The sequence below is a fragment of the Lytechinus pictus genome, chromosome 3 (assembly GCF_037042905.1).
Source record: "Lytechinus pictus isolate F3 Inbred chromosome 3, Lp3.0, whole genome shotgun sequence".
NCBI lineage: Eukaryota > Metazoa > Echinodermata > Echinoidea > Temnopleuroida > Toxopneustidae > Lytechinus > Lytechinus pictus.
Genome location: NC_087247.1, coordinates 53,749,823 through 53,894,001, shown reverse-complemented (window position 1 = coordinate 53,894,001; position 144,179 = coordinate 53,749,823). Strand labels below are relative to the sequence as shown.

The window sequence follows — 144,179 nt, the reverse complement described above, 5'->3', positions numbered from 1 at the left end:
TATATCTCGTTAGAAATTATGCTTTCAGACAATATTTAATCATAGATCACAATTACGTGCATTTATGGTGCTCACTCGTGTGAAAATTTATTTCATAGTTCGCATTGTACATAATACAATCAATGTCTATGGCGGCCATTTTGAAAGTCAAAATACAGTATTAAACACAAACTTTAAACCTGAATGATATATTTCGTTAAAAATTATGTTTTTTAGACAGTATCCCATTTATTCATCACAAATAAATGCATTTCAGTGCTCACTCTTGTGATTTCTTTGGTCCTCTTTCTCATTGTATATAATACTGTTAGAGCTTTTGGCGGCCATTTTGAATATCAAAATACAGCATTTATCACATACATGGCATATTAAATAATATATTTCGTTAGCAATTGTGTTTTTAGTCAGTATTCCACTCGTTTCACTTAATAATATGCATTTTAGTGCTCACTCTTGCGATTTTGTTGGCCCCTTTGCCATAGAAAATAATACTATTTGGGCCAGTGGCAGCTATTTTGAATATTAAATACTACAATTTTCCCATACATGACATAATAAATGATATATCATATTAGCATTGATGATTTTCATATATTACTTCGTCCATAGATCACAATTGCTTGCAGTTTAGTGATCAGTTTTGTGAAAAATTAATTTTCTCTATTCATATTGTACATAATAGGGTATACAGAGGTCTGTGGCGGCCATTTTGAATATCAAGAAATAAATATTTTGTCAAAAAATGTTTTTTCAGAGAGTATTTCACTCCTGCAACACAATTACATACAATTTATAGCCAATTTGCTGGCAAATTTATGATTTTCATGGGTAATATGCATATTCTGGCGGCCATATTGGATTTTGCCAATATTTATTTGCAGAAAATGCTCAAGGTTACACGAGTGACATCATTCAGATTCGTAATCAGCACCCTCGAATTGACAAGGAACCATAAAAAAATATTGTATATATGAAAAAACAAGGTTTCTTCTATCCTGGACTGGTACGGCTCTTCTGGGAGGCCTGGGAGACATAGCAATCGAGTTCAATTTACATTTTGCTTTAGTATAGTAATGATAGTATGTGGCGATTTTATCACAGATTCTTCCCCATTGCATAATGTCAGTGATTTTTTGGTTTTACTTAATATAGAAACCCTAAAAGAATTAAAACACTTAAAAACAACAATTAAAATATCAATTGGTACTAATGGTATATCAAATTATATTTCAAAATCTTGTGCTAATGAACTTGTCCCATCCATTATATATATATATTCAATGAATAAGTCGATTAACGATGGAAAAGTACCTGATAAATGGAAAGTCGAAAAAATACCATTATAAAGGGAGATGAATCGAATCTGGGCAATTAAAACAATCTTAATACTACCGTTTGTGTCTAAATTGATAGAAAATATCATTAAAAAACAACTGTTATATCATCTCAACCAAACTCATGTCCTAATCCTGAGTGCAATCCAGGTGGCAGGTGTTATCATTAAACTACAACTGCTTTAGCAAAAGTATACAGAAGATAGGTTGCTTGTCTTGGACAATAGCAAATACACAGGGGCTGACTTGCACAAAGCGTTGACAATTTTTGACATGGTTCTCAAAATTTGTATCACCGGTAAAACATCCATTCTTTAATGATTTAGTCCTTATTTTCAGAGATCATGGTTAATAGTTATGTTATACCGAGGTTTTTTACCCGACTGTTAAGAAAGCACGAATACCTGTGAGCAAGCAACCAGGGGACCAACAGCTTAAGGTCCTCTCCGAGGGACCTGGTAATGAGGATAAATGCCTTACCAAAGGGCACTAGCGCACCACTTGGGAATCGAACCCGGGTCACCGGAATCCAAAACCACCGCTCTACCGACTGAGCTATCGCACCTCCCCTTGCATTACATATTATTTTGTCACGGGTTTGTTAGGTTTCGTGCTTTTTGGTTCAATCACTATTTTAATGATTTGATTTCATTTTAAATCTTACATCATTAAGTTATTTTCTTTTAATCAATACCCCTTAGAAGAACAGTAACCCTTTTTAAATGTCACTGAAATGGGCAATCCACCGTTGCAATTAATTATTGATTTTCATTTATTTTCGTGTATTTTATTAATTATCTTTATATGAAAAGAAAAACAAACGAACAAAAAATAATTATTTCTTTAATAAACATAAACTAATAACTAGTTAACTCCTAGACGCCTCTGATATGCTCTCATCTTCCATACGTTTTTGTGTGTTTTTCAGCGCTCTTAGGCCCAATTCTATTCAGCCTTAAACTGAAGTTTTTCCTTCGTCTCATCATCGCCCTCCTGTGGAACAACCATCAATATCTGCTGCAAGAAAACTGTCAGGTTATCTGGAGAAAAAACACAAAAAGAATATTCACGACTTGACGTTGGGGCGTGCGCCTCTAATCCAATCTGGAGGAAGTGACGAAGTGATGTAGGTTCGAGCACTAGTCACGTCTTGTGGATGGTGAGGTTATGGGACGATCACAGACGTTTACACGTTCGGTAAAAACTTAGTCAAACACAAACGAAGTTCATGAAGGGATATCATTGTTTGGAATTTCAGACTGTAATTTAAAGGTCATATGTCCACTCAAAGATCAAATATAATTGGACAAAATATTGAAGAAAAAAATCTATCAGCAGAACAATAAAAGTATCATTATTCGGAAGACAAAATAAAGAAAGCTATGATTCTGACTCTGAATACTTTTGCTTAGTTTTGTAAAATACTAAATACACAACCCGGGACACAACCCAGTTGATATGCAAATGAGAGAGTCAATGATTTCACTCACTATTTTTTTTCTCTAAAATTCATTATATCTGTTTGCATTACTGTTAAAGGTCAAGTCCACCCCAGAAAAATGTTGATTTGAATAAAATAGAAAAAATCAAACTAGCAGAATGCTGAAAATTTCATCAAAATCGGATGTAAAATAAGAAAGTTATGGCATTTTAAAGTTTCCCTTATTTTTCACAAAACAGTGATATGCACAACTCATTGAAATGCAGATAAGTCGGTCGATGATGTCCATCACTCACTATTTCTTTGTTTTGTATTGTTTGAATAATACAACATTTCATTTATTACAAATTTGACAATAAGGACCAACTTGACTGAACCATATATTATTAAACAATGCTAATTACACATGTTCAGGGAGGTATTAATCGTTGTTTTACTTGACAATGAGGAGAAAATTAGAAAAATTCATATTTTATATAATAAAATACAAAAGAAATAGTGAGTGGGTGACGTCAGGCGCGGATCCATGAGGGGGGGCCGAGGGGGCCTTGCCCCCCCCCCCCTTCGGCTAAAAAAAAAAAGAAGAGAGGGAAAGAAAGAGAAAAAAGAGGGGAAGAGGGGAAAGAAAAGAAGAAAGGAAGAAGGGAAAAAAAAGAGAGAGGAAAAGGGGGGAAAGAAAAAGAGGAGAGGGGAGAGGGGGGAAGGAAAAGGAGAAAAAAAGAAAGAGGAAGAAGAAGGAAAGAAGAGAAGAGAGAGAAAGGGGAAAAGAAGAAGGGAAAAGAGAGAGGAAGAGGGGGAGGGAGAAGAGGAGAAAAAAGAGAGAGGAAAGGGGGAAAGAAAAGAAGAAAAAAAGGAAGAGGGGGAAGGAAAAGGGAGAGGAAAAGGGGAAAGAAAGAGAAGGGAAAAGAGAGGGAAAGGAAAAGGAGAAAAAAAGAGAGAGAGGGGAAGGGAGGAAAGAAAAAAAAAAGAGGGGAAAGAAAAGAAGAAAAAAAAAGAGGGGAAAGAAAAGAAGAAAAAAAGGAGAAGAAGAGGGGAAAGAAAGAGAAAAAAGAGGAAGAGGGGGAAGGAAGAGAAGAAAAGGGAGGGGGAGGGGGAGAAAAAAGAGGAAGAGGGGGGAAAAGAGAGAGGAAGAGGGGAAAAGGAAAGGGAGAAAAAAGAAGAGAGAGGAAGAGGGAAGAAAGAAGAGAAGAAAAAGAGAGAGAAAGGGGGAAAGAAAAGAAGAAAAGGGAAGAGGAAGAGGGGGAAGGACGAGAAGAAAAAAAGAGGAGGAGGAGGACAGAAAATGATGTTTGAACCAAAAGGGCGCCGAAATGATGTTCGAAGGAATGTCAAAATGATGTTCGGACTGGGGGCCGAATCGATGTTCGAACGGGGGGGGGGGGCGAATTGATGTTCGACTTAGGGGCGCCAAATTGATGTTCGAACTCGGGGGCGCCAAATTGATGTTGGAATTAGGGGGCGCCAAATTGATACTCGAGCTAGGGGGGGCCGAATTGATATTCGAACTAGGGGCGCCAAGTTGATGTTGGACCTACATGTAGGGGCGCCGTATTTATATTCGAACTAGGAGGGCGCCGAAATGATGTTCGAAGGGATGTTAAAATGTTCGAACTGGGGGCGCCAAATTGATACTCGAACTGGGGGGGGGGGGGGCGAATCGATGTTCGAGCTAGGGGGGCGCCAAATTGATACTCAAACTAGGGGGGGCGCCGAATCGATGTTCGAACTAGGGGGCGCCAAATTGATACTCGAGCTAGGGGGCGAAATGATATTCGAACTAGGGAAGGCAAATTGAGTTTGAAGGGATGCCAAAATGATGTTCGAACTGGGGGCCGAATTGATGTTCGAACGGGGGGGGGGGGGGGCCGAATTGATGATCGACCTACATGTAGGGGGGGGGCGCCGAATTGATGTTCGAACTAGGGGCACCACATTGATGTTCCAACTGGGGGCGCCAAATTGATGTTCGACCTAGGGAGGCCAAATAGATGTTCGACGTAGGGGGGTTGCGCCGAATTGATGTTCGACGTAGGGGCGCAAAATTTATGTTCGACATCGGGGGGCGCCGATTGAATGTTCGAACTAGGGGCGCCAAATTGATGTTCGAACTAGGGGGCGCCGAATTGCTATTCGAACTTGGGGCGCCCAATTGATGTTCGAACGAGGGGGCGCCAAATTGATGTGAGAACTAGGGGGCGCTGGAATTGTGTATGGGTATGGCTTAAAAAGAATGCAACTAGTATAAGTTGTACAAGTTGCATTATTTTTAAGCCATATACCTATAATTGCATAGGTTACAAAGCACATGTTAACATCGTCACGTTCAACACCAATAACAAGCAAGCAATGACCCGCCGTGTAGCTAGTTGTAGGTCGGGATAACTTGCGCTCCATAGTTATTTGGAAAGTGGAAATTGATAATAACTGTATATTCAGACCGCCTCGATCACATTACAAGAACTTGTTATTCGTGTTATTATTTCCGCATTCATACATTCCGTCCCGAAGAGACTTCCGAGAAATTCTCGAAGTTCTCGAAGTTACGAGCATGCGCATTATGGTCTGGAAAGCGGGCAAGGCACGAATTCAAACTCGCCAGTCTGCAACTCATGGCGCCCAGGCGACCACGCCCAACTACAAAGTTCTCAAGTACCATGGCCAGCAAAAAATCTTCATGTTGCGAAAATCGAAAAAGAAAACGGAGAGGCTAAAGCAAACTGGCTCCCTAGACAAGTACCTCCGCCCAAATTTGAGAGGTAGGAACACATGGTGAAACATGAACATTCATCGATTCAGTGGCGTAACTACGGGGGGCATGGGGGGGGGGCACGTGCCCCCAATCAGCTGACCCCCCCCCCCCAAAAAAAAAAAAAAAAACGGGGAAAAGGAGAAAAAGAGGGAGAAAGGAAGAGAAACGTAGTGGGAAAGAAGACATTATTGTTCATTATAATGTTATATTATATCATAATTATGTTATGTTATATTACATAAACATTTTTTTCGTAACTTTATGAAACATAATTTGCTCAGGGCCTATGTCTTCATTGTTCCTGGTGCTCGCATTGTCTGTTTACCGAGATATATAATCCTGTTATACTAAAACCTCCCGTTTTCAAGTAAATATACACCAAACTGCCAAATATTTCCTCGCACTTCGAGTTATTTTTGTTTTATGTACAATTATAGTATGCTTCTTTTTCATGACTACTTAAAGTGATTGTCCCATTTTAAGGTCTTAATATAAAACATTTCCTGTCCGTGCTTACGTTCGCAGAAGTGTATTGGTGAAATATGTCTGCTCTCCATGAATTCCTAGAATCAGTCCTTAAAATGCCCCTTTTTCTAATCTGAATATCAAAATTTTTCAGCTCGCATCATTTGGTTAGTGAATTACGTATGGTCTTCGTGAATTCCTACAAACAAGCCTTAAAATGCCCCTCTTCAGGTCTGAATTTCCTAAATTTTCAGCTCGCGCTTCGCGCTCGCAAGATTTGATTAGTGAGATGGGTATATGTTAATCATGATTACAAGTGCTTTAGGTGCATGTTTAGATGTAGTTCTAACAAAATTAGCAAGCGCTTATTGGCACTTGCATTAGATGTCTATGGTGAGATGTGTATACTCTTAATGAATTCCTAAAATATAGTCCTTAAAATCTTCCTGTTTGGGGGTCAATATTTACAAAAAATTTCAGCTCGCGCTTCGCGCACGCATTATTTAGCGAGACAGGTACGCATCATGATTACAAAAGATTGATTATAATGTCCCCTTTTAGGTCTGAATATCAAAAATTTTAAGCTCGCGCTTCGCGCTCGCATTATTTGACCAGTGAGAGACATATCCGTTTAATGGCACTGTCCTTAAAATGTCTCTATTAGGACAGTATACCTGGCAACTGGGCGCGCTTCGCGCGCTTACTAAGTGACTCAAAATTTTTGCTGGTGCCCCCAATGCCGTGACCCACGGTACGCCACTGCATCGATTAATAATTTGATGTCTCATTGAGAAGTTAGAATATAGTGAATCCCCAGAAAAAACGAAACCGTAATTCGGTGAAAGTTTTTGCTGCCATAATCGAAATATATGATTTCTTTCTGTCATTTAAATACCATATCAATGGTCATAAAACATGCATGACTGAGTTAGAACAATGGAAATGATGTTACCAAATTTTCGTTTGCACGTGCAATTTTACGATTTTTCTGGCTTTTCCTGCTATCTATTCATGGACCTATGATCTATTCAATCAAAGTTCATAACTGAAACATCCATTTCTTCTTTTTTCATAATTATGAGACCCTCTACGTAAAATATGAATGACGCACGGTCGAGAAAAAGTTGCATGAAACATACTTGATTCCCTACCTATTCGATGAATCGTTGGAAAAGAAACATTTCACGGCAAAAAATGTTCAGTTATGCCAAATTAGATATTTGTTTCCTTTGAATTATGGCTCAAAGCTCATGACCAGTTAACCACCATAGTCATGAATGTATTTCGACCTTAGTGATGTCGGTATGTTATACATTGAACCCTAGGCCAATGAGGATAATTGACTGACGGCTATTTTGTTATTTGGGGGCTAGATCTATTTATTTAGTTCATATGAGGAGCTAAAAAATCTGCCTTAGAGCTGAGTTCCAGTGTATTTCCTACCCTGCTTCGGGGCCTTCTCATACAATAGTTGACATAGACTCTATGATATTTGACATTTACCAAAAAGAAAGACTGGCAAATTTTGTGCGCACGTCAACATTTCGTGTGTCACTCTGTGGAATTTGCTTGCCAACCGAATATCAACCCCCCCCCCAAAAAAAAAGAGCCGTTATTTGCCCACAAGTTCAAAACATTTCTATTAATGTATAATTACCATTACCATTACATACATAATAAAAACATGCATAAACACATTTTGGACTTAATGATTTCACAGATTCAAGTAATCTATTTCTATAACGGCTTTTGGGGTCATTTTCCAAACGATATTGGATTCGACGTTTTCTGTGTACACTGCAAAATCATCACTACTGCATGTCTATGTGTTATGAATTATGTATAATACCATATTTATTTAATGTTGTCGGAAAAATTGTAAATGTTTATACAATGTAATTATGCTTTTTTGAAAAAAAAAGAAACTGTGGAAGGAAAAAAATGAAAAAAATCATCAGTTTGCAGTCGGCTAGTCGGGTAATTCCATGGATAGAACAGGGGCAGGGGAAGCGGTGCATGGTTTGGGGGCTTCAGGCCCTCCCCACTTTTGTCAAAACCGTGTGCAAACACGTAAAAATTACCATAATTTGATTGAATGTGATTTTGTGCATGGTCAGCAGCCCCCCCCCCCTCCACTTTGAAAACCGTTCCGCGGCCCTGTAGAAACTGATGAACCGGCAGAAAGTTAATTTCATTAATTTTGTACTTTGCATGTGAACCAGTTAATGAGGGAACTCTCAATTGTTCTAGGTAAAATACTGTTAAATGAGAAGTCCCCAAAGAAAACGGCCAGTCACCGACTGGTGCATATTTCTTTCACAAGCAAACTAAAAATTACTATCCCTACGGGGGGGGGCGTCAAGTAGATCTAAAACACTAAAGAAAAATGCTTAGCACGCCGTATCAACGGCAGGTAATGTTATTTTTAAGTTAGGCCCCCACAATCCCAAATCAACTAAATTAGATCTACTTCAAGTAGGTTTCCAAAAGTTTCAAAACTCCATAAACTCTACATATTATTTCACATACAACTAAATCTACATACAAGCTTAGGTTACACTTCGTAATTCCGAAGGTTCTTTATTCCGAAGGTTCGTAATTTCGAAACACGTAAATTGCCTATACCTCGATGTTCGTTAATGCGAAAACGTAAAAGGGTTCGTTAATCCGAACATATGTGGCGTTATTCCGAAGGTTCGTTATTCCGAAGGTTTGATAATCCGAAAACGAAATAAGGTTCGATGTTCCGAAGGCTCGTTAGTTCGAAAACGAAATAAGGTTCGTTGTTCCGAAGGTTCGTTAATCCGAAAACGAAATAAGGTTCGTTGTTCCGAAGGTTTGTTAGTCCGAAAACGAAATAAGGTTCGTTAATCATTACGTTTTCGGACTAACGAACCTTCGGAATTACGAACCTCATTTCGTTTTTGGATCAACGAACCTTCGGAATTACGAACCTCACTTTGTTTTCGGACTAACGAACCTTCGGAATTACGAACCTCATTTCGTTTTCGGACTTACGAACCTTCGGAATTACGAAACTTCGGAAATACGAACCTTCGGAATATCCGAACCTTCGGAATAACGAAGCTTCGGAATTACGAATGTACGCCCAAGCTTAAGATTCATTGTATTTCAAGATTATGATTAATGATTTACATAAACACAATAACGCCAAATAAATTCAAATTACTCACTTAATATATTGATATAAAAATAAATATTTACATTTAGCGCATGTTTCCAATTCAAAACACTTTATAATTATATACACTACATGAAAGAAAACATCTCAATGTTACTTATATCATCGAACTTGTCACATACACGGGTGTATCTGATAGTTTATATAATACGACGTACATTTTTTATATTGTATTTTTAAAATTGAATACCCCTAATGTGGGAGATTAGCTTTAATCTTACACACGCTTTGGAATATCTTATTCTAGTTTTTAATTTTGGTAAGATTTCGATGTTGATTCTCCCAACATTTTCAAAGTTCATTGACCCAGGCGGCCAGGCCTGCAATGACCCTAAATTACATTTGACCTTGGTCATGTTACCTTAAACAAACGTAGTCAGGATATTCCGCTATACTTAATTAACCTTGTTTCCAAGTTTCATGAACTATGACATTTCAAAAACTTAACTTTGGTTAAGATTTCAGTGTTGACGCCGTCCCCATCGTCGAAAAGAGGCGCCAATTATTGTCTCGCTCTGCTATGTAGGCGAGACAAAAAATATGTTCTGTCCTAGCGACTTTTGTCACATGTTTTAGTGGGGGGCACGTAAGAAATTCGTCAATATTTTAATGAGTAATTCGTGAGCTTCACGAGCTGAGCACTCCATAACTCTATTCCTAACAAAGTTCGCTCTAGTTTATTAAAGGCTAAGAAACAAAATATGAATAAGAGTTGTGAATTCTTCTTGCATGAAGGGAAGCACTCTGCACTTTGATGTATGACAAATGTATGAGAAGCGTCTGATTTTAACTGTTGTTTTTATATTGCTTGCAACACTTAAGCCACTAATCCCAAACGGATTGGAAAATATAATGTTAACAAGTGGAATATAATATTATATATAGGTCCTATGTTTCAATTGGACGGTGAATGGAGTACACGGCCAACAATTATATAACTTTAGCAGTAGTGAGAGTATTATTCTTTAATCTGAGCAGATTGAATAACCGATTTTCTTTGACATTTCTGTTAATTTCAAATTACATTTTATACTGACACTGTTTAAATTTTGTACTGATACTCTTGATATTTATCAGAACAAATGAGGATTTATATTCTTAGGTGAATGTTCTCTTGTTATTCCTCTATTGGAAAGCCGTTTGAGTAAAAATCGGTCTAGTAGTATAGTCACTATATAGTTACTAGTAAACGTTTTGCATGTTCTAGGTGGGTAAACATTCATACCACAACGCATATCATATTCTGAAATAGGTATGATTGTTGCAAGAGCGGAAGATCCAATGTTTGTTGATTAGGATTGACAAGACAACTTACTGTTTTGAATGGATTTCAAGCGAATAACAAAAGATTATATAATATATCCAAACACTTACAGATCTAAGTAGGCAGTGCACTCCCAATTAGTAAATGCTGAGTGCTGACTACCGAGTCTACCTCAACTCTATAATAAAAAGCATGTATATCTTTTCAAGAATATATTGCCCAAAATAAAACATTAATTTTCTCTCATGCAGAATATGCAATTTAGTTATTGCACAACCAGTGTTCATACGCGGCGATACAGGGGCGTCATCCCCGTAACATTTTTCAAGCCCTGAAACAAAAAAGTAGAAAAGAAAATAATGGGGGTACCCAGAAGAACGAAGTATGCCTATACAATGCAAAGAGGTTTCTGTGTGAAGTAACTAGACATTACCCAGTCGGCAATGGGAGTCAATATTTTGGCACGATTATTACTTGACTTGAAATTCGGGCCCCCTAAGAAATCCTGGATCCGCGCCTGGCTCCCGCTCACATAATTCTAGCAGGGCCTACTCTGATGAGAAATTAAACGAGATTGGAAGCATCAAATGGTTAAAATAGAAATCGCTCGCGCTTCGCGCTCGCATTGATTCTTTTTTAAAGTGATATTACAATTATTCATGAACACATCATTATGAAACCACTATTCAATTGCCTCTTCTTCATGTGCCTATAAAATAAGATAATTGAACGTGCATTTAAGGCACTTATGATTGCCTGCATGGGGGGAGGGGCCGCCATTTTTCCGAAAAGTACACAGGGGCGCCAAATACAGGTCGAATTTGGGCCCCCCTCCCTACGAAATCCTGGATCCGCGCCTGGGTGACGTCACCAGTCTCCTCATTTGCATACCGACCAGGATGTGCATACAACTATTTTGTGAAATTAAGCGAAACTTTAAAATGTCATAACTTTCTTATTTTACATCCGATTTTGATGAAATTTTCAGTGTTATGTTAGTTGGAGTTTTATCTTTTAATTTAAATCAACTTTTTGTTGGGGTGGACTTGTCCTTTAGCCATTTCATCTCAGTACAAGCCGGGTTACACTCTCTCTGCAAGACGATTGGATTTTACTTACCCATTCCATTTTTGAACCATTGAGGTTTATTCTTCCAAGCCACGCCTACATAGTAGACTGGTATCCCGAGAAGAGTAATGGCTAAACCTATTCCACAATCTACAGGGCTGCTGTAGATTGACATACCAACCAGGAACAATGCACAGAATACGAAGATGATTGGTATCACCAGAGGAACCTGTTGTGATATAAATTGGACCTCCCAAATATAACATCGATTAATATGAACATGGACCTACTTGCTAGTAGGTCCATGATATGAATAAGCATTGTATAGAAAATAGGCCTACGACAGCGATATCAAATCTGAAGGAGGGGGGGGGGGGCTAAAGATACGATACCTGAGCCATTTTATAAAGCTGTTCGTAAATTAGGGGGATGGTCCGGGCTGAAAATATTTATATCTAAACAAATAGAGTAAAATTCACAGAGCAAAATGCTGAAAAACTCATCAAAAATGGATAAAAATAACGAAGTTATTGAATTTTAAAGTTTATCAATATTTTGTGAAAACAGTTATTATGCACATCGTCATGAATATTCATTAGGTGGGCTGATGATGTTCTTGGTAGAAAATTTTTGAATAAATCTAATTTCACATAATAAAATACAAAACAATACAACTGGACCATCCATTCATGAGTGACTTTAAGAACAACTGGTGATCCTTTCTCATGTTTCTTGTGGTAAATGATATTCACCATTAAATGTTCATTGGTGATTATTTAGCGCGTAAGAAAGGTACACCAGTCGTTCTTAATTTACAAACTGCTTATAATGAAACACCCATCCGGCCACTGTATTTAACCACTTCAAAACAAATTAAATATTTTAATATTTTCCGGTATTTATCTTGAAAATAAGTTTGAAAATTTAGCAAGAGACATTAAGATTACCGCGTTAAGCAGGGCCCGCTGGGAGAATAGCTTTCGTATCTACCCTGGGTAAAATATGACTGAAGAACTTACAGTAGCAGACGTTGCGTACGCACAAGACACATACACCCACCCCGACACATGCACACTCTCACAATATTCCCATTACACTGCTGGCATCAATAAATTGTTTAGTTATATACGCATCCCGACCTTACAGTTTTTTATGCGAACGAGAAGCACAAGCTGAAAATATTTGATATTCTAACCTGACAACTGAAAATGTATTTTTCATTTCATCATTATAAAAGTTTTCAGCTAGCGCTTCGCGGTCGCATTCATTTCTTAGTAGATATGCATCGTGTTCATCATAACAACTCCTAACATAATTATGCGGATCGAGGCGGCCCGAGGGCAACCTCCCTCCTATTGACAGAGCAAATAAATTGTGAAAAACGGGGAAAGAAAAAAAGGGGGAAAGAAAGGAGAAAAAGAAGAAGAAACATAAAAGGAGGAAGACGAGTGAATAAAATAAGGTCAGGAGAAGAATTGGAAAATAATTTTTAAAAATATTTAATGTCACTATATTAAAGTTTCGCTCGTGCATCGCGCTCGCATTGCCCGTTCGATGACATATATTGCTCAATAGGCTGATATGTAGTTTAAAATATCAAGTTTTGATATCAATATACAAAACATAATTCAGCTGGTACATCGATCTTTCATTATTTTGTTTTATTTACCAATTTATGTTTTTAAGTGCTCTGGAAAATGTCCGTTTTATGGTTTGAATCAACATTTGCAACATTTTGTGCGCTCGCACTATTTGCCAAGTAGGCCTACCTATTGTCTTTTTATATTTCATATAATATTCTCTAAATATACCTTTTCAGGTGTCTCGATTGTAAAAAAAAATAATTAAGGCCTATGAGCTAGCGCTGTGCGCTCGCATTTTGATTGGTGAGTATACCTATATATTAATTCTATAACAAACTACTTAAATCCCCCCATTAAAAAATTCCGGATCGCAATTTGCGCTCGCATTATTTGCTAAAAATATATCAACCAATGAATCCTATTCATGATTACAAAAATACTTAAAATATCCAGTTTTCAGGCCTCATGCACTGTCAACAAATTTCACACACTCATTAGGCTTAACAGATTGATAAATATGAAATAAAATTTGTATGAATTCATAATAACTAAATTGTCCCTTTTTCAGAAATAAATATCAACAAGTTTTAGGGGAAAAAATAGAAGATAGTCATCATTCTTATATGATGACAAAATGTCCTTAGGCCTAAAATGTCTCGATCCTAGGTCAAATACATAATAAAATATCAGCTCGCGCTTCGCGCTCGCATTATTTATATAGTGCTATCAAATTTCCATATATACACAGTGCTGTAAACAGTGCTTAAATTAATAATAATAATATAGAGTATTTCTAAAGCGCCAAATCCACATTGATTATGTGCTCAAGGCGCTGAAATATACTTGGTATATTATCATTACCCCGGCAGTAGCTGAGCGGCCATATAGGCGCTAAAGCATTCAAGGAATAAATCCTACCGGGTACCCATTCACCCCACCTGGGTCGAGTGCAGCACAATGTGGATAAATTTCTTGCTGAAGGAAATTACGCCATGGCTGGGATTCGAACCCACGACCCTCTGTTTCAAAGTCCGAAGACTAATCCACTGGGCCACAACGCTCCACATATTGACCCTTTTCATATCGGAATTTCAAATATTATTTTCAGCTCGGGCTCTGCGCTTGCATTATTGATTTTTTATGATGAAAAATGAAATGTATTCAGATTGCCAGGATTCTGTCTAACTCTAAAACACGCGCACGCATGTTTTTGAGATACAAAGCTTGATCTTATTCAAAACGTGCTAAAATTATCGAGTTTCGAATCAGAATATCAAAAATTTTGTGCTCTCGCTTTGCGCTCGCATTATTATTGTAGGAAGATACCAAACATTACCCATCCTTTTTCATGATTGACAAACATGAATCGAATGTCCCACTGGGGAATTTGAAATCTCATCTTTTTAGGTTGGAATATCAAAAATGTTCAGCTCACGCTTCGCGCTCGCATTATTGAATCGATGAAATATGTATCGTCTTAATGGCTAACTGCAAAACATCCTTTACAGGTCCCTTTTCGACCAGGCCAGAACGAATATTTAACATTTCTGCTCGCGCTTCGCGCTCGTGGTAATTATCTAGTTACACACGCGTCCTGTTCAGGTTCACAAACATTGCTCAAAATGTTCAATTTTCAGGACAAAATACATGAAATTTCATTTTTAGATTACATAGGGCTTAAGAGATTATTACACATTTAAGTTGCTTATAAAGTAAAGCTAGGAAATTACTGTTAGGACATGGGCGTTTTGCCCCCCCCCCCAAAAAAAAAAAAGAAGAGAGAATCAAGACTAAAAAAAAATAGAGAGAAAAGGATAGGGATTAGGATGAAATATAACATTATTTTCCAAATATTATGTCAAAATCTATCACAACCTTGTATTTTTGTAATAAAAATGTCAGCATATTTGCTTGCTCGCTTCGCTCACTGGCAACTTCTTATTATTTTTATGCAATACACCATATCGAGCTCCCTCGAAATTGTTGATTCGTTACGGCACTGGGACAACCCTTTCAAAGAAACAAAAAAAAATCAACTTTGATCGGCCGATCGGGGAAAATATGGGTGAAAATATGGCCCCTCACCCTATTGGCGGAAGCTGGGTCCGCCCCTGACTTAGGCTTTCAGGATATAATACATGAAAAATGAAAAATCTATTTAAAAAAAAAAAAACAGATCGCGCTTCGCGTTCTCATTATTTATTTAGGCCTTGTGAGATACTTCATTTTGTTTTTAAGAATGAAATCTCAGATTTTCTTTGATGTCTACCCCCCCCCTCCATTTCATTTATTTTTTTAACTTGGTGCCCTCGCCACACCCCCCCCCCCCCCCCGTGCACCCATGCTAAATAAATACGCCACTGATGAGGAGAATTGGTCGATTGCTTCGAGATTGCATTATTCCCAAGAGGTTATCATTAATATTATTGAAGGGAATTCTTACACAACAGTACAGAAACTACAGCTCCCGTTCACACAATATTCTAGTAGGGCCTACCCTGGTTAGAAGTTAAACCAGATTGAACCCCCCCCCCCCAAAAAAAAAAAAAGCACATGAAAAGTGGTCTTTGTTTTTTTTTTAATGTGATTATAAGATAATTCAAAATCCATTTAAGGCACTTAAGTTAGCCTGGCCGGGAGGGAGTGGTCGCCATTTTTCGAAAAGTACACATATGGGCGCCAAAAATCAGGTCAAATTTGCCCCCCCCCCCTCCCTCCCCACGAAATCCTGGATCCGCGCTTGGGTTCTATAACAATAACCCAATTAGGGCAATCACCCCCTGACAACTACTTCAAGGAAAATATTATCCCCATATTTTTACCGCCGGGGACTGATACCCCCCCCCCCCGGAAATTTACCCTCCAGACAATTACCCCAGATAATTACCCCGGATAATTACCCCTAGCCTTGAAAATGCCATCAACGTGACGACGTGGCGTGGTACTTTATCTTGCCATGTCTTAATTAATCATTGGCGGCGAAGGCAACAAAATTTAGGGGGGTCCACCTGAAATTTTGGGATGGACAGAGGTAAAAAATTTGACAAGCAAATCAACCAAAATTTATAAAAAGGACCACCAAAATTTTTTGAAAAGAAAAAAAAAGGTTATTCACCAAAATTAGGGGGGACAAAAAGATTTTAGGGGGGGTCCACCTCAATTTAGGGGGGACGTAGAAAACAAATTGACAAGTAAAAAAAAAAAGGTTCTCAACTAAGGATCTACCCACCTCAAATTTAGGGGGGAAAGGTCCCCCCCCCCCCGGTTTCGCCGCCTAAGAAATTAATACGCTTATTATTTCGACATAGCGATAATTATTCTATCTTGTCAAGTCGATATGTCCACATGGCGAGATATGAAGTGTACAAGTCCCGGCGAGAATCCCGATATATCGCTATGTTGACATGTAACTTATTTAAGTCGACTTGGCAAGATAAAATATCTCGCCATGTTGACATACATGTATAACTTTTTATAAGTGGACTGACTTGGCAGGATAACGTATCGCGCCATGCGAACATAATAAGCTTATTTAGTCGACATGGCAAGATAAAGTATCTCGCCATGTCGTCAAGTCGATTGCATTTTAGAGGCTCCGTATGGCGTCTAGAGGGTAAATTTCCGGGGGGGGGGGGTAACAGTCCCTGACGATAAAAATATGGGGATATTTTCCTTGAAGTAGATGTCAGGGGGCAAGTGTCCTTTGGGTCATCGTTATAGAACCCCATGGACTCGTATCATTGGCCTTTTGACCTCTTGATGACATTGGATCTCACTATATCCTGATCATAATTTTACACACACCGCGGACTATCGGACCCGCGGTCTATCGGATCCGCGGTCTATCGGACCCGCGGTCTATCGGACCCGCGGACTATCGGACCCGCGGTCTATCGGACCCGCGGACTATCGGACCCGCGGTCTATCGGACCCGCGGTCTATCGGGCTGTAACCGTTTGCACATACATAACCACGCCCTCATCTCACATCCCAAATATACGATCAATATAACGCCCAATAATACTTCCATTGCAAAATAACAAAATATCCTCAACATCCTTTTGATTTTCGCTGTGTGATTAATAAACGAATTAACCAAATTGACAAGTGGACCTACTTACAGTACCTTAAAGGGACGTTTCAGGTTAGGATACTTCCATCTATAATACGGGATAACCGCACAGGCTAAAGCAGTGAAGAACCAGCCGGCAAAACCAGTGTAGTTGATCAAACTACTGACATCCCCACTTATCAACATTATGATTGAGATAGGTAGCTATGGACAAATAAAGATAACGTTCATTTGAGTTGTTAAAATACGCATTTTAAGAAATGTAAACCACTTTTGCTCCATCGAATTCCATTCAGTCGAAGTACGGCACACATGAATTTCGACTATAGTCCAAATCCCGGGTCCAAATAGATCAATTATTTCACAAAATTTAATGAAAGAAGACGAAGACGGTAAATGTTAGTGATGCCAGTGACAAATTCCTTTTCAAAAGAAACTAGAATGTAAAATTATAAAAAACGAAAAAAAATGGTTGTTACGTTTCCCAATTCCCATTGATTTTCACGTCAATATGTTAACGATGTGACGATAACTTGCATAAATATGATTGCATAATGCTTTGTTCATATACGATTTTTTTTAAACTTCATCAATTAAAAAGACAATACATTCGGGCTTGATATTTTAGAAAGCACATTTTCTGTAAAGGCGAGGAAGGCAGCAGGGGGCTATAAACTACATTATGCAAGGGTATTTCTCTAAAATGATTAACCAGACCTGAAAAGCGATAGAGTCGTATCTTCTGATATGCTTACGACTAATGTGATCTTGTTTCACCAAAACAGTAGCATCAATTTGGAAGTCTTGGTGTTCAACTGATATACCAGACCTGTAGCAGCATAGTGGGGGAAGGGGAAGAACTAGGAAACGATCTTGAATTGCCATATTTTGGAGCAGTAGACTGATTTTTTTTTAAATTTTCATTATTATTCTGGTGTACCGTTTATTTACCATACCTGTATGTGACAGTGGTGTGGGGGTGTCCTATCAGATGTGATATGGTTAGCTGACAGGGATCTACCTTTAATGTCACCTCCTAAATAATTATGTGACCAAACTGCTGCTTAAACCACGGATCTCTAAATCCGTTTGTAGTTCCACTTACAGCAGAATTCCATTGATATGACTTTTACTATCGAGTTCTCCCTGCTTAATTTACTTACCTCATCTGTGACCCCTGCAGAAAGAGTTTCGAATACAACACAACTCCAAAAATGAGGTGTCTCCTAATCTATGTGTACCACTGAAATGCCCTTGACTTACCAGGCCTGTAGCGGCGTGGAGGGGTGTCTTCTAATCTATGTGTACCACTGAAATACCCTTGACTTACCAGGCCTGTAGCGGCGTGGAGGGGTGTCTTCTAATCTATGTGTACCACTGAAATACCCTTGACTTACCAGGCCTGTAGTGGCGTGGAGGGGTGTCTCCTACTCTATGTGTACCATTGAAATACACCCTTGACTCACCAGGCCCTGTACTAGCGTGGAGGGGTGTCTTCTGATCTATATGTGTACCACAAAAATACACTTGAGACCTGTAGTGACATGGAGGGGTGTCTTCAGGGGCCCGTTTCATAAATGACTTGCAACTGTTGTAACTTTGCCATAAGGGCAACTACCATGGTAACAGGGCTCAGCGGCCAATCGATCAGAATCAAGGTTTCCATGGTAGTTGCCATAATGGCAAAGTTACAACAGTTGCATGCACTGATCTATGTGTCCCACAGACTTATCAGGTCTGTAGTGGCACAGAGGGTATCGTCTGATCTACATTTACCACTGAAATACCCTTGACTTAATTGTCATCGATGGCAGGGGTATATCTTCTGATATATGTTTACCATGGATATAAGTTAACCTTGACTTACCAAACTAGCCTTGACAGGGAGGATGTCTTCTGATCTATGTTTCATGACATAAAATGGCGGGAGATGTGTCTTCTGATTTATACTCATCATGGAGATACCCTTTACTTACCAGACATATAGTTACAGCATGCACTGAGCGCCGGTGATGGTAGCTCGAGCTAAAGCCGGGGTAATAATAGCAGCGCTTTGTATCCTCTGGCAAAAAGCGCTTTATAAATCCAACTATTATTATTATTATTATTATTATTACAGTGAACAGTGTCTTCTGATCTGTGTAAACCATTTATTGATCAACATTTGATATAAACAGATTAATTGCATTTCTTTATTTTACACCGCCTTGTAAAGGCGACAGGGAGTGACGTTCTCTTATCTACATTTTTATGTACATTGATATATACTGTATTTCTTGACTTACCAGGCCTGCGGCGGCTGGAAGTGGAGTCTTCTGATTTATATGCACCATCGAGAGAACCTTTGGGATGTGTCCTTCACGAGATGCTACTAATAATACTCTAAGAAGAAAAAAAAGAAAGAATAAAACATTCGCATGCATCACATTCGCTGCATTCTTAGTTTTGGCAACTTTGTCAGCCTGATGTCAGGCTTTTTAATCTGATTTGTTTCGGTCAAGCTATCTGAGAATATAGAACGCGATTTACCTTCAATTCTGTTCTAATAATGATTTCAAGTAAATTGTACTAGTTAGGTTTTTTTTAGACCTAATCAGAAGCGAAAATGAAGTTGACAAATCAAGTTTAGCGATTACATAGCAGAATGTTACCATTGGAGATTATAATAGATAATTCGTGAAAAGTCTTTGTTTACGATTTTTTTTTCATTTGATTTTCATTCATTTTTATCTGACAATTACTCAAAAGTTACGTGTTACAAATTTTAACATTGGCTTTAAACATGTTAAAGGAGATGTTCGTCTCAGCAAAAAGTGGACTTTTTTCGCTAGAAAAGAGACAAATCCAACAAACATATTGCTGGCAATTTCATGGAAATCGGACGTAAAATAAAAAAATCACTTTTATAATTTCAATCTTTCGCTTATTTTCACAGAAGAGTTATATGCACAACAAAGTGATATGCAAATGAGAGAGTCGATGATATCAATCTCTCACATTTTCTTTTGTATTTTATAATATGAAATATTTCAAATTTGGCACATTTTACAATAAGGAACAATCTTTATGAATGACAACAATTGCAATCCTACATTTTCAGGGCGGAATCAAACTGTGTTTCACTTTACATGTTATAACGAGATAAAAAATGAAGAAATTTCAGTCTTTATATAATAAAATGCACCGAATAAGTAATTGTGTGACGTCACCAGTTCTGTCATTTGCATACCAGGATGTGCATATAACTGTTTTGTGAAATAAAAGGAAACTTTCAAACGTCAGACTTTCTTATTTTACATCCATTTTTATAAAAATGTCAGCGTTCTCCTTGTTTGCCTTTTCTCATTTAATTTGAAGCAAATCTTTTGCTGGGTGAACTTGTCTGTAAGATTGACCGTAATACTCAATACAACTGTGTATAAAACATGTCTTCAAACAAAACAAAGTCATTAGCTTTCTCTTACCTGGCAAAAGTTATTGATCCACCGTTCAAGTTGCCTGCTATAGAGATGGCAACTACAACACTAAGAATCCATGACCAGCTTCCAAAAACACGCTGACCAAAGTCCTGAGGAAAAATAATTGGAATGATATCATCATTTTTATTTATAGGCCTATAAACTTTCATACTGAACATGCTAAATAGATGAACATTTACTTGTAATTCTGTTTTGTTCGTTCATTGATATTTTATGTCCATTTTCTGTTTATTTATGAAACAGTATATACAGTGCGTATCAAAAAAAGTTTACACTTTGAAAAAGCCCTGGGAATTTAAAAATATACATGTGGGTAATTTTTTCACATATAATCTTAGGTTTGGGTCTCATCTATCCAATGCAAGTAAAAGTTTTGACAGAATGTTACACTTGAGTGAGCACTGTCCATTTTTGTAAAGCTCGCAGAAATCTGTTTGCGCAGAAATGCTCGTTTTCACGCTGTGTCAAGGAGAAAGGGCGAAATCAAATCTACCCTGCGAAACATTTATCATACATTTCCCTTGCCTTTTTAGTCAATAGAAATTAGACAGATACATACAATCATTTTGTAACAATTTTTCCACCCAAATTGAAATTTCAACACTTAGTAAGCACAACCTTTACCCTTTTTGTGCCAGCTGGATCTGGGGACATAACTAAATCTGAACAAAAGTTTATATCAGACATCTCTAGCATTTTTTCACTAAAGTTTTTATCATTTAAAGTGGGTTTACATTTCATTTTTATTTAATACTTGTTTCTCCACACCACACCTTTTCCAAGCTTTACAATGATTAACAAAATGAAAATCAAGCCTAAGCCATTTCATGTAAATCACAGCTCATGCAGTGTAAAGCAAATATCGTCACGATTGACTCGGTGTGTGGGGGAGTGGGATGGGGCGCAATGCACTTTTCGAAGTGTTTTGGGCAAGGAAAAAAGTTTTAAAAGGTAAAAGATATCTTCAAATAGATTTAATAGATAAATTCAACATGTTATTCATGATTAAGGTCTACTTTTATTCGCATAACTATTTCAAAGTTCTGTGCAAATCATTTTTCACTAACTTTTCAAAAGTAAGTGGTGCTCACTCAAGCAGAAATATTTTCGACAGTTATATCGTCATTTGCTTAAATGGATCTGTACCAATGTTACAATGTGGAAAAATCTTCAGGATATTACAAATGTATAATTTTACAAGATTTTTTCTTAGTGTAAACTTTTTTTTTATATGCACTGTATAATAGTCTTAATCTGAATAAAATAAAATATGGTGTTTATAGTGAATCTTTATATTATGTCACCAAACTATTCCCATTGTCAATCTCCAGTCGCTAGACCTCAATATAAAAAAAGAGTGATAGTAGAATTCATATAGGGATGATGGTGTGTCTCTGAGTATCTTGCCGCTTCACCTCCCACCTACTCCTTCAAATTCACCTTGCTAATATAATAAACGGTAATCTGGATGTGGATGTGAAGGACCGTTACACTCTAAAAAATATTGGGTAAAAGTGCTCCATGAGGGTAATTATGTGTCAAACCAAAATTGGGCATTTCTTTTGGGCGTTTTTATTTATCCAGTGTGATGAAAACTTTGCCCATTCTAAAGTAATTGCTGCTTATAAATAATCTTACAATTTGCTTCCCGCATTTGGTAAAATACTGCCACAAATGTGTTGGACACATAATTACCCTCGTGGTGGTAAAAGATTTACCCAATATTTTTTACATTGTAGGTATAATCAGGGAGTTGAGACCCTGGTATAATGCACCGAGTTAGGACAGGGCGAAGATGAGTTTAGTCGAAACGCCCCTTGTGATGTACTACTGACAACTTCGTTTGGGACCCGGGGGGTGGGCCACTTACATTGGCGAGTGGATACCATGCGCGACCAAAACACGTAAAAAGGATGTCTTTTTCAAGATAGGGCACGTTACGTACGTAACGTAATAAGGGTGTAAAAAACGCTAAAATAATGAAAAAAAGGGTATCTTTTTCGCAATAAAAGCTAGGTGTTAGGGTCAAATTTGCGAGGGTATAAAAAATTAAGACTAAAATGTTTAATAAAGGATGTACTTTTTGCCCCAAGAGTCAACACTATGTGTGGGAGGTGGGGCTGTACTAAACCCAATGATGTAGGTAAAGGTAAAACCGACGACCGGCGTCCGTGACATAACAATTCAAATATCGCTGTACTTGTTTAGGGGTTCAATTCAGGGAATATCGTTTTGTTTCCAATACTTGTTAAGGGTAGGGTTTCACACGCCAATACTTATTAAGGGGTGCATTTTCAGAATATGGGAAATACGTGTTTAGGGTGCTTTTCGAGACTCCATGGTCGCGCATGGTATCCACTCGTCAATGGAAGTGCCCCCCCCGGGGGGGGGGGGGGGGGTTGGGAGTTGATTCCAGGCCAACGTTGTATTCACAAAAAGAGTTTCTTCATTGCTCTGTTTTACGGTAATATAGTTCATAGATAATTACACACACCAGATACATAAACTAATAAACTCCTCAAAACAAGTTTGGAAATCTGACTTTGATCGATAATCCCTCTTCGGTTTTAGTAAATATCAATGTGTAATTAATATTAATGAATAGAACATTTAATTTTCTTTAAAATGATACCCTATATGATATGATTACGGTTCACATGGAGGTGCAGTGCCTTGAAATGTGGGGCAAGGTCAAAATTCAAAAGCTGCAAAATGGCACAATATTGAAAGTCTCTGTTCTTTTTTCCGTGGTGATGAGTGAGTTTCTCAGCGGTTTTTTTTTTACTTTGACCGATAATTCCTTATCGGTTTCTTTTAATTGTTTTCATGCACCTTAACATCAACATTAACATGGAATCAAACACACCCCTGCACAAGCAAAAACATAACAAACAAACATGCATGGGTATTTCAAACAACGACACAAACCATGTTATCTCACAGAACCATCACTACAGAAGCAGGGGCTTGGTTTGAATGGATTTTCATCTCTACTGACACAGACAAAAGAACCATGTTATGTATTGACCCTTCATGACTATTTCTGCTCGTTTTGCAGCTTTTCGATTCAGACCTCATCCAACACTTTTGAATTCTGCTCTTTTCGTGACGGCATGATCATAACAAGCATGGTATCAACCTAAAGAGAATTAAATGATCTTTTGAATGATATCAAATATGCATTGTGCAATATTGGGAGTAGGGAGAAAGGAATGGTCAAACTGAGATTTCCAAACCCTTTTTGCTCGTTTTGCAGCTTTTCAATTCAGACCTCATCCAACACATTTGAATCCTGCTCTTTTCGTGATGACATGACCATAACAAGCATGGTATCATTTTAAAGAGAATTAAATTATCTTTCGAGTAATGTAAAATATGCATTGTTTAAAATTGGAAGTAGGGAGAAATTAATGGCCAAACAAAGATTTACAAACTTTTCTTGAGAGGTTAATAATTACTGCAATAACAACTAAACGAACTGGTGAAAAGGGCTAACCAGGGCAACTGCGCTGGAAGCAAGGAGTTCAGCCGAGTTAAGCACAGTGAAGTAAGCAATGTTGGCGAGAACGTAAATGATGGTGACGAAGATGACAGATATTATAATCGCCAAGGGAATTGTCCTGTAAAAAAACAAAAATTATAGTTCTTCAGTACTTACAGTTGATTACACTGCATCATTATATTCTCAATTTCATTATTTTAGATATTTTTGCGTGGCATTTTTAGGTTAAGAACAAAATAAAGATCCGTTTAAAAAGTAATCCTTACGGTAACCATAAAACATAAAAAAAACTATAAACGGTATATTTGATGAAAATGAGAAGTGTAAAACAGACCTATTTGTAGGTGCGTTGTACTTATTCTAAAACAAACAAGGTGATATGATTAGGTCAGTAGTTAGGTGCAAAAATTGCAAATTATATATCTCGTTTCACTTCTTAGCATATTTCAGTCTGCAATGACCGTATTCTAGTTAAGTGAGACAAAAAAAAACAGTCAAATGTGACTAATAAGTAACGAATTAAAAATCTGTGTAACTGCAATCAGGTAAGTAACACGTTTTGAAATAGAGAATATTATATTTCCTATTATGATGAATGTGCCACACAATACTATTCTAATTTATCCTGCGTTTATCATGCGGTTACTGATCATCGTACTGATTACTGCAAATAATAATAATAATTATTATTATAATTATGTTTTTCTATTCTTTCTTTCTTATACTCTCTATTATTTATCCCTTGACTCCCCCCCCCTCCATCTTTTTGGTCATTTTCCAATTTCATTTTATCTTACTATTGTTATTCTTTTTCTACTTCATCATTTTCTTGTTATAAACTTGATGCCTTTCGATATATTTTGTGTAATGTAAAACATTCAATGTAATAAATATGTATTCCGTTTCCACATTTGTTTGCCCAAAGTAACAACTTATATTTTCTCCCAATGGGAGCCTAATTTTCTACAAGCTCTGCTTTTCATTTAGGCTCCTCACTTTTTTTACATTTTGTAGTGTACCTTATGTTTAAATACTTATGTTAGATATTTAATTTGATCTTTGATACACTGTGTTTACGAATACATTTGTTATGTATATTATGTTATTTGTTTTAAAAGTGGAATCAATATAATGAATGAATGAATGAATGAATATATCACACCACTGGCACTGCAAAAGATGTCTTTCTCACCTTCCTGGATTGATGATTTCTTCACTTATCGAAGGAAGAAATTCCCTATAAAAAATATTTGTATAGTATTATGATTTAAAACATAGCTCTTATTATTTTGCTCTCAGGAGAAATAGATTTCTATGATCCTTTATTTTCTTAATCATTTAATTTCCACTATCCATTAGTTTATTATTTCACTTATTCTTCATACTTTCATTCATTATTCACTTTTTTCACTTGCCATTCGATCTCCATGGTCATTTGGTTTAAAGGATGTTAATGTATTCAGCTATGAATTAATTCATTCGTTAATTTATTCATTTATTTAAGGGGTGTTTTTAAAAAGTCATGCTAGAATATTGGAAAATCAAATTAGGGGTGTTATGAAACATTCCACCAAAGAAGAAAATCACTCAATAAAGAATACCTTAATATATAAACGAATAAACCGAACAATTTGAAACACTTACCATCCCGAGTAAGCATAAAGTCCAGAATAGAAAGCTAGAGGTATTGTCTTCCATTTTATAGACCCTTCAACAAAAGCAGTGTCTATATTCGATGTATTGCCTGCATGTAGGGAAGTGAGATCGATGTACAGGTATAATAACATACACGTCCAATATTTCATTTTCAAGTTTCTTTAGAAATATACTGTCTGAAAAATGTATCGTTATTGTCATGGTTCTTCTCAAGAGTGTTAATAATGGTTGCAATATATTCAAATTAGCTCATAGAAGTAACAAAAAATCTTTGTCGTTTTTGAGAGGTTTGATCCTCGTGGCTTTCCGTCCTCCTTCTCTCTTTCTTTCTTTTGAATACTAGTAGCTATTTTTTACATAGCCTAATGGTTGTTTCTGTCGGTAGTCCCGGGGGTTGGTTCCTCATATTACCACAGTGGCGTAGTGAGGCTAAATCATTGAGGGGCCCAAACATGGTGTATGTAGCAAAAATAAGAAATACAAGTGAGAAAAATAGATTTGTTTAAATATAAAAATCTGATTTCGTGATGCATTTTGACAAATTATTCAGAAAATAATCATATTTCACCTCTTTTCCTTCCCTTACTTCTCCTTTGTTTTTAGTTGTCAAAAATTTGGGGGTCCATGGCCCCAAGCGCCCCCATCTGTACGCCAGTGTATAACAAAGTTCTCACCTTTTACAAGTTGGTAGAAACCAGCAACAATAATTACGATAAGACCCAACACTTTACAGGCCGATGTTGCAACTTGGATCTTACGCGTCAGTGGAACACTTAGAGAGTTGATGATAACGATTAAAACTGGAAGAAGAAAATAAGAGGAATATCTATATACCACCTTACCTTATCGCCACTATAATATGGGGGAACTAACAAAGAAAACAAAAAAAATCAATAGGGCATTTAGCATCCAATCTAAATGCCTTCACGGGGCCCTCCTACTTTTTGCCCCAATAACATTCCGTTTTATTTCTTCCCAAACTGAAAAACCTGTTAGAAATCCACATTCGTCACTAATGGTGATTTCACCGATGGTGATTTTCGTAATTGTTTATTCTTTCATGTAATCAAGGGCAGATTCAGGATTTTCCAAAAAGGGGGAGGGGCATTTGTACAGGAAATTTTTGACAATCAAAAGAGGGTCTTCACTGCCAAATCGATGCCATTTACTTCCCACGAACAATTTGACAAGCAAAACATTTTCCACTAAAATGTATTTTGTGCCTCTTAAGGGGGCACAGGCCGGATGTGCGTGCCCCCCCTGAATCCGCCACTGACTCTGACAGGACACGTCGTAGAAGAAAGAGAATACTTTGTACAACGAAGAGGCACATTATCATCCTAAAATGGGCACGCTTCAGTGCCCTCAGTGTGAACAAATAGCCCCTAAACCTTTCCTTGATAAAATAGCCAAGTCAATATGCAGAAATTATTCTGCTCAGGATTTGATTTTTCATTACTTTGTTTTAGCGATGTTGACAACCTGATCATGAGAACCGGAAGCGCTTCGAATGTCCAGTTTTCAGGTTGGAAAATCAAAACTTTCCGGCTCGCGCTTCGCACTTGCAATATTTATTTGGCCTTATGGGGTACTCGCTGAATAGTTAAGGCCTAAATATATGTTTCATATTTAATATTTTTGAAGTCCCTTCAAAGGCCTTTGCTGAACTTACAGTCGGCCCTACCACGAAACACACGGCTACTTCAGGCATATCATAATTTGATGGTAAACATATATGTTCGCTCCCAAATCAATTCATTCCCCTTATTTTCCACTATTCAATAAGAATTACACAAAAAATGCACAATCAACATACAATGAAAAAAAAACAATGAATATAAATGCTTACAATATCAACATGTGAGAAAACAAAATACGCCTCCTTAACAGAATATCGAAGAGGGGATGGACAAACAAAGGCCCGGGGCTTATCAATGCCTTTTCCCTGACAAATGCCAATTTTAACAGATAAGTACCCTTATCCCCCCCATACGTTCCTCCGCCCTTGGTTCAAGAAGTTGTTTTAAAGACAGAATGGTAGTCGAAAATATGTAAACCATGCTTTTTTTTAACTGAAAGGATCTTCATAAAGAAAATGGATTACTTACGAAGGAGAGCGACCCCTATGAGTCTGGTCACAGTAAATGGAACTTCACATCCCATGTAGAAAGGTAAAAGAACATAATACGCGAACGAAACCGAGTTGATAGCCCTTGAACCTGTTCTAACAGCTACTATTCGAGTCCATATTCTCACAAAAGCAGGGACTGGTCCAAAAGCGTCCAGGATGAAAGAGAAGTCTCCTCCAGATACTCTGAATGTTGTCCCAAGCTCAGCATAGCATAGTCCTCCAAACATAGAGAATACTCCACATAACACCCATACCACCAACGCCCATCCAGTGCTACCAGTATTCACCAATACACCTGCGTGTTGAAATAATCAAGAAACAAAATGTTTAAATTAAATTCATATCCGTATTCAGTTATTGTTCACAGAAAAATAATACAAAATCATTGCCAATCATTTACATTCGATAGTATAACTGATAATAACACATGTTTAATGGAATGTCTTGTTTGAATGACGCTAGTTGTGTAATGAGCCCAAAATTTTGAGGGGCCAGATATAGCGTATCGGACAAAATATCTTAAAAGTTGCGATCGAGCAAAAATTTCGAAATTTTTAATACAATTTTGAGATAGATTTTGACATAACATTCAGAAAATAGTATTTTATTTCACCCTTCTCTCTTTCCTTCTTTTTTCCCTCTTGGTCGTGAAAAATTGGAGGGGGTCAAGCGCCCCCAAGCCTCCACCTGTACGCCACTGGCACACACTACACGATCTGATATTCAAGAAATTATGATAAGCATTTGAAATGAAAATTCTAACCTATAATTCATAAACGATTCTATATAGTTATGTAGATGTGTGAAGTTTTGTGAATATTAAAATAAAAAAAATCCAGTCTATTTCGAGCTTCCCTGTAGGAATAAAAGCAAATTCAATTTCAAATCATGAAGACGTCATCATCGGCGACATTGTTGCTTTTTATTTATTTTTTTTAATTTGGTTTTGGTATTATTCCATACAAAGTAACTCTGCTTGAATCCAATAATACCCTTTCCATGAGATGTATAATTCTGACTTTGCTATCCTGCTCTAATAAATCCCAAGAAGTTTATAAAACAAATCACCTCAATCAAAACTACCCAATACGAAATGTAGAAAAACCAATACCTTTAGGGGATATAAAGATCCCTCCACCGATGATTATACCAATCACTATCGAAATACAATCAATTAGAGTCATTTGACGAATTAATTTGACATAATTTTCATCACCGCCTTGACTAACGATCGATGACGATGTTGATGACGATGTTGACTGCGATGATGCAGGATTTCGAGACATTGTTCGTGTTCTTCTTCACCAAGGATCGACAATTTAAAACAGCTATCAGTGATTTGTGCCAAACAACTCAAATCCATGTCGATATTATTGATTGTGTACATCTATAAAAAATGGTCATAATATTTTCATACTACGGTACTAAAAGCGGGAAAGAAAAAAGAAGAACAAATGACGTGGCCATGCAATGAGGCCGACAGGGTGGGGATGCATGATTATGATCCGCAGCATTTATATTGCGCAATATTTCTGTTAAAAAAAGGAATACTATGTCACACAAGTGGAAGGTCAAATGTATTGCTTGTTATTAACAAGCTTATTTCATTGACCTAACATAACTAAAATAACGTCACCCTGTCCCGTTTATAACTCATAAATCCAAAACTGCATCTCCAGCTTAAATTCAGAAGGACTAGTCGAAACTTGGGGAAAATGTTTTGATGCCGCTACCCTGGATGAACAAAAGGTTATTACTATTTTATAAGCTATATAGCTTCCATAACTCGGTAATAATAATATCGTTTGATATCAGATGTTTATTGTTGCGTTTATTGCTACTCTGATCAAATTGACAATACAGTCGTTCGAAAAGGGATAATGATCTATAAAATATACTAAAATTTGGCCAAAAAAATTACATAAAACTATATTGCTCTGAGATACGCACTACAAGCTAACTGTAAAAAATATTGGGTAAAATTATTTCCACCAAGAGGGTAATTATATGTCCAACCAATTTGGGGCAGTATATTTCACCCAATGTGGGAAGCATATTGTCCAGTTAGGTTAAAAAATAAGCAACAATTACTTTAGAATGGACAAAATTTTCATCACACTGGATGAATAAAAATGCCCAAAGTTGGCTGGAAACATAATTACCCTCATGGAGCACTTTTACCTAATATTTTTTAGAGTTACCGAATCTAGCGTTTTATTCAACATATGCAACAGTTTCAAGTAATAAGGCTTGTTTTCCACCCTCATTCTATGAGTTATCTTTCAACGTAGCAAAATAAAATTTTCAACAAATTTAGAATTAAACTAGATTTTAATTCGTTATGCGGACGAATTAGGTGGTCTGTCATGATTTTTCATTCAGTGTCGGCTAATGTTGTATGAAATGAATCATTTAGATATGATTATGATTAGAACGATGGTGGTGATAATGCAATACGTTAAATAAGAAATGAAGTTTGGAGCACGTAAAATGCATTAAAAACTCCTCAAAAATCTCAGACGATTTTACCGAAATTGGCTTTCCAAAATTGCGCAATAAAAGGCGCCTTAATTTTCACAACAGCTAATTTTTAATCGACAGTCTGATGTTTTTTATGCAAAATCTTGTTAAAAATTCTTTGTACTTTCAGCATTTTTTTTAAACGATTTCACCCACTGACATTTCACAATGTCAGTGGGTATTAATTTCACAGAATACTTGAAAATTCATAGGTGATACTTTTTGAAAACTAAAATATCTTAAATATTTTTTCCAAATTTTCTGCTAAATTTCAATAATTTTTAATGAGAAGTTTCACAATGCTATAATTTCACAGCATTCACTCATCAGTGATGTATTTGATAAAAGAACTCAGTAGAATTTTTTTTGTAAATGTTTGCAAAATTTCTGCAAATTTCTAAACATTTCAAATAATAGTTTCCGTCAAGAATTTTCAATATCCATTTATCAATTGTGTATGACTTTGACATTTACTTGAAAATTCTTTCTTGATGATTTTTACTGAAAAAGTCAGGTAAAAGATTCAATACTGGCGATTTTCCCGCAAAATTTTGGGAAAATGTGTAATTAACTAAATTGCACAATTTTTCATTTCACAGAAGGTACCTGAAAATTTGTTATACGTTATATTTAGTAAAACTGACCAAATAGAAAAAAAAATCCAGAATGAAAATTTTCAACCCATTGCGTTTCAATATTGCACCTTTTACTAAAAAAATACATAAATGATGTTTTACAATGTTAAAATTGCCCCTTAAAAAGTTCCGGCAAAATTACAAAATATGTCCTACACAAAAAACTGCAAAGCAAGTGGGCTTGACATTTTCAGCAAGACCGTACAATTGATTAATGAAGCATTTTCTTAAAAAATTCTCAAAAATTAGGTCCAGAAAAAATTTGCAAAAACTTAAACAAGTCATAACACACTGATGCTGTGGTTGAAAGTGAAAATTAGTCCCACGTTATTTGTAGAGAATTGTCTTCACTACATCATATCAAAATTTGGGAGAAAATCGACCACTAATAACGAAGATACAGCCAAATGTAAATAAATACATTGACGAATTGCCGAAAAAATGTTTTTAAACTTCGAACGTAAGTTTGATTTCATCACGAAATCTCCAAATGAGATATTGACTATATCCGAGATTGAGGAAAAATTGCGGGTCCTCGTTCGTTCTGAAGAGCTACAGTGGATTTTTAATAGGCATGTTTTTGCCCATTAAGAGCGTATGGAAAGAGCTCGCGCGCACGCGTGCTGCAAACTTTAATGGGTGCTCATTCCCTCATTAATGATCGTAGAGAGCTGATCGAGGTATCAATTTGATCAGAATTATATCAATAATAGATACGTATAGAAAAAGACCAAGTTTATGCTGCGTAACGCCGTTACGCACGAAAACGCGCGCACATACGTGCGCGCGCGCAAAATGTTGAAATGCTTGAAATGACCTGAAACGTACCCAAAAATTTTTATAGGCCATTTTGAGAATTTTTAGCTTTGACGCGCGCGTCATGACCTTTACATGACCTTTGATGACATTGACATTTGACCTTTGACCTAAAGTGTATTTGATGTAAATATGATTGACTATTGATGATCCGTTATGTAGATCTGATCAAATTAAGAATTTTACAAAATGGCGCGTAGATGACGTCATCATGACCTGATGACCTTGAAAAGCTTAGTATGTTTTTTCTATGATAGACTTTATATATGACGAAAAATTCAGCAAAATTGATTAAGCCAATTCCGAGAAAAGTTGGCGACAAACATAAGTGCGAAAAATAAATAAAGAAAATTCTGACGAAATTAAGAGGTGATCTGTCAAAGACAGACCACCTAAAAAATGTTGATACATGCATGTTTGTATATCTATACACTCTAAAAAATATTGGGTAAAAGTGCTGCATGAGGGTAATTATGTGTCCAACCAACATTGGGCATTTTTATTTATCCAGTGTGATGAAAATTTTGCCCATTCTAAAGTAATTGCTGCTTATTTTTTTACCTTCCTGGACAATATGATTCCCGCATTGGGTAAAATACTGCTACAAATTGGTTGGACAAATTACCCTCGTGGTGGTTAAAATTTTACCCAATATTTTTTTACAGTGTAGTAATTTTTAAATATCTATTTTACTTTTATGTTTGATCTTTGTATTGTATATGTAAATGAAAAAAGGAGAAATCAAGACCGGTTTGTGACATCTTAGCTTATCTCCAAGAAAAACAACATAGCTCGCTGCGGTAACACAAATGATAAAAATACATTGTAAATACATATCGATAAAAAAAAATCAAATGACTTCAGGACTGCATTATTTCCATATCATCATTTCCATTTTTTCAATGAATAAATTATACAAATATGATACAATATGGTTATAAGTCTCAAAATGCCTTATATGATTCCTTCACACATGAGGGTTGAGCAAAAAAGAAATATGACCCATGGTCAAATTGCAGTCTGAATTTAATAATTTATTGCACCGCATCCTTAAGTCAACCCTGAAATGGTTTGCCTTATATTTCACCAATAACAAGACTTGCCTTGAAGTCGCTCGAAAATTAATGCATGATTTCATTAATAGCATTTTGAAACAGAAATGTAACAGTGTCTTTTTCATGAAAATGTCATAACTTCAGCTTGACGCCATCTCTATGAGAAAAACCAATAATTGCCTTTGACAGACGTACATGCTTTTCAAGAGCAGATTTAATGCGTCCGCATCTTCCAAATTATATCATTGCATTGTACAACTTGGCTTTCCATAAAGACTGCATCGAGCTGGAATTGTGATAATTTCATGAAACGGGCCCCATGTTTCTAGGAAAGAAACATCCGTAACATTGATATTTCACGAGCCACGAAATTTGATATAAGTCACCACCTGTTTTAGAAATCGATAATGGAATGGAGGAATGTATCACAAAAGATCGATATACCAAAACATTCAAATTGCATGCACACTTTTCCAAAATCTTGTTCTTGACAACCTGAAAGCTTGAGTGATGCTTGCAGGACATTGCAACAAGTAATGTATGCAAATTGGATTCCAAGTATTCAAGCTCATCCATGCGTATCTCGAGCCAAGGAAACGTCTATAGATGATAAATGACTGATCCAACCTATTTACTGCCTGATAGGTCTCAGAAAGAGTCACATTTTAAGGCGTGGTGATAGGGCGAACGACTTGAATACGGACATTTTTAGCCTGAAACCAGGATAAAAAGGTAACTGAATTTTTCGTTCATTTAAGGAAAAAAATGACAAATTTGAGGGACATATTTCACAAAATCATTTGTATCTTCTTAAACCGAGCTCAAACTGTTTACGTGTCGCTTTTAGTTAAGTGATGATAGGATTGTGAAAATAGAATCATTAAATATCTACAAGTGCGTCGCGATTTCGATAATTATTGGTAAATGTTTTCTTTATCAGTTTGTTTCTTAAAGTAACTTGATTTTCAAAACAATATTCTATATAGATATGTCAGATACTACATGACTTTGCCGCTAATTTTGAAGCGATATTAACCCGTTAAAGCTATTCATTTGGATAATGAAAATGAAATCAAACGAATTAAAACTGAAATTTATCTCAGTGCTGACGAAGGCATATGCTAAGGAGGACGAGGTTATAAGATTGTTTATGGAATGGTAATGTTGGCATATTTTATTTTTTCTTTATTTATTGCGTTTTGTTCAGTTGCAGCTTGATTCGAGCAACAATGTCGGGTTCAACGATCCCCAACATCCTGATCGCTTCATGTTTTGTTTCGTTGTTTGTACTGTACACGCCTGCGTCGGCTGACTTGAAATATGAGAGAACTATCGCGTTTACGGTAGAGAGGACGACTCCCATCAGCGCATCCTCTGATCCGAGGGACATTGGGGGCTTTAATAGGAACTCAAAAAAGATCTACATCAATATCGGTGAAGTTCTAGATGTCATCACAGGGCGATTCAAAGGTAATTCAACTGTAGGAGGCTGTCACTCATTCAATGAACAAGGTTATGATATATTCTCGTTCTCTGTTACTACCCCCTGTGTGGGGAATATAAGGTTGGCAATGTTTGGCTTATTTTCTCTTGTTCTTGGGAACAAATGCCTGATTTTTTGGCACTGTCAGTTTCCATTACAACTTTTCATCATAAATTTAATTTTTATTTTTTCTAAATTGAAAATAGAGATTAAAAAATGACACTTTTCTTGAAATTTTACTTTCCACCAGTAGGGGGCCTACACAAAATATGCAGAAAATTCAATTTTTGGAGCGCTCTGGTAAATAATAAAAAAAAGATAACCCTTTCATGCAACTGCATGAAAATGAGTATTTTCGTTTACAAAAGTACTTACAATGTACTTACCAAACTGTGATCAGTCGTTCGTGGACGCATTGTTCTTTGTGGAAGTGAATGAAAAACACAATTCAAAAGAATATATATATATATAATCAAGACATCAAACAATTATATATATATATAATCAAGACATCAAAGTTGGTGCTTATCTCATTAAATTTTAAACCACCATGGCACTTAAGTACCAATGACCTTCCTCTGATCATGCGCAGAATGGAACTACGAACTGGCTTATTAGATCAAGAGAAAGAGGAAGTTCACACAGACAATGTTAGTACAAGCAGAATATATATAAATATATATATACATATATTTTTTGAAATACGACGGTTTGATGAAAATCCATCGAAGAATTGCAGAGTTGTGATTTATTAAAATATTGATTCTGTGACGTCACAGACGAGCAGTTCCTCTATGTGATGATGTACGTCGTGTTTCTAAAAACAAAACGCCATTTTGTCAAAATTGTTTAAATTATTTTCTTTGTGCGCTGGATATATCATCAGACGTCATCATTTCATTCCTCTAATAATAAATATGTTTCTATTCATTTTAATTTATTTTCATCTGAATTCATATTAATCTTTAATACACTTTTGTAACACAATAAAGCTGCTGGTATCTGACGTCACAAATCTTTATCTTTCTTATTCTTTAGATTTCATCAAACCTTCACCAATATTTTTCTTTAGTTTTTCTGCTTTTATTACAATTAACTTATTGTTTGGTATTCTCCAAACTGTCTTTACTCACTCATGCATGAATAAGAAATCATCGAATTTATTTATACCAAGTGAAGGAGAGGTTCTCAGCATGACAATACTCATTGCCTATTGAATATAAATCAGCGATAATATGGGTTTCTTTGTTTTTCTGGAAGGCACTTCAATTATTTTTCTGACCGAAAGACAAAATTAAAAATTAAAATCCAATTTACTTATGCCGATGTTTATACTTTACCTTTTCGCTCACTCGTATATATATATATATATATATTTATATATATATATATATATATAGGCCAAAAAATGACAAGACGATTTACGTTGCTGATAGACCACAATTTAATCCGAGCATTCGGCCTTAGGCCTTCTTCATGGGTTCTGGGTCTTTCGGGCTGACTCGGAGGTGTGCAGTGTCGTGTGTTCGGTTTCTGGTGTTACATCAAGAGAACACACCAGATCAAGATAGATCAAGATCAACACACTAGAAACCGAACACACGACACTGCACACCTCCAAGTCAGCCCGAAAGACCCATAACCCATGAAGAAGGCCTAAGCGAAAGCTCGGATTAAATTGTGGTCTATGAGTCTATCAGCACCGTCAAATCGTCTTGTCATTTTTTCGCCTAAGTATTTGGAACAAGACACAGTAGTCATATTAAGGAGTAGATGCCTGTTTACACACACACACACACACATATAAATATATATATATATACACACACACAACAATAAAAGTAAGACCCCCTTAAACAAACATCAATAATTTCCGAACCAATGCGAGTTTTTAACATATTTTTACATGAGCGTGTAGGTAATTTTATAAGCTACCCTCTGAGTAAATGCTATGGACGTATTTTAGGTTATGCTTCAGTGAGCACCATCAGGAGGCAAAAATGTCACTTTTCAAAAGTCACAGTCCAGATATCATGACTTTGAGTTCCTTTTATTGGAAGTAATTCCACATTCTCATGAAAAATAGTCAGAAGGCTTGTAAAAGGTACTTTCTAAAAGACAAAAAACTTTTTGGTCAAATTTCACGGTTGAATAAAAACAAGTCCAAATTTGCTATAATTGGATTTTTTACACATTTTTATCAATAAAAATGATAGAATATGATGACAGTTATTTTTAGGAAGAGTATTTCAACAATATTCATCGTTTCACGGTTCAATGAACATTTATTGAAAACAAAAAATACGATTTTCAAATATCAGAGGCAAGTATTGTTTCATTTTGGTGACTGAAACTGATCTTTTATCAACTTTTTCGTTATGTTCAAGACCAATTTACATGCTTCAATGATTTAAAGGCGTTTAATTAAACATTCACGCTTGAATGAACATGTGGAATATGATTAGCCCTTTTCTATACGTTATTGGAAAAATGCAATTCGTAACTATGGATTCTGTCAAAAGCCTCCTTGCATGGTTCATTTGATTTGATTTTTATGAAAATCTCGATGTTTAATGCATCAATGAGCACACAATATTCGAAAATTATGCAAATGAGAATAAAGTTCAAGGCCTTGGCCCCACTCTGTGCCGTATCGAATGGTTATTTTGATGTGCGCGCCTTTTGGATAGTGTTACTCTGAAGCCATGTGCGAAGTTTCATGAAATAACTGTAGGCAGAAGTAACAAAAACCGTCCATGAAACAAACCCTCATTTCATATTTGTTACAATTTTGACTTCCTCCCTCATAGACTTGCGTACATTATGGGTGCATATGTTGAAGAACAAGTAACCCCTTATTCAATATGGTGGAACTTTCAAGGCTGTCTTTAGCAATGCTATTTGGCAGTAATGTTTATCAACGTATGGCCAGAATTCTGTGCAAAAATGAAATCGATTTTTTTATTCATGGATGAGTGAGCACGCATCAAAGTGGGAAAATGGGTATTTTCAATGTCACAGACTCGTTTTAAAGGGCAATAAAGTGAATATTGGGGGCAAATTCGGTTTCAAATGTGACTTTAATTGCTGTTTGTATCATCCATCATTTCTATCACCACACACTTTCCGAACTTTTAACATTTTCATGGTTGAGCGAGCACATTCGAAAACTTAACCTAACTAGTTGTAGAGGATACTACCAAAATACGTCACAATACAGGGGCCGCGGAACCGTTTTCAAAGTGTGGGAGGGGCTGAGCCAAAAGTGGGGGGGGGGGGGCTGACCATGCAAAAAATCACAATCGTATGGTCATTTTTACAAATTCGGTTTCAAATGTGACTTTAATTGCTGTTGTTTGTATCATCCATCATTTCTATCACCACACACTTTCCGAACTTTTAACATGTTCATGGTTGAGCGAGCACATTCGAAAACTTAACCTAACTAGTTGTAGAGGATACTACCAAAATACGTCACAATACAGGGGCCGCGGAACGGTTTTCAAAGTGTGGGAGGGGCTGAGCCAAAAGTGGGGGGGGGGGCTGACCATGCAAAAAATCACAATCGTATGGTCATTTTTACATTTTTTTACATGCTTTTGGAAAAAAGTGCCCCCACCCCCGCTTCCGCGGCCCCTGCAATATTGTGCTCACTCAACCATGAACATACGATATCAAAATTGTATGTGGAGTGGCTAAATGATGGATAGTAAAACAGCATTAACACCATAAAATTCACCTTAAAAACAACTTTTGCCCAACTTTGTATTTGCACAATCTGAAAAACACTCTTGTGACTTTCAAAAATGGTCATTTTTAATTCAATCTTTAATTACTCATGCATGACTCAACCGATTAATCTCATTTTTCCCCCAGGAGTTGCTTAATGAGTGTAGAAAATTATCTAAGAAATTTCAGATCTCTAAATAATTCCGTTCAAAAGTTACATCAATTTGATTTAGGGGGGAATTACTTTTGTTGTTGTGTATATATATATATATAATTTATTGGTTGGATTGCTTAACTAAGCTAGTCGTACAGACTGTTTCACCCTAAGGCTCATCAGCGACTGATTAGTATGAAGAACACAATTTTTTGAGACAGAAAAAGTATACAGAGCATGTGCATTTGGTTATAACATTGGGTTGACAGAGCATGTATAGTTGAATGGGGTTACTGGAGGGGTACATGTGTATTGTTTATTACATAAGGGGTACTTAGGGGTCATTACTACATGGTTACAAGTAGGAGGGGTAAGTGATAACTCCCATCACAGCCCCGGGATCACCCATTCTCTGCCCGAATCACAATTTTTCTCTTTCTTTCCATGCAGCTCCTTTAGAAGGCGTCTACTATTTCTACTACTCCTTCTCCAGTACGACAATGGGTGCGACGACACAAATAGAACTCCTGAAACTAAAAAACGGGAAAGATCTCCAATCAGCGACATCCCAAGTGATCCAGACTATCGCCCCTACCACTCCTAACCCGCTCGATTCAGCCAGTGCCTCGGTCATGGTAAAACTCGAACGTGGTGACCAAGTCTTTCTGCGATTAGGACCTGGTTCTCTGGACGCATCACGTGATCGTCCGCTTCTTTTCACTGGTTACATGTTATACAGAGAAGGAAGAACACCTCATGGTTACTAGGTGCCGCCCTTTTCATTGACCCCGTGCATAATAAACTGTGTATAGATATAAAATATCCCACAGCTTTTAAAAATAATTACAATTTATGTTTTTAATTTCATCTTTTATTTACGACAACTTTACAGTTCTAAACCTCTTTTACGATTAATGCTTTAATCACGTATGATCATCACATGCTTATCAAACTAAAGGTTTAAATGATAATAACTAGTTAGACCAACAGACCTTGTGCATGGAATATTGTATTAAACTGATTTGGTCAAGAATTTATGTCCTCTTCATAAACATTCATGAAAGAGAGATCTCCTCTGACGTCAAGTTTATTTTGCTCAAATCAAATAAATCAATAAATTAAAAATCAAGAAATAAATCAATGAACGCTTGCCCCAAAAATCACCAAAGGATAGTAAACTCTTTCAATTTTTTTTTATGTTGACGTCACTTTCGAGCTACTCTCCAAAATGTAGCGTTTATCCTAAATTCAAATAAGTGCTTTCCTTTGCCTCAGGTTATGTTGGAAATTTTCTGTAAACGTGCATCTATTTTCAAAGGATTGATGTAAAATTTCTGTTTAAGGAATTCATAGTAATGGGCTAGTCACGTAACCTATATAAAAATAGAACTGCATATGAAATTTTGTTTAACTTTAAATTATATTCTATCTAGGTTTTGTATTTATTTTCTGCTTTTATTAGGTTCGTCTTGAATTCGGGTAGGACTTCACAATTAACATGTTCAAACCCAATTAAGCATCCGTGACATTTTATGAGCAAAATTTAACAGTTTGACTCCAGCGTGCGGTTTAGGCAGTTTTTTATGTTATAAAGATTCCGTCCGTTTTCAACGACTTCCCCCTACCCCATTACCACACAAAATATCTTACTTTGTATATCTTATTTATGTTCATGGATCACCAACAACATATTGTGAATCTCACAAATAAAATTTACATTGCAAGTTGTGAAATTATACTGTTCCCCGTGAAGTTCTGTGGTCAAGTGCATGTGTAAAGACAGTCGGTACCGGTAGAGATTGGAGCAGATTATAATAATGAAGCGTCACTAATAATATAAACATGTATTGACCTATAAAAAAAAAGGACGTATCAGATAAAAGGTAACCCAATGTTAATTTCTTTCCTGGGAAGAATAGAGAATTCGTGACAAAAAAATCCCATCGTCTTTATGAAGGACATCTTATTCGCATACAAATTGTATCTGTATTATGTTTCTAAACCTACCCATCTCTGAACACCGTGAATATATATTGATATTGAAATAATCTGAGGTGTGAAGATAGGATGAAGGTGGTAAAGGGTGTAATAAACATTTTTAAAGGAGAGGGCAAAATCTCGGTGAAAAAAACAAATGTGTGTGTTTGTATGCAAAGGGGGGGGGGGGGTTCTGAAAGTAGGGAGGGGAGACGACAAGATTAAACGAGGGGAAGAGAGAGTTAGAGAAACGGAGGAAAGGACAGAGAGGGAGAGAGAGAAAGAGAGAGGGGGAGAGAGAGAGAGAGAGAGATTAAATGAATCATGGGGCGCGTTACTGGAAGTGGTACATTCAAAATACAAGTAAAAAATAAACGCAACTTAAAGTTTTTAACCAATCATTGTAAAAACATTTTGACCTTTTTAAAGTTTAGTTTTAGTATAAAGCTTTCTGCAAAGGACCCCTTGTGCCCATGGAATAATTATGTAAATCCGCAAAAAGAGTTATGTAGTCTAGATCTGGACGTTGTAGTTATTTGTTTAGTACACCCTACATCAGTCCTCTTTCTTTTCACCTTCTCCTACTAGTAGGGTCTAAACTAAAAGTTACGCAGCTCGAGATGTTTTTGAGGGATAACGATATAACTGATCATGAGCAAGATTCCAAAACTACTTCCATATGGTACAACAAAAGCCATGATGTGGTTACGCTATCAGGTGCAGACACCTTGAATAAAGAAGGAAAAGTCAGAGTGAAATGTTACAAAATGCATTGTTTTCTAACAGAGGCCCATTTTTTAAAAATTTGCATTGTCTTTTAAACTTTGCCTTTTTAGGCGATTTTGTATTTGTTTGAAGTGAAAGCTTGCACAAATCTTGAATGTTCAACAAACACCAAAAACTTTCTTTTTTAATTACGGGGCTCAACATTATTCCAAAAACATTTAATCAAATTGTGGGAATAAGAATACACCGTGTGTGGACTTTGTAAAAAAACACCCCAAAAAACTCGGTTTAAGTTTAGCTATAGAGTCTGGAGCTTTGGACTAAATTGTGTCATTACTGAGTGAATTCAGATTTTTTTTATTCAGATCAAAATTTGTTTTCTGTATTACATGACTAATTTGGTCTGTAAAGAGGCGGATTGCAACATCTCTCTTGTAAATACCCAAATCCCGTTGAAGGCCTATAACATTTACAGCATAATTAACATTTTTGCACCCTCGTTATTTCTATTTTATGACCTGATAAAGGTTATGTCTGCATTTTAATTAGGAATAAACTATTTTTCCCCTTCAATGTGTCCAAAGTTAGTGTGATAGAAAAGCATCAATTGTATGTGAAAATTACTGGTAATAATAGATACTAGCGTGCCATCGGTCAATAGCTGGTCAGGGGCAGATCAATAGGGCCAATAGGGGGGGGGGCGAATTTATTTTTTTCAACCATATTTTCCACAATCAGCCGCTCAAAATTGAGTTTTGTTTGTTTCTTTGAAGGGGTAGTCCTAACAGTAACTATACCTTTATTCTTTTAAAACAACGTTAATATATATAATAATCGTATACTAGTAAGCCCTATAGAAATAGTGCGAGCGCAAAACGCGAGCAATTTTTTAGGGGGGAAATTTCATGTATAGTCCTGAAAATTGAATATTCTGGGCCATGTTTGTGACCCTGAACAAGATGCGAGCGCGAGCAGAAAGGTTTAATACATTCTACCCTGATAAAAAATTGACCTATTAAGGGTTGTTACAGTTAGCCATGAAGACAATACATATTTGAAGAATCAATTTTGACGTCCTGACCTAAAAATGGAATTCTAAGCACTTTTTTGTAACCATGAACAGGATAGGTATAAACTAAACAATTGATGTGAGCGCGAAGCGCGAACGGAAAAAAAGATTAAGACCAAAAAAGGGATGCTCTATTCATGCTTTGCAAATCATGAAACTGGGCAATTGGGTATCTTCTTACATACATAATGATAAGACCAAAAAAGGGATGCTCTATTCATGCTTTGCAAATCATGAAACTGGGCAATTGGGTATCTTCTTACATACATAATGCGAGAGCGAAGCGCGAGCAGAATTTTTTATTATATCTGTATCTGAAACTGGATAATTCAAGCACGTTTAAAATAAAGAACAAGCTGTGTATCTCAATAAACATGCGTGAGCTTGTTCTAGATAAAGACCTAAAATCTGGGCATTCTAAATACATTTTTTAATCATGAAAATCAATAATGCGAGCGCGAAGCGCGAGCTAAAAATATTTGATATTCCGATCTGAAAATGGGTCAATCTAATTTTCAAGCACTGTGTAGAAAAATTGTGAATTGGATAAGGATTGCACTTCATAAATGATGCGAGCGCAAGCTGATATGTTTTTAATTTTTATTTTGACCTACGACTGGGACAATCTAAGAACATTCGTCATCATATGAAAATGATGACTATCTTCCTATTCATCTTCCTAAGCGCGAGATGAAACTTGCCGATATTCCAACCTGGAAAAAAAATGGACACTTTATAGGAATTCATAAAAATGTTGTCATAATTCATTAATCTAATAGGCCTAATGAGAGCGCGAAATTTGTTAATATCAAGGCCTAAAACCTTTTTAAAAGCACTTTTGTAATTATGAATAGGATGCATGGGTAAATATATTTTCAACAATTGATCAGACCGAGCACAAATCACGAGCCGAAATTTTTCATTGATAAACTGTTATGAAAAGGGGATTTTAAGAAGTTTGTTATAGGATTATTGTCTAGGTATACATAACTCAATCAAAATACGAGCGCGCAGCGCTAGCTGATACGTTTTGACATTCAAACCTGAAAAGGGATATTTTTATAACTTTATAAAATACACGAAGAGCTGAAATTGTTGATATTCAGACCATAAAACGAACATTTTACACAATACTTTTATTTTCAAATTAGTTTGTAAATCAAACAAAATAATGAAAGCTCGATGTCCGAATTGAAATATGTTTTGCATATTAACTTCAAATTTAATATTTTAAGAACTATGTCAGCCTATATATTGAGCAAGATATCATCGATCAGGCAATGCGAGCGCGAAACGCGAGCGAAAATTTTAAATAGTGACATGAAAGATTTTTTTTTCCAAGTCTACCCCTCATCTTATTTCATTCACTCGTCTTCCTCCTCTTATTTTCCTTTTCCTTTTCTCCTCTCTTTTACCTTTTTTTCTTTTTTTTTTAAATTTCTTCCCCCTTTTTTCTTCTTTTTTCTCTCCGCCAATAGGGGGGGGGGGGCCTCCTGGGGACATTTCATAAAGTTGTTTTTAGTTAAGAACGACTTTAAGAATGATTGGTGATCCTTTCTTGTGGTAAATGATATTCACCATTAAATGTTCATTGGTGATTATTAAACACATAACAAATGTTCACTGGTCGTTCTTAAAGTCGCTCTTAATTGACGAACAGCGTTATGAAACACCCACCTGGCCCCCTGGACCCGCCTATGATAATCACATTCACTACAGGTAGAGTAGCTGTTATATTCTATCACCCGGTCACCCTCGATGGACATATTGACCTGCTGATAAAACATGTATATACCTCTGGAAGTGAATGTCAAATTGAGCTAAAATTTACCTTTTCTAAAGTGTGTGTGAAAATGGCTAGTCCGTACATGAAGCCTTACTATTGATTTGAGAGATATACAAAGGTTGATGAGGCATTGTAATCGATTTTATGCCAATAAGATTAATTCCAAGACAATCTATTTTGTAATTAATAGACTAGATATAATTCTGATATCAACATTAAACGATTCCACAAACTTATATCAATATAAAGTCGATTTTAAATGTCATGACAGAAGTCAACCAAAGGGTCATGGGCCATAGCCCTTTTCCCATGTAATTGCATGTCACCTAAAAATTGCATTTTTAAACGAATCATGGCAAATATTACTTTCGATCATTGCCCATATTATCCTGCTAGTGTCACACATTAAGCCATTTAAATTGATTGAACACATTAAATCATAAAAATCAACAAAATATAATAATAATAGAAAAATATTAAGAAGCAATCAATTTAAGTTTGAGACTTTTTGTGCTGAGATAGTGATCACGGGAAAGCAATCCATTTTATTCAAGAAATAGGCCTAGGTAAGGCGTTGATCCTCTTCTGAATCATGATATGAGAAAGCTAATTATAACCTGGTGAGATGAGATATAACACTGTCAAAGTCTGCGTACGGAATTGAGAGCATCATATAGCCCCATACAAAATAGAACGAAGATAAAAACACCCCTGATGGAAACATGACAGTTAAGGGATACCCTAAGGCTGAAAAATAATATGATTTAAACAGATACATGTAAAATAAAATCAGTCAAAACAATGACAATTTCATTTAAATCGATCAAGGAATAACAGGGTTATGACATTTTAAAGCTTTGCATTATTTCTATAATGAATATAGAATGAGCAAAACTGATGATTGGCGTATCCCCATTTAGTGGCGTACCGTGGGTCACGGAATGGGGGAGGGGCACCAGCAACAAATTTGAGTTTTTACACTTAATCGGCAATTGGTTCTGAACCAAATGCCGATGCAGAATCGGCATTTGGATTGCGTTTACACGTTGTTACAGCTCGCGGTTCAGAACCGCGAGCCGATGCAAAAACCTGAAATGATACGCATACCTACAATATACGTCATAATAAAGACAACACTGGATCAGTGCGCTTACAATTACGTCACAATAGTAAAGTAATTGAAATACGCACAAATTGCCGGTGCAGAATCGGCTTTCTGTTTACACGTAGTAAAAAAGCCGATTCTGCATCGGCTCGCGGTTCAGAACCTACTACTTTGGTGGTGCAAATTGCCGGTTCTGAACCGCGAGCCGATTCAAGTTACTCGCGTTTACACGCTATGAAAAAGCCGATGCTGAATCGGCTCGCGGTTCAGAACCGCGAGCCGATTCAAATGCCGATTAAGTGTAAACACGGTATTAGTGGGCGCGCAAAGCGCGCTCAATTGCCAGGTATGCTGACCTAATAGAGACATTTTAAGGACTGTGCCATTAAACGGATATGTATCTTACTGATCATATAATGCGAGCGCGAAGCAATAGCTGAAAATTTTTGATATTCAGACCTTTAAAAAGTGAGATTAGAAGCAAATCCTTGTAATCGTGATACGTACCTGTCTCACTAAACAAACAATGCGAGTGCGAAGCGCGAGCTGATTTTTTTTTTTTTTTACATATATTCACCCAAAACAGGGACATTTTAAGGACTAATTTTCGGAATTTATGAAGAGCATACATATCTTACCATAGTCATCTAATGTGAGCGCCAAGCACTAGATGATTTTGCAAGAATAATACCTACACACATGAAGCACTTTTTGTAGTCATTGTGATCATGATTAACTTACGCATCCCACTAATCAAATATTGCGAGCGTGAAGCACGAGCTGAAAGTTTTTGAACTTCAGACTTGAAGAGGGGCATTCTAAGGCTTGTTTGAAGACATTCACCAAGACTAAGGACCCCATGGAAGAACAGTGGTTTTTTGTTCATACCGCTTAAATGGGCCATCTTCTATATTTCATATGATCTATACGATTTGTTAAATTTGAACATGTATATATTTTATTTTCATATGTAAATAAAGACAAACAAACAAACTATATGTATTTCAGCGCCAAGCACTTGCTGATTTTGATAGAATCACACCTAAAGACTAATCAAATATTGCGAGCGAGAAGCGCGAGCTGAAAATTGTTAGAATTTATACCTGAAGAGGGGCATTCTAAGACTTATTTGTAGGAATTCACTAAGACCATATGTATTTCAATACTGACCAAATGGTGCGATTGTGAAGCGCTAGCTAAATTTTTTTGATAGACCAGAAAAAGGGAAATTTTAAGGAATGTTTTTAGGAATTCATGAAGAGCAGACATATCTCACCAATCCACTATGCGAACGTAAGCACGGACTGGAAATGTTTTATATTCAGACCTTTAAAGGGGCAATCACTTTAAGTATAGTCATGTAAAAGAAGCATAATTATGTCACTTCATAAAACAATGATAACTCGAAGTGCGAGGAAATATATTGGGTGTATATTGATTTGATGTTTTAGGATTATATATCTCATTAAACAAACAATATGAGCACCAGGAATGATGAACACAGGCCCTATGCAAATTATGCTTCATAAAGTTATGAAAAAATCTTATTTGATATAATTTAATACATATAACATAATATAATTTCTTATTATCCCACTACGTTTCTCTTTTTCCCCCCTTTTCTTCTTTTTCTCTGTTCCCCTGGGTTTTTTTTTTGCCAGCAGATTGGGGTAGTTACGCCACTGTCCCCATTTGTTCTTCTTTATTATATAACAAAGAATGGACTGACAAGCGATAAGATGCATAATATATTCATTGCCGCATATTTTTGTTCCATGGGAGACATCATACACAAATGTAAAATATCAAATAATTAGGATTTCATATACATGTAAGAACATAAGAAAAAAGAATGGACATAGCATCATCAGCCCACCTAAGGAATATTCTTTGCATTGTGTTTTCACAAATTATTAACAAACTTTAAAACACCATAAATTAGTTATTGTTATCAGATTTTGATGAATTTTTCAGCGTTTTGCACAATGAAGCCTACTCTTTGTTTTATTTAGATATACAGTAGATTTAAATAAACTTTAAGCTACACAATCAGGCAAAAAATCTTTAAAATATCATTTTTGTTGAAAGTTGCTACGGTCGATTGTTGTGTGATTATATATTTTTTTTATTATTCAGAATATCCCTTTAACCATTTCCTCCATAATTTCTATTCACACTCACACCCGTTGATTTGACACCGATGACACCATTAATTTTTAATGTTTACTATTTAGCAGGGAAGTCTGGTATAAAAATGATATGAAGACCTTTATAGATGTATATAATCAACCACATGTGCTATAATATATAATAAAAGTATTGGTTTTGAAACACTGAGGTCTCAGGTCTGTCAGCTAGTCGATCCTTGGTGGAGAACACGAACAATGTCTGGAAATCCTGCATCATCGCAGTCAACATCGTCATCAACATCATCATCGGTCGTTAGTCAAGGCGGTGATAAAGATGGTGTCAAATTGATTCGGCAAATGACTCTAATTGATTGTATTTCGATAGTTATTGGTACTATCATTGGTGGAGGAATCTTCATATCCCCTAAAGGTATGAGTATTTCTGTGTTTAAAGTTTTTATTAAAAGTCTCAACCAAAGTAATGCATCTTAGTTAAGGTTTTGATCTGCCTTTGAAGAGTCAAACAGCACACTTGGTCGTCATTGAATCAGTTGAAAAAAAAAATACTTTGCTTATGCGCTGGGGGAGTATATAGAGACTTATATATATTATATTTGCGTAATAAGCATAAAACTTGCGATAAGAGTTGTAAAGAATTACGATATATTGTAAAGCGTATATAGTACCCTCTCCCATGGAATGAGTCCGTGGTTGGGAGAACATCCAGTCAAAAGTGCATTATGATATATACAAATTGCCGACTACACCTTTCAGTTGATAACAACAACAACAACAGAAACAACGAAAATTGCCACCATACTCTGTTACAGGATTTTTATTTATCATTTTTTTAAAATTTCAATTACAACATATTTAATTTCTACAAGGACTTGCAGAAATGTAACCGTGTCTGAATCCTTACCAATGATTTAACTCTTTACTCCAGGGGGCGGATCAAGCCTTCGCCAAAAGGAGGGGGAGGATTTTTTTCAGCCACATTTTCCCCGATCGGCCGCTCGAAGTTTATTTTTGTTTGTTTCTTTGAAGCGGTAGTCCTAATAGTCACTTCTAAGCTATATTCTTATAAATCAACATAAATAGGGCCTATATATGATAATCTCATAAGCCTGATATTTTTTATTTCATGTATTTTATCCTAAAATTTAAAAGGACAAGTCCACCCCAACAAAAAGTTGATTCGAATAAAAAAAGAAAAATCCAACAAGCATAACACTGAAAATTTCATCAAAATTGGATGTAAAATAAGAAAGTTATGATATTTTAAAGTTTCGCTTAATTTCACCGAACAGTTATATTCACATCCTTGTCGGTATGCAAATGAGGAGACTGATGACATCACTCATTCACTATTTCTTTTATATTTTGTTATGTGAAGTATGAAATATTCCGATTTTTTCCTTATTATCGTGTGAAACAACGATTTATTCCTCCCTGAACATGTGCAATTTAGCTTTGTTTAAACTATATGATTCAATCAAGTCGGTCCTTATTGTCAAATCTGTAAAAAATGAAATATTGTATAATTCAAACAATAAAAAACAAAAGAAATAGTGAGTGAGGGACATCATCGACTGTCTCATTTGCAAATCAAATTTAAAATGTCATAACTTTCTGATTGTACATCCGATTTTGATGAAATTTTCAGCATAATGCTTCCTTGATCTTTCTCTATTTATTCAAATCAACATTTTTCTGGGGTGGACTTGACCTTTAAACATTCTGGGCAATGTTTGTGATCCTAAACGAGATGTGTATTCAACTAAATAATCCCGACCTTTCGCTGGAGAACGCGAACGCTTATTTACGACGGTAGTTGATTTTGGAAGAGACTTTTGGGCCCGTCATCATGGTCGTAAAACTCTGTCCTGCAATGCAAATTGTGTGACATTAGATTTTTTTTCGTTTCGAATCTGGAACGGAAGCATTCAATCTGCGTTTCGTGTGCAAATTCTGGTTGCTACTATGGTAACAGCGATTTGTCCGATTTAGGACGACTTTCCAGACCCACATTTGGTTCCTCCCAGAGCTCGAGAGGCCGCCCGGGGGCCCCACTTCCATTGACGAGTGGATACCAGGCGCGACCACGCGTAGAAAGGGAAAGAGTGGGCAAGTACGTTACGTATAGGCCTATGTAACGTCATAAGGGTGTCAAAAACGATGTTTAAAATACTGAAAAGAGGGATACATTTCCAATACTTGTAAGGTTTCACAAGCCAAATACTTGTTAAGAGATGCATGTTCATGATCTGGAAAAGACTTGCTTCCCTTGTTTAGGGTGCTTTTCGAAACCACATGGTCGCGCCTGGTATCCACTAATCAATGGAAGCGGTCCCCGGGAATTTGAATCTAATCTCCCATTTCTGGGGAAAGTAAAACATAATGCCCATTCCATTGTGTGCTAGAGGCATATCGTTTGTGTAGGAGGAGCAAGCAAAAGAAAACCCGCCGCAAAGTCGGATGATATTCAAACGCGTATAGGCCTATTGCATATGCTCTGTACATATCAACGCATTCGAAATCGTTTCGGCTGGAGAGGTAATCTGACCCATGGAATAAATTGCCAGTGATCCACCAATAATCCACTTTAAATGCAATATCGATTCGATGGACTGTAATGATCTGTATCTAAGCCTTAATTCAGTAAGTTTATCCTCAGTCAATATGTACTCGATTTGTTTGAAAAACCACCTTCTTATCAATGTCATAATCTACATTTCGCATGTCTCCAGCCAGCTGGAGTCATGATAGCCATGGTACAGTCCTACCGCGAGCTCAGGCAGGCATAATATGCTATGAAGTCCAGTAGTACATGCATGAAAGCGGGATTTCAACAATTTGGAATGGCATGCTGTTACGGTATCGCATGAAAGAATTTTGCACACGAAAAGCAGATCTATAGAGCCTGTAACACGAAGCTTGGCAATGATTGTAGAACAGTTTTCTACGTTTGAATCTATTGACTATAATGTACAATCAATTTTGAAAATCGAGTCTATGATTAATCGTTAACTCGTGTTACCGGACCCTAATCTCGCGTTCCTGAGGTTTGCGAAAAGTCTGTAATAACTGCGAGCGCGAAGCGCTAGCAGAAAATTTTAATTTACGTTTTGATCTGATAAGAAAGGGATCCGTTAACGGCTTCTTGAAGTTAGCCATGAAGACGTTAAATATTTTAACAATCAAATAATGCGAGCGCGAAGCGCGAGCTGAAAATTTTGACATTTCTACCTGGAGGATGGAAATTCTAAGCACTTTTGTAACCGTGAAAAGGATAAGTAAATAACTAAACAATTGTTGCGAGCGCAAAGCGCGAGCGGAAAAAATCGAGATTTTCACCTAAAAATGGGACACTCTATTCATGGTTTGTAAATAATGAAAGGATGAGTTATTGGAAATCTTCCTACATCAATAACGCGAGCGCAAAGCGTGAGTTGAAGATTTTTGATATTGTGATCTAAAACTGGATAATGATTTAAATAGAGAACAAGCTTCGTATCCGACTTATCATGCGCACTCGTGTTTCATATTTCGACCTAGAATCTGAGCATTCTAAATACCTTTTTTTATTATGAAAATCAATAAAGCGAGCGCGAAGCGCGAGCATAAAATATTTGATATTCCGATCTGAAAAGAGTCAATTTAAGCTCTGTATTTCAAGCACTTCGTTGGAAGATTCTGAGGTGGATATGGATCACAGTTAAAAAAGAGCTGATATGTTTCATTAATATTACTTTGAGATTTGACATAGGACAGGGAATTCTTAGAACACTATGTCATCATATGAAAATGATGACTATTTTCCTATTTCTCTTCCTAAGCGCGAGATGAAACTTGTCAATATTCCATTCTAAAAATGGACAATTTGATTATTAAATTAATATCTAATTTATTAATATAATAAGCCGAATGGGAGCGCGACATCTGTTAATATTGTGGCCTGAAAACTGGACATTTAAAGCACTTTCGTAAGTCATGAATAAGATGCATGAGTTAATATATTTTTAACAATCAATGCGAGCGTAAATCGCTAACCGAAATTTTTGATAAACTGTCATGAAATGGAGATTTTAAGTAGTTTGTTACAGAATTAATATTGAGATATACATAACTCACCTATCAAAATGCGAGCGTGCAGCGCTAGCTGATACGTTTTGACAATTTGACCTGAATAGTGATATTTTGAGAACTTTATGGAATACAGGAAATAATAATAGGTACCTGATAAATCCAAATTTGCGAGCGCGCAGCGCGAGCAGAAAATTTTAATATTCAGACCATAAAACAAAAAAATTTCAGAGCACTTTTTAAAAATCAATTTGGTAATCAAAGAAAATAATGTAAGTACTATTTCCGATCTGGAATACCTTTTTTATATTGACTTCAGAATGTGATATTTTAAGCTCCATATTGAGCAAGATATGTAAATCACCTTAAAGGCAATGCGAGCGCGAAGAGCGAGCGAAGATTTCATAATTATGGTGACATGAATTTTTTTTTTCCAAGTCTTCCCCTCATATTATATTATTCACTCGTCTTCCTCCTCTTATGTTCCCCTTGTTTTTCTCCTCTCTTTTTCCTTCTTTTTCTTTTTTTTCTTTCTCTCCTCCTTTTTTGCTCCGCCAATGGGGGGCCGGGCCCCTCGAGCCCCCTGGATCCGCCCAAGTTACTTCAATTAATTCTCCAAGTAGAACAGTCTCGAAACTGCATTGATGTAATTGCGAAGTATTATGCGGGCGCAATAATAACATTTTACATTACCTTGAACTCAAACAATCAAATATTTTGGAATGCATATAAGTGATAATTAAACAGAAATATCAATTTCCTATTCACTTCAACACACAGGCGTATTGGTGAATACTGGTAGCACTGGATGGGCGTTGGTGGTATGGGTGTTATGTGGTATATTCTCTATGTTTGGAGGACTATGCTATGCTGAGCTTGGGACAACGTTCAGAGTATCTGGAGGAGACTTCTCTTTTATCCTGAACGCTTTTGGACCAGTCCCTGCTTTTGTGAGAATATGGGCTCGGATAGTGGCTCTTCAGACAGGCTCAAGTGCGATCAACTCCGTCTCCTTTGCGTTTTACGTTCTTTTACCTTTTTACATGGGATGTGATGTACCCTTTGCAGTTACCCGACTAGTAGGATCAGCTCTTCTTCGTAAGTACATGTTCATGTTATCATACTTTAAGACACACATTCACTAGAGAGCAGACAGGAATGATTAGGAAAGGATGGGGTCGCAAGTTGTGTAATTTCAGCTTTCTATCCGCTCCAAGTGATGAAACAGATTGTTGAATTCATTTTCTCAAGACATTTCTAGCATTTCTGCAGACTGTCCTTATTATTTCCTGAGAATCAGTCAAAAAGTCCGCAACATACTTATTTTTGTCATGTGATAATAAACATTGTGCTCTAGGATTGCAGAATGGTTAGACGGGCGATCAGGATCGTCTGGAAACAACATACCGTAAGGGCACTAGTATTCAACCCGTTTGGAGAGTTTCCACAAATATATAGAAATATAGAATTAACCTGAATTTCAGACCCGTCTTATTTCCAAGAGCAAATGCTGGTTATTCTTTTTCCGTTCTTTTTTTATTCAACCCGTCGACTGTGTGCGCGGGCGATCGAATTATACGGCGATGGTTTTTGGCACTAGTATTCAATCCGTCGGCACTAGTATTCAACCCAGCGATGGAAGATGGCCCTGTCTCTCAATCTGCCCTTGTCCCATCCGACTATTGACTAGACCATTTGAGATGAGACCAAACAGGGAATTAATCAAAGCCAGAGACTTACATAGATCTAGATCTAATATAGCAATCTAAACCATTTTGAGATTCGCTGTCTATCATCACTAGGTTGAATACTAGTATAGTGCAATTCAGTGCAAAAGGTCATCGCCGCAAAATTCGATCCTCTGCGCATACAGTCGACACATTGATAAAGAAAATACCGACAACAGATTACCCTGGAAATAACAAAGGTATGAAATTAAGATAAATTCCCTATTTCTAAATATTTGGGGGAATTTGTCCAAATCTTTTCATTATGCCGGGTTGAATACTAGTGCCCATACGGTATTACTTTCACCAACAAGTAGTTTTAATTTTTCTCATATTTCACATTCAATATGAATAAAACGCATCGCATGGAAGAGACTTGACCCGAATTCACAAAGGTGGTTTTGAAAACCCACGGTTGAATCCATGGTTTATGCAGATTTCCTGTATAAATTACGCTTAATTTAGCGCGTATCGGGCGCGTGTATAAAAAATGTCATATGCTGATGCGCGCTTTTGTCACAGTGCGCCAAATTGACGCCTGTTACCATGGTTAGATACGCTATTTTATTCATGAGTCCACTGTTTGAAGAGTGGACTCATGAATAAAATCAGTGGACTCATGAATAAAATAGCGTAGATAACCACGGCAACAGGCGTCAATTTGGCGCACTGTGACAAAAACGCGCATCAGCATTGGACATTTTTTAATATACGCGGTAAAATAAGCGTAATTATACAGGAAATCTGTACAAACCAACGAACGTAGAGGGCAGCAACACACAAGCGTGTTGCTCTAAGGAAGGTCAACTCCGCTCGAATTTTGTGACCACTTTAAAAAATAAGGTGGGGTTTTGGGAAATTTGTCGAGTTGATTTTTTTTCATTTGTTAATTTCAAATATTTTTTAATGAACAATTATTAGATTGGATATTCTGAATATAAATATTAAAAATATTACTTTTATTTTTAAAGAAAATATTTAGCTTAAATAATCATGATTTTGACATTTTTCCTAATTTTGGAATATCAGTCTGTAACGAGGATACCTCATATCTCTTATTTTCTTCTGCTGAATTTCGCTGCACCACTAATAAATGCATAGACAACCACCGTAATAATCGAGGTCATTTTTCTGGCCTGGGTGCGCCGAGTCTGGGCCGGTCGCGCAGCTAGCTAGTGACGTGATGATGCGCTGGGGCTTCAGGCGACTCGTCATAGATCTAGCAACTTATCCCAATGACGTCTAATTTGCCTGGCCTGATTTGAAGTGTAATGGCTTCAGGGCTGATGTTTATCAACGATGATTGTTCAAGGTTAGATTTCAAATTTTAAATGTCATTTGACTTTTAAGTCTATAAATCTGAAATAAAGGCGCTGTATCCCCGAAATCCGGGTCTAAATTTCAACTCTGAGTCCGAGACCATGGCATGGACGGCGAAAAAACAACCCATGCATCGGATGCATTGCATTGGCTGCGCGCTGCGCTGCAGCTGCACTGTGATGATGGGTTCAGCGAAGAGCTCAGAGAAAATAAGGTGGTTACATTCAATCCCGAAATGCTTTGCGAGTGGTCACAAAATCGTCTCGGCGCAAATCACCTAATACAGCCGTCTGGTGAAATCGCTGATAACAACAATCACCGATTTGGCAATGATTTTAGTTTCCTGATACTTATATTTGTAAAGTTTTAAATATCAAAGTATGTTTTCATATTTATGTATATTCCTCAACATATTTCTTAAGTTATCTTTGATATTGTTGTAGTCATATTCTTTCATATTCGTTTCTTGATCGCTACTAATTTGTTGTTGTATTGGATCGGCATTTGATTTCGTTGGCATGAAAATTAAAATATGCGCGCAGCTCAGCTGCATGCGCGTATCGAGTTGACCTTCCTTAGAGCAACACGCTTGTGTGTTGCTGCCCTCTACGTTCGTTGGCACAAACCATGGACTCAACCGTGGGTTTTAAAAACCACCTTTAAGCTTTGTGAATTCGGGCCGATTCACTGACGTGTATACAACATGCAAGCTTCCGAGATCGCGGAAGGGGAAGACTGGACAATGAATATGAACATGAGAATGAATAACAATACAAGAAGATTTTTACCTTTGATTCAACAGTTTGCTGCAAAGTGATTATCTAATTGCAAAATATGGTTTTTTTCCTGGCCTTGTTAACTAATCCCTTCTAATTAGTTTGAAGAAGACTGTTGCAAATACCTATTATTTTTCCAAGAATGTTGGGAATTTAGGTAAATTTCACTATTTTCAAATTTGTTATTTGTTTGTATTTTGTTTTGTATTTTGTTGTACACAAAATAAATTAATGAACCTCGAATCACTTCTATTTTCACTTTACTACAGTAGATGAATAATTCTAGATCGCTCGCTGCGCTAGGTAGTACAAAAATACAGATCGGTTTCTAATTAGATATTGTTTAATGAATGAAGTGATGAATATTAAGATATTTTCAACATTAGGAAAATGCTGAATATGGCGACGCTCCACCCATGATCCTGGGTCATTTTATTGGCTTGCTTGCTTTTGAATCAAACTCTTAAAATAAACAGAATATCAAAAGTAAGTTCCCGCCTAAACACCCCCATCAAATTTTATAAAAAAATAATTCAAATTAAATAAAAGCATTGGATATAGCAAGGGTTATTAGGAAGCATTTTTTCTCTCAAAAAATTAGCATCATCCGTGACTTAACAGTTGAATTAACAAAAATTAACAAACAAAAAATCAAACATTGTTTTGCATTGTTTATATCATTTTCCTTGAGGTTCGGTTACTAAATCTATGTGTTGGTATATAGGTTCGGATATATTCACTTGTTTGTAAGTACAGTTGAGTTATATCATTATTTTCATTCTCATTATGTTGTTAATGGAAGAAAGAGACTCTGTCTGGATGTGGTCGTGATGGAATTCATTTTCATGGATTTGACCCGCGGAGCAGCTATCAGCTGCATTTGTTGGTAGCGAATCATCATGCAAGTTGATTGTCCGACTCATAATCACCGGCGTAATTCCCCTAATGTATACCTCTATCCACGTCACTTTGTTTTTCTAGAGCTAGAAACTTCATCATCATTCTCTTCATCTTCATAATCATCAATTTGAAAATCCAAATCTAGATAAACTTCTGGGTTTTCTTTCATTTCAGGATCGAAGTATTCAGTGACAATGTAGAGAAAACGTACCCTCGCAACAGGTTTTGCATGCAGGTGGAGCTTCACGTTGGAGAGCCAATCACGCCTCTCGTACAGAAAGTGACGTCATAAAAAATCCCCAATTTCGCCGACGTAATTCTGCGTGTTTGAAGCATTCAGAGAGAGAACTTTAAACTATCAATTAACTGAGTTCCATCGGTCTCCATGATAAATGATTTACACCATCGTGTTCTCCTTATTTTCTCCTTTAATTTGATATATGATTCTCCATTTTTACGATTTTCAATATAGTTCTACTTTAAACAAACTTTCCCATGGAAATTTGCATTATCCACAAAGTCAACAACCAGCCATATAGATTCACACAGGAGAACAACAACAAAAAGTAGTTCATTAATTTTTCGAATCCACCCCCCCCCCCAAAATGTAATCCCCATATATATTAAACAATTCGGACAATTCATCGGCGATGATGTCGATTCTTCTATTTTCCTCTTTAAAAAAATAAAATATTTGTTGTCCTGGGAGCTGGTGATACTATTTCGTAGATAATGGTGTATCATATTTCACAAGTCATTACTCACCTTTAGCAAGTTGATAAACCCCGGCAACGATAATGGCGATAAGACCTATTACTTTACAGGCCGATGTTGCAACTTGGATCTTGCGCGTCAATGGGACGCTAAGACAGTTGACAATTACAATCAAGACTGAAAAATAAAGAGAGAACTTGAATAGAAATAACAAATATCTATAAGCCTATATATTTATACATTATCAATAGGTATATAACGTTGAACCAGCCGGCTTACCCGGGCCTGTTCTTACGTTATATCATGGTTATATCATGTTGCACATGATCTTTGATATCCACATGATGTATACACTCTTAAAATAACCTCTTCAAATTCTGAAAAGATTTCCTTGTCAAATATTTTCGAATAGAAAACTATTCAAAATGAATAGTTTTCTATTCAAAATGATTAGAAAACTGTTCAAAATGAAAAAGAATCGTTTCATTTTGAATGACAAAGATAAAAAGATTTCCTTGTCAAATATTTTGAATAGAAAACTGTTCAAAATGATTAGAAAACTATTTAAAATGAAAAGAATCGTTTCATTTTGAATGACAATAACAAAAAGATTTCCTTGTCAAATATTTTGAATAGAAGACTATTTAATGAAAATAGAGAATCGTTCCCTTTTGAATGACAAAATGCCCGGGGCACGTACTGACCTAAAAAATGTGCCGCCGCAAACACCCTCTTCACGCCTTAATTGCCTGCCGCTCCGTAGACCCCATATAAATTCAAGCACAATATTTAGTTCACAAGCCCTTTTTGAAAATTCTTAATCCCTTTTGGGGGAAATTTAATATCTAGACCCCCGGCCATTTTAAGCAAATTTCAGATTTTTTTGCTTCCAGAGCAATTGACAAAAAATAGCTCTCAACTTCAAACGGCATTTGACCCCCCCCCCCCCGTCAGAAGCTTTGCCCGGCCCCCCCCCCCCCTCCAAGTTGCCCCCAATAATTTTCGGAGTGAAAAATTAAAGGGTTGAAAATGAGAAAGAAAAGAAAAGGGAGGGTTTTTTTGTCCGGCATTGCCCCCCCCCCCCCACATTTTGTTTTGCCCCCTATTTGCCCCCCCCCCTTAAAAATCCTGGTGCCGCCACTGCTTTTAAGGTCACTTCGGTTATAGATCTCCTTTTCAGAGTCAACTCGGTTATACCTGTCCCCCGTTTCAGAAACCGGGGCCGCACATCCCTACCAAACCCAAAGTTGAGTGCCCCCCCCCCCCGACAAAATGACGTGGATGCTGAAAATTTTTGATACGTATTCTCTTCAAAATGACGTTGTCTTCGATGAAACATTTCATTGGTCAAACTTGTTGACTGACGTCACCGCGCCGGCCGCGCGCGCAGCTAGCGCAGCGCTAGCGCAGACGATCATTTGAAATCAGTCGCCATATCATGAGTGTATACCGCGGTAAGTTATCCAGTTTAATCTGTAAGATATTACATGATTTTGTCGGTGAAGTAGTTTTATTTTTATATGTATTAATATGCTCTATTCTCTTGAACAAATTTCTTGTATCTGCAACAGTGCCATCATACGATTTTCGGTCAAAATGCAACTCACAAAATGTCAATGCAACTCACAAAATGTCATGTACGATCACTGCGATGCTACTCGATGCACATACGTTATGAATATGATTGATGTACGGTAGCTTAATTAGCCTTAGCCTACTGCATTCGACAGTCTGCATGCAGTTTGCACAATGATTAGTCTGGAATTGATGTTGTTTTATGATGTTCACCCCTGGCCCTGGTCTCGCGGCTAGCACTAGCAGTCTCAGTCATAAGACAGCAAATGGAACTCGAGTAAGTTAGGCTTGGAAGTTGGGCTAGGCTAGGCCTACCTTAGGTCTAACGTTAGGCCTATCTAACTAGTACTATTAGGCCTAACTTTAGGCCTACTAGGCCTAGTAAGTTATGGTTAGCAATAGCATGTCGAGTCGTCTTGAGCAAGGCAAGGCAAAGCAAGGCAGACCCATGTAGGCCTAGCTATAGTATAGGCCTAACTGTTAGATCCCGGCGGGGCCTAGATCTATCTACATTACGAGTAGGCCTACTACTGATTTTTTATACCCCCGCCACACACAAGGTGTGTAACTGTAAGGGGGTAGGCCTAGGCCCTATATAGGAATCACCGTGTGGCCGGGCGGGCGGGCGGTCCGTTGCAGAATCTTGTGGATCAAACTCCCTCAGTTTTTGATCAATTGACTTGAAATTTAATACATGGGTCCATAATGATATGTAGAAGTGCAAGATATATTTTTCGTCAAAGTCGGGAAATGCGTTGCCATGGCAACAGCATTTTTTGAGTGAAATTCATGCAAAAATCTTGTGGATCTAACTCCTCCCTCAGTTTTTGATCAATTGACCTGAAATTTAGTAGGCCTACATAGGTCCATAATGATGTATAGAAGTGCAAGATATATTGTTCATCAAAGTTGAGAATTGCGTTGCCGTGGCAACAGCATTTTTTGAATGAAATTCATGCAAAAAATTTGTGGATCTAACTCCTTCCTCAGTTTTTGATCAATTGACCTGAATTTTTAATTAGGCTAGTAGGCTTTACATAGGTCCATAATGATGTATAAAAATTCAAGATATATTTTTCGTCAGAGTCGAGAATCGTGTTGCCATGGCAACAGCATTTTTTGAATGAAATTTGTGCAAAATTTTTGTGGATCATACTACTCCCTCAGTTAAGGACCAATTAATTTGAAATTTGGAACATTAAGTCCATATTGATGTGTATAAAATATAAGTGCAAGATATAATTTTCGTCAAAGTCGAGAATTGCGTTGCCATGGCAACAACATTTTAAAATAAAATTGGTGCAAAAATCTTGTGGATCATACTACTCCCTCATTTTTTGACCAATTGATTTGAAATTCGGTGCATGGGTCCATAGTGATATGAAGAAGTGCAAGATATAGGCCTAATAGTTAAAAAAAAAGAAGGTTGCACTGTTGATTGGATTCTCAGTGAAATGTCATTCTTTGATATATCTGATGATGCATAGTTTTTGCCCTAACTGATAGACTTCAAAATATTTCATTTTTTCTTTTCTTTTTGGGGTTATTATAGTGGGATATTATTTTTTATGTAGGTAGAGCGCTGCTGGCGGGGGTAGTATTATTAATCACTGATAGTGATATTTCTAGTTTTTTTATGTAGGCCTAGGCCTATATTATATGCATGCAAAGAGAGTCTTTGGCAAAGTGTCAAGATTGACATTGAGATAAAACTAGCCATCAGTGTCATAACTACCAGGCATGTAGCTGGGGGGGTTGGGGCAGTCACCCCCCCAAAAAAAAACAAAAAAAGGAGAGAGGGAGAAAGGGGGAGAGAGAAAAAAAAATGAAAAAGTAAGAGAAGTTAGGGAAAGGGCAGATGTAGAATCACAACAAAGATTGTCTTCTTTTGCTAATGATTTCAGGAAATTTCAAAGCTTCCACGCTTAGCGCAGGAGGGGGAAACTCAAAGCCTACTAGAAACCTGTGATTTTATTTCAATTCGTTTCAGAAATCAGAGTTTCTCAGTTGGCCTTTCTTGTAGATTTTAGTACTTTATTACTATGTGCTTTGATGAATTATCCCACATTTTAAGAGTAGCCGATTCGAAACATTTTCTAAGCATTATGGATCTTTAAGATTAGGCCTCAATATTTTTATCATAAAGGAAACCCTCTGTTGACATAGTTGTGACTGACTACGCATGTCAACACCTAAAGGCTAAGGGCACAGCCGTCTTGTAAATTCTAGAATAATATAATTAAAATAATGGAATTTCAACAATGAAAATTTCAAAACTCATTTTAGGTGACTTATTGTGGGCTTTTGAGATAGTAGGTCACATATATGTAGACCACCCCCCCCCCCAAAAAAAAAGGGCTTGACACACACCTGTCAGGTGGTCAGATGAGGCCAAATAAAAATAATTTCAATTTTTTTTCTCGTCCCCTCCTTCCTTTTTTGGGGGCCGCCTTAATTGCTTTGTTATTTGATATTTTTGTTCTGAAATGATATGAATAAAAATATGAGGACTTCTAGACAATGATATACCAAAAAACATTAATATGCAATTACACCTTGTTTCGATCCTCTGTAGTGTAGTACAAGTGTTACTAAATTTGTGAAGAATGTGTTGAAGTTGACCCAATAGCATTTTTGTGTATAAAAAAAAATCAAATATCAAATAAATAACATGGAACCCCCTCCTCATTTTCGAAAAATCCGGACGAGAAACTAGGAATTGATTTTACTTGGCCTTACCAGTAAAAGTCACTGTCAGGCAATTAGCTTAGTTTGCTGGTCTGATATGACCGATATGTATATTGTCAGGGCTAGTAAAAAAGAACAAATCCGATCGAGGGGGGAAATTAGAGACATTTGCATATATTTACATGTATTTCAACAAATTCTAATTGCAACAGACTTTGTATTCAGGACTTTTTTATTTTCTCAGAATATTATATAAGTGATCTGATAATGAACAAAAATAAAGCCCTGTGTGATTTCAAAAAGATGCAAGTCTACTACCTCCCCTCCCCGGAACTTTAATTCCCAAGGCCATATAACTTGTTTTATAAAGATGTTTGAAACAAGAAAATAAAAAGGCCTCCATCTTTTTGGGGGGCACCGCATATTGAAAATATAGTGCTATAAACCGTAGGTATTCAGAAATTAATTCAATAAAAAACAAAGAGCCCCTCCTATTTTTCCAAAAACCAGAAGAGAACCATTTTTTTTTGTTTTACTTGGCCTTAAAATGTTTTTTTTTTTTGGGGGGGGGGGGGTTTGTTGAAAAATTACTGGAAATGAAATATTGTGTGCCTACAAAATCAGATCAGATATTGTCTTTTAAAGCGAGCGTGCATGATTTCGCTCAGTGGCACATCTAAAATGGGTTAAGTCAGAGCAATTTATCGCGGCAAGTCATGTCAGAAGCCACTCCAGAGACATTTTTCAGCAGTGGCAGTACTAAGGGGGGGGGGGAGGGGACGAATTCCCCTGGAATTTTTATTTTTGAACACTAAGCTTATAATGCCATGTAGGCCTACAAGAATTTCATATATGTGAGACATAATTTGGTTCCAAGAGCAAATATCGATCGGGGGGGGGGGGGGGGGGGGAGGGGTACTAAACTTTTGTTTTGGTATGGGTGTGAGATTCGCAGGGCTGAAAATAGGGGCTTAAAGAATGGAAAGGCACCAAAATAGGGGCTCAAAGAACTGATTTTTTAAAACTAATTTTTGGCCCATTTTAAAGCTTGAGAACTCGTTGCCAGTTTTATGTTTACAAGTTCCATTATTGCCCTTGCCTTATAGACAACTGTATTTTTTACCCACACCTATTGATTTTTTATGTTGTAGAAACAGCAGCAACATACAAACCCACCACTCTAATGGTTTTCTCAAAATCGAAAAAATTATGAAATTAGAGGGGATAGTTTCCATCTTATAAATGTTCTTATGTCTCCAGAGACAAATAATTAACATTCCTGTATGAGTGCTTCTTAATTCAGCTCTAGTCTATCATGTCAAATTAAATCAGATAGAAATTTAGTTTGAGCTCTATTTGAGGGGAAAAAATTTAAATAAAAAAGAAATGTGTTTCATAATCGCCCAAGAGTTAAATTTTAGAAAAATTTATACCCAAGGAGTATTAAAATGACATTTTGATGATCAAAAAGTTTGAAGTCACCTGGTGGGTGTTTCATAAAGCTGTTCGTAAGATACGAATGACTTTACGAACGACTGGTGATCCTTTCTTGTGCTCTGTGATATCCCTATGTAATTGAATTATGACCTAAGAACATGTTCCAGTCGTGCGTAAAGTCGTTCGTAACTTTACGAACAGCTTTATGAAACACCCACCTGATGACCACAGATAGTGTGTTTATTTTGCTCAAAAGGACTGATTTCAATACAATTTTAGCCTCTTTAGGGGGTAAAGTGTATCATTGATGGGGGTTATTAAATTTTTGTTGCTGAAATAGGGGTGTTGTAACTTTATCGCCGTCGACTTTTTGTAAATTTGGACCCCCCCCCCTCACAAGAAAATGCTAGCCCTCGTAGGAAAGAGATAGAAACAGATTTATGCAAAACTAATTTTCAACATTTGAGGCCATTAGGAGAGGGTCCTCTATATATGAGTTAAGTCAAATTGAAAATGTGATGTCAAATTAAAAAGTTGAACCAAACTTTTAACCCCGATAATGATTATCTTCCCTTTTTATACAGCTCCTTCCTTTTCACGGATCTCCTTCCAGATTGGAGTGTGTTGTCATCATGGATGACTTTGTTAAAGAGAAACTAGTGATGTGGGGGCTGGAAAGATTTCTGGAAAATTTTGAAGGTAAGCTTTTGTAATCATAACTGTTCAACTGTCGCAAAATTTGATATTGTTGCTTGAAGAATTTCTCAGACTGAGCAAGTTTAATTGAGTTTAACACTGCATTTGGTATGCAAAACAGTGTTAAATATGCACAGTAAATGCATGCCTAAGCCTTCCGTATTTGAATGTACGCAGCACGCAAGACATTTACTGCCGTTCAATCAAAGTCCGAGAATAACGTTGGGCGTTCATGGTTAGTAACAAATCACTTTACACACTTTTTTATCCGTTCGAGAAATTCCTCAAGCAACAATAAAATAATATTCCATCTATAATGTGAGCCTGTCTGGCTATGGATTTGTTTGGCCATGCTTTGACCTACGGAGCTGTTTGGCTTGTAGGGGGTTAGCAAGCTTGAAGGTGTGTGATGTCAAGCTTCCAAATTTTGCACTCATTTTTACTTGGAATATTTATAATGAGCGATCAACTTTAAATTGTTGTTCAAAATAAAATGTTTTGCCGACAGACTTACCCAACTTTCTGGGCAGTATGTAACCAGAACAATTTTGTCCCGCCTTATGTTTGTTGTTGAACCTATGACAAATGTGTACAAAATAGTTTTGAATTAAAAGTAGGAGTGGGCTTTATACAGGGGTCAAAAACACTTTTTTGGTAATTTAATTTTTACAACAGTGTTTTTTTTGTGGGAAATGACTTATCTCAATATAATATGGAAAAATTTTGGACTATGTGTTTACCAAAAAGGTGCGCCATGCCCTCTTATGTCAGCTCATAGCTATTGAAATTGTAGGAAGGAGCAAAAAGTTACTTAATTTCACTCATTTTCAGTGAATATTTCTGTACCTTTGGTGTCAAATTAGATGCAAATGAAGTCAAAATACAAGATTTTGAAAGTTCTGTAAAAATCAGACATTTCGTTTTTGTGAAATGCGCCATCATAGGTTAAAATGTAGCATGAGGGTGCTTTTCATTCTTTCAAAATTTTTTTGAATTTTTTGCTTATCAAAGGATACCAGAATAAAGATAATACTAAGTTTGACATCCTCAAGAAGTTTGAGCTTTCTATTGCAAATGGTTTATCTGTAGCGACTATTAGAGTATCCGATTAGAATCGATATGTTTCCCATCAAATTACACAGAGGAAAAATTTGGTCGGTAAAGAGCGTGCATTATTTACAGGGGAAGGGGCAAGGAGAAACTTATGGGGGAGGGGTGTCATATGATTTTCAGTTGGTCAAATATTAAAGGGCATTTTGGGGAATTTGGGTCCTTGCATGCTTAGAACACAAAAGGGAAGATGCAATGCATTAATATGTGTGAGATAAACATAGTGTGCCTCAGGTTTTTTGCGCCATTATCACTTACGCTAATATTGCAGAAAGATTTTGCTTACATGCGCACTAGAAAGCCATGTGAAGAACTTTGAATCTTCCTAATTTTCCAAGATTTGTGTAGGTCATCAGCAAATATTATGTTTCAAACTTCAAAAGTGTTTCTTGAATTTGATACCAATTAAATTCTACCAAATTCAGCTACATTGTATGTATTATGAAGATTCCCCAACTACTGCTCCATGAGATCGAAGCGAGAACTTCGACTCAAGAACCACTAATTTTTTTTCTTTCTAATTACACCCCTCATGAAAACCTGGTAAAAACACACATGCCCACAATGCCTGTAATCTGGATCATGAATAACACGGAATATGGTCATATGGTTTTATTTGTAACAGAACAAGAGATTGACCAAGAAACCCTCCTTCTCCTTGATGATCAAGCTGTGAAAGCGGATTTGATAAAGCCACTTGGTCCAAGATCAAAGCTGCTCCAAAGGATAAAGGAATTGAAGGTACTTTTATTTTGACTTTTACTCTGTAAAGGAGTATATCGGAAACACTATTCTAATGGAATATAATTGTACTTGTCCCAATTGTGGTGAACTTATAGACGGTGGCAGTAAAGCAATTTTATGGCATTTACAGAATCGACATGGTGTTATTAAGGGCCGTATTTTTACAGAAAGTATAGTATGTATGCAGGAAGGGTGCCAACGAACATTTTCAGGCAGAACGGAACAGTTCAAGCGCCACTTGATGAGTCATGCTTGTACTAGAGAACCACATGGCCATGTCCCACCACGTCCACATGGTAATTTTATAATGCTGCAGATGTTGACGCAGGCAATGATTTTGCTGAAAACATTGATGTTGACATTGACCCAACAGAAGGGGATGCTGAGATGTGGGATTATTTTGGTGAGGATGAAATTAAGGAACGGGCTGTCATGCTGGTTGCGGGTCTGCTGGCAAACAGTAGCATTGTCCATACCACAGTTAATGAAGTTGTAGAAAAGTCAGCTTCTTTAGTTAAAGACACGTGTATGTATATAAAATATAAGGTGCAAAAATTCGGTGCAGAAACTGGACTTGAAGAAAATGATGAATTTCAAAGTCTCCTATTGGATATAGATATGGTTTCCCACCCGTTTGATAACATGGAAAGTCAATACAAGCAGAAGAAATTCTTCAAGAACAGTGCAGCTTTTATTCAGCCTGAACAAACTACAATAGGTATTGCATATTATCCATGTAATAACCGTTTAACAGGCAATGTGCAGCAGGTTATGAAGACTATCACATGCCAGTACATTCCAATTAAAAAGCTAATAACCTTATTGCTTGAAAAAACAGATCTTATGAAACTAGCTGTAAGCTATGTACCAAGCACAGATGGTATGATGCATGATTTTCAAGATGGTTTTTTCTGCAGGCAAAGTAGGTTTTTATCTAGCACTCGTACAATCAAACTAATTCTGTATGTAGATGACTTCGAGCTTACCAACCCTCTTAGTCCTAAGTCTGGGACTCACAAACTGACAGGAGTGTATTTCAAAATTGCTAGTGTACCACCTCAATACCGGTCAACTTTAGCAAACATATATTTGTTGATGCTGTTCAATTCAAGTGACGCAAAACTTTATGGATATCCTGTGATTTTGTCACAATTGCTGAAAGATCTGAAGGTGCTTGAGTCAGATGGTATAGCCATTCATACCGACACTCTTGATGGAGTTGTAAAGGTTGGGATAGCACAAGTAGTAGGAGACAATCTAGGGATTCACTCATTGTTTGGTTTCAGCGAGGGCTTCACAGCAAACTTTCCATGCAGAACTTGCCGAATGCCACGTGCTGACATAAAGCATGCTTTACTTGAAAGAAAAGAAGTAATGCGGACACCTGAGAATTATCAACTGGACCTTAATAGGAATAGCTTACAAGAGACTGGTATAAAATCACCATGTATCTTGAATGAATTGACACACTTTCATACTCTAGACAACAGAGCACCAGACATCATGCATGACATGCTAGAGGGAGTGTGCCCCTTGGAGGTGAAATTGGTGCTGCATGAACTTATCAGAAAACAAGCTTTTACATTAGAAACATTAAATGCCAGGATTACGAGTTTCAATTACGGCCTACCTGATGCAAGTAACAAACCCTGCCCCTTCACTATAGCAATCAGCTTCGTTTTCCTGATGGTGCTGCAGGACAGCATGCAGCACAAATGTGGTGCCTTGTCCGTCATATTGGAGTTATGCTTGCAGATCTTATTCAAGAAGATGATGAGCACTGGGAACTTATCGTAGCTTTGAAACAATGTATGGATATCATTTTTTCATCTAAGATAAGCAAGGGACATACCTTGTTCTTGGCACAATTAATTAGAGACCACCACATGCTCTTTTTGCAACTCTTTCCTGATCGTGATCTGAAGCCGAAACACCACTTCATGAGCCACTACCCTTCAGCAATGCAGCTGCTTGGACCTCTCATTATTTATTGGGTGATGCGTTTCGAAGGAAAGCACAACTTTTCTAAACGTTTGGCACACATTGTGTGCAATTTCAGAAATATTGCCAAAACTCTAGCCTACAGAAACCAAATGCAGCTTTGCTATAACGTATTAAGCAATCAGACAATGACACAGAAATCTGTTGAAACAGGTCCTGGTTTATCTGTGATGTTAGCATCATTGGAAGGTGCTGAAATTATATCTCAGACATGTAGCATACCTTTATATGATGATATATATGTTGCACAGTGGTGCAAGGTTTATGGTACTGAGTATCGTGAAAATATGATGGTGGCAGTTAGCAAAAATGACAATGGAGATGCCCAATTTGGAAATGTGAGAACAGTGCTTGCAGTTGGTACAACAGTTTTTCTTGTGTGCCATTTGTGGCATACATATGGATTTAAAAGACACTTCCATGCTTATGCGGTACAACCTAAAGAGCCAAAGGAAATAACTGTGGTTCAAGTTGAGAATTTGATTGACTCTAATCCCCTGCATGCTACTAAATCCTATGATGACGATGATGACTTGTATTACATAAGCACAAGATGTATGTTGTAGGTGAGTAATTCAATCGCAAAAAAGATTGATTTATTTTGCTAAGTTACTAAAACAGGATTTTCAATCTACTGCAGGTCACAAACCATTAATTTTGAGCCAGAGCTCGATATACAATGCACATGTAGAGGGTGCACAGCACACATGCACAATGTAGATAACATTTTTTGTTTGCATGTAGAGTTTCTGACCTGCATACACATTGTGCATGTGAAGAAATTTGATTAATTCGTTACAATTTCAACTCACAACTCACTTCCTTTATGACTGCTTGCTGTTCATAGCAATGTAACTTGACACTTTGACGGACATGCAGGATCCAAATTTTTGGTCTAAAAACTTGGATGTTAATACTGTATATAAGTTTTCAAGTTTTACATGTAATAGAAACTCTTAGTTTAAAAAAAAAAGTCGATGCTTTGACATAAAAACAAACAGACCAAAAAAAAAACAAAGGAGTACATAGACCTTCATGTTTGAGTAGCTCAATAGCTCAGGAACTCCTGAAAGAGCTTGTAAACCAGCTAGGGAGTTTTGTAAAGATTTAGTGATTCTACCTGATCTTAGTACAACTCTTGTATGAAACTATAAGTAGTATAGTGATTAAATGCTGATTGGAACTTTTGGAATTTTGAATAAATTATCTCTGGGAATCCATTGAGCACTCTGTTTTGGGAATTGTGAAAACAAATTTAATGATTTACTGTATTAATAACCATCTGTTCTGCACTTCACTACTTGAGGGACCATCATTGATCTCTGAAGATTGCACGTTCTCTGAAGATATCCCAAGTACTAGCAACTCCTCACTGTCTATCCCAAGTGGTTCATCAACATCTATCATCAAACCACCAGAAGATATCCCAAGCACCAGCAACTCCTCAACGTCTATCCGAAGCAGTTCATCATCAACATCTAAACCACCAGAAGATATCCCAAACACCAGCAACTCGTCAGTGTCTATCCCAAGCAGTTCATCAACATCTATCATCAAACCACCCGAGGCTAAAAAGATCAAGATGGCTCATGTAAGTTTTTAATCAACATTAAGGGAGGTCAGAGCCTTGCGACTTCTGTAAAATTGTTTTCATTGTAACTTGAAAACTAATGTATGCTGAATAAATGTAGACACTTTTTAAAAGGAAATTTCACAAGAAATCTAATTATAGCATCAGATTTTAGATTAAGAACTTGCTTTTCAGAAACTCACCAAAAACAGCAAGTTATTTATCCAATTTTTTTAACAAGCCTAGAAAAAATACTTTTGGGTAAAAAATGGGTAAACATCATCTAAATCGATAGTTCTTGGGTATGTTTTGTTTTTTTTTTAAGTTAAATTCCTATTTTTCAAAATATTTGTCAGTAAAGGCAAAAATCATTTTTTTAAACCAAAAAAACCCATGATTTGTAAAGCAGTTATTTGACACATATTGGCTGTTTTTTAGAAAAATATGAAATTAATTTAAAAAAAAGGTATGAAAACAATCCCAGAAACTATCGATTTGGATGATGGTACCACATTTAACGATTGTTGGCGCAAAATGAAGAAAAAAAATGTACTAGCTAGGCTCCTTGTTTGTTCCTGTTCCTATAGTATCTCTCTCATATTCTAGATGTGAAGGCCCCGGCACATACATGGATCACTTAAAGCATCCACTTATGACCTTTCTTTGTAATCACTTCTGATCTGCAGGACATACGAGCCATCTTGTCCAAACGGAGAGAGGGGGAGGAGCTTATAAAGGAGATGGAGGAAGGGTGCATCAGCTACAATTCACGAAAATTGATAGTGAACACATTGGTCTCACACCTGATAGAGACATATACAAAGTGGTAAGCTAAAATCCTATGAGCAGAAAAAGGAAATGCTAGCGTATTTAGATGTGCTATACTATGTGGTAGTTTATTTGCTTATTTGCCTTACCAATTGACTCCAGTGATCAAATAGATGTCAAGGATTAAAAGTTTGACCACAGACACATACATACCATTTCAAAAGCAATCCCTTTCTCTTGTAGATGACACAAAAGTTAATTATCAACTTAACTGGTGCATTGCATACCAGAAATAACCAGACACTTGGTATAAAAATTGTATACATGTAATCTTATCTAACAAATTTCACATAAATTTATATTTTTTTACATTTTCATGGCATAATTGAAACTTGTGTGTTGATATTTAAACACAGCTTTTGAATTGTTTATCACATTTACATAACAAATACATGCAATGAGCTGACATTACATGTGTATTATGCAGGTGCTTGGAAATAGTTTGGTGTGATACATACACCTTGCACTGTTTGTCTGCTTTATTAAAGGATGGGAGTTTGGAATTACTAAAATCAGAAAATGGGTGGATCAAAATTTTGCTATATAAAGGATATTCTCAAAGCAGATCACCAATGAAGCAGAAGTTCATCAGACTACAATTCAAAGCAGGGAATAATTTTGCTTCCCAGATTTGATTAGAAATTTTTGGAGATGGGAAAATATTTAAAACAAATTATGTACAATCCCATGGAAAAAAAATTGTGACACAAAGTAAATTTTGTGTAGCAGCCCTGCAAAAAAGCAAAGCAAATTGCGATGCGATACTAGGTAATTTATTCCCTGCAAAGAATTGCATTTAATCTCTAATATATATAGCCTTTTAAAACAATATTCTTAAACATTCAATTTTCATTTTTCTAAAGGCCTAAAACAGAGCAAAAATTGGCAATGGCAAAATGCATTGTTACCCAGTTTCCTGCGTTGGACAATGATGATCATGATGCTTACGTAAGTTTTGAGTTCATTATGTTAGTTCATGGCTAGATAAATTGTGTGTAACATTGTTACTTGTTAAAGATAGGATCACCCATTTACAAGCCATGTTCATCATTGACTTTAGGCTCATGATGACCAAGATAACCATTGTTTATACTTAATATCAGCTAATGCTAAATGACCCCCTGAACACGTTATCTGCAGCAGGTTATTATTTACTCAACCAGACAAAAGTGGATGAAACTTGATACAACTGAAAGTCTAAATGCTTAAATCATTGAAAGGTTATTGTCTCAGATTGGGCAAGCCTTTATTAAGGTAAATCTGATTGACCGTACAGTTACCCCAAAGGGTAATACAAATTCTTATGAACAGTGATCTCTACTTCTAAAATTCAATAGTTTTTTTTTACTTTTTTTACTCTTTTACTTTAAAGTTGACCTGGTTCACTCCAGCAAGCCAAAACAAAACAAAAGATTCATCAGGTTACATTGAAATGCGGCTAAGGAACGTCAGATATCGTGATCCTGCCAGAACGCCAAAAGAAAGCAACAAGAAAGTGCAAGCAAACTTGCCTAATACAGAAGACCTGGATCTGTCGTCAGGTAAGGAAGAAATATAACAACTGAACATTACATAACCTTAGTTAATTGGTCATGGAGATCTAATAGGGGTATTTGTGTCTGCCAGGGAAGCATACACAGAATTAGTCTCAAATAATACCCATGCATGTGTATAGTGTCTTTTAAAAAGTGGGTTTAAGCAATCATGCTGACACATTCAAGCGACATCTGAATATACAAATTAGTTGCGCTGTAACGAAAATGAGGCAATTTTTCGTATCGATCTGAATGATATTTTGGAGATCTGCGCCACAAGTTCCTTCCTTTTTTTCTGTACCCTTTTTGTTTGTACAAAATAGTGAAATCAGTCAAGAAATATTCAGGGAAGTGGTTAATTCTTGACATCTTAACAAATAAACTCCTAGTGCTTTAAGGCTTCACATGCTTCATCTATTCAGCACCATGCACATTACAGTGTATGAGCCTGGGGGTTGAGCGTGCATCATGCAGGCTGCGACGATTTTTTCTTCACTTGATTGCCTGGTCAGGCAAGCTTGGCCTTAAAACTGCTTGACCTTGCTAACAAGCCGCATAACAAAACGGTCTGTGCAAAGTTAAAAGTCAGAATATGTTTATGGTTTGTAACTATTTAAGACATGTATAATTTTTGGATGTGTGTAACTTAAGTGATAACATTGATGCAAGCTAACTTACGATTTGATATTAATCATTGTTGCCCAAACCAAAAAATGATTGCCCAGGGCAATCAGGCAACCAATTGTCACAGCCTGCCCACATGTTTTATTTCTTGTGTTAATTTTTTACTGTCATCAGGTGAAATGGAACATTTGCTTGTGACTGTCATGACTTATAAATAAACTAAAAAGGCATAATGCATTAACTCCTGAATTTATTTGCATATTTAGATAGAGATGAGGAAGTAGATGCAAAAATAAAGTGGCTTCAGGACCACAAAGAGCCAAGGCAACAAGTTCGATCATGGATGAGGGATACCTGTAAGGCGAGGGCAGGCTACATTAGAGACAATAAGGACAAACCTGTGCAAGAGCTTTTACTGTTGTTTCCACGTTTAATTGACACAGAAGGAATGGTAAGTTTTCAATGGTACTGACTAGTAAAGTCTTCCTGCTTTTGCAGTAATTCCTGCTTTTTTAATTTATGATTTCCAGCTTGATCTTGCACTTTTATCTAATTTCAGCCCGTTTTGAAGGCTTTTAAAAGCCCAGATTCATTCACATTTTCAGGTTTTTCCTTCAGGCCAGCTTGCATTTCTAAGACGATGGCACAGTTCTGTAATGTGATGTGAAAAAAATAGGGGTGTCTACATAGGGTGGCAAAATATCACAGCTCTCACAGTTCACAACTTATACACTTTTTAGCTCCCTGCGTTCAAATTTTTTGCAGAGCCATTTTTTGACCAGTCAGCTTAGTAAATTATTCAATTTTATGTATATGTAATTCTTGTAGTTTCCACTTTAATAGAGCAAATAGAATGTACAAAACAGGTTTTCTTTATACTAATGACAAAACATAAAACTATTCGATTTTAACTTTGTCTTTATACAGGTTGACCAGGATTTCCGAATTCTTTTCCCACAATCAGCAGATAAGTTATTCCTCACATGGCCGAAATTTTGCAGACATGTCCTGAACTATGCTGAAAAGCAGGTGGATTGGAGGCTATACCTTAACTTCAAAGGTGCTGTTGAAACAGGTAAAATGGTGCTTATGTCTAACAGCTTCACTCTTCTTTCAAACCTACAGTCAGGCCATGCCATGCCCGTCACTTTGACAGGTAACTTCCCTTTTTGACGGGCAAGTAAAGAACATTTTATACAAATTCAGCCCATTTTGGACAGGCACTCTTTAAAAAATGAGGGGCAACTCCAAAATTCTAACTAAGGCCCTGCCTACAGTAGTGAATATGCAATTTGAAATCCATTCTACATGTATGTATTATAATAGCTTGGTGAAAACCTGATAATCCAGACTATGATTGTCCCATTTCAGTAAGTGGGATTAATGTTAATGTTAATTAATTAGAGCGATGTGAACTATATCAACATTTTTTACAATTTGCAGTAATAGTAATAAACTACAAATATGTCTGGAAAAGTATTTGTTTCTTTTAAATATGAATATTATTATTAATTCATTTACTTTGTCGTACGAAAACTTGCTTCCTTCATCATATCATTGCTGAGATGATAAAAGCCTTATATCTCAACAAAAAAGTGAAATGTTCAGGAGAGCATAAATACATTAATTGCTTTCAATACAAGATTACAGATCATGTTCATGTAAGTTGCAAGATTCAGTAAGTTCATTGTACATGTAGGACATAATATTTGCAAATTGAAATGCAAAAGTTTGTCAGAACAAAATCTGAATTAATTAGCAACAACAAAATCTTTTTTAAAGTCATTTTCATCAAAATTTGACATGCAGATCGATTTTTATCATCTCTACGCCAATATTGGGATCTTAAATTTATGCTACTGACATGTACAGTGATTTTAGTATTGAAGGATGAAAATTTTTGTAAAAAATTTGCTATTTCAAGATAACTCTAATTTGACCTCTGCCAACATCATTCTCACCCACCTAAGACTATAATATAACCAATGATATTATAGTCTCATTCACTGGTGTTGAGTCGTATTTGATAACCACCTCTTTATCTCCAATTTGAAATTGTGTGATATGAATGGAGGACAAAGCCCGTGTTTGATGCTGGGAAGGGGGTCTTAGTAAAAGGGTGGGTACGGGGATGTGTGGCCCGAATAGGGTCCTTTTTGGCCTCTCTTGTTTACCTATGGCCCCTTTTTTTAAAATTGGTGTACATATTAATTCTTGAGGAATTTTTCTTTGGTTTACCGATATATTGTCAAAAAGTACTTATTTGCATTCCAATTTACTTGGTATTAAAAAACACTGATTAGTTTTAAAAAGGCCCCTTCCAAAAGCAACAAAAGTAAATGGTTAACACATGGGTTGCAAATTTGCATCTTCTTAGGTTTACTCATCAAAGGGTGGTTGTTGGAAATTTTGGGTGTTCGGGCTGCACATCTGTACTTAACTTTAATCTCAGGTTAGATGTGATAAAATGAGCACAAATTAATCTTAGTCTGTCCTGGAGTTTACTTCTCTGCAGGTGTTTTTGCCGTTGCTATCATGTCACGTTTGCGGCGTCTGTACGCGCTTTCATATGCACTTGTTTGATTCACAACACGCTCCCATAACTGGTTGATGAGCAATTTACTCTTGCTATGCTGCGGCATAAATTGTTCTTGTACAGATGTGACTTTGATGTGAGTTTGAGAGAAAATAAACATTTGGAAGAACTATAATTTAGAAACTTACAAATGTAGTTGTATCTTGTCTCCTATGTTTCAGATGAACAGGAGGTAAACTTATCTCTGCAGGTGTTGCCTATGCTGTTTCCACCGGGAAAGAAGAAAGGGGCAAAAGGGAGAAGTGGTTCTTCAACGATGGATGAAGCCCGCAAGGCATTCGTGCAGCGCAAAGAGGTGAGGAACAAATTTTATTTTTACTATTTGGCACACACTGTTTCAGACAGATCAAGCAGAAATTAAACAAATACCCAGAGCCTGCTATTAAAAGGACAGGACTGAGATTATTTTAGTGATATAACATAAAACACACAGTGGCTCATTGCAAAGGGTTGTAGCACCTGGGCAAAAAGTAGAAATTGCTCTCCTACAGTATATCTGGGGCACTCCTATGACTCCATGAAAGCCTAGACAAAAATATGACATTTTGTGAAAGAAACTGCAGTAAACTCCTTTCTGGATGGAATTTTTTATAGTAAAATTTAAATAATTTGACAAGCCCGCTATAGTGCTCTATAAGTTTGAGTCAGTTAAATCAGCTATATGACACAAAAACTAAGCAATTGTGGCAGCAAGGGTATTTACACGTCTGAGATGCATAGTGTGTGTGTGTGGGTGAATTTTCGTCTTTTTTAACCCCCAAAATTTGACATTTGAAAACGTGGATCCGTCAGAAAAATCTGCAAACAGACGTGTTTATTTTGAATCTTCACAGAAAAAATAATCAGTTTTAAGGCTGGTGTCAACCTGTCAATGTTTGAAAAGGTTTTGCTCTGTAAATCAGCCTTAATTATTATTCCTAGTAAATGAGTGCGTTTGTAATCCTAATAGGAATATGAAGCTATCCATTATGAGACAATATATGACAGTGCATTTAGCGGTCAACACAGTGAAGCTACACATTATAACTAAACGCGAACTGCTCTACTTGGTTTGGAATATTGTATGTTTGAATAGGGGTGTACATTTTTCAATAAAAATGTTTTTTTTTTTGGGGGGGGGGTGTTGACATCATCTTTGGTTTGAAAATTACTCAAATTTGTGACTGAGAATGAGAATAAAAGATAGAATTAATTGTTTTGCCTGTCATATATCGTCTCATAACGCAGGCGCGGATCCAGGATTTCTGGGGGGGGGTTCAAACTGGGAAAATTTTCTGACAATAATTTGAAACCTGACAAGCAAAAAAAAAAGAAAGAAAAAGCTTATCACTCCTTTTTGAAATCTGACAAGCAAAAAAAAAAGTCTTTATTACTCCTTTTTGAAATCTTACAAGAAAAAAAAAAGGTTATCACTCCCTTTTTTCCCCCGCTCGCCCCCCCCCCGTATCCGCGCCTGTCATAATGGATGGACGTACATTACAAATGATAGTACTGTTCCGTAGTGATTACTAAAAAACCTGAGAAATTAATTTTAAAAAAAATTTCTTTGAAAACTGTTCTGGAGGAAAATATGTTTCAGTGAGAATTGAGTTCAACGAATATTGGCATGTATAGCTGCTGGCTGTATTTCCCTGCATTTATCAGAACTTAGTCTGGCATTCAGTATAGCCCTCCGCTTCACAACCCTCACTACATTTGCCTGTTTTACTAAGATTGAAATGATGCACTAAATATTCCCTCCTTCATTTGTGGATGGTTCTGCTATCTCACTTGTCACCAATTTTATTTGTATTTCATATGCAGATTGGTACAAACATACCAGGCTTCTTGGACCAGAAGACTCAAACACAACCGTTTGTGTTAATTCAAGGTGAAATTGACAAACCAGAACAAGTGTTTGTTGTTGTGGAAAATAGCACCATCCCATGTACAAGTCTCCTGAAAGGAATTGATATATGCATGAAACTAGTGTATATCCTTGATATGGATTATGCTTGGCAATGTCAACATGTTTGGGACTTTCTGCAGAAGAATGTTTACAAACTTGGGCAGGTGAAAGGAAGAGGTACCTCAGTTCCAGCAGTAACACTTCTCAAAACCTATCTAGAAAACAAGGTAAAAGAAGTTTAGGGAGGCATATGTTTGTACAACACATTTAGGTGAATTGGTGTATTTAAGCCTAATGGATGTACCTATAGTGTTCTGATTTTTGTAGCTTTAAGAAATGGTAATCTTTGATAGGTAAATAACTTGCATCATTTGTGAAGACAAATCCATGCACTCACAGTTAGTGATTTGTTGATACTTTCTTAACCAGACAGCAATTACAACCAACATCAAAGTAGGAGTGCATTCATTTGTCTAATTTTAATTTCAGTGCCATAATGTTTGGGATTTCTTAATTGCAAACGAATGTATACACACTGTGGCAGGGGAAAGGCAGAGGTACCTCAATGCCAGCAGTAACGCGTCTTGTAGAAAACAAAGTAGAAGAATGATATGAAAGTAGGCTTTTTCTTTTGAGAAATGAATGTTGTGCTACAAACACTACTTCTCAATATATTCAGGTATGCTGTAGGTGTGCATTTTGTATCTAACTGTGTATAATTTTACCAAATTTAGGTGTGCTGAAAATCGCACACCTCAAGACTATTTTAGGTGTGCTATCGAACTTGTACGCCTCAAATGAAAAAGCCTGATGAAAGTTTAAACTTCAACAAGTACTACATAAGTACTACGCTCACCTGGAACATTTTCACTAGTCCAACATATTAGCGCAGTGATACCTGTCTAAAAACGGCAACCTCATCTGGTATAACATCATAAAAGATTACATCATGAAAACATTACAATGTTGCTCCACCTGGCCCCTTGGGTAAAAGAAAATTGAAAAGATGTACATATTGTTTTTTGTATGATGTCATACCAGTTGTAGACAGGTATCACAGCACCTCTGTCTGCAGAAGATTAGCGTAAAACTTATTAACTAGTGTTGAAGTTCAAACTTCGTATTATGTTAAATATCACTACGTATGAATATCTACTCGGATATAAGATTATAAAAAGTGTAGGAAGGCATATCTTTTCGCAGCACATTTATGTGATTTATCTTTTAAAAACTGATGCTTGTCAGTGCCAACATGTTTGGGATTTTTTACTGGGCAGGGAAAAGACAGCGGTACCTCAGTGCCAGCAATAACAGCCTATATATAGAAACAAGGTAAAGAGGTTAAAGTGCGTAGCCTACTGGGTTGTATATATGTGTTAGGGTTTTAGAAGCTTTAGAAGTATTTATCATAAATAGGTAAATAACATGAAATAACAGAGAGAAATGTGGAGGCAAGCACATTGTGCAAATGCCAACATTTAAAGAAAGAATGCAACCAAAAGTAACAAGTTTTGTTTACCAGCATAAGTAGACAAAACTTGTTTTCATTTGAAAATTGGGCTGGAAGTATTAAAGAAGCGAGTATTGGACCATTCTCATAACTGGCAAGTTCAAAAGAAATTTTTGTTTTCTAAAAATCTCACAATATTGCTTGAAATTGTTGTACAGATGTATAGATACAGATTTTTTTTTTCAGATTGGTCAAGTTCAGTGAATTAAGGGTGAAAATCAATCACAAATGTCAACAATTTTCTTGTGCAATAATGTTCTTGCACCCAAACCCCTACTTGTGAAGTCAAGTGGGTAAGTCATTCAAGTTGTATTTTTAAGGAGGTAGGGCAACCAAAACAAAAATTTAGCATGTTTTATGCGCTGTCTCAAAATATCACCTCTTTTTTTTTAGAAAAATGAGATATGCATCTTAAAGCAAATTATCTGAAAACCTAAAAATGACATTGATATTCATATTCAGGCCAAATCAGTGATTTTTTTTGAAAAACTCACATGATTTAAATCATGATTTAAATCGACATGATTTAAATCAAACAACCCTGGATGGGTTCTTCATGAGAAGTAGATAACAAATTTCTCAGGATGGCAATTGAAAGTTTGTATTGCTCACACCAAAGAGAAACCATAAATTCTAAATTTAAAGACACTTTTAAAAATGCAGCTGTTGAATGCCAGTAAATCAGGACTCAAACCAGAGAAACCGTTCGATTTTGTCGCCGCCTCAGAAAAAATATCTCAAACTTTTAACATTTTAACATTTAAAAAATGTTAAAATTTTAACATTAAAATTTATCATTTTAACATTTAAAAAATGCAAAATCTGGTTTTAGCTAATCTCAAGCATGTAACTTTATACAACCTATTCCTTTGTCCTTAAAGGGCAAGTCCACCACAACAAAAAGATGATTTGAATAAAAAGAGAAATATCAAACCAGCATAACGCTGAAAATTTCATCAACATTGGATTTAAAATAAGAAAGTTATGACATTTTAAAGTTTCGCATAATTTCACAAAACAGTTATATGCACATCCTGGTCAGTATGCAAATGAGGGAACTGATGTGGTCATCCACTCGCTATTTCTTTTGTATTTTTATTATATGAAATATGAAATATCGTAATTTTTTTCTATATTACAAGTTTTAAAAGGGCTTGACTCCTTCCTACATGTGGGGAATCCACTTCTGCAACATACTGCAATTAAACAAAGAGCTCCCTTATTGACAAAACTACAAAATTTGAAAATATTCTATATTTCATATAATAAAATACAAAAGAAATAGTGAGTGGGTGACGTCATCGGTCCATGCTGACCAGGATGTGCTGTTTTGTGAAATTAAGCAAACTTTAAAATTTCATAACTTTCTTATTTCAAATCTGATTTTGATGAAATTTTCAGCGTTATGCTTGTTTAATTTTTTTTCTTTTGATTCAAATGAACTTTTTGTTGGGGTCGACTTGCCCTTTAAAAGGAGATGTTAACCTAGAGCTGTGAATGCTTTGTATACCAGATGTAGCTCGAGAATAGCAAACCCTATTTTTGTGGAAACAATTCTTACTATGAGAAAGCTTTACAATGGCTTAAAGGCATTGGTCAACATGGTGTTCAATTTTAAAAATCTGAGCTGCATGTTCTTACATGTATGCTATCAGGATGTCTATTGGAATATAGAAATGAACCTGAGGGGGGGGGGGATGCTTGAAGTTTTATCATTTACAGAAAAAACTTTTTAAAATTGGATAACTTCAACTTATCATCCCATGACTACTGTGCAGGAATTATTGTCTTACACTACATAATAAACATAATGTTCATAGATCATGTCTTGATAGTGAATATGTGACTTTCTTTTGTTTTTACTTATGTAATATACCTTTCTATAATTTGTTATGTTTTTTATATTGTTAATGTTACCAATTCCTGAATTTGGTGTTGCAATAAAATGTGTTATATGTGAAAGCTAACACTGATGATTCTCCTGTTTTCTTTATGTGTGTATGACAATGATTCTATTCATTTTGAACAGGATTCTATTCATTCTTGAATAGAAAGACTACTCATTCTTGAATAGGAATACTATTTAACTTTGAATAGGGTATATTCCAATTTAACAAGAGGATGAAACTGATTCTATTCATTTTTAATAGGATTCTATTCATTCTTGAATAGGAAAACTATTTAACTTTGAATAGAATACATATTCATTTATTTGAATAGATTTTCCTCTTCATTTTGAAGAGAACCTTGTAAGTGTCCCTCGGAAGAGGTTTTCTATTCAAATCTGAATAGATTCTATTAAAAAATGAAGAGGTTTTTTTTAGAGTGTACGCTTTATCCAACTCTATGGGCGAGCAAGCCACTGAACTGAAAATATGTATTTTCAGTTCAGTGGAGCAAGCTGGCCATGTGCTTTTGATTGTTTGTTTACAATCGCATACGGCTAAGTGGATGATCCTTTATATCTTATTTCAATTTACCTCAATTTCTTTGCTCCAAAAATATTTTATCGTAATTCAAAAAATAGTACCAGGTGTTACTTAATTTTTATGTAGAATACTAATTCTCCGAGTTTCGTAATTTAGTCAAAATAATGAGATATACATTTTATCTAACAGAACGAGTGACAATCTATTCCAGCCACGTGAAATTCATCGTCGGTGCATATCGTCTGCTGCTATTCCTTGAGTTGATTTACCTTCAGCCTAGGTTCGGATATATTCACTTATTTGTAAGTACAGTTATTTTATTATTTTCCTTCTCATTATGTTGTTGATAGAGGAAAGAGAATCTGTCTGGATGCGGTCATGCTGCATGGAATTCATTTTCATGGATTTGACCCGCGGTGCAGCTTGCAGCAAGCAGCTGCATGCGTTGGTAGCGAATCGGCTTGCAAGTTGAATTGTCCTACTCATCATCATCATCACCGGCGTAATTCCCTTAATTTACCACCATCCACGTCACTTTGTTTTTCTAGAGTTAGAAACTTTATCATCATTCTCTTCATCTGCATAATCATCAATTTGAAAATCCAAATCTAGATAAACTTCTGGGTTTTCTTTCATTTCATGATCGAAGTATTCAGTGTCAGTGTGCAGAAAACGTACCCTCGCAACAGGTTTTGCATGCAAGTGGAGCTTGACGTGGGAGAGCCAATCATGCCTCTCGTACAGACAGTGACGTCATCAAATTCGAGTCAATTCAGAGACCGATGCGAGGCATATTTCGGAGAGGCATTTTAGCGCTTTTTAATTGGCGATTTCCACCTTATGTATTATTTTCGTTCTTTTTGAATGACCTAATAATGGTTATCCTCACATCATTACCTCTCCACTGATATATAATAAGGCCATATTCATAATCAATATATTTCTCCTTTAAGGCACTGATCTTACTACCCTGTATACTGGGTTCGCTCAATCGATTTTATCAATCTAAAAAGAAGAATCATCTTTGGAGAATAGGACCTTCGAAATGTTTCAGACCGTGAATTGTGGTAATTTTTTTGGGTAAAAAATGTTTAACACATTTCCTGTGTTCCTTATTCAATGGTACTTTAGAGTCGTATCCCAATCAGAGTTCCTAGGACCGATCACACTTATGTTAACTCAACGATTTAACAGAATGTAGCAAAATCTACCATCTTCAGTTGTTTATTGATAAATACCTTTTTTCAGTATCTAACTCTTCTCTACTGCTGAATCTGCTTCAAACGCAGATTCAATATAATAAAGTATAATATCTGAAGAGAGAGGGACAGAGAGAGAAATCGAACAATCCGAACATCACTATCTCTTCTTGTCGTTCCTTTTCTGGTCTTAAGTAAAGCATCTGGTAAAGTTCATGTGTCTTATCTAACTTTTTGTATGAAGGTAATACATCGAATATAGACACTGCTTTTGTTGAAGGGTCTATAAAATGGAAGACAATACCTCTAGCTTTCTATTCTGGACTCTACGCTTACTCGGGATGGTTAGTATTTTGAATAAAACGATAAAGACCATTATGATGATGATAACAGTCGAATTCATAAAGCTTATAAGACCCAAATTTCAAATGTTAAACATTATGCATTTGTCTCTTGTGGCCATCGCACGGTTTCAACAGATAAAAAGCAAATTTCCGATACTGACTATTTTTTTTTTTATTCAGATGCATTTCCTGGAATCTTCAAGATTGGTTGAAAGAGAAACATACAATAATACAGCGAGACTGAACTTGAGCAAATTAAGTGACCAAATCAAGAACTTTGTTGTTAACAATTACTAATGCGAACGCAGAGCTCGAGCTAAAAATTTGAGCTATTTTTGGCCCCAAAAATCCTTTAAATCGTCTCATTGTAATGCAGAATAGGGCCCTTCGAATTGTGCTAAAAGTTGGTTCTATGTTCAGCACATCAGCATAATACACCAAATTGAATGCTGAACCAATCGTCCTTAGATGGAAAAAAAAACAAGCAATTGTATTAATATTTGTGTTACTCAATAAGCTTTACCGCATTTTATATGTAATAGGATTAGTCTCAAGCAACATTCTACCCACACACTCCGTTACTCAAACAATATAATAAACTTAAAAACACCCCTAAACAGACTTTGCACGAAATAGCAGCCTATATCTTGCCATATATACTTTATTTTAATTCATTGGCAGAACGTATTCGCACTTTACCAAATCTTAATTTATTTGAATCTCAAATTGAACTAGTCCTGAAATCTTGACTATCCCTTTTTACCCAACTTTTTTCATTTTGTTACAATTGCGTTTTTTGTTTTCTATTTTGATTTCGTTTCTGTTTTGTTTCACACCCTCTTTGTTTTTGTATATATGTTATTGTTTTACTTAGTTTACTTTATTATGATTTATTTGTTCTTTGTATTGTTTGTATATTTATAGCACGGCCTCTCTGAAAACCAGCCATATTGGCTGTTTGAGGGCTTTTTACCATGTTTAAATAAAATAAATAAATAAAAAAAATTAAATCAAAATAACATTATTGTTGAACCGTTCCTCGGCCCCTGCTCACTGTAGGTGGGGGGGGGGGGGGGCAATGCAAGACTTTGGAGCAAATTTGACAACTTTACTTGATTTTGATTGGCTGAGAAGTGCTGTTACTTTTGTAAATGTCGGATAAAATCACGAAACGCTCCCAAGGACAAAGAAATTACATTGTCGGCTGTCAATAAAGATTCTCAGATGTAAAACCGTATGAAGTGGAGTCTTATTTCGTAAGTTTTCATAATTACAGAATAATAGGGGGAATTTAATCGGATAGCGGCATGTGGAGATGACGGTGTTTTCCTATGTCTGTTTGTGTGTAAAGTAATAGAGCCTTGCTGAGAAGTATCGGTGATTTTTCTTAGATCAGGGTTCCTGTTTTAGTGAAAATATTTTGTAATTATAAACATTTCTAACTAATTTTCTTAACAGGCAATATCTACCTTCGATTTCTGAAGAAATCATCAACCCTGGCAGGTAAGAAATAAATATTTCAGGCAGGATTTAAGAAGAACATTTCCCTAACTCATGGCAAACAAAGAAGGGTACAAGCCCTATTCATATATTGTTTTATTTGATGAGTGCGACTGTAAAATGTCGAAAGGTGTCGCCAAAAGTTTGAAAAAAATTACTTTCTCAACAAATTCCCCCAAATCGGATATATTTATTTATTAAGGAGAGTTTGGGAATAAATGAAGTGTTTCTATCAAAAGTTAATCTTTGAATAAGCTAGGATTTGAATAAGAATGTTAATACTGTAATCACTGGTGTATAGATGGGAAGTGCGGGGCACTGGACTCCAAAAAGTTACAACGACCAAGAAAAAGTAATAAAAATTTGAAAATAACAAAATAGTAAATGTGTAAAATATAATATTTTATGCATGCTATGTCAAAATCTATCATAAAATAGAATTTCAAAATGGTAAAATGTTCCATAATAATAAAGCAGATTTTGAAATATAAATCCCCCCTCTCTTTTATCTCTCCCTCTTTGGGTACAGGACAATTCCTTTGGCGATTATAATATCCGTCATCATCGTCATCATCATATACGTTCTCACTAACATTGCTTACTTCGCTGTGCTAAACTCGGCTGAAATCATCGCTTCCAACGCAGTTGCATTGGTTTGTCATTTACAAGATTGTTCTTTCGTGACCGATCTCTCATTTGCTTCTTTTGCTATTTTCTATTTTATCTGCGGATGATATTAATATACTACAACTACATACGCGTTAGTATGAAGAGACGATGAGAAGAGATAGATATCTATATATACCTCATGTCTGTAATAATTTGCATTATCGCCTGTCGTCATGGCTTGGAGGGCCAAAAGGTTCTTTATTGGTTCACATTTTAAAAGTGTATGAATTGATAAACCAGAAAAATAAACTGATAACTAACTGAATATTTAAATACATTAATAGATCAATCAAGTCATTGAAAACATTAATTAAAAAGATTACTCACTCAATGTAACTGTAAATACAGAAAAGGAGAAGTCTAAAATGCAGTGGATTGAATGCGATATGCTTTATCAAGAAACAAAATTGCGACGGTTGGTTTGATATCATGTAAATCAACTCGATATTCTTGATTTTGTGTTTCCTGAATAAGAACTAACTGGATTAAATCTCTTTCCTTCCATCATCAAAGCGTTCTGATAATGACCTCCAGTCACAATATTCATTTTTTATTCCTCAGGACTTTGGTCAACGTGTTTTTGGAAACTGGTCATGGATTCTTAGTGTTGTAGTTGCCATCTCTATAGCAGGCAACTTGAACGGCGGTGCAATCACTTTTGCCAGGTATGAACGAGGCCTCAAATTGGAAACTTATTTAAATCGGTAGTATGCATGGTTTTACAAATTATTTCTTTTTATTTACATTACCTTATTGGTAAGATAATCTCACCAAGAAACTGTTCACATTAATTGCCCCCCCCCAAGAGAAACAAAATAGCCATCAAACTAGACTGAAAATTTTTTCGGTCAGGGGTATGCACCGCTGACACTTCGTGGCGACCGCGGCATCCCCTCCGTCAATGTGTAGGAGGATCCCCCCATTAGCGTACCTAAGGGGGGGGGGGGGGGCAGACTGCCCCCCTTGACGAGTCAAAACACATGCAAGGGACGTATCCCTGCCCCCCCCCTGACGAGCGACAAGTGGCCCCCGCCTTTGAACTTGAAGACCTTTTTTTTGTTTTTTTTTTGCTTGTCAATTTTTTTTCTGGTGCAAAATGTCCTTTACTTGTGGACGAAGACCTTTTTTTTTTTTTGCTTGTCAAATTTTTGGGCGGACGAATTTGCCCCCCTTTTGAAAATCCTAGGTAAGCCACTGATCCCCCCCCCCAAAAAAAAAAAAATATCTGAAAATGATAAACCTACCAACAATCTTAGTTCTCATACTCATACCGGGAAAGTACACTTTCACATCAGGGCGCATGCAGTATCTGGGTGAGGGGGGTATTTTTTTTCAAGGTTGCGCTACAATGATAAAGCAATTTTCAGAATACTACCTCTGCTTTGTTAATCAATACACATAGGCGGATCTAGGGCGGAGCAAAAAAATGAAAAAAAGGGGAAGAAAGAAAAAAAGAAGGGGAAAGGAAGGAGGAAAAAAGAAGAGAAACAATGAGAGGAGAAAGACGAGTGAATAAAATAAGGTCAGGGGAAGACTTGGAAAATATTTTGTTTTAATATTAAATTTTCGCTCGCGCTTCGCGCTCGCATTGCTTGTTGTGATGGGATACATACAAGTCATGTATCTTGCTCAATAGGCTCATATGTAGCTTTAAATATCAAGTTTTTAAGTCAATATACAAAACGTATTTCAGCTCGGACATCGAGTTTTCATTATTTTGTTTGATTTACCAATTGATTTTTTTAAAGTGTTCTGTAAAATGTCCGTTTATGGGTGTTGATATTAACATTTTGCAGCTTGCGCTATGCACTCGCATTATTTGATTTGCCAAGTAGGCCTCAGTACCTATAGTCTTTGTGTATTCCATAAGATTCTTAAAATATCCCTTTCATGTGTCTGATTGTAAAGAATGAAGGCCCTATGAGCTAGCGCTGTGTGCTCGCATTTTGATTGGTGAGTTATGTATACCTATATAGTAATTCTATTACAAACTACAGTAAAATTCCGCATTTATGACAGTTTATACAAAATTTCGGTTCGTAATTTGCGCTCGCATTATTTATTAAAAATATATAAACCCATGAATCCCATTCATGATTACGAAAGTGCTTAACTGAATGACCAGTTTTCAGGCCTCAATGTCAACAAATTTCATGCACTCATTAGGCTTATTAGATTAATAAATATAATAAAATTTTTATGAATTCCTAAATTGTCCCTTTTTCAGAAAGGAATATCGACAAGTTTCATATCGCGCTTAGGAAGAGAGTCATCATTTTTATATGATGACAAAATGTCCTTAGGCCTAGAATGTCCCGATCCTAGGTCAAAATAATATCATATTAGCTCGCGCTTCGCGCTCGCATCATTTATTTGTTAAGTGCTATCCACATCAACTTCACAATTTCCCAACACAGTGCTTTAAATAGTGCTTAAATTGATCCTTTTCATATTGGAATATCAAATATTTTCAGCTCGCATTATTGATATTCATGATGAAAAATGAAATGAATTCAGAATGCCCAGATTCTGTCTAACTCTAAAACACGCGCACGCATGTTTATTGAGATACGCAGCTTGATCTTTATTCAAAATGTGCTAAAATTATCCAGGTTCGGATCAGAATATCAAAAATTTTCTGCTCACGCTTTGCGCTTGCACAATTGATGTAGGAAGATACCATATTATACCCAACCTTTTCATGATTTACAAAACATGAATAGTGTCCCGTTTTTAGGTTTGAAATCTCTTTTTTTCCGCTCGCGCTTCGCGCTCGTATTATCTAATCATTGAAATATTTGTTGTCTTAATGGCTAACTGCAAAACGTCCTTAACAGGTCCCTTTTCGACAAGGCCAGAACGCATTATAAAAATTTCTGCTCGCGCTTCGCACTCGCAGTAATTATCTAGTTACATACGCATCTTGTTCAGGTTCACAAACATTGCCTAGAATGTTCGATTTCCAGGAAAAAGTACATGAAATTTCACAATTGTTTAGCTCGCGCTCACACTATTTAAATAGTGCTTATGTTACACATTTATGTTGTTTATATGAATAAAGCTAAGGAATGACTTTTAGGACATGGCGTTTTGCCGCCCCCCCCCCAGGAAAAAAAATTAACGAACCAACAAAAAAAAAGAGAAAAGGAAAGGAATAAGGGTGAAATATAATATTATTTTCCGAATATTATGTCAAAATCTATCATGAACTTGTATTTTTGTAATGTCAACATTTTTGCTCGCTTGCTTCGCTTGCTCGCAACTTATTAATTTTTACGTGATACACCATATCGAGCCCCCTCAAAATTGTTGGCTCATATTACGCCAATGGGACGACCCCTTCAAAGAAACAAACAAAAATCCACTTTGAGCGGCCGATCGGGGATGTGGGTGAAAAAAAAAATCGGTCACCCCTGTTGGCGGAGGCTGGATCCGCCCCTGATACATAAGATCGTTTATGTTTTATTTTTATTTTTTTTGCAGAGTGCTGCTCGTAGCATCACGTGAAGGCCACGTTCCCAAAGTCCTGTCAATGGTACACATAAATCAGAAGACACCACTTCCAGCCGCTGCAGGCCTGGTAAGTCAAGATAATATAGATGGTACACAAAAGATAAATAGATTAGCAGTTCTTCCTTTTGTTGGCGCAGAAATGCTGTAAAATCATGATCGTAATCAAGGGTTCTCAAATATCAGCAGAACCCCTCCTAGTAATAGTAATTGACAGTTCTCAAATATTGATCAGCAGAACCCCCTCCTGCAGCAGGTCTGGTAAGTCAGGATCATATTTAACGGTACACAAAGTTCAACAGAGCCCCTCTGTTGCAGGTCTGGTAAGTCAGGATCATATTTAATGGTACACAAAGTTCAGCATAACCCTTCTGTTGCAGGTATGGTAAGTCAGGATCATATTTAAAGGTACAAAAAGTTCGGCAGAACCCTTCTGTTGCAGATCTGGTAAGTCAGGATCATATTTAATGGTACACAAAGTTCGGCTGAACCCTTCTGTTGCAGGTCTGGTAAGTCAGGATCATATTTAATGGTACACAAAGTTCGGCAGAACCCTTCTGTTGCAGATCTGGTAAGTCAGGATCATATTTAACAGTACACAAAGTTCGGCAGAACCCTTCTGATGCAGGTCTGGTAAGTCAGGATCATATTTAATGGTACACAAAGTTCGGCAGAACCCTTCTGTTGCAGGTCTGGTAAGTCAGGATCATATTTAACAGTACACAAAGTTCGGCAGAACCCTTCTGTTGCAGGTCTGGTAAGTCAGGATCATATTTAACAGTACACAAAGTTCGGCAGAACCCTTCTGTTGCAGGTCTGGTAAGTAAGGATCATATTTAACAGTACCCAAAGTTCAACAGAACCCTTCTGATGCAGGTCTGGTAAGTCAGGATCATATTTAAAGGTACACAAAGTTCGGCAGAACCCTTCTGTTGCAGATCTGGTAAGTCAGGATCATATTTAATGGTACACAAAGTTTGGCAGAACCCTTCTGTTGGAGGTCTGGTAAGTCAGGATCATATTTAACAGTACACAAAGTTCAACAGAACCCTTCTGTTGCAGATCTGGTAAGTCAGGATCATATTTAATGGTACACAAAAGAACCCTTCTGTTACAAACTGGTAAGTCAGGATCATATTTAATGGTACACAAAAATCGGCAGAACCCTTCTGTTGCAGGTCTGGATCATATTTAATGGTACACAAAGTTCAACAGAACCCTTTTGTTGAAGGTCTGGTAAGTCAGGATCATATTTAAAGGTACACAAAGTTCGGCAGAACCCTTCTGTTGCAGATCTGGTAAGTCAGGACCATATTTAACAGTACACAAAGTTCGGCTGAACCCTTCTGTTGCAGGTCTGGTAAGTGAGGACCATATTTAATGGTACGCAAAGTTCGGCTGAACCCTTCTGTTGCAGGTCTGGTAAGTCAGGACCATATTTAATGGTACACAAAGTTCGGCAGAACCCTTCTGTTGCAGATCTGGTAAGTCAGGATCATATTCAATGGTACACAAAAATCGGCAGAACCCTTCTGTTGCAGGTCTGGATCATATTTAATGGTACACAAAGTTCAACAGAACCCTTCTGATGCAGGTCTGGTAAGTCAGGATCATATTTAACAGTACACAAAGTTCGGCAGAACCCTTCTGATGCAGGTCTGGTAAGTCAGGATCATATTTAACAGTACACAAAGTTCAACAGAACCCTTCTGATGCAGGTCTGGTAAGTCAGGATCATATTTAACAGTACACAAAGTTCGGCAGAACCCTTCTGATGCAGGTCTGGTAAGTCAGGATCATATTTAACAGTACACAAAGTTCAACAGAACCCTTCTGATGCAGGTCTGGTAAGTCAGGATCATATTTAAAGGTACACAAAGTTCGGCAGAACCCTTCTGATGCAGGTCTGGTAAGTCAGGATCATATTTAACAGTACACAAAGTTCGGCTGAACCCTTCTGTTGCAGGTCTGGTAAGTCAGGATCATATTTAACAGTACACAAAACGGGCTGAACCCTTCTGTTGCAGGTCTGGTAAGTCAGGACCATATTTAACAGTACACAAAGTTCGGCTGAACCCTTCTGTTGCAGATCTGGTAAGTCAGGATCATATTCAATGGTACACAAAAATCGGCAGAACCCTTCTGTTGCAGGTCTGGATCATATTTAATGGTACACAAAGTTCAACAGAACCCTTCTGATGCAGGTCTGGTAAGTCAGGATCATATTTAACAGTACACAAAGTTCAACAGAACCCTTCTGATGCAGGTCTGGTAAGTCAGGATCATATTTAAAGGTACACAAAGTTCGGCAGAACCCTTCTGATGCAGGTCTGGTAAGTCAGGATCATATTTAACAGTACACAAAGTTCGGCTGAACCCTTCTGTTGCAGGTCTGGTAAGTCAGGACCATATTTAATGGTACACAAAGTTCGGCTGAACCCTTCTGTTGCAGGTATGGTAAGTCAGGACCATATTTAATGGTACACAAAGTTCGGCAGAACCCTTCTGTTGCAGATCTGGTAAGTCAGGATCATATTCAATGGTACACAAAAATCGGCAGAACCCTTCTGTTGCAGGTCTGGATCATATTTAATGATACACAAAGTTCAACAGAACCATTCTGATGCAGGTCTGGTAAGTCAGGATCATATTTAACAGTACACAAAGTTCAACAGAACCCTTCTGTTGCAGATCTGGTAAGTCAGGATCATATTTAATTGTACACAAAAGAACCCTTCTGTTACAAACTGGTAAGTCAGGATCATATTCAATGGTACACAAAAATCGGCAAAACCCTTCTGTTGCAGGTCTGGATCATATTTAATGGTACACAAAGTTCAACAGAACCCTTTTGTTGCAGGTCTGGTAAGTCAGGATCATATTTAAAGGTACACAAAGTTCGGCAGAACCCTTCTGTTGCAGATCTGGTAAGTCAGGATCATATTTAATGGTACACAAAAGAACCCTTCTGTTGCAGGTCTGGTAAGTCAGGATCATATTTAATGGTACACAAAGTTCGGCAGAACCCTTCTGTTGCAGGTCTGGTAAGTCAGGATCATATTTAATGGTACACTAAGTTCAACAGAACCCTTCTGTTGCAGGTCTGGTAAGTCAGGATCATATTTAACAGTACACAAAGTTCGGCTGAACCCTTCTGTTGCAGGTCTGGTAAGTCAGGACCATATTTAATGGTACACAAAGTTCGGCTGAACCCTTCTGTTGCAGGTCTGGTAAGTCAGGACCATATTTAATGGTACACAAAGTTCGGCAGAACCCTTCTGTTGCAGATCTGGTAAGTCAGGATCATATTCAATGGTACACAAAAATCGGCAAAACCCTTCTGTTGCAGGTCTGGATCATATTTAATGGTACACAAAGTTCAACAGAACCCTTTTGTTGCAGGTCTGGTAAGTCAGGATCATATTTAAAGGTACACAAAGTTCGGCAGAACCCTTCTGTTGCAGATCTGGTAAGTCAGGATCATATTTAATGGTACACAAAAGAACCCTTCTGTTGCAGGTCTGGTAAGTCAGGATCATATTTAATGGTACACAAAGTTCGGCAGAACCCTTCTGTTGCAGGTCTGGTAAGTCAGGACCATATTTAATGGTACACAAAGTTCAACAGAACCCTTCTGTTGCAGGTCTGGTAAGTCAGGATCATATTTAAAGGTACACAAAGTTCGGCAGAACCCTTCTGTTGCAGATCTGGTAAGTCAGGATCATATTCAATGGTACACAAAAATCGGCAGAACCCTTCTGTTGCAGGTCTGGATCATATTTAATGATACACAAAGTTCAACAGAACCATTCTGATGCAGGTCTGGTAAGTCAGGATCATATTTAACAGTACACAAAGTTCAACAGAACCCTTCTGTTGCAGATCTGGTAAGTCAGGATCATATTTAATTGTACACAAAAGAACCCTTCTGTTACAAACTGGTAAGTCAGGATCATATTCAATGGTACACAAAAATCGGCAAAACCCTTCTGTTGCAGGTCTGGATCATATTTAATGGTACACAAAGTTCAACAGAACCCTTTTGTTGCAGGTCTGGTAAGTCAGGATCATATTTAAAGGTACACAAAGTTCGGCAGAACCCTTCTGTTGCAGATCTGGTAAGTCAGGATCATATTTAATGGTACACAAAAGAACCCTTCTGTTGCAGGTCTGGTAAGTCAGGATCATATTTAATGGTACACAAAGTTCGGCAGAACCCTTCTGTTGCAGGTCTGGTAAGTCAGGATCATATTTAATGGTACACTAAGTTCAACAGAACCCTTCTGTTGCAGGTCTGGTAAGTCAGGATCATATTTAATGGTACACAAAGTTCAGCAGAACCCCCTTCTGTTGCAGGTCTGGTAAGTCAGGATCATATTTAATGGTACACAAAGTTCAACAGAACCCTTCTGTTGCAGGTATGGTAAGTCAGGATCATATTTAAAGGTACAAAAAGTTCGGCAGAACCCTTCTGTTGCAGATCTGGTAAGTCAGGATCATATTTAATGGTACACAAAGTTCGGCTGAACCCTTCTGTTGCAGGTCTGGTAAGTCAGGATCATATTTAATGGTACACAAAGTTCGGCAGAACCCTTCTGTTGCAGATCTGGTAAGTCAGGATCATATTTAACAGTACACAAAGTTCGGCAGAACCCTTCTGATGCAGGTCTGGTAAGTCAGGATCATATTTAATGGTACACAAAGTTCGGCAGAACCCTTCTGTTGCAGGTCTGGTAAGTCAGGATCATATTTAACAGTACACAAAGTTCGGCAGAACCCTTCTGTTGCAGGTCTGGTAAGTCAGGATCATATTTAACAGTACACGAAGTTCGGCAGAACCCTTCTGTTGCAGGTCTGGTAAGTCAGGATCATATTTAACAGTACCCAAAGTTCAACAGAACCCTTCTGATGCAGGTCTGGTAAGTCAGGATCATATTTAAAGGTACACAAAGTTCGGCAGAACCCTTCTGTTGCAGATCTGGTAAGTCAGGATCATATTTAAAGGTACAAAAAGTTCGGCAGAACCCTTCTGTTGCAGATCTGGTAAGTCAGGATCATATTTAATGGTACACAAAGTTCGGCTGAACCCTTCTGTTGCAGGTCTGGTAAGTCAGGATCATATTTAATGGTACACAAAGTTCGGCAGAACCCTTCTATTGCAGATCTGGTAAGTCAGGATCATATTTAACAGTACACAAAGTTCGGCAGAACCCTTCTGATGCAGGTCTGGTAAGTCAGGATCATATTTAATGGTACACAAAGTTCGGCAGAACCCTTCTGTTGCAGGTCTGGTAAGTCAGGATCATATTTAACAGTACACAAAGTTCGGCAGAACCCTTCTGTTGCAGGTCTGGTAAGTCAGGATCATATTTAACAGTACACAAAGTTCGGCAGAACCCTTCTGTTGCAGGTCTGGTAAGTAAGGATCATATTTAACAGTACCCAAAGTTCAACAGAACCCTTCTGATGCAGGTCTGGTAAGTCAGGATCATATTTAAAGGTACACAAAGTTCGGCAGAACCCTTCTGTTGCAGATCTGGTAAGTCAGGATCATATTTAATGGTACACAAAGTTTGGCAGAACCCTTCTGTTGGAGGTCTGGTAAGTCAGGATCATATTTAACAGTACACAAAGTTCAACAGAACCCTTCTGTTGCAGATCTGGTAAGTCAGGATCATATTTAATGGTACACAAAAGAACCCTTCTGTTACAAACTGGTAAGTCAGGATCATATTTAATGGTACACAAAAATCGGCAGAACCCTTCTGTTGCAGGTCTGGATCATATTTAATGGTACACAAAGTTCAACAGAACCCTTTTGTTGAAGGTCTGGTAAGTCAGGATCATATTTAAAGGTACACAAAGTTCGGCAGAACCCTTCTGTTGCAGATCTGGTAAGTCAGGACCATATTTAACAGTACACAAAGTTCGGCTGAACCCTTCTGTTGCAGGTCTGGTAAGTGAGGACCATATTTAATGGTACGCAAAGTTCGGCTGAACCCTTCTGTTGCAGGTCTGGTAAGTCAGGACCATATTTAATGGTACACAAAGTTCGGCAGAACCCTTCTGTTGCAGATCTGGTAAGTCAGGATCATATTCAATGGTACACAAAAATCGGCAGAACCCTTCTGTTGCAGGTCTGGATCATATTTAATGGTACACAAAGTTCAACAGAACCCTTCTGATGCAGGTCTGGTAAGTCAGGATCATATTTAACAGTACACAAAGTTCGGCAGAACCCTTCTGATGCAGGTCTGGTAAGTCAGGATCATATTTAACAGTACACAAAGTTCAACAGAACCCTTCTGATGCAGGTCTGGTAAGTCAGGATCATATTTAACAGTACACAAAGTTCGGCAGAACCCTTCTGATGCAGGTCTGGTAAGTCAGGATCATATTTAACAGTACACAAAGTTCAACAGAACCCTTCTGATGCAGGTCTGGTAAGTCAGGATCATATTTAAAGGTACACAAAGTTCGGCAGAACCCTTCTGATGCAGGTCTGGTAAGTCAGGATCATATTTAACAGTACACAAAGTTCGGCTGAACCCTTCTGTTGCAGGTCTGGTAAGTCAGGATCATATTTAACAGTACACAAAACGGGCTGAACCCTTCTGTTGCAGGTCTGGTAAGTCAGGACCATATTTAACAGTACACAAAGTTCGGCTGAACCCTTCTGTTGCAGATCTGGTAAGTCAGGATCATATTCAATGGTACACAAAAATCGGCAGAACCCTTCTGTTGCAGGTCTGGATCATATTTAATGGTACACAAAGTTCAACAGAACCCTTCTGATGCAGGTCTGGTAAGTCAGGATCATATTTAACAGTACACAAAGTTCAACAGAACCCTTCTGATGCAGGTCTGGTAAGTCAGGATCATATTTAAAGGTACACAAAGTTCGGCAGAACCCTTCTGATGCAGGTCTGGTAAGTCAGGATCATATTTAACAGTACACAAAGTTCGGCTGAACCCTTCTGTTGCAGGTCTGGTAAGTCAGGACCATATTTAATGGTACACAAAGTTCGGCAGAACCCTTCTGTTGCAGATCTGGTAAGTCAGGATCATATTCAATGGTACACAAAAATCGGCAGAACCCTTCTGTTGCAGGTCTGGATCATATTTAATGGTACACAAAGTTCAACAGAACCATTCTGATGCAGGTCTGGTAAGTCAGGATCATATTTAACAGTACACAAAGTTCAACAGAACCCTTCTGTTGCAGATCTGGTAAGTCAGGATCATATTTAATTGTACACAAAAGAACCCTTCTGTTACAAACTGGTAAGTCAGGATCATATTCAATGGTACACAAAAATCGGCAAAACCCTTCTGTTGCAGGTCTGGATCATATTTAATGGTACACAAAGTTCAACAGAACCCTTTTGTTGCAGGTCTGGTAAGTCAGGATCATATTTAAAGGTACACAAAGTTCGGCAGAACCCTTCTGTTGCAGATCTGGTAAGTCAGGATTATATTTAATGGTACACAAAAGAACCCTTCTGTTGCAGGTCTGGTAAGTCAGGATCATATTTAATGGTACACAAAGTTCGGCAGAACCCTTCTGTTGCAGGTCTGGTAAGTCAGGATCATATTTAATGGTACACTAAGTTCAACAGAACCCTTCTGTTGCAGGTCTGGTAAGTCAGGATCATATTTAATGGTACACAAAGTTCAGCAGAACCCCCTTCTGTTGCAGGTCTGGTAAGTCAGGATCATATTTAATGGTACACAAAGTTCAACAGAACCCTTCTGTTGCAGGTATGGTAAGTCAGGATCATATTTAAAGGTACAAAAAGTTCGGCAGAACCCTTCTGTTGCAGATCTGGTAAGTCAGGATCATATTTAATGGTACACAAAGTTCGGCTGAACCCTTCTGTTGCAGGTCTGGTAAGTCAGGATCATATTTAATGGTACACAAAGTTCGGCAGAACCCTTCTGTTGCAGATCTGGTAAGTCAGGATCATATTTAACAGTACACAAAGTTCGGCAGAACCCTTCTGATGCAGGTCTGGTAAGTCAGGATCATATTTAATGGTACACAAAGTTCGGCAGAACCCTTCTGTTGCAGGTCTGGTAAGTCAGGATCATATTTAACAGTACACAAAGTTCGGCAGAACCCTTCTGTTGCAGGTCTGGTAAGTCAGGATCATATTTAACAGTACACGAAGTTCGGCAGAACCCTTCTGTTGCAGGTCTGGTAAGTCAGGATCATATTTAACAGTACCCAAAGTTCAACAGAACCCTTCTGATGCAGGTCTGGTAAGTCAGGATCATATTTAAAGGTACACAAAGTTCGGCAGAACCCTTCTGTTGCAGATCTGGTAAGTCAGGATCATATTTAATGGTACACAAAGTTTGGCAGAACCCTTCTGTTGGAGGTCTGGTAAGTCAGGATCATATTTAACAGTACACAAAGTTCAACAGAACCCTTCTGTTGCAGATCTGGTAAGTCAGGATCATATTTAATGGTACACAAAAGAACCCTTCTGTTACAAACTGGTAAGTCAGGATCATATTTAATGGTACACAAAAATCGGCAGAACCCTTCTGTTGCAGGTCTGGATCATATTTAATGGTACACAAAGTTCAACAGAACCCTTTTGTTGCAGGTCTGGTAAGTCAGGATCATATTTAAAGGTACACAAAGTTCGGCAGAACCCTTCTGTTGCAGATCTGGTAAGTCAGGACCATATTTAACAGTACACAAAGTTCGGCTGAACCCTTCTGTTGCAGGTCTGGTAAGTGAGGACCATATTTAATGGTACGCAAAGTTCGGCTGAACCCTTCTGTTGCAGGTCTGGTAAGTCAGGACCATATTTAATGGTACACAAAGTTCGGCAGAACCCTTCTGTTGCAGATCTGGTAAGTCAGGATCATATTCAATGGTACACAAAAATCGGCAGAACCCTTCTGTTGCAGGTCTGGATCATATTTAATGGTACACAAAGTTCAACAGAACCCTTCTGATGCAGGTCTGGTAAGTCAGGATCATATTTAACAGTACACAAAGTTCGGCAGAACCCTTCTGATGCAGGTCTGGTAAGTCAGGATCATATTTAACAGTACACAAAGTTCAACAGAACCCTTCTGATGCAGGTCTGGTAAGTCAGGATCATATTTAACAGTACACAAAGTTCAGCAGAACCCTTCTGATGCAGGTCTGGTAAGTCAGGATCATATTTAACAGTACACAAAACGGGCTGAACCCTTCTGTTGCAGGTCTGGTAAGTCAGGATCATATTTAACAGTACACAAAGTTCGGCTGAACCCTTCTGTTGCAGGCCTGGTAAGTCAGGACCATATTTAACAGTACACAAAGTTCGGTTGAACCCTTCTGTTGCAGGTCTGGTAAGTCAGGACCATATCTAATGGTACACAAAGTTCGGCAGAACCCTTCTGTTGCAGATCTGGTAAGTCAGGATCATATTCAATGGTACACAAAAATCGGCAGAACCCTTCTGTTGCAGGTCTGGATCATATTTAATGGTACACAAAGTTCAACAGAACCCTTCTGATGCAGGTCTGGTAAGTCAGGATCATATTTAACAGTACACAAAGTTCAACAGAACCCTTCTGATGCAGGTCTGGTAAGTCAGGATCATATTTAAAGGTACACAAAGTTCGGCAGAACCCTTCTGATGCAGGTCTGGTAAGTCAGGATCATATTTAACAGTACACAAAGTTCGGCTGAACCCTTCTGTTGCAGGTCTGGTAAGTCAGGACCATATTTAATGGTACACAAAGTTCGGCTGAACCCTTCTGTTGCAGGTCTGGTAAGTCAGGACCATATTTAATGGTACACAAAGTTCGGCAGAACCCTTCTGTTGCAGATCTGGTAAGTCAGGATCATATTCAATGGTACACAAAAATCGGCAGAACCCTTCTGTTGCAGGTCTGGATCATATTTAATGGTACACAAAGTTCAACAGAACCCTTCTGATGCAGGTCTGGTAAGTCAGGATCATATTCAATGGTACACAAAAATCGGCAAAACCCTTCTGTTGCAGGTCTGGATCATATTTAATGGTACACAAAGTTCAACAGAACCCTTTTGTTGCAGGTCTGGTAAGTCAGGATCATATTTAAAGGTACACAAAGTTCGGCAGAACCCTTCTGTTGCAGATCTGGTAAGTCAGGATCATATTTAATGGTACACAAAAGAACCCTTCTGTTGCAGGTCTGGTAAGTCAGGATCATATTTAATGGTACACAAAGTTCGGCAGAACCCTTCTGTTGCAGGTCTGGTAAGTCAGGATCATATTTAATGGTACACTAAGTTCAACAGAACCCTTCTGTTGCAGGTCTGGTAAGTCAGGATCATATTTAACAGTACACAAAGTTCGGCTGAACCCTTCTGTTGCAGGTCTGGTAAGTCAGGACCATATTTAATGGTACACAAAGTTCGGCTGAACCCTTCTGTTGCAGGTCTGGTAAGTCAGGACCATATTTAATGGTACACAAAGTTCGGCAGAACCCTTCTGTTGCAGATCTGGTAAGTCAGGATCATATTCAATGGTACACAAAAATCGGCAAAACCCTTCTGTTGCAGGTCTGGATCATATTTAATGGTACACAAAGTTCAACAGAACCCTTTTGTTGCAGGTCTGGTAAGTCAGGATCATATTTAAAGGTACACAAAGTTCGGCAGAACCCTTCTGTTGCAGATCTGGTAAGTCAGGATCATATTTAATGGTACACAAAAGAACCCTTCTGTTGCAGGTCTGGTAAGTCAGGATCATATTTAATGGTACACAAAGTTCGGCAGAACCCTTCTGTTGCAGGTCTGGTAAGTCAGGACCATATTTAATGGTACACAAAGTTCAACAGAACCCTTCTGTTGCAGGTCTGGTAAGTCAGGATCATATTTAAAGGTACACAAAGTTCGGCAGAACCCTTCTGTTGCAGATCTGGTAAGTCAGGATCATATTCAATGGTACACAAAAATCGGCAGAACCCTTCTGTTGCAGGTCTGGATCATATTTAATGATACACAAAGTTCAACAGAACCATTCTGATGCAGGTCTGGTAAGTCAGGATCATATTTAACAGTACACAAAGTTCAACAGAACCCTTCTGTTGCAGATCTGGTAAGTCAGGATCATATTTAATTGTACACAAAAGAACCCTTCTGTTACAAACTGGTAAGTCAGGATCATATTCAATGGTACACAAAAATCGGCAAAACCCTTCTGTTGCAGGTCTGGATCATATTTAATGGTACACAAAGTTCAACAGAACCCTTTTGTTGCAGGTCTGGTAAGTCAGGATCATATTTAAAGGTACACAAAGTTCGGCAGAACCCTTCTGTTGCAGATCTGGTAAGTCAGGATCATATTTAATGGTACACAAAAGAACCCTTCTGTTGCAGGTCTGGTAAGTCAGGATCATATTTAATGGTACACAAAGTTCGGCAGAACCCTTCTGTTGCAGGTCTGGTAAGTCAGGATCATATTTAATGGTACACTAAGTTCAACAGAACCCTTCTGTTGCAGGTCTGGTAAGTCAGGATCATATTTAATGGTACACAAAGTTCAGCAGAACCCCCTTCTGTTGCAGGTCTGGTAAGTCAGGATCATATTTAACAGTACACAAAGTTCAACAGAACCCTTCTGATGCAGGTCTGGTAAGTCAGGATCATATTTAAAGGTACACAAAGTTCGGCAGAACCCTTCTGATGCAGGTCTGGTAAGTCAGGATCATATTTAACAGTACACAAAGTTCGGCTGAACCCTTCTGTTGCAGGTCTGGTAAGTCAGGACCATATTTAATGGTACACAAAGTTCGGCTGAACCCTTCTGTTGCAGGTCTGGTAAGTCAGGACCATATTTAATGGTACACAAAGTTCGGCAGAACCCTTCTGTTGCAGATCTGGTAAGTCAGGATCATATTCAATGGTACACAAAAATCGGCAGAACCCTTCTGTTGCAGGTCTGGATCATATTTAATGGTACACAAAGTTCAACAGAACCCTTCTGATGCAGGTCTGGTAAGTCAGGATCATATTCAATGGTACACAAAAATCGGCAAAACCCTTCTGTTGCAGGTCTGGATCATATTTAATGGTACACAAAGTTCAACAGAACCCTTTTGTTGCAGGTCTGGTAAGTCAGGATCATATTTAAAGGTACACAAAGTTCGGCAGAACCCTTCTGTTGCAGATCTGGTAAGTCAGGATCATATTTAATGGTACACAAAAGAACCCTTCTGTTGCAGGTCTGGTAAGTCAGGATCATATTTAATGGTACACAAAGTTCGGCAGAACCCTTCTGTTGCAGGTCTGGTAAGTCAGGATCATATTTAATGGTACACTAAGTTCAACAGAACCCTTCTGTTGCAGGTCTGGTAAGTCAGGATCATATTTAACAGTACACAAAGTTCGGCTGAACCCTTCTGTTGCAGGTCTGGTAAGTCAGGACCATATTTAATGGTACACAAAGTTCGGCTGAACCCTTCTGTTGCAGGTCTGGTAAGTCAGGACCATATTTAATGGTACACAAAGTTCGGCAGAACCCTTCTGTTGCAGATCTGGTAAGTCAGGATCATATTCAATGGTACACAAAAATCGGCAAAACCCTTCTGTTGCAGGTCTGGATCATATTTAATGGTACACAAAGTTCAACAGAACCCTTTTGTTGCAGGTCTGGTAAGTCAGGATCATATTTAAAGGTACACAAAGTTCGGCAGAACCCTTCTGTTGCAGATCTGGTAAGTCAGGATCATATTTAATGGTACACAAAAGAACCCTTCTGTTGCAGGTCTGGTAAGTCAGGATCATATTTAATGGTACACAAAGTTCGGCAGAACCCTTCTGTTGCAGGTCTGGTAAGTCAGGACCATATTTAATGGTACACAAAGTTCAACAGAACCCTTCTGTTGCAGGTCTGGTAAGTCAGGATCATATTTAAAGGTACACAAAGTTCGGCAGAACCCTTCTGTTGCAGATCTGGTAAGTCAGGATCATATTCAATGGTACACAAAAATCGGCAGAACCCTTCTGTTGCAGGTCTGGATCATATTTAATGATACACAAAGTTCAACAGAACCATTCTGATGCAGGTCTGGTAAGTCAGGATCATATTTAACAGTACACAAAGTTCAACAGAACCCTTCTGTTGCAGATCTGGTAAGTCAGGATCATATTTAATTGTACACAAAAGAACCCTTCTGTTACAAACTGGTAAGTCAGGATCATATTCAATGGTACACAAAAATCGGCAAAACCCTTCTGTTGCAGGTCTGGATCATATTTAATGGTACACAAAGTTCAACAGAACCCTTTTGTTGCAGGTCTGGTAAGTCAGGATCATATTTAAAGGTACACAAAGTTCGGCAGAACCCTTCTGTTGCAGATCTGGTAAGTCAGGATCATATTTAATGGTACACAAAAGAACCCTTCTGTTGCAGGTCTGGTAAGTCAGGATCATATTTAATGGTACACAAAGTTCGGCAGAACCCTTCTGTTGCAGGTCTGGTAAGTCAGGATCATATTTAATGGTACACTAAGTTCAACAGAACCCTTCTGTTGCAGGTCTGGTAAGTCAGGATCATATTTAATGGTACACAAAGTTCAGCAGAACCCCCTTCTGTTGCAGGTCTGGTAAGTCAGGATCATATTTAATGGTACACAAAGTTCAACAGAACCCTTCTGTTGCAGGTATGGTAAGTCAGGATCATATTTAAAGGTACAAAAAGTTCGGCAGAACCCTTCTGTTGCAGATCTGGTAAGTCAGGATCATATTTAATGGTACACAAAGTTCGGCTGAACCCTTCTGTTGCAGGTCTGGTAAGTCAGGATCATATTTAATGGTACACAAAGTTCGGCAGAACCCTTCTGTTGCAGATCTGGTAAGTCAGGATCATATTTAACAGTACACAAAGTTCGGCAGAACCCTTCTGATGCAGGTCTGGTAAGTCAGGATCATATTTAATGGTACACAAAGTTCGGCAGAACCCTTCTGTTGCAGGTCTGGTAAGTCAGGATCATATTTAACAGTACACAAAGTTCGGCAGAACCCTTCTGTTGCAGGTCTGGTAAGTCAGGATCATATTTAACAGTACACGAAGTTCGGCAGAACCCTTCTGTTGCAGGTCTGGTAAGTCAGGATCATATTTAACAGTACCCAAAGTTCAACAGAACCCTTCTGATGCAGGTCTGGTAAGTCAGGATCATATTTAAAGGTACACAAAGTTCGGCAGAACCCTTCTGTTGCAGATCTGGTAAGTCAGGATCATATTTAAAGGTACAAAAAGTTCGGCAGAACCCTTCTGTTGCAGATCTGGTAAGTCAGGATCATATTTAATGGTACACAAAGTTCGGCTGAACCCTTCTGTTGCAGGTCTGGTAAGTCAGGATCATATTTAATGGTACACAAAGTTCGGCAGAACCCTTCTGTTGCAGATCTGGTAAGTCAGGATCATATTTAACAGTACACAAAGTTCGGCAGAACCCTTCTGATGCAGGTCTGGTAAGTCAGGATCATATTTAATGGTACACAAAGTTCGGCAGAACCCTTCTGTTGCAGGTCTGGTAAGTCAGGATCATATTTAACAGTACACAAAGTTCGGCAGAACCCTTCTGTTGCAGGTCTGGTAAGTCAGGATCATATTTAACAGTACACAAAGTTCGGCAGAACCCTTCTGTTGCAGGTCTGGTAAGTAAGGATCATATTTAACAGTACCCAAAGTTCAACAGAACCCTTCTGATGCAGGTCTGGTAAGTCAGGATCATATTTAAAGGTACACAAAGTTCGGCAGAACCCTTCTGTTGCAGATCTGGTAAGTCAGGATCATATTTAATGGTACACAAAGTTTGGCAGAACCCTTCTGTTGGAGGTCTGGTAAGTCAGGATCATATTTAACAGTACACAAAGTTCAACAGAACCCTTCTGTTGCAGATCTGGTAAGTCAGGATCATATTTAATGGTACACAAAAGAACCCTTCTGTTACAAACTGGTAAGTCAGGATCATATTTAATGGTACACAAAAATCGGCAGAACCCTTCTGTTGCAGGTCTGGATCATATTTAATGGTACACAAAGTTCAACAGAACCCTTTTGTTGAAGGTCTGGTAAGTCAGGATCATATTTAAAGGTACACAAAGTTCGGCAGAACCCTTCTGTTGCAGATCTGGTAAGTCAGGACCATATTTAACAGTACACAAAGTTCGGCTGAACCCTTCTGTTGCAGGTCTGGTAAGTGAGGACCATATTTAATGGTACGCAAAGTTCGGCTGAACCCTTCTGTTGCAGGTCTGGTAAGTCAGGACCATATTTAATGGTACACAAAGTTCGGCAGAACCCTTCTGTTGCAGATCTGGTAAGTCAGGATCATATTCAATGGTACACAAAAATCGGCAGAACCCTTCTGTTGCAGGTCTGGATCATATTTAATGGTACACAAAGTTCAACAGAACCCTTCTGATGCAGGTCTGGTAAGTCAGGATCATATTTAACAGTACACAAAGTTCGGCAGAACCCTTCTGATGCAGGTCTGGTAAGTCAGGATCATATTTAACAGTACACAAAGTTCAACAGAACCCTTCTGATGCAGGTCTGGTAAGTCAGGATCATATTTAACAGTACACAAAGTTCGGCAGAACCCTTCTGATGCAGGTCTGGTAAGTCAGGATCATATTTAACAGTACACAAAGTTCAACAGAACCCTTCTGATGCAGGTCTGGTAAGTCAGGATCATATTTAAAGGTACACAAAGTTCGGCAGAACCCTTCTGATGCAGGTCTGGTAAGTCAGGATCATATTTAACAGTACACAAAGTTCGGCTGAACCCTTCTGTTGCAGGTCTGGTAAGTCAGGATCATATTTAACAGTACACAAAACGGGCTGAACCCTTCTGTTGCAGGTCTGGTAAGTCAGGACCATATTTAACAGTACACAAAGTTCGGCTGAACCCTTCTGTTGCAGATCTGGTAAGTCAGGATCATATTCAATGGTACACAAAAATCGGCAGAACCCTTCTGTTGCAGGTCTGGATCATATTTAATGGTACACAAAGTTCAACAGAACCCTTCTGATGCAGGTCTGGTAAGTCAGGATCATATTTAACAGTACACAAAGTTCAACAGAACCCTTCTGATGCAGGTCTGGTAAGTCAGGATCATATTTAAAGGTACACAAAGTTCGGCAGAACCCTTCTGATGCAGGTCTGGTAAGTCAGGATCATATTTAACAGTACACAAAGTTCGGCTGAACCCTTCTGTTGCAGGTCTGGTAAGTCAGGACCATATTTAATGGTACACAAAGTTCGGCTGAACCCTTCTGTTGCAGGTCTGGTAAGTCAGGACCATATTTAATGGTACACAAAGTTCGGCAGAACCCTTCTGTTGCAGATCTGGTAAGTCAGGATCATATTCAATGGTACACAAAAATCGGCAGAACCCTTCTGTTGCAGGTCTGGATCATATTTAATGGTACACAAAGTTCAACAGAACCATTCTGATGCAGGTCTGGTAAGTCAGGATCATATTTAACAGTACACAAAGTTCAACAGAACCCTTCTGTTGCAGATCTGGTAAGTCAGGATCATATTTAATTGTACACAAAAGAACCCTTCTGTTACAAACTGGTAAGTCAGGATCATATTCAATGGTACACAAAAATCGGCAAAACCCTTCTGTTGCAGGTCTGGATCATATTTAATGGTACACAAAGTTCAACAGAACCCTTTTGTTGCAGGTCTGGTAAGTCAGGATCATATTTAAAGGTACACAAAGTTCGGCAGAACCCTTCTGTTGCAGATCTGGTAAGTCAGGATCATATTTAATGGTACACAAAAGAACCCTTCTGTTGCAGGTCTGGTAAGTCAGGATCATATTTAATGGTACACAAAGTTCGGCAGAACCCTTCTGTTGCAGGTCTGGTAAGTCAGGATCATATTTAATGGTACACTAAGTTCAACAGAACCCTTCTGTTGCAGGTCTGGTAAGTCAGGATCATATTTAATGGTACACAAAGTTCAGCAGAACCCCCTTCTGTTGCAGGTCTGGTAAGTCAGGATCATATTTAATGGTACACAAAGTTCAACAGAACCCTTCTGTTGCAGGTATGGTAAGTCAGGATCATATTTAAAGGTACAAAAAGTTCGGCAGAACCCTTCTGTTGCAGATCTGGTAAGTCAGGATCATATTTAATGGTACACAAAGTTCGGCTGAACCCTTCTGTTGCAGGTCTGGTAAGTCAGGATCATATTTAATGGTACACAAAGTTCGGCAGAACCCTTCTGTTGCAGATCTGGTAAGTCAGGATCATATTTAACAGTACACAAAGTTCGGCAGAACCCTTCTGATGCAGGTCTGGTAAGTCAGGATCATATTTAATGGTACACAAAGTTCGGCAGAACCCTTCTGTTGCAGGTCTGGTAAGTCAGGATCATATTTAACAGTACACAAAGTTCGGCAGAACCCTTCTGTTGCAGGTCTGGTAAGTCAGGATCATATTTAACAGTACACGAAGTTCGGCAGAACCCTTCTGTTGCAGGTCTGGTAAGTCAGGATCATATTTAACAGTACCCAAAGTTCAACAGAACCCTTCTGATGCAGGTCTGGTAAGTCAGGATCATATTTAAAGGTACACAAAGTTCGGCAGAACCCTTCTGTTGCAGATCTGGTAAGTCAGGATCATATTTAATGGTACACAAAGTTTGGCAGAACCCTTCTGTTGGAGGTCTGGTAAGTCAGGATCATATTTAACAGTACACAAAGTTCAACAGAACCCTTCTGTTGCAGATCTGGTAAGTCAGGATCATATTTAATGGTACACAAAAGAACCCTTCTGTTACAAACTGGTAAGTCAGGATCATATTTAATGGTACACAAAAATCGGCAGAACCCTTCTGTTGCAGGTCTGGATCATATTTAATGGTACACAAAGTTCAACAGAACCCTTTTGTTGCAGGTCTGGTAAGTCAGGATCATATTTAAAGGTACACAAAGTTCGGCAGAACCCTTCTGTTGCAGATCTGGTAAGTCAGGACCATATTTAACAGTACACAAAGTTCGGCTGAACCCTTCTGTTGCAGGTCTGGTAAGTGAGGACCATATTTAATGGTACGCAAAGTTCGGCTGAACCCTTCTGTTGCAGGTCTGGTAAGTCAGGACCATATTTAATGGTACACAAAGTTCGGCAGAACCCTTCTGTTGCAGATCTGGTAAGTCAGGATCATATTCAATGGTACACAAAAATCGGCAGAACCCTTCTGTTGCAGGTCTGGATCATATTTAATGGTACACAAAGTTCAACAGAACCCTTCTGATGCAGGTCTGGTAAGTCAGGATCATATTTAACAGTACACAAAGTTCGGCAGAACCCTTCTGATGCAGGTCTGGTAAGTCAGGATCATATTTAACAGTACACAAAGTTCAACAGAACCCTTCTGATGCAGGTCTGGTAAGTCAGGATCATATTTAACAGTACACAAAGTTCAGCAGAACCCTTCTGATGCAGGTCTGGTAAGTCAGGATCATATTTAACAGTACACAAAACGGGCTGAACCCTTCTGTTGCAGGTCTGGTAAGTCAGGATCATATTTAACAGTACACAAAGTTCGGCTGAACCCTTCTGTTGCAGGCCTGGTAAGTCAGGACCATATTTAACAGTACACAAAGTTCGGTTGAACCCTTCTGTTGCAGGTCTGGTAAGTCAGGACCATATCTAATGGTACACAAAGTTCGGCAGAACCCTTCTGTTGCAGATCTGGTAAGTCAGGATCATATTCAATGGTACACAAAAATCGGCAGAACCCTTCTGTTGCAGGTCTGGATCATATTTAATGGTACACAAAGTTCAACAGAACCCTTCTGATGCAGGTCTGGTAAGTCAGGATCATATTTAACAGTACACAAAGTTCAACAGAACCCTTCTGATGCAGGTCTGGTAAGTCAGGATCATATTTAAAGGTACACAAAGTTCGGCAGAACCCTTCTGATGCAGGTCTGGTAAGTCAGGATCATATTTAACAGTACACAAAGTTCGGCTGAACCCTTCTGTTGCAGGTCTGGTAAGTCAGGACCATATTTAATGGTACACAAAGTTCGGCTGAACCCTTCTGTTGCAGGTCTGGTAAGTCAGGACCATATTTAATGGTACACAAAGTTCGGCAGAACCCTTCTGTTGCAGATCTGGTAAGTCAGGATCATATTCAATGGTACACAAAAATCGGCAGAACCCTTCTGTTGCAGGTCTGGATCATATTTAATGGTACACAAAGTTCAACAGAACCCTTCTGATGCAGGTCTGGTAAGTCAGGATCATATTTAACAGTACACAAAGTTCAACAGAACCCTTCTGATGCAGGTCTGGTAAGTCAGGATCATATTTAAAGGTACACAAAGTTCGGCAGAACCCTTCTGATGCAGGTCTGGTAAGTCAGGATCATATTTAACAGTACACAAAGTTCGGCTGAACCCTTCTGTTGCAGGTCTGGTAAGTCAGGACCATATTTAATGGTACACAAAGTTCGGCTGAACCCTTTTGTTGCAGGTCTGGTAAGTCAGGACCATATTTAATGGTACACAAAGTTCGGCAGAACCCTTCTGTTGCAGATCTGGTAAGTCAGGATCATATTCAATGGTACACAAAAATCGGCAGAACCCTTCTGTTGCAGGTCTGGATCATATTTAATGGTACACAAAGTTCAACAGAACCCTTCTGATGCAGGTCTAGTAAGTCAGGATCATATTTAATGGTACACAAAGTTCGGCAGAACCCTTCTGTTGCAGGTCTGGTAAGTCAGGATCATATTTAACAGTACACAAAGTTCAACAGAACCCTTCTGTTGGAGGTCTGGTAAGTCAGGATCATATTTAACAGTACACAAAGTTCAACAGAACCCTTCTGTTGCAGATCTGGTAAGTCAGGATCATATTTAATTGTACACAAAAGAACCCTTCTGTTACAAACTGGTAAGTCAGGATCATATTCAATGGTACACAAAAATCGGCAAAACCCTTCTGTTGCAGGTCTGGATCATATTTAATGGTACACAAAGTTCAACAGAACCCTTTTGTTGCAGGTCTGGTAAGTCAGGATCATATTTAAAGGTACACAAAGTTCGGCAGAACCCTTCTGTTGCAGATCTGGTAAGTCAGGATCATATTTAATGGTACACAAAAGAACCCTTCTGTTGCAGGTCTGGTAAGTCAGGATCATATTTAATGGTACACAAAGTTCGGCAGAACCCTTCTGTTGCAGGTCTGGTAAGTCAGGATCATATTTAATGGTACACTAAGTTCAACAGAACCCTTCTGTTGCAGGTCTGGTAAGTCAGGATCATATTTAATGGTACACAAAGTTCAGCAGAACCCCCTTCTGTTGCAGGTCTGGTAAGTCAGGATCATATTTAATGGTACACAAAGTTCAGCAGAACCCCCTTCTGTTGCAGGTCTGGTAAGTCAGGATCATATTCAATGGTACACAAAGTTCAGCAGAACCCCCTTCTGTTCAAGGTCTGGTAAGTCAGGATCATATTCGATGATACACAAAGTTCAGCAGAACCCCCTTCTGTTGCAGGTCTGGTAAGTCAGATCATATCAATGGTACACATCAGTCCATAAAAAATAGAATAAAGCATACTTATTCAAAACCAAACTCTTTATATTTGAAAATCGACTGCAGTATAGTTATTTAATCTGCTATTTATTTGCAGTTCCCTATCGCCATCATAATGTTGGTGAGTGGAGATGTGAGTAGTTTGATCAACTATACAGGGTTTTCCGGCTGGTTCTTCACCGCTTTAGCCTGTGCAGTCATCCCGTATTACAGATGGAAGTATCCTTACCTGAAACGACCCATTAAGGTAAAATAATTGTAGAAATACATTTGAGTATAGACTGATAAAAACTCTATTGGATTAGTGTGTGTGGGTTTGTTTGGATATGTTTGTGTGGGGAGGATTGTGAGTGTGTGTGTGTTGCAAGTGATTGACATTACTTTACTCCACATCCTACATCATTGATTTATGCACTTATTCAAATTTATTTTACAGTTAAATCAAATTCAGTGTTATTTCTAGTTTGCTATTTTGCGTCAATGTATTATTTTGTTATCACTAAAGGTGGATGAACATGACTTACAATAAAATAAACAAGGCAAAAGCGATTTTGTGTCTCGCCCACTATATAAATAACCAGAAATATCATGATTTGCGAGGGCACGCAACAGAATTGTATCGAAACTTCATTGTGAAATGACTGGGATGGAATAACACTTGTCATAAGAGCCTTGCACGTAAACTTTAATGTTGACCTGAAAATGACCTTACCATGTGACCTCTGACTGCAGCATAACATGTAGGTTGCCTAAGTACATCTATCATCCAAGTTTTGTTGAAAAGCGACTTACTGTTGTGGAGTTACATGTCATAAGAGAGACTTGCATGTAAACTTTAACATTGACCTGAAAATGACCTTTGACCTAACCATGTGACCTCCGACTGCAGCATCACATGCAGGTCCCCCAAGTCCATCTACCATGCAAGTTTGGTTGAAAAGTGACTTACGGTTGCGGAGTTAGGTTCATAACAGAGTCTTGTATGTAAACTTTAACGTTGACCTAAAAATTACCTTTGACCTTATCATGTGACCTCCGACTGCAGCATAACATGCAGGTCCCCCAAGTCCATCTACCATCCAAGTTTGGTTGAAAAGTGACCTACGGTTGCGGAGTTAGGTGTCATAAGAGAGTCTTGCATGTAAACTTTAACGTTGACTAGAAAATGACCTTTGACCTTACCATGTGACCTCCGACTGCAGCATAACATGCAGGTCCCCTAAGTACATCTACCATTCAAGTTTGGTTGAAAAGTGACTTACGGTTGCGGAGTTAGGTGTCATAAGAGTCTTGCATGTAAACTTTAACGTTGACCTGAAAATGACCTTTGACCTTACCATCTGACCTCCGACTGCAGCATAACATGCAGGTCCCTCAAGTCCATCTACCATCCAAGTTTGGTTGAAAAGTGACCTATGGTTGCGGAGTTAGGTGTCATAAGAGAGTCTTGCATGTAAACTTTAACGTTGACCTGAAAATGACCTTACCATGTGACCTCTGACTGCAGCATTACATGCAGGTCCCCCAAGTCCATCTACCATCCAAGTTTGGTTGAAAGGTGACTTATGGTTGTGGAGTTATGTGTCATAAGGTTTGTGACGGACGGACGACGTTATGATCCCTAAGTCTCGCCTTCACCTCTGGTGGGCGAGACAAAAATGATCTCAAAGCCCAAAATTATATCATACACATTTGCTCTCTTACAAATTATCATTCTTGGAACAAAGATCCAAGACCTAATTCGAGATATAATAATATAGAAGTTCCTATAGGCCTGATTTCATTTTTAATTCAAAAGTATGTTTGCTATTGCTTTCTCCACCCTCCCCCCCCCCTCATTCTGCTTTTCTTTATTGATCTCTTCTACATTTTATACTACTACTACTACTACGACCATTACTTCTACTACTACTACTACTTCTACTACTACTACTACTACTACTACTACTACTACTACTACTACTACTACTACTACTACTACTACTACTACTACTACTACTGCCACTGCTACTTCAACCGCTACTACCACCACTACCACTACTACTACCACCACTACCACCACTACTACTACTACTGCTACTTCTTGTTCTGTTCTTATCACTTCACAATCTGCTTGCGTTTTCTCTTATTTTATTAATACTTCTTCTACTTTACCTTTTATTATCTCCCTTGTTATCTTTTCATATTTTACATGGTAACTTTTTCTACAATTTCTTTTCCTTTCATTTTCTACTCCATCTAATTCACCCATTTGTATTTTTATTTCTTGCCTCTACTGGATATTCATAATCATACCCCTTGTGTATATTTGGGAGGTCCAATTAATATCACAATAGGTTCCTCTGGTGATACCAATTATCTTTGTATGCTGTGCATTGTTCCTGGTTGGTATGTCAATCTACAGCAGCCCTGTAGATTGTGGAATAGGTTTAGCCATTACTCTTCTCGGGATACCAGTCTACTATGTAGGCGTGGCTTGGAAGAATAAACCTCAATGGTTCATCAATGGAATGGGTAAGTAAAAGTTTAAGCCTAACTTTGTGGAGAGAGTGGGACAATGTTTGTAATGGGCTGAAAAGGGAGAAAACAAATATAAAGCAGGTATATAGATCTGGGTATTTGCAATCATCATCAATATATTTTTTGCCAATTGGTCTAATAGCCACTTTTATTACAATTCAGTCTTATAGCCAACAGGGCTAAAGGCATATGGTCTAATAACCACTTGGTCTAGTTTCATTTCATCCATGTTCCATTTGGTCTAACTGCAGTTGGTCCGCTATCACTTTGTCAAAACCCTATTTGGCCAACAGTCATTTGGTCTAAATGCCATCTGGTCTAATCGCCAATAAATCCGATCGCTATCTCAGCCAATCACCATTTCGTCTAATATTTGTTTTGTCTACTATACTGGCACTAGCTCTCTATGGTGCGTATGTGTATCGTGTATTGCAGATTTTTGGTTCCTTCACACCCCCTTACCCTCATTTTTATGTGTGAAAGTGGGTTTCCAGTAAACGTAAATGGACAAAAAGGGAAAGGAAAGGGGACAGATTGGGAAGGGGGGGGGGGGTAGCCTTAATTGCAGTATCATAATTTTTCATCATTATCTTCAATAATTTAAGGTATAATCAATAAGTCATTTTGCTCCCCTCCTCGGATAACGCAAAGTATTTGAAGATGAAATGGCTATTGGACCGATTGGATATTAGACTAAATGGCTATTGGATGATTTGGAAATTCTGATGGACAAAATGATAATTAGACGAAATGGAAATTAGGTGAATTGATAAGTACATGAAGTGTATATTGCACCAACTGAAATTAGCCGACATGGCTATTGGACTAAATGAACGTTGGACAAACTAATTAATGGACAATTTGGCAACATACAAAATGGATTTAGACAAAATTATTGTAGACAAAATAGTTGTAGATGGATGATAGACAAAATGAAGGTAGACCATGTGATGAGAAGATGGGATGGTAGTAGACGGATTGGCAATAACCCTCTTAAACAAGTTCCTCCTCGACTTATTCTTCTCCTCCATATTTTGCAATCTTCCCCAAAGGTGTTACAATCTAATTGAGAGTATCACAACTGGAATAACAACTTGAATTGTTACTAACAAAAAGTATTATATTGAATATGAAAAAAATGATTTATCCATCATCAAATATAAATGCGCACTTCATCAACTTGTTTAATAAATGTCAAGTATACCCCAAAAAAAATTTCTGAGTTGAATAGAGAAAAGTTGACCATACACAATTTCCTCCTAAACAGATGTAAAGTCCTCAAAAGTGGTGTCATTTTTAAATTCATATAACTATGAAAGGGACTTTAAGCGATTGAGATGTTTGATAATATTCAATTGTGTCTAAATGCAAATACCTCTTCTTTCTCCCTTCAATATAATAATACATTTTAAACTCTTCATTTTAAATATGAAATCACTATCAATGAAATATATTGTATTCAATGTATTATAAAAATCTATGACAATAATTGAAGTTTCAGACAAAAATATATGTAAATGATTCCCTCATTTGCAAAACCCTCATGTTCTGCATCATACTGTTTTATAAAATTAAGCCAAATTTATTTGATAAGTGATTAATGATAAAGGTGTTAGTGGTATTTGCTCAGATTTCTCTATTATGTTCAAGTCATTTTTTTATCTTTTGAATGTGTTTATTCTCCAGATAACCTGACAGTTTTCTTGCAGCAGATGTTGATGGTTGTTCCACAAGACGATAATGATGAGATCAAGGAAAAAATTCAGTTTAAGGCTAAATAAAAACAAACTCAAACAACTGTTTCAGAGACGAAAGTTTGGAGATTTAACCAGTGTTAAAGTATTAACATTTTATAAATAGAATATACATGCTGTGATTTTCCATGCTTAACCAATACCCACTTTCTCAATTTTTCATTTCACTGATTTTATTTTTCAAACAGATTATTGTTCATCATTTAAATAGTATAAATGCATAATTTGATAAAAATTTATCCCCTGTAAATGTTTAGAAGATTATAACAGGATAAAGTATTCATTGAATAAGGAAGTTCTTACAGCAGTTTCTAAAGTTATGCTTGATGTAATTATTGATTGGAATATGAAGGATAAAAATATTAAAAAAAATAAATAAAAAAGATTTTCTTGACTATTACGAAAAATTCAAACTTACTTCATCCACTTACTTCATTGTAACAATTATTATACTTAACACTAAACTAGGTCAACACCCAACACATCCATATCAATACTTTAGCAAATAGGGGAGGTTAGAAGACAAGGTTACTAGCTTGTGTAGCTTGGCTCTTAGCTGACCAGGCTCCCTTTGGGGATGACAACCCTCACTTGCATCCGAACAGGCTGTGAAGGGGTAAACCCTGTTTAAGTCACACGAACAAGTGGCTTCGGCCCCTGATTATAAATGGTTTGGGTTGACTGCCCATTCTATCTAATTATGATTGTCACATTATTTAATTATGGTTTAGTATGAGGCAGTCATGGGCCACTTTTCATTATATTATGATGGCAACATCAGGCCCAAAGAACAATCTAAAAAAAATGAACTAAGAAATAATGCAGTTGGAAAACACTCCGTCCATCGGAAAGGACGCAATTGTTGGTCCCGTGTATAGGAGAGTCCCAACCTATGCACGTTAAAACCAATACACTATTCATCAAAGAGTAGGGTGTTCACCCAGTGTATTGCACTTGCCGGTCCCGGCAAAAATTCAGGTCAAGTACCCGATGCGTTTATGCCCGGAGGGCCCTGCAACGTATACATCCAGATCCAGATTGGGAAACATAATTGCCTTGCAATATTCAAATTCAAGAGTCATAAATATCTTTAAAAAACAGCTGACTGAAACATATTACCTCTTGTCTTGTAAATTGTATTGTAAAGAATTTGTGATGGATAAAATCAAGCAAATGATCACTTGGGCAGGTTGTAGGATGTATGTAAAACAAAATCATTTATTGAACATGAAGATGTTAAAATGTTATGAGAAGTGATATTGGTATAACAATCCTTCTATTTCACAGTACTTATAAAACCAAGATTTTTAAAACATAAGTATATAACATCTTTTTAACAATGAATTCTGAATATTTTTTCATCATGCTCATAAAAAAAAATCATTATAAAATATGTGCACCATCTCTACTCTTTCTTTTATAGTGGCTCTGTGGTAGAGCATCTGCCTCATAAATGGGAGGTCATGGGTTCAATCACTGCCTGTATCATACCAAAGACTTTATAAATGGGATTTTCTGCCTTCTTGTCAGGCGCTACACATGTTAGAAAGGAGAAGGGAAATGAGAGCTTAAGTGGTTACCCTGAGTAAATAAAACTTATTATCATTATTCCTTCCATAGCATTATCTATCAATATCTAACTTTAATTGACTGTGTCAACTCAACTGGAATGATTTGCAATGTACAATTTGACTTACTGCATCCATATCTGTATTCAGAAAAGCATTAACCCCCCCCTTTTTTTAAGGGTGGGGAGTTGTACCTTTGATATTATATAATTGAACACAATTATTATTATAATTCATGAAAAATAATAATATCTTTAGTTGGCTTCAAAATTAGTGCATATGTACAAGGAAAGATTTAGTCTTTGAAATATCAGAAACTTTGTAAAATAAAGAATAGAATTAAATCATCAAATGTGATTTTTTTTTTCAGTGCTCTTTTTTACCTTGACATGAATGCCGCAAATGTATAATTATTTAGTTGTGTTTTTTGTTATCTATGCTCTATCACGTCAAGTTAAAATCACTCCTACAATTCATATCAATTATTTTTACAGAGCACTGGTCACAAAAAAAGATAATTGCTTGTGTATGTGACAGATATTAAATACAGTTGGAATCTTGAGCTGGATTCATAATCAAAATAACTGATTCAGTTGCAATGGTTTAGGTCAGACAAGAATGGTCTCAAAGCTTTATAAGCAAAGTCATAACATATTAGTAAAGATATCTACGTTATGACTATAAGGGTACCACATTTCCTTTAAAAATTCTCTTGGCAGGACATGCATAGCCTCCATGTGTTGCATGCAGGTAGACATGCTGGATGCTCTCAGGTACGAAATATGACAAACATCAGTTGAGAACCAGAAGGGCATTATTGCAGCTGAAAGATATTCTGTTGAGAAACACAAGTGCAGTATTGCTGTACAAAGTCCATGGAAAGAGCGCACTTCTGGTTCTCAACAGAACATCTTTGATCTGCAATAGTACCCTTTTGGTTCTCAGCTGAAGATATGACCTCCAATTAATCTAAAAAGTACAGGTAGTTATACAGTAGAAAGAGATATGGTACACGTCTTATTCTCTCGTAAGATAATTTTATCCACTTCGACAGGTTGATTTACCTTAACCATAAGGGATTTGTTTTACTATCGCATGGGGAGAAGTCATGATCATGAAAATTTTCAGGAGTATCAACGGATATACAACTGACTTCAGTCCATGATTGTTGATGGGAGAAGGCTGAGGTCATTAAGTATGTATTGAATGGCCGAGTTCATCAACCGAGTGACTGTTGTGGTAGAGCTCATTTATCACCTGATGTATCCTTGCTTGGTGGAAGGCTAAGGTCATTGAGTATGTATTGAATGGCTGAGTTCATCAACTGAGTGACCGGTAAGGACGGTGGAGCTCATTTATCAACTGATGTAAAACTGACTTCAGTCCTTGCTTGGTGGAAGGCTAAGGTCATTGAGTATGTATTGAATGGCTGAGTTCATCAACTGAGTGACCGGTAAGGACGGTGGAGCTCATTTATCAACTGATGTAAAACTGACTTCAGTCCTTGCTTGGTGGAAGGCTAAGGTCATTGAGTATGTATTGAATGGCTGAGTTCATCAACTGAGTGACCGGTAAGGGCGGTGGAGCTCATTTATCAACTGATGTAAAACTGACTTCAGTCCTTAATGTAACACTGAGTTAATTCAGTGAGTATTGAGTGGTATATGACTTAGCTCATCGATTAAGTGTTGATTGGTGTACAGCTGATGTATCAGTCTTCATCACCTCTCTAAGGGCCATTGTAGCGTAGCAAGAACTAGGGAGGGAGAACTCTACTTTCAATGCCAAATGCACCCCATCTGAAATGTAAAAAATAATTGCTAACATTATAAAGACTGATTTATTTAATAAGAAATGAAAGTACACTTGACATACACATGAGAGATGTACTCCAATGAAAATGGATAACACAGAATTGATGAGACTAGTCATAATCCTACGATGAATATTTTGATTTATATCAATCGGAATGTTCAAAAAGAGAAGCTAATGAAACTATTGCAATAATCATGTTCTATATAGTTATAATGATGTGTGAAAAGGGTTTAACGAGAGCCTAACTTACATACAGCAAATACTGTATTTCAATAAATTCAATGGCACAATAAAAACGACATGCTATGAAGATTGGCCTGACTATTTATTTTGTGTGTGAAAAAAAAATTCAGTGTTAATTTTTAGCTCCATGGGCAACTGATTAGAAAGTAGTGGAAAGAAATTTTTTTGAAGATCTTGATAACATTGACTGGTTCATTTAGTGTGAAAGTTTAATGAAGATGATAATGATGAAAAATAATGATGGTATGAATGAATAGTTATTGAATATTCATAATATCAACAATAATAAAAATTGTGACATTGATAGTCACATCACTACCAACAATGATAATAATATAAAAACAGTTTAATTTTTTCCCTACATTGCTATCAACCCACCAGAACACATTCATACCTGACACTTCTGGTTCTTGCTTCTTCTCCAATTTCTCTAGATCGGTCAAAACAAGTGGAAGTTTAGCATCGCTATAATTGTAAGTCTCCCTGCAAATTACAGAAAAAAATGAATTCAAAATTAAATAAAAGCACGGTGCTACATAACTTTTTAGAAGCACTTGCCCAGTCAGGCAAGTAAATTTTTAAATAGTTGGAATATACTTGCCCAAAATCTATTTCACTTGCCCCAAAAAATCATTAAAAAGAGTTTTATCTCTCCAAAAAAAAAGTTTTGTGGTTTTATAAACCATTGACCTTTTTCTCTCTTTTGACATGAACTGATCTACTTTGTTATTGCATTTCTTTTTCCAAAGTGATTTTATCTTGCCAGCTATGACCAAAATTAGGATCATAACGACCCTAATTTTGGTCATTCTAGTATGAGAATTTTGCTTGGCCAATTCAGGCAAGTAGTTTTGGTCTTTACTTCAAAACACTTGCCCCATTTTAACTTTTACTTGCCCCGGACAAAAGGGCAAGTGCTTATGTAGTACCCTTATAAAAGTTAGTAGGGTATTTTTATTTATCATATCATTTATTTTGTACTACTTTGTACTTCCTAGAGCTAAGAAACAGAAATTAAATTTTTTTCATGATCACTATGCAATTTTCATTATATATTCAAACTTATCTGTAGATTACTCAGCAGAGGTAGATTGTGAAGTACATAAGCAAACATAATAGTCTGCCTAATCAAGAACATATGGAAATTACTTCAAACAATATGCAATCATTTGCTCCTTGATTGTTTGTTGTGATGGTAATATTCCTTAATGAGGTCACAATAAATCTTGCTGGAGCAAGATCTAAATGCTTTTGCTCAGTTTACATACGCATTAAAACAAGCATAATCGTCTCAATTGACTATTTTTTTAATATCAAAATAAAAATATCAAAAATCAAAATTCTTCTTCTACAGACAAATGGATTATCAGTTTCTTCAATCCCTATGTGGAATATAAAGCATATAACCACCTCTCGATTTCAGGTGATGAGACACTCTATCACTTCCTCAGCAAGCTGGATGTTCTTGTTATCTTTCTTCTGCTTCGCTTTGGTGAGATAACTACATCAGCTTGCCTTGAAAGTGATAGTTTGCCCATTACCTTCACCGATGGTGATTATTTGCTTAATAACATGACATGCTACTTTTTCGCTATGGTAATTATAATATACATGTAATAACTCAAAAGCCTGATCATCATGTAGAAAAATAGTACAATATTTTATCAAGTGTCATATGAAGTAAGCAAATAAAAGTTGAAAGGCTGTGTTACTGCTACTCTTCATCAGGTAATGGATAGCCCTGGGTGCAATGTGCATGCATCTTACATAGTCACAGTAAACACTTCATTTAACTTTTTATGAACATTGCGCGAATACCATTGATAACAGAACTCAAAATACAAGGAAGAAACAGGATTACAATCCTATTTATCTAAATTCAAATAAACAAGATGTATTAGACTATTATATTAAAGACATTACATCTCTTCTCTGTTTATTTTGAAATAAAGTGTGTTGAAGATGTTCTCAATGGAAAAACATGATTCCTTGGTGTCCTCTCATAGTTGAAAAACGTTAGGCCTATGTATCCATTGTGTACTCTGTGCATACATGTTTTATACGCTCTATAGAGTGAGTCAGAAAAAATGTCCCACTTTTGTAAAGTTGAATTGTTTAATATATGAATATTTAATCATTAGTTTCATGATATGTCTTGATAGAGGTATCCTCCAAGTACATTTAGGTACCATTTTCATTTGATCCCGTGCACGCATGACTGAACATCAGACAACAATCTTTAGAAGACTGTCAGATCTCACTTGCGCCAAGTTACTGGGTGATGAATAAAACAGTGCTTTAGACAAAGACAGTCAAACAGACTGGCATGCTCACACACACACACAACACACATGGTAATAACTGGTTCATAATTTTCTCTTTTCTGATTAAGCATTGATTTTTAGCAAGATCGCTGAATGTTCAAGTGGCAATTCCTGACAATCTTTCCCCTTAAAACACATTCACTACCACCATCATATCATCATCATCATCCTCATTGTCATCATCTTAATTGTTTGTGTTTTTATTCACCGACATTTGCAGTAATTGTGTGCTTGTGTGTCTGTGTCTGTGTGTGTGGGTGTGCTTGTGTGTGCATGTTTGAGTGGGTCTGCCAGTGCGTGTGCATGTGTGTGTGTGTTAGGGTGTGCATTTGTGTGTGTGTTTGTGTGTGTTTCAGTCTGTCGGACTGTCTTTGTTCAAAAGAGTGTTTTATTCCCCACCCTGTAACTTGGCGCAAGTGAGATCTGACAGTCTCCTAAAGATTGTCCGCTGTTCAGTCATGCATGCAGGGGATCAAATGAAAAAGGTACCTGAATGTACTGGGAGGATACCTCTATCAAGACATATCATGAAACTAATGATTAAATATTCATATTTTAAACAATTCAACTTTACAAAAGTGGGACATTTTTTCTGACTCACTCTGTATATCCATCGAGCATCCGTCCACTGTGATTTAATTGTTCGCCCATTTTGTCCATTGTCTGGAGCAGATGAAAACGGATGGAGTTACCCAAAAATTTTGCTTGTCCACTGTGTCTGTTATGAATACTTTTCGTGTCCAATGGCAAGTGGGACCAGGCCTAGTCATACTTCTAATAAAATCTAAGAAATCAACAACATCCCCAAATTTCTTGTTAAGTGTTGAAAAAAATGAAACAAGACTGCTGTTTGATGCATCTTTAACTCTTAATTGGATATCATAATCGATTGGATTATTTCATTCAAGAGAGCCTTGCCATGATGCTTCCGGGGGGGGGGGGGGGGGGGCACTTACATTGACGAGTGGATACCATGCGCTTAAAAAAAAAACACGTAAAAAGGATGTCTTTTTCAAGATAGGGCACGTTATGTACGTAACGTAATAAGGGTGTCAAAAACACTAAAATTATGAAAATACTTACCATGATTTTCTTATTTATGAGATAACTGGATATATACTCATTTGATTTGCTAGTTCATTACGATTAACTTGCACGCCGAATTAAAGTACACAATTTTCCTGCGCACTCGCTGCATCTCCCTATGAATGCACTATCCCAAGATCATCGCGTAATTTGGCGTCCATTTCCTGTCATGAGCCTGCACGCAAGACATGTTGCCACGCAAGGCGAGGGGTAGGTGGGAGGGTTCAAATGAGTATATCCAGTTATCTCGTAAATAAGAAAATCATGGTAAGTATTTTCATAATTTACTATCAACAACTGGGATATACTCATTTGATTTGCTAGACCAACACGGATTCAACGTGAAGGGAGGCATGTCTAGACTAAGAAAGTGCATACAAAATAGGGAGATGAAGACACGAAGGCCGCTGCCTTAAGGACAGAGGAGGCAAATAAGGCCTCATGTGAAGTAAAGTCCTTAAGTACCCGGAAGTGAGGAATTAGGAGAAAGCCAAAAGGCCGTCCTCAAGATGTCGTCTATGACGATTCCATTGAAAAGAGCCCAAGAAGAAGGGATACTTTAGTATCATGGGCCCTCGGCCTAGTGTCAGAAGGAGAACATCATCACCAACTGACTTGATCGTTTCAACAATCCAGCATGAAATGATGTCTCGAGAAGCTGCCGCAAACGGCTCGCGCGACAATACAACCAACTGAACAGAGTTGGGAATTGTCTGAAGAATGGCAAACAAAGACAAGGGTTAGCAGTCACGACTAATCTACGCCAATCCCGACAAATGTCCGGGAGCGATGCATAAGTATGCAAAGCTACGTACTGTAAATGGTTACAGATAAACGGATACAAGAGGGATCTCAACTGATAGACAGACGAAAGATACCCTGAATACCGACCCACGAGGGAGTTAGTCAAGCGTCAAGATCAACCGACAAGCGCCATGACGGACTAAACCATACAAGCTCAACGTTTGAGAAGAAACTCAAGAGTTTGTAAGATTCGGATTGAAGGTATTAATCATCCGTAACCGGAGGGATGATAATCGCTGATGATCAATAAATGATCCGACTTTGTTGAAAAAATCGACAAGAATCGTGATCGGCAGACTGAAACTTGTACGGTTCAGTAAGTGATCAATCAATCAATCCGAGAAGGCAAAAGCGGGGCTAATAAAAGCCACGGTCGGGTCACCGGCTTAACAAAATTAAGCCAAGCCGCAACAATTGCAAACGTAAGGAATGCGAGATATCTCAGAAGCCCTCGCGTGGGGGAAAGCGCCCAGAAGTCGATCTCTGTCTCAAATGCGTGAGGGCAGAACATCTGAGGAATTCTGATAGAGAACTGTGGCAGGACGTTTCCAGCAGGACATTGAACGGCAGAGAGTAAGGTTGAAGTAAACCACTCGAAAGGCAGTCAATGTGTCGAGAAAAACGACTGAGTGCCATCCTGTTAATAAAGAAACTGCCACGGACCTGCTGTTTATGTGGAATAGAACAGTCTGGTCAAACAGCTCAACTGGGCGTGTCGGAGAAAAAACGCGGCTCGCATCACGACCAGTGGCGTAACAGGCCTGGCGGATTTCACCGGGAAAATTAAAAAAACAGGAAAAAAAAAAGGGAGGGAGAAAGAAAGAAAGAAAGAAAGAAAGAAAGGGAAAGGGGAAGAAAAGGAAAAGAGGAAAAGGAAAGGAGGAAAAGGAAGGGGAAAAGGGAAAAGAAAACAAAGATTTTTTTCTTTAATGGAAAAGAAAGGAAAGCGGGAAAAGGAACGAAAGAACATATCATTCCGAAATAGGCCTATGTAATGCAATAGCATGATGGAAAATATATGAAAAGATGACATCATGGCAAACAATAGCGGAAAATGAAGGTATAATAGAATTGAATTAGTCAAAAGCTAAATAGTAAAACAAAGAAAAGGGACAAGAAAAAAAAACAACTTAATAACATGACCGGGCTGCCGAGGATAGAAAATAAAGAGCGGATAGAAAGATGGACTGCATACAACATTGTGCTATAAGCTTGCTAAATTTATGCAAATAAGCTATTAGTACCGGGGCTTTGCCCCAGACCCCACGCAGTAAGGGCTCTTAATTCATCTATAACCTTCAAATGACTCTATAACGCCCCCCTGTAGGGACCCTTCCTACATTAAGCTTTACGTTCAATCACTGGCGTACAGGCCCGGGGGGGGGGGGGTCTTGGTTCCACACCCAAGAGGAAATAAAAGAAATTATAGGAGACAACGTATAATGAAATGAATGGAAACAATGAAATGTGTTATTTGCTAAATATAATGGAAAAATCTATCACATATTTAGAATTTAATTTCAATAGGCATTTTTTTCCAGCTCGCTTTGCTCGCTGGCGACTTTTTACAAATTTTCCAACATTGCTATGTTTTGCCCCCTCAAAATATTTGGTTGAACTGGATTGAATAAATGTGTTGTGTAAAAGCTATATTCTGTATATACCCGCGATTTGATTAAAAATAGCGGCAATCTGCGAGGTTTAAATGGCTTTGATATCAAGAAGTTCGGGAGCTCAAGCCGGACCCCAACCGCATAGCACTGCCGTATATGAGTATAGAAGGGTTGGGCCATATGGTCCCCAAAAGTTCTACAACCAAAAAAAGGAAGAAAGAAAAGCAAAGGAAAAGTGTAGGATAGGATTTGATTTACTGAATATAATGTCAAAAAAATTCTCAAAGTTAGAAAAGGTGATTTTTTTCTCGCTCGCTCGGGACTTATATTAAGAAGCTTTTTAGCACATGCGCCATACTGCGCCTCTCGTATTTTTTACTCTTCACGCTACTGCCGCAAAGAATCATGTTCACAGTGGCATACAGACCACAAAAAAGGAATGGAAAGAGAGAAGAGCGAAATTTATTATTCTCTGGATATCATGTCAAAATCTATCCAAAAATTGGATTTTTGTATTAAAAATGTCAAAATTTTGCTCGCTCGCAACTTAAAAAACAAATATTAATTCTGCCTGATACGCAATATCTGGCGCTCTCAAATGGTCGCCTCATTACACCATTACGCCTGTTCATACCATGATATGACCAGGAAATTTTTGGCTCTTGCCCCCCCTGGCCACCGAACCCTGTTACGCCGCTGATCACGACATAACATGTGTGATAGACCGAGCGGTCGAGAGAGGACCCCGGATCCCATCTCTCCCGTACTAAATAAAGCACCCGCCCGAGGGTGCAGCGCCTGCGGCGGGAGAAGTGGGAGGTGGCTTGACTGAAGCCACCATCGGCGTGAGGGCCCATAAGGCTAGGCTGCGATGGATGTCCGCTGAGCGGAGCAATCCCTAGCCGCAGCAAGCGTACGCCAGAGGTGAGCTGGCGAAAAAATGCCTCTGTCCTGATCTCACGTGTAAACGACAATCAAGAGATGTCGGTCAAGAAGATGCTCTGAACCAACAGACATCGCCAAACATGATACCTCCACAGTTACGTTCCCGACAGAATCGAGGGGGTTAACAACGGCCCTGTCCTATTAAGGTTAGGGACGAAAACTGGCTAAGAGTGTCTAAGTCCTCGCTTGAAGAAACAAGCGGAGGAGTATGGCGACTTGAGCAAAATAAACACCAATATTTCCCTCAGTCTGCGATGAGAACCAGTTTACGAAAACAGCCACAAGGCATGGTTTCTCTGGTGATCGCAAGGGCAAGCACCGCCGGCGCCGGTTGCGAAAGCATGGAACAGTCCGATATCGGTAAGACAAGGAGTTCTAAAAACTGCGGGGGGCGGCAAAACTGACGCCCTAAGCAGCAGGGATGAGAGTCTAAGCTTAAAAAAAGAAGAGCTCCAGTGAAGTAAATCACTTTCATGGAGGGACTCATCCACATTCGGAGATAGAGGATCGCAGTGATCGTGGGTAGACAGACATAAGCATACATACGCATACATACACACATATATAAATATATATCCATATATATATATACATATGCATGCACGATCACATCATCCTCGGTCGTGCAGTGACCATGGCCACAAACATAGCATGGAAAGAGGATGAAAGCAGCCTGCGAGGCGACTCAAGTGTGCAAAGTGCAAAAGCATCTAAATAAGAAGACAACTCGACAAAAGGGCACGGTAAATACATCGACCGTAACCCACTCCACCCAAGGAGGAAGCGGCGGAGACGCCCCCAAGCTTGACCCACATAGAGGGCAGTCTATCAGATAGACTGTTTGAGCTCGACCGATGGCCTGGCGGCGGACAGTTTGGTGTGAACTCGCCGACCCGGCATGGTGGGTGCGCCCAGGAAGTAGGCATAGAAATGCCGACAGAAAAAGCCTGGGGCTTGAAACAAGCCTGAACGCACGTACACAGCCGACAATCTAATGAGATATGCGGCTGTTTCTTTCCTCCGAGGTGATGCTTACCCGACCGCGAAGACTCGGGGAACAAGCTGTGAATGTCAACAAGAGGGGTATCTAGCATATAAATAGCCGATTCCCTCCGGGTGTTCGGTGCGGGTGCTGCCGGCGGGGTCCGGGTGGGACGACAGACGATGGCAGCTCGGGCAGGGTTTGCGCGAGCTGCCCGAAAAAGAGACAAACAGGTTACTCATAACCATAACGCACCGGGTGGTGAAGGCATAGCGATTACTAAGTATAGGAGAACTATTAATCGCCGTGACATTCAGATCCGATATTCATGGTCATAAGCTCGGCAGAGCTACGAGATAGTGAGTCATACCGCTGAGCGGTAATGGTGCTAATATCAGAGTCGCCCTCTCTACAGCGGCGATCGCTGGAGAACGGGTGTCTGTACTAGCCCTGACTCTAACCTTACAAGGAAGAGTAGGAGTTAAAAGTAAAGACAGGGCACCCTTACTTTCATATAGAAAGTGAGGTTCAGGCCAAAAGCTGACGATCCCGATGCCTGGCCGGACGGTCCGCGGGCGTGATAGGTTGCCCTCTCAAAAACAGCCGAACATTCTCACGAGAGATGGAAGGCATGCGGTATGGAAGAAATTCTTACCTCCAATCTACAGGCCCACCTAGGGGGTAGAATGGAGAGAGCCGTCGCCGTAAGCGATGCCCGGTCAAACTCTGAAGCTTGACGTAGAGGGCGAATTCCGAATTCGGGAGTACCTGCATATTAATGGGGGAAACCCATGCAGTTCGGCTCCCCGGAGTGCGGGCTGGCGGGAGAAATCTCAATCCGCTCAATGCCCGACATCGGCAATAAGACCGACAGAAAGCAGCAAAGCGGCTGCAGCGTCCAACCAGCCACTTTCGGGGGCTTGCCGACTTGCTGGGTGAGACCCATACGTCAGCGGCGCCTGTACATATCGAGAAATCACCCGTGCGGGTGAAAGGGCCGGCGGCGTAGCGGCGGTCTATAATGATGGAGAACACGAGGGTAAGAACCCGTAATGCTCGGGGACGTATTGATGCAACCCGTATGTCGGAAGCACCTGCATCCAAATGGGGGTCACTGTGTAGGTGAGCAGCGTTTCAATAAAATCCCGGCATGAGAGGGCAGGTGACTGCTTGAACTGCACGGTGCTTAGCACGGCGGCTGAAACTGACACGAAGCGTGGGGGGAATTACCCGCAATGCTCGTGGGCATGTGAAGCAACATGAGAGTTGCGACGCCTGACCCACAATTATCGGGAGTCTGGTGACATAATGGGGGGCGACGCCCGTATGTCGATAACACCTGTGTATTAGCAGGGATTTCCCTTGCAGGTGCGTGAGCCGGCGAATCATGAAATTGCCGGTGACTCTCCGAGGTGTGAGATGGCGAATGTCTGCTTGACCTGCCCGGTGCTCGACACGGCGGTTTTAGCTGATGCTCGAGGGCCTTCTGTTGTAACATGAAGTTACGACGCCTGGCCATCGGCACAAGAATCAGAAAGAAAGGTCTGCCCGCGAAGCAGGATTAGCGACCTCGAACTTCTTCTTCCTCTTCTATGCAGCCCCCGCCGGGGGGCAGAAGAGGGCACAAGAGACAGGGGGGACGTGATATCTCGCATGAGAAAAGTCACCCAAATCTGATCAAGCCGTTCAGGCACATGAACGCAATTCCATGGTTCCACCTTTAAGGGCACGTGGACACGATTCCACGGTTCCACCCTGATCAGATAATCGTGAGATTGACGGGGTCGAGCTCACGTGTCTCTAGGGGCTGGTAGCCCTTTGCTAATGCTCCCTGACGGAGACTGACAAAGCATCGAGCCTAGTCTGTGCCGGGAAGAGTCCCACGCTCTTACTTGTCAGACCCTATAGCCGGTGGGTCAAGCAGCCCTGGAGGAGTGAGGTTTTTAGTCCGGGGGCTGGGGGAGTTTATTCAGCTGATCGGGTACATAAGGTTTGATGGTCCCAACATGTTGGCATGATATCAGTGGTCAAGACCCCATTTTTGTCAGCCATCTTGGATTTTTCATGAAAATCAATTATTTTCATATTTTTGCTAAAACAATGGAAAAATATTAGATTAAATTCACATTTCACAATGATTAAGACAGTAGAAATCGATTGCAATCGTTTCTGGACAGTCCGGTTAATATATTTTTTTTAAATATAAGAATTTATGACAAAATTTCCATGTTTTTAGGCAAAAATTTGCATGTGCATTGATATATTTCTGTTTTGTCATTAATAGCAACAATTAATGAAAAATATCAGCATTCAACACGAAAGAGAATATATTAGTAAGCTTTCGATTGTCTGCGACTGCAACGTAGTCCTAGTTCACCGGAAGTGGTGACACTGCTCGTTCAGTATCACGTTCGTACATTGATGAAAACAGTTTCGATTTAAGTCGACGTACCCGTACCAGGCCATAGCATATACCAGCGTGATAGCGAGCCGGCCGTGGGCCGATGCTCGGCCGGAAAATCGGGCGTAGCATCACGCTACGAACCAGTGGGGCGACTGTGGGTGCAACATTTGCACTCTTGCGCAAAAAGCCGAAAAAAACAGTTTAGTTTGGAAATAGAACATCAATTACCTATCGGATATGTAGTGTCTGAAAACAGGACACACTAAATGTAATGGAAAAGCTGGTAACAAGCAGTAATTTGCAGTTTACCAACCCTGCTGAATCAACGAAACTCGAATGTTGATGCGGCTTCATTCAGTTTTGCTAAGCTTGGATGACGTCATCATGTACGAACTAGCGCTCGTTCGAGCACTATGACACCAAACGTCAAAACCCTCAAATACGAGTCACAGATTTGGGCAGTGAACGAGAAGGCTCGTTGCAGATTACTTCGCGCATGCGCAGCGCTCCCAAAATTCCTTAATCTCGTACGTCCACATGGCTCGTCTCAGAAAACGAAAGGTCTCTATTAACGAGAATATTGATATGCTTCATGACAGTATTAATAATACCTCCAAATGTATTCCCCGATATTGCGATAAAATGACACCAAAAAGCAACCTCCGTCACTAGTCACACTAGTGATACCGACTTCAATGCGCTCGCTAGCTTGCCTTTCAAAATAGTACAAGACTCAATAGGTCTTGCCTCGCCTTTGTTGGTGTGACTAGCACGCATAAATGCATGTAATGAGCGTCGCGATAGAAAAGTGTATATTACATATATGGGTATGAGGGCAAAAGACGTTTTTTTTCATATTTAAACAACTTTTATGTTAATGAAACCTCTTGAAAAAGTTAGAGGGATCGCTCTGCATGTCGCAAGCAATTACATTCGGACACCTTAAAACATAGTCCCACAAGAGCCTGTCGAAGGTACCCCAACCTTATCCGAAGCTTGACTGTCAAAATATCTTGCCTTTTGGAGCCCTCAATGTGGCAAAATGATGCTTCGGTTAGGTAAAAAAACAACTTTTATTTTCTTGAAATCACTTGCAGACGAAAGAGTAGGCTTTTCTCTATCAGCTACATTTAAATAAGTGAGGGCACAACAAAGTCTACCCTCTCAGGGGACTGCCCTAAGTCACCCACCCCCTTTTTCATATTTTGCCCATTTCTTTGAAAATTCGTCATTTTGGAGCCACATTGATGAAAAAAGTGTTTCTACTATGTAGTGAAACCACTTTTATTGTTTTAAAACACTTGGAGACAAAAGAGTAGACTTTCTTCTATCTGCTACATATAAAGAATTACTGGAAAATTGAAGCCATCCCCGTCAGTAGGATGCCGAAAACACCATCCCCTTTTTCCGTATTTTGCAAATTTATGGAAAAATCTGCAAATTTGGAGCCCCCACTGAGGCTAAAGGATGTTTCTGCTAAAAAGCAATCCATTTTCATATTCTTAGAACCACACGGAGACGAAAGAGTTGCCTTTTAGTCAGTTACATATAAAGAGGTGCTGGTACAGCAAAGCCTACCCCGTCAGGGGCTCCTGAAATTACCCACCCCTTTTCTGTATTTTACCTTTTTATTAGAAAATCTGCAAATTTGGATCCCACATTGGGGAACAATGATGTTTCTCCTAAATAGCAAAACACTCTCCTTGTCTTAAAACCACGTGGATGCAAAAAAGTAGTATTTTTTCTATCTGCTACATTATAACGGAGTGCTGGCATATCGAAGCCTATCCCCTCAGGGGGGGCGGCTGAATTCACCCAACCCCTATTTCGCATTTTAACAATTTATAGGAAAATCTGTCAATTTGGAGCCCTCACTGAGGCTAAAGGGTGTTTCTGCTAAAAAGCAATCCATTTTCATTGCCTTAATCCAATTGGAGACAAGATAGTATCATTTATTCTATCAGTTACATGTAAAGAGGTGCTGGTACAGCAAAGCCTACGCCCGTCAAGGGCTCCCGAAATTACCCAACCCTTTTCTGTATTTTACCTTTTTATTAGAAAATCTGCGAATTTGGATCCCACATTGGGGCACAAAGATGTTTCTCCTAAATAGCAAAACACTTTCCTTGTCTTAAAACCACGTGGATGCAAAAAAGTAGTATTTTTTCTATTTGCTACATTATAACAAAGTGCTGGCACATCGAAGCCTACCCCCTCAGGGGGCAGCTGAAGTCACCCAACCCCAATTTCACATTTTGCCCATTTCTAGGAAAATTCACCATTTTGGAGCCCCATTGAGACAAACGACGTTTCTGCTTTGCAAAAAAGTAACTTTTATTGTTTTGTAACTCATAGGAGACGAAAAGGTAGGATTTTCTCCTCAGCTTCATTTAAAGAAGCATTCGCACACTGAAGCCTACCCCCGTCAGGGGCTCCCGAAATCACCCACCCCTTTTCTGTATTTTACCTTTTTATTAGAAAATCTGTGAATTTGGAGCCCACATTGAGGCACAAAAATGTTTCTCCTAAACAGCAAAACACTTTCCTCGTCTTAAAACCACTTGGATGCAAAAAAGTAGTATTTTCTATATCTGCTACATTATAACCATAGAGCTATTACAGAAGGAGAACCATCTTCCAATTCCTCTGTTAATCCTTTGTTATGGCTTCCTTTGGGTGAAGGAACGATATCTAACATCAATCGGCGAGCCGCCAGGCGAAAGTTAGAGCCCGCTTACATAACGCGATAAGCCCGCTCGTAAAACCTGTGGTCAGAGATTTTTTGAAGGTCCCTGCGAGGCACCGCCGTAAACGACGTTCTCCCACATAACTTCTCTTCGAGCTCAGTTTTTTTTTCAAAATCGAAACACGACTTGCTGTACTTCCAACATCTCTTCGTACGGATTCCTGATGTACGTCTTTTATGTATGGTTGAACTTCTGAGATGATCCCCTTTGCATACATACCAAATACGTTACAATCTCATTCGAATCAACAAAATTACAAACGGAGAAAGTTGGAGATTGGTCATTTTAGGTATGTCTGTCTTTCTTCCATAGTTAAATCTTTCCCTGCTCGTACATGTTTTAGAAATTATAATAACGTGAAAAAGCATACTTTGAGCTTAATTTCTATGCAAAGATCATTTGCGTAATTACAATGGCCTTGAAAATATAACCACGAATCAGCGGGGCATTTCTACGTCGATTGATGCATCGTCGAGTATCTTCCGGTGCCCCACGTACTCCTATTTGTGTAAGTTAATTGAAGGTGAGTGTGACGCTTGAGCTCCAACTCGCGCGCTCAGCTCATTCACACAGTACAGGCCTCAGCTCCGGGCCGTTTTGGAAAAATACTTGGATTCACGCACTTGAAGAGATAGATCTAGACCTAACTTTTATATTTCGTTGATTATGATCTGTAAATTTATTTATATTAATATTTCCCATTGGGTCCGAATGACGGCGTTTTAAATTGCATTCGATCAACTTTCCCAATCAGATTTAGGGCTGATTTACGGGCGGCATGCGCGTGAAAGTGCCGTGATGGACCACCCTGCTGTGAGGGGATTAGGGGTGCCGCGCATGGAGCAAAGCGTTCGAGAGAGTCAGTCCTCCTTCTGTAATAGCTCCATGTTATAATGAAGTGCTGCCACATCGTAGCCTACCCCCTCAGGGGGCAGCTAAATTCTCCCAACCCCTATTTCATATTTTGCCCATTTCTAGGAAAATGCGCCATTTTGGAGCCCCATTGAGACAAACGACGTTTCTGCTTTGCAGAAAAGTAACTTTTATTGTTTGTAACTCTTGGGAGACAAAAAGGTAGGATTTTCTCCATCAGCTTCATTTGAAGACTCGCTCGCACACTGAAGCCTACTCCCGTCAGGGGCTCCCGAAATCACCCACCCCTTTTCCATATTTTACCTTTTTATTAGAAAATTTGCGAATTTGGAGGCCACATTGAGGCAAAAATATGTTTCTCCTATATAGCAAACCACTATCATTGTCTTTAAACCACTTGGATACGAAACAGTAGTATTTTCTCTATCTGCTACTTAATAACGAAGTGCTGCACATCGAAGCTTTACCCCTCAGCATGCTCAGGGCAGGCTAAAGTCACCCAATCCGTATTTTGTATATTGCCCATTTCTAGGAAAATTCGCCATTTTGGAGCCCCATTGAGACCAACAGCGTTTCTGGTTTGCAGAAAGTCACTTTTATTGTTTTGTAACTCGTGGGAGACAAAAGGTAGGATTTTCTCCAACAGCTTCATTTGAAGACGTACTCGCACACAGAAGCCTACCCCCAACAGAGGCTGCCGAATCCCCCCACCCTTTTGCGTATTTTCCCACTTTATTGAATAATTTTCTGTTTTTGACCCCCTCGTTCAGGCAAATTGGTATTCCTGTTATATAATGAAGCCAATTTATTTTTGTGAAGCAACTTAAAAGATGAAAGAATAGGCTTTCTTCTATCAGCTACATGCAAAAAACGTGCTGGTGCATCGAAGCTACTCAATTCAGGGGCTGCTGAAGTCACCCCACCTTTTCCCCTCTTTTTTTCCTATTTTCCCTCTTTATTGGAAAATTCGCAGTGTTTAGCCCCATTGATGCAAAAAGGTATTTCTGCTATGAAGTAAAACCACTATATTTTTTTTAACTCCCTGGGCTTGGGGATGGAAGAGTAGGCTTTTTATATAAAGAAGTGCTGGCACAACAACGCCTACCCTCTTCAGGGGCTGCCGAATATTAAGTCACCCCATCCTGTTTGTCCATTTTGTCTAATTATTAGAAAATTCGTCATTTTGGAGTCACCAATGAGGCAAAGGGCATTTCTGATATAATAGTTAAGTCACTTTTATTTTTTTTAACCACCTGGAAATTAAAAAGTTTTTTTTTTTATATTAGCTACATATAAAAAGATGCTGGCACATCGACGCCTACCCTCTTCAGTTTCTCCAAATTGGCAGATTTTTCCCATAAATTGGCAAAATACGGAAAGGGGGCGGGTGACCTCAGGAGCCCCCTGTGGGGGTAGGCTTCCATGTGCCAGCACTTCGTTATATGTAGCAGATAGAAAAATACTTCTTTTTCCTATCCAAGTGGTTTTAAGACAATAAAAGTTGTTTGCAATATAGAAGAAACATCTTTTTGCCTCAATGTGGGCTCCCAATTGGCAGGTTTTCTAATAAAAAGGTAAAATACGGAAAAGGGAAGGGTGATTTCTGGAGCCCCTGACGGGGGTAGGCTTTGCTATACCAGCACTTCTTTATATGCAACTGATAGAATAAATGCTATTCTTTTGTCTCCAAGTGGTTTAAGACAATGAAAGTGGTTTGCTATATAGGAGAAACATCTTTTTGCCTCAATGTGGGCTCCCAATTCGCAGGTTTTCTAATAAAAAGGTAAAATACAGAAAAGGGGTGGGTAATTTCAGGAGCCCCTGACGGGGGTAGGCTTTACTATACCAGCACCTCTTTATATGTAACCGATAGAGGAAAGGCAACTCTTTCGTCTCCAAGTGGTTTTAAGACAATGAAAATGGATTGCTTTTTAGCAGAAACACCCTTTAGCCTCAGTGGGGGCTCCAACTTTGCAGATTTTTCCATAAATTTGCAAAATACGGAAAAAGGGGATGGTGTTTTCGGCATCCCACTGACGGGGGTGGCTTCAATTTTCCAGTAATTCTTTATATGTAGCAGATAGAAGAAAGTCTACTCTTTTGTCTCCAAGTGGTTTAAAACAATTAAAGTGGTTTCACTACATAGTAGAAACACTTCATTTATCAATGTGGCTCCAAAATGACGAATTTTCCAAGAAATGGACAAAATACGAAAAAGGGGGTTGGTGACTTGGGGCAGCCCCCTGAGAGGGTAGGCTTTGTTGTGCCCTCACTTCTTTAAATGTAGCTGATAGAGAAAAGCCTACTCTTTTGTCTGCAAGTGATTTCAAGAAAATAACAGTTGTTTTTTTACCTAACCGAAGCATCATTTTGCCACATTGAGGGCTCCAAAAGGCAAGATATTTTGACAGTCAAACTTCGGATAAGGGTGGGGTACCTTCGACAGGCCCTTGCGGGACTATGTTTTAAGGTGTCCGAATGTAATTGCTTGCGACATGCAGAGCAATCCCTCCTCTAACTTTTCCAAGAGGTTTCATTAACATAAAAGTTGCTTAAATATGTAAAAAACGCCTTTGGCCCTCATACCCATATATGTAATATACACTTTTCTATCGCGACGCTCATTTCATGCATTTATGCGTGCTAGTCACACCAACAAAGGAGAGGCAAGACCGATTGAGTCTGTTGTACTCTTTTGAAAGGCAAGCTAACGAGCGCATTGAAGTCGGTATCACTGGTGTGACTAGTGACGGAGGTTGCTTTTTGGTGTCATTTTATCATTATTCTCGTTAATATATTCTCTTTCGTGTTGAATGCTAACATTTTGCATTAATTGTTGATATTAATGACAAAACTGAAAGATATCAATGCATAAATTTTTGCCTAAAAACATGGACATTTGGCATAAATTCTTATATTTTTCAAAAAATATTAACAGGACTGTCCAGAAAACGATTGCAATCGATTTCTACTGTCTAAATCATTGTGAAATGCGTATTCATTTAATATTTTTCCATTGTTTGTGCAAAACTATGAAAATTATTGATTTTCATGAAAAATCCAAGATGGCCGACAAAAATGGGGTCCTCTGGGCCTTCCGTACAGGATATGACCCGGCAGCAACACATTTTCTTGACTACTGATATCATGCCAACATGTTGGGACCATCAAACCTTATGTACCCGATCAGCTGAATAAACTCCCCCAGCCCACGGACTATTTCTATACTAGTACAACACTCCCCAATATAGGTTCAGGTCCCGTCGAGGGAGCCTTGGCTATCACATTTCAGGCACTTGGCCGCAGCGCCACGGTTCCACCCTAAAACGCTCGGGCACGTGGGCGCGGTTCCACCCTCTTGGGCACGTGGACGCGACTCCACGGTTCCACCCTTCTTTTTCCAGGGCACATGGACGCAAACCACGGTTCCACCCTTTATAGGGTCCTACGCAAAGGGTCTCACTCTCTTGCCCTCATACTCACCGCCGCTGATTACGGGGACAAATACCAAGTCTGGTTCTCTCCCAGCGGCAGGTTTGGAGTCATCAAGAGATGAGTCGAAAGAGCTCATCTACCTGGTAAGTTCTTAATCTGAAAGAACAAAAGGAGGGGCGAAAACAGAGAGGGGGCAGAGGGGTGGGTGGGCAAAAAAGGTGACAAAACAAGATCCCTTTCAGAAATTATTAATAATAAAATTAATAACTCGGGTAATTAACAAACAGGACCAACTTCTTAAACATGAGTTCTGAAAACAAAGTTAAGAAGCTCAAGTGAGAATTTTTTTGTTTTTATTTTTTTAATTACACGAGACATGACGTTAATTAATTAAAAACAGAAAGTCCAAGACGAAGAGCAGGATCAGCTAAGAAAAAAAAAAAAAGGGTTTTTTTTTTTGACAAAGGTAAAAAGATCTGAAAGGAAGAAGTAAAGGCTTACTTCCTTTAAACTGGAAAGCCGAAAACTAATTAGCGAAAACAAGGACGCTAATGAAGAACAGGAGGGCTTTCCAAAAAATTTTAGGAGAATTTTTTTTTTAAAGACAATCAAGAACAAAAGATCGATTGAAACATAAAAAGAACAATCAACCGACTCAAAACAAGAACAACAACAAAGTTGAAAACAAGTTTGAGAACAAAGGACGACGCTCCTACCTGTCCAGCATAGCCTAAGCTGTGGAGAGGGAAATAAAATCAATCAATTCAAGACGACGCAAAGGAGCAAGTCAAGAATTAAAAGAATTATAAGGAATTATAAAGAAAAGAGAGGCGTCGCATCAATGCCCGTGGCACGCAGTAGAGCGCAGAGCTGCGGGGAAGGGAAGCGGAGGCAACCCGTCTGTGAGAAAACGAAACTGACGGTTCGGAACTCACACAGTTAATTTGAAGAAAACGTGATTAAATAACATGAAGGCTCCGCGCATTGAGATATAAATATGTCAATCTAAAGCCGAAAGGCAAAGGATTGAAATAGGCAGTAAATATATAGATAAATATGTCAACAACGGACACTTTAAAAGAGCAAAGTGGGAGTGTACTTAGCTAACGTTTGATCACGGCGGCAGGCGAAAGTAAAAGAGGAAATGAACGCCAAATTACGCGATGATCTTGGGATAGTGCGTTCATAGGGAGATGCAGCGTGCATGCAGGAAAATTGTGTACTTTTTATTCGGCGTGCAAGTTAATCGTAATGAACTAGCAAATCAAATGAGTATATCCCAGTTATTGATAGTAAATAATGAAAAAAGGTATCTATTTTCGCTAGGAAGCTACGTATTTAGGGTCGAATTTGCGAGGGTATAAAAAATTCAGACTAAAATGTTTTATAAACGATGTACTTTTTGCCCCAAGAGTCAACAAATCATGTTTAGAGTACGATTTGCGCGAGGTGTGGGAGGTGGGGCTGTACTAAACCCATCGATGTAGGTGAAGGTAAAACCGACGACCGATCGACGTCTCATTGAAATATCGCTGTACTTGTTTAGGGGTTCAATTCAGGGAATATTTGCCAATAGAATCGTTTTGTTTCCAATACTTGTTAAGGGTTGGGTTTTACAAGCCAATACTTGTTAAGGGGTGCATTTTCAATATATGGAATATACGTGTTTAGGGTGCTTTTCGAGACCCCATGGTCGCGCATGGTATCCACTCGTGAATGGAAGTCCCCCCCCCCCCCGGGATGCTTCATGGCGAGGCTCTCTTGAATGAATGATCCAAGCGATCATAATATCCAATTCAAGTTTTCATTTATTTTAACAAGGGAAACTACCTTCAAATTTACAGTACAACTTAGGAGTGTTTTATGAAGTATCTCGACTTTCATATTTGTTCTCAGCCAATCACATGAAATAAATTTAGTAAAGTGTAGCAAGTAACATGAGATACTTCCTTAGATATCATCTAAAAATTTGAACATTTAGGGAATAATAGAACATTCCAATTACCCTGTTTATAATGTATGTGCATTTGTGTGAAATACAGCAAAGAGAAAGGGGCCTGTAATTAACAGACTATCATGTTTATTTTAACAACATACTGACTGTGCATCTTCATTGTATGGCGCACAGGCTTAAAAAGAAAGGTTTAAAATAGATTTGGGAATTCCCAGTTCTATTGAATTTAAAAAGGAACAGCTTGCACATATTTTTTTAAGTCACAAGACATAGATGCACTGTGTCAGCAAAACAACTAATCAACTCCCAAAGTTTGGGGACACCAATTTCACTTTGAAATGCAAATCGGACAAGAGGGGAAAGAGACAAATGTACTGGAAATCATCTCATACTGACAGGTAAGTTAGAACTGGTATTGTAATTTTCATATTCATCCTTTCAATGCAAAGGCCATGAGGGGGGCAATGTTGTGGATGCCCTGCTCCAAGGAATGAGGAAATGAATGAATATGATCATTTACTTAATTGATAAGTTTGAAAACAAGTGGAATGCCTCCGGCGGTCTCACCTGCATCATGTGATTCATCATAGCAGCAGAGCTGACTTTGAAAACTACATGTATAATAAAATAATTATTCACAAAAACACCATTCATATAATGATACAATACTATGTTCATTGACATTTGACCTTGATCATGTGACCTAAAACTTGTCAGTGATACTTGATTACCCCTATCCACATTTCATACACTATATCTACATGTATAAACTTTGAAAGTTATGACAGCAATCTAATAATCATCTCTAAAATTTCAATGCCATTAAATGACCTTTGACTTTGGTCATGTGACCTGAAACTTGCAGGAGATGTTCAAAGATACTTGATTACTCTTATGTCCAAGTTTCATGAATCAGATCCATAAACTTTCAGTTATTATGGTAATTCAACAGATACCCCCCACATGGCCAAAGTTCATTGACCTTTGACGTTGGTCATGTGACCTGAAATTCGCACAGGATGTTCAGTGATACTTCTTTACTCTTATGTCCAAGTTTCATGAATCAGATCCATAAACTTTCAAAGTTATGATGGTAATTCAACAGATTTCAAAGTTCATTGACCTTAAATGAGCTTTGACCTTGGTCATGTGACTCAGGCAGGATGTTCAGTAATACTCGATTAACCTTATGGCCAAGTTTCATGAACTAGGTCCATATACTTTCTACGTTATGCTGTCATTTCAAATACTTAACCTTCGGTTAAGATTTGGTGTTGACGCCGCCGCCACCGCCGTCGGAAAAGCGGCGCCTATAGTCTCACTCTGCTATGCAGGTGAGACAATAAAATATTAATATTTCCTAAAATGAAAATTTATTTCAATTTTTTGCACTTATAGTAGAGCGGATTAGCCGAACAATTGTGCAAATTATGACTAAAGCATGAAACTTTCACAAGTATTAGTATATTCCGTAAGATTTATTTTTAAGATGGGAGGTAAATTTATAAATGCCATTTTCGGCCGTTGCCATGGCAACGGATAAATTTCTTTAAAAAAACATACATTCCCATGTAAATGGTAAATTAACATAATATAGATGACCAAAATGATAATTTTCAGGCTCACAATTGAATGTACATGTATATGAAATTTAGAAATATTCAAGATCACCAAGATAGTTCCAATTGGTCCGTTGCCATGGCAAACCTTCACAAACACACATTGCTTGCTCGCCTTGGCTGAGAGAGTATAGACAAGACCAATATGGGGAAAATTTGAGTTCAAGAAGCATTTTGGGGTAAAAGTTGGGAACCAGTCTATTTCACCTAATTTGAATGTGCTGAATCTGATAAGACCGGTTCCCAAGCCAATTTTTCATGTTTTTACCACCTAATTTGAATAAACAAAATGGCTGCCAAATTGACTATTTATAATAGCATTTGTATCATTATGATAAATGTTTGGCCCTTAAATGTAATATTTAAGTCAATTTTTATATGTATTTCATTATTCTTTTATATTTTTTTATGTTCTTGTATTTTTAACAATTTTCTTTGTATATGTTTGATATGACCTTTAAAAAAATTCTATCAATGGCAGACAAATATTAAGCTTCAATCATTGAATCATTTGATAAACTTCTTTTGCCACAACTGTTAATTGTACTCAGGAACAAATACACACACATGCTCCCACACCCACACCTGTATATAGAAAGTAATATACTTGCAAGGTATATTATACATGCCCAATATAAAACACATTGATGCTGATCCTATAATCATGACAATTACCAAATTCAATGAACCCGTAAAAAAAGAAGGGTTTAGGAGTTAGAAAATCTGTAATCATGTTGGAATTAAATTTCTTGAAATATTAATGTTAAAATGTCTTATATATCCTTTATAATTAGATAACAGACCCAATAATCAATTAAACGTATGATTTATGCAATGTAGTTTATCAATCGGATATAAGTATCAGTACATTGTTAACATCCTTGTAGCAAAATCATATCTTTGATTCGGCTCCATCAGAACGGCAATCATGACAGTTAACAAAAGAACAATTTGTAATAAAGGCAAAGGGTCTGTACTACCGGATCACTTACTCATTTTTTTGGTCATTACTGATTTATTTTTTCCCCCTGAGTCAACCATCAAAGTAATAACTGAATACCACAGCTTCTATCCAATCCTTGCCATTGAAGATTCTTTGCCGAACGATACTGAATACAGAAGAGGAAATGATAAAAATAGGGGGCTAAACATAGATTAGCTCCATGGTAAAAAAACATGGGCAAAACAAGGTTTCCAGCCCAGTCACTGCCCAATGCAGAACAATATCACACTGCGTCCTATGGTTGAAAAGTGATAGGGATGCCTGAGGAAGGTAAACCAGCATGGAGACAGTTTGCAGAAGTCCAGTCTAGAGGTTATCTGGTCATGGATGATATTTTCCGCACCACCTCATGTAAGACAATGTCTGATCTCAGCAATTCTGTGAAGCTGGTAATATGCAGATTGGCAGACATGTGATGTGTGTTTCTTCATGCTCATTGTTCTATCAAAAGACTACGCCAAGATATCTAGCCTTGCATACTGAGATATATAGCTTCCTCACCTATTAAGACTGGAGTTGTAGTCATAATAATTACGCATATGGAGATGACAGAACAAGACACTTCGCTTTTAATCGTTAAGCTCCAGGAAGTTGACCATCATCCAACATCGAATCCTCAATGGCAGCACCAACAACAACAGCAGCTGCACGAACCTCTGTATCTTTAACTTTTGGATCAAATGTGAGGTATACAGCTGGATGTCATCAGCATAGAAGTGTATACCAAGACCATGTTGCCACATTATAGAGCCAAGAGGAGTGATGTACAGTTTGAAGAACACGGGACCAAGGACAGACTCGCAATGAACTCCATAGCAAAGGGTAGTCACAGGAGACTGCATGCCAGTGATGAATACAGCTTGTCCTCTGTTGGAAAGGTGAAGGGAAAGTCATCGGAGTGCAGAATCATCAATTCCAAAACAGACTGTCAGTCTCCCAAGAAGAATGACATGTTCAGTGGTATCAAAACCGGTTGACAAGTCGAACATAACTTAGGCAACTGCTTTCTTCATAGAAAGAGATCTCCTGGCTCTACAATCGAAGAAATTCTCGACCTAGACTTTGATGGTAATATCTCAGACTCGCATGCAGCCTATCAGAGCTGGGTAAGCTTTTGGATGCTGTTGGGTTTAATACCGATCAAAAGAAGTGGATTAATAATAACCTACAGGAACACCAAACATGTCAGGAACCCACCATCCTCTGAAAGATATCTTCGCTATCAATTAGAAATAGTCTATCTTATGAAGATATGAAGATGTGTGAATATGAGAAGTTCGATAAATGGCCAAGGGGACATTACACAGTTCACTGCGGTATTGAAAGGTGCACTCCGAGCATTTTAACACCTGAAACAAGATCTGGTCAGACAGCAGATTCTCTCTCAAGACAAAAGTTTAGGTTTTCTCTATGGATCTGTGACATGAGAATCGGACATATCTCAAGAACACAAACACGATGACTTCGATCCGAACTGCCTCCGCAGAATACTTGTACTACATTGATTTGATTTCAACAATTAGAGATCACTTTTATTATATGAGGCTGCCCTATCAATCAAGCCATCCAATGGAACACCAGCTCGATGATAACTGACATTGATCATTCAACACCCCAAAGGTAAAAGTGTATATCAAGCTGGGGGAAGCTGGATGCCTCTCTAAGTTGGATGAAGCGGCAATCCTTGATAGGACAGGTGCAGTACTGCATTGGAAAATATATATTATGGAGATGCACATGTAATCAGTTAATGAAGTCCAATTATCAAAATTTGTTATTAAAAGGACATGCAGTGACTTATTCATTGTGGAACTTTAGAACACCACAGTCTGGCTTTTAAAACATGGAAAACGGTCTAATTGATAGGCAAAATGAGACATATGTGGGTTCAGTTCTGAGAATTTTTTTTTCAAAATTGGGACAATTTGACAAGCATAATGGAGAACACACAAGACATCTCATTTTCAGCAGACTGTTTTCTCTTCATTTTGCTAAAGAAAAACGCACAAAATATATATATTATATACATGTATGTGTGATCAGATTCTGTTGGTCGGGGAACATAACTACTCCAAAGGATATTAAATGCAACTGATTGACTATTAGGAGTTGAGATTTACAGTACTGTCATGATTCAAATTTAATAATCCATCATCTAAAATTGTAAATATGAATGAATTGATTGATATCATAATTCAAAAAACATTTTATAATAAAAATTTAAGCAATTAATAGTGACATTCGCTTGAATACAGATAGGTCCATGAAATTCGTTGGATCACCGCCAGTGTGCTTTTAAATGGGAAGGCCCTCCCTGCAGGAATTTACCTTTGTATGCAGGTGTGAGTGTGGGAGTCAGTGCATCTGTTTATGCCCATGGATATATACGAATACAAACATGTAAAAATCATTGAAACTAATTATTGTCTGCCATTGATAATCAATACTTTGACAGATCCCATAACAAAACATGCACGAAACAAAAGGTACAAAATACAAAGAAATACATAAGAAATTCAAAAACAATAAAATACATTAACATTCACTGTGATATTATATTCTAAGGGCCGTACAATTATTCATAATGATGCAAATGCTATTTGTACCAAAAATATAAACATTTGAGCTGAAATTATCAGATTAAAGCATAATGATCCAAAATATGCATAAATTTGCATAATTAATTAGCCGGAAACAAAAATAACAAATTTTCTCGAAAGGTACACGTATGTATGCAGGATTTTGCAGTATTCATGTCTGTGAAAGCAAATATAATTAAAGGACATTGTCGAAATAATATTCTGAATTGTCAATTTGGCAGCCATTTTGTTTATGCAAATTAGGTGGTCAAAACATGAGAAATTAGCTTAGGAACCGATCCTATCAGATTCAGCATATTTGAATTGTGTGAAATAGTCCGGTTCCCAACTTTTACCCCAAAATGCTTCTTAAAATTTATACAGGCCTCTTTTTCCAGAATGGCTCTAGTCTAGATGCACGTGTTGCACAGCTCTCAATCAGCATTTTGGATGGTTTGTTTACAATCACATACGAGCTACGCATGTTGGGGATGATCTTTTACATTTAATTTTACTTTACCTCAACTTTTTGCTTCAAAAAAGGTTTTATCGTAATTTAAAAATAGTACGAGGGGTTTTTATATTTTTATATAGATAAATAATTCCCCGAGTTTCGTAATTTTGTCAAAATAATGAGGTAGAAATTATATCTAACAGAACAAGTGACAATTTATCCCAGCCACGTGAAATTTATCGTCGGTGAATATCGTCTGCTGCTATTCGTTGAGTTGATTTGCCTTCAGATTCGGATATTCACTTGTTTGTAAGTACAGTTATATCATTATTTTCCTTCTTTAGAGCCTTGACAGAGGGAAGAGACTCTGTATGGCTGGTCAGGCTGGAATTTTCATGGATTTATTTTGGCCCGCGGTAGGCCTACGTGCAGCCAGCACTGCACTAGCAGCTGCATGAGTTGGTAGCGCATCGGCATGCAAGTTCAATTGTCCGACTCATCATCATCGACGTAATTCCCCTAATTTACCTCCATCCACGTCACTAGAGCTAGAAACTTCATCATCATTCTCTTCATCTTCAAAATCATCAATTTGAAAATCCAAAATCTAGATAAACTTCTGGGTTTTCTTTAATTTCGTGATCGAAGTATTCAGTGACAGTGTGGAGAAAACTGTACCCTCGCAACAGGTTTTGCATGCAAGTGGAGCTTGACGTGGGAGAGCCAATCACGTCTCTCGTACACTTATACACGTCATAAAAAAAAACCCAATTTCGCGGACGTAATTGAGCGTGTTTGAAGCATTCAGAGAGAGAACTTTAAACTATCAATTAAGTGAGTTTCATCGGTCTCCATGATAAATGATGTACACCATCGTGTTCTTCCTTTTTCCCCCTTTAATTTGATATATAATTCTTCATTTTTATGATTTTCAATATATTTGTACTTTAAAAACAAAAATCGGACAGAGATTGGCCTATTAACAAACTGATATCTGTCTGGATATTAGTTACTAATTGTTGGAATGGTATGCATCAATGTATATTGGCAATATGATTGACATTGGCCGGACATCACTCAGTCATCACAGATGCATCGGGGGCCCTTTACAAACCGTGTCATTTTGTCTGTACAACTTTCAGCGCACTTACAGACTACACAACACAAGGAAATGCCAAGGGGGAAAGCACACTGGTCGACAATCGCCCAAGCATCGTACAATGTCCGTTGGATATTCTACCACTAATCATACAACGTCCAGTTCATCATCCAGCTATGGCATGAGCACCATACAATTAATCAGGGATATTTATCAGATGTCCGGCCATTAATTGCTACCTTCCCAGCCAATAAAAAAATAGGTGTATGGCATTTGTGTCTGTGATGAGTTAAGGATTATTTGGCTGGTCAGGAACAATGTTTAAAATATTGCTGACCCCTCCGATCACCCCTGATGTCCTGACACTGGCCAGTGAATGTGACTTAGGTATTACCTCTCTCTCTCCTGCTTGTGGAAACCAATTTTAAAGTAGATAAAGGGTAAAACTACCAGTAAGCCACTGCTTTAAGGATATTGTCTTTATATGTTAAAACCACTGAGGTTATCTCTTGTTGTGAAAAAAGAATTTTCAATTCTGCTGTCCACATTGGTGGCACTGTGAGCAGATTTTTTGCAAGTCCCAGCATTGGGTATATACTATTTTTTTTTTCAATTTTAACCTGAATTTTACCCTTCTTAAATCTAAAATGGGTATTTGCTTACATGACTGACAGTGAATATCAAGAGCAATGCGTCACCCAAAGTGGTTGGTCCTTTGATGAATGCAAGCATGCCAATGATTCACTGAAATCAATGATGTAACTTTTAAATACATCATTTCCAAAAAATGCAGGCAGAGTAACACATTTATAAATGTAAATAGGAACACATGTTTTTCTCTAATACCACTTGAACAATGGTCTATCTAGAGAACAAGTCTCATTCTTGTTAAAGGACCTCAGGGACCTTTGACCAAAAAGTTGACCACATCAACATAACCTCCATATACACACATACACATTAGTCAAATTTGAAATTGATACATCTCAAGATTCTTATGTAACCTCATAATCTGATATAGTCACTGTCCCTGTTTTATGCAAACATGAATGGTTCTCCATAAGGTACATGTATATGGCCTCTGTAATCTCTAACCTTGACGGTGGTTCATACCTCTATTCAATCCATCAACAGGCTTGTAAATTGTCACATGAAAGAAAAATGCTAGGCAGATTTGTAAAAAAAAAACAAATAAAAAATGTCTACTTTAACAGCATTCATATAAACAGCAAAAACAAAGAGTCAAACAAACAAAGAAACAGCTATCCAAACTTATTGGATTTATCTTTTTTTTATTCTGATATCTGAAATGGTACGAAAATTTGTAGTATTTAGAAAAATCTAAGTCTCACTACGAAGCCCCAAACCGGACATTTTTGACAACGAAAAAAAAAAATTATTACGTACGTACGTGGTATTATTACGTACGTACATAGTATTATTACGTACGTACGTAGTATTATTACGTACGTACGTAGTAATGATTACGTACGTACGTAGTATTATCACGTACGTACGTAGTATTATTACGTACGTACGTAATATTTATCACGTACGTACGTAGTATTATCACGTACGTACGTAGTATTATCACGTACGTACGTAGTATTATCACGTACGTACGTAGTATTATTACGTACGTACGTAATATTTATCAAGTACGTACGTAGTATTTATTACGTACGTACGTAGTATTTATTACGTACGTACGTACGTAATAAGCACCTCGTCGAACCTGTAATCTTAACAGATCAATGACAGTCGGACTATAGATTTTGACTACTTTTGATGGATGTCAATCTTTCGATTTCCACACCTTTTGTGACTATAGATCTGCTGGACACTTAAGGGGGATCACCCCTCCCATAATAGTGTTGGCATTATAATATTTATACATTATGTGATCGAGCTAAGTCAGTTTGTGGAGTAACAAGAACATAAAAATTAGCATAATGTACGTTCATAGAAACATTGCTACATGTATTATCACCAACATCCTAGAAGATTTTTTTTTAAGTGCAGGGGTCAGCAAAGGCGGATCCAAGAGAAAAGGACAGCGCCCCCCCCCCTTCCCCCTATTGGCGGCGCAATAAGAAAACTTCGGGACTTAAAAAGAAAAAAAAAAGGAAAGGAGAGGGTAAAAAGAAAATATGAAGACGGCCGGCCGGCGCACGAGTGAATAAAATGAGGGGGGCGGTCGAAGACTTTGAAAAAGTAATCTTTCATGTCAATTTATAAAGGTTGATGTGGAGCTTAAAATATTCAATTTTAAGTCAGTACACAAACATATTCCATTTCAGACATAGAGCATTCATTATTTTGTCTGATATGCACTCGCATTATTTGAAACGTGAACTAGGTCCTTCTTCGCGTGTATTCCATAAAGTTCTCAAGATGGTCTTTTGTTCAGGTCTTATTGTAAAAAAATATCAACTAGCACTGCGAGCTCGTGTTTTGGTTAGTGAGAATACTTCTGTATGAATTCCAAAATTTCGCGTTCTCATTCGGCCTGTAATTAAATTAAAAACTAGGTTAAAAAAATATATAGTAACAAAATAGAATATCCCGTTTTCTTAAATCTCACACTTTTTCCGCTCGTGCTTTGCGCTCGCCGCATCAATTATTGTTTAGTTGCATTATTTGTATTCCTTCGCGCTCGCATTATTCATAAAGGAAGATAAAAATCC

General features: G+C 37.9%; 5 protein-coding genes across 6 annotated transcripts; 4 read left to right on the top strand and 1 right to left on the bottom strand.

Moving 5' to 3' along the window:
* Positions 1-2,223: 2,223 nt before the first annotated feature.
* On the bottom strand, positions 2,224-29,301 carry LOC129256997 (cystine/glutamate transporter-like). Of its 2 annotated transcripts, XM_054895232.2 has the most exons (11): positions 29,058-29,301; positions 27,924-28,241; positions 26,490-26,615; positions 25,804-25,903; positions 25,352-25,396; positions 24,154-24,277; positions 20,643-20,746; positions 19,464-19,560; positions 17,233-17,382; positions 11,575-11,752; positions 2,224-2,374 (listed from the first exon to the last, which is right to left on the bottom strand). In XM_054895232.2, exons 1-11 carry the CDS (start codon positions 29,230-29,232, stop codon positions 2,280-2,282), a joined length of 1,512 nt encoding a protein of 503 aa, XP_054751207.1. In that variant the 5' UTR covers positions 29,233-29,301; the 3' UTR covers positions 2,224-2,279. The 2 variants fall into 2 exon arrangements, with proteins under 2 accessions (XP_054751207.1, XP_063953966.1); XM_064097896.1 differs by lacking the exon at positions 26,490-26,615 and having other exon boundaries at positions 29,058-29,262.
* Positions 29,302-33,557: 4,256 nt separating this feature from the next.
* Positions 33,558-40,071, top strand: LOC129256220 (complement C1q tumor necrosis factor-related protein 3-like). Its single transcript, XM_054894473.2, has 3 exons — positions 33,558-33,704; positions 34,180-34,442; positions 38,789-40,071. The coding sequence occupies exons 2-3, from the start codon at positions 34,202-34,204 to the stop codon at positions 39,103-39,105; spliced, it is 558 nt and encodes a 185-aa protein (XP_054750448.1). The 5' UTR covers positions 33,558-33,704; positions 34,180-34,201; the 3' UTR covers positions 39,106-40,071.
* A 17,966-nt stretch (positions 40,072-58,037) lies between these two features.
* Positions 58,038-79,422, top strand: LOC135153633 (uncharacterized). Its single transcript, XM_064097367.1, has 11 exons — positions 58,038-58,107; positions 62,938-63,052; positions 64,785-64,900; positions 68,211-68,495; positions 69,161-69,300; positions 70,166-70,250; positions 70,675-70,843; positions 71,728-71,912; positions 72,389-72,536; positions 74,219-74,352; positions 75,861-79,422. The coding sequence occupies exons 2-11, from the start codon at positions 62,986-62,988 to the stop codon at positions 76,185-76,187; spliced, it is 1,656 nt and encodes a 551-aa protein (XP_063953437.1). The 5' UTR covers positions 58,038-58,107; positions 62,938-62,985; the 3' UTR covers positions 76,188-79,422.
* Positions 79,423-80,929: 1,507 nt separating this feature from the next.
* LOC129255495 (cystine/glutamate transporter-like) lies at positions 80,930-89,496 on the top strand. The gene is made up of 7 exons (XM_064096016.1): positions 80,930-80,951; positions 81,328-81,427; positions 82,886-82,930; positions 83,457-83,580; positions 84,158-84,261; positions 87,080-87,452; positions 87,515-89,496. Exons 1-6 carry the CDS (start codon positions 80,930-80,932, stop codon positions 87,255-87,257), a joined length of 573 nt encoding a protein of 190 aa, XP_063952086.1. The 3' UTR covers positions 87,258-87,452; positions 87,515-89,496.
* A 14,252-nt stretch (positions 89,497-103,748) lies between these two features.
* Positions 103,749-115,627, top strand: LOC129255497 (large neutral amino acids transporter small subunit 1-like). The gene is made up of 5 exons (XM_064097366.1): positions 103,749-105,387; positions 105,945-106,975; positions 107,083-107,918; positions 110,008-110,185; positions 111,878-115,627. The coding sequence occupies exons 3-5, from the start codon at positions 107,787-107,789 to the stop codon at positions 111,970-111,972; spliced, it is 405 nt and encodes a 134-aa protein (XP_063953436.1). The 5' UTR covers positions 103,749-105,387; positions 105,945-106,975; positions 107,083-107,786; the 3' UTR covers positions 111,973-115,627.
* Positions 115,628-144,179: the final 28,552 nt, after the last annotated feature.

What these genes read in the sequence shown, in the direction of transcription:
- LOC129256997 (XM_054895232.2), bottom strand. Translation starts at nt 29,232, where the DNA reads ATGTCTCGAAATCCTGCATCATCGCAGTCAACATCGTCATCAACATCG. An exon ending in CATAGGGGTCGCTCTCCTTC is followed by an intron (nt 26,616 to 27,923) that starts GTAAGTAATCCA and finishes TTCTTCTTCCAG; the next exon opens with TTTTAATCGTTATCATCAAC. An exon ending in TTCCAGCCGCCGCAGGCCTG is followed by an intron (nt 17,383 to 19,463) that starts GTAAGTCAAGAA and finishes ATTTGTCCATAG; the next exon opens with CTACCTATCTCAATCATAAT.
- LOC129256220 (XM_054894473.2), top strand. Translation starts at nt 34,202, where the DNA reads ATGTCGGGTTCAACGATCCCCAACATCCTGATCGCTTCATGTTTTGTT. An exon ending in CATCACAGGGCGATTCAAAG is followed by an intron (nt 34,443 to 38,788) that starts GTAATTCAACTG and finishes CTTTCCATGCAG; the next exon opens with CTCCTTTAGAAGGCGTCTAC.
- LOC135153633 (XM_064097367.1), top strand. Translation starts at nt 62,986, where the DNA reads ATGGATGACTTTGTTAAAGAGAAACTAGTGATGTGGGGGCTGGAAAGA. An exon ending in AAAAGATCAAGATGGCTCAT is followed by an intron (nt 68,496 to 69,160) that starts GTAAGTTTTTAA and finishes TCTGATCTGCAG; the next exon opens with GACATACGAGCCATCTTGTC. An exon ending in AGACCTGGATCTGTCGTCAG is followed by an intron (nt 70,844 to 71,727) that starts GTAAGGAAGAAA and finishes TTGCATATTTAG; the next exon opens with ATAGAGATGAGGAAGTAGAT.
- LOC129255495 (XM_064096016.1), top strand. Translation starts at nt 80,930, where the DNA reads ATGTTTCAGACCGTGAATTGTG. An exon ending in GTTTCAGACCGTGAATTGTG is followed by an intron (nt 80,952 to 81,327) that starts GTAATTTTTTTG and finishes TTTTGTATGAAG; the next exon opens with GTAATACATCGAATATAGAC. An exon ending in CTCTACGCTTACTCGGGATG is followed by an intron (nt 81,428 to 82,885) that starts GTTAGTATTTTG and finishes TTTTCTTAACAG; the next exon opens with GCAATATCTACCTTCGATTT.
- LOC129255497 (XM_064097366.1), top strand. Translation starts at nt 107,787, where the DNA reads ATGTTGGTGAGTGGAGATGTGAGTAGTTTGATCAACTATACAGGGTTT. An exon ending in ACCTGAAACGACCCATTAAG is followed by an intron (nt 107,919 to 110,007) that starts GTAAAATAATTG and finishes ATATCACAATAG; the next exon opens with GTTCCTCTGGTGATACCAAT. An exon ending in ATGGTTCATCAATGGAATGG is followed by an intron (nt 110,186 to 111,877) that starts GTAAGTAAAAGT and finishes TTTATTCTCCAG; the next exon opens with ATAACCTGACAGTTTTCTTG.